Source organism: Leptodactylus fuscus, chromosome 2 (assembly GCF_031893055.1).
Source record: "Leptodactylus fuscus isolate aLepFus1 chromosome 2, aLepFus1.hap2, whole genome shotgun sequence".
NCBI lineage: Eukaryota > Metazoa > Chordata > Amphibia > Anura > Leptodactylidae > Leptodactylus > Leptodactylus fuscus.
Window position 1 is genome coordinate 66,400,714 of NC_134266.1, and position 144,179 is coordinate 66,544,892.

General features: G+C 42.3%; 3 protein-coding genes across 3 annotated transcripts; all 3 read left to right on the forward strand.

The window, feature by feature from the left end:
- Positions 1-2,600: 2,600 nt before the first annotated feature.
- Positions 2,601-88,086, forward strand: MLXIPL (MLX interacting protein like). Its single transcript, XM_075263929.1, has 17 exons — positions 2,601-2,842; positions 35,059-35,165; positions 39,327-39,409; positions 39,919-40,008; positions 41,904-41,948; positions 43,999-44,176; positions 46,932-47,012; positions 76,376-76,509; positions 76,767-77,253; positions 79,004-79,065; positions 80,882-81,107; positions 82,995-83,071; positions 83,150-83,269; positions 83,767-83,894; positions 85,387-85,510; positions 86,782-86,911; positions 87,311-88,086. Exons 1-17 carry the CDS (start codon positions 2,604-2,606, stop codon positions 87,430-87,432), a joined length of 2,433 nt encoding a protein of 810 aa, XP_075120030.1. The 5' UTR covers positions 2,601-2,603; the 3' UTR covers positions 87,433-88,086.
- Positions 88,087-100,842: 12,756 nt separating this feature from the next.
- Positions 100,843-110,610, forward strand: TBL2 (transducin beta like 2). Its single transcript, XM_075263940.1, has 7 exons — positions 100,843-100,988; positions 102,559-102,686; positions 104,201-104,385; positions 105,413-105,561; positions 106,244-106,370; positions 107,385-107,537; positions 110,080-110,610. The coding sequence occupies exons 1-7, from the start codon at positions 100,880-100,882 to the stop codon at positions 110,534-110,536; spliced, it is 1,308 nt and encodes a 435-aa protein (XP_075120041.1). The 5' UTR covers positions 100,843-100,879; the 3' UTR covers positions 110,537-110,610.
- A 9,533-nt stretch (positions 110,611-120,143) lies between these two features.
- On the forward strand, positions 120,144-132,252 carry BCL7B (BAF chromatin remodeling complex subunit BCL7B). The gene is made up of 6 exons (XM_075262651.1): positions 120,144-120,384; positions 121,888-121,963; positions 123,486-123,564; positions 125,165-125,317; positions 127,175-127,254; positions 131,420-132,252. Exons 1-6 carry the CDS (start codon positions 120,293-120,295, stop codon positions 131,507-131,509), a joined length of 570 nt encoding a protein of 189 aa, XP_075118752.1. The 5' UTR covers positions 120,144-120,292; the 3' UTR covers positions 131,510-132,252.
- The last annotated feature ends 11,927 nt before the right edge of the window (positions 132,253-144,179 follow it).

A 144,179-nucleotide genomic window follows, 5' to 3' on the forward strand; every position in this document is an offset into this window, starting at 1 on the left:
GTTAAAGGACACGACTGGTGACGGCTCTAAGTTTTATGTTTGTGTAATGACAGTCACCTCTGTTACAAAATTGTCTGACCACTATATAAGCAATGCCGCCCCTTCTAGCTCTTGTGTCACCCCCTCTACCACATAGATTGTAAGCTCTTGCGAGCAGGGCCCTCAGTCCCATTGTGTGAAATGACTTTTCTTGTAATGTATCTTTCTGTCTGTATTTGAACCCTACTAATTGTACAGTGCTGCGGAATATGTTGGCGCTATATAAATAAAATGTATTATTATTAATGTTATATATTCTGTGGGGCCACTAGTGGGGCTTTATACCCTGTGGGGACATAATACTATGTACACCATTAGGGAGCATTCTATTGTGTGGAAACCACTAAGGGATTTGAGCAAAAATTGATGGACAGATATAAATGGATTACCTTCCTAAGGAATAGGTGAAGAGGAGATATGACCTAAAAATTTTGATGAGGGGCCCCCAGATATAATTTTGCAACAAAAAATGCCAAATCCTCCTGTGGCTATAGTTACCTACTGAATTACTGAACCTATCCCTGCTCCAGCCCTGGACCTCCTCTGCTTGCGCATTTATTGCATCCTCATGTTTTTTCATTGCTGAATGAAAAAATCCTTGTTTTTATTTCTGTTTCACTACATGGAATGAAAGTGTGGTATTGCTGAGTCCCTTGGATGGGTTCATAACAACATGACTTCTGTATTAATTACTCTACCTTTAATAATAAGGGACATGCATCAAACATGACGATTGGAACCTCCCTTCTTGTGGTTATCTGAGGTGAACTACAATAAGTGTCCTACCAGAAACACACCTCTGAGAGAGATGGTCCCACTCTAGTGTCATATTACAGGACCTGTAGTCCTGTAGTACAGGACTGCTAGTCTGACACTAGTTAACATTACAATTTTGTGAGGTGGCTCATTCTCTGTACATATCCCACATATAGACCCCACACTTTTAGACCACAGGCTGAACAGATCTGAATTCAAGATTTTCGGAATGACATTGTAATAGTTATATTTTAAAATATTATCCCATCGCGATCCCAACTTGAATTTTGGTACAGAAGTGGCTAAGGGCATAGCAGGCCCATGTGCATTTTTTTGAAATTTTTAAATAAAACGTTTTTTTCGTAAATGCGTTTTAAAATTTTGCTTTTGCGATCACATGGGTAAAATATTAACAAAGATACTCTTGTGAGATATTTGGTGAAAGCCTGTATAGTTCTGAGTAGAATGGCGTTTATTTTGTTTCTCTATCTTTTTCCTAGCCTAAGTTATGAGGAGAAATGTAAAGGCAGGCAACACAGAAATTCGCACTTTTTCTGAACTTTGAAAATCAATTAAAAATCAAAAAAAATTTCTAGAATTTTTTTTTTCTTCACATTTTGCATTCTCTGACACACTATTACCAAATAACTAAATCTCAAAAGAATTAAAAATATAGAGGGAAAAATCATTGGTTCACTTGACAAGGAATGACCCATAAAGGGTCAATAAAGGGGGGGGGGGGGTATACTCTTTCAGGACCAGTATAGAGGCAGCATAGTGTGTTGGGGCCAGTATTGGGAGCAATCACTGAATGTGGGGCCAATAATTGGGGTAATTTACTGTATGGAAGCCAATAAGGAGGGCTGTATACTACGTGTGAGGAGTAATGGGGCAATATAGAGTGTGGTGTCCGTGAAAGGAGACATTATACTGTATGGGCCAGTAAAAGGGCAATATACTATTTGAAAGCCTGTAAAAGGGGCAGGATACCATGTAGGGGCCAGTAAAAGGGGCAGGATACCAAAAGGGGCCAGTAAAAGGGGAAGGATACCAAAAGGGGATCAGTTAAAGGTCAGGATACTGTATGGGGGCCGGAAATGGAGCAGTATACCATCTGGGAGCCAGTAAAAGGGAAGTATACAGTGTAGGGCAAGTGGAGGGGGTCGAGGGGGCATTATAATGTATGGGGGCCAGTAAATGAGGCAGTATTTTATCTAGGAGCAAGTTAAGGGGGCCTTGAGGTGATATCATAATGTGTGAGGGCCAGCAAAGCCTATGACTTCTGATTTCTGGAGGGGGAGCAGCAGACTTGTAGTGGTGTGTAATTTCCCATTGCCCCGAAAAAGTGGCCCAGTCAGAAGTTACTATGGGGTCCATCTTTATGCCCCAGTATTACAAGTATTTCATAGTTCAGTGACTTGAAGGCTGCATGTGCTGTATGAGCTCATTGCTTGTACAAGTGCTGACTAGCTCTGCTATTGGGGAACCCCCCCACTATTAACACCAGCCCTGAAGGGAATGTCAGCAGAGAGCAGTGTGCAGTTCCCGGGGTCCCTCCCTAGCTGCAGGCTCTGTTACCTGCACAGGGTTGGGAACACTCAGCACTGCCAAACCAGGCAACATTCACCTGTCTGGACGCCGATGACATATGGGCGTGGCTATGTAGATCTTGGGGCCCCGTACCTTGTGATTGGCGGGCTTTGTAATTGGAGCGTTGCACTGTGCTTCTTATTGGCGGCTGATAAGGGAGGGGCGTGGCTTCAGGTTCTCGCTGTCCCTCGCTGTCACTTCCTCGGGCTGCTGGCACTATGGCAGGTTGTAACTCTGGGCAGCTTGGGGGGCCCGCTCAGGATAGCGACTCCGACTCGGATAGTGAGGGGCTGCGGCCCCGGCTGCAGGTGATTCACAGCGGGCACTTCATGGTCTCCTCGCCGCACAATGATGATAGACATCGGAGTACAGAGCCTGACCGCTCGGGAGCTGTCCCTGCAGGCAGCATTGATCCCACGCTGACCAGGTTATTCGAGTGCATGAGCCTAGCCTACAGGTGAGCCGTGTGACTGGCATGGGCATAGTGAGTAATGTGGGCATGGCGCTCTGCAAAGTTTGACACGACTTCTGTGATAAGAAGGTGATTACTTGTTACTCCTTCAGAATGATGATGTTGTGGACTAGTGAGGGAAGGGGGAAAGCACTAGTAAAGAATTAGAAAACAGGGATTCTTGTTTTGTCCAACAACAGCGCCACATCTGTCCTAAGGATATGAGTGGTATTGCAGCTCAATCCCATTTACTGTAATGGAACTGAGTTGCAATGCCAGACTCCTCCCTAGGGGGTGCTGTTACAGGAAGAAAGCAGACATGTTTTTCTAATCCTTGCAACTCCAGGGCTGCTTTCTGTATTGTGCAGAGGATATATGGAGTCTGGTATTTAGGATGCTAATGAAGCAAAGGTCATCCTGTCACCGAGAGCTAATGGAGCAGGTTTATGTCGTGATCAGCTGATCTCTTTTATGTATGTGACTAGTGACAGAATAATATAGATTAATGGTGGCCTGGCCTCTATCCCTAATGGTTTAAGATGAACATTTGGACCCGCCTGCTTAGGACAGAAAAGTAATGTAAAAACTGAAACCTGGACGCTCAGTCATTCGTTGATACCTATATAACAGTATCATCACGGAGTGTCCATATATAACAGTATCATCAAGCAGTGTCCATATATAACAGTATCATCACGCAGTGTCCATATATAACAGTATCATCACGGAGTGTCCATATATAACAGTATCATCACGCAGTGTCCATATATAACAGTATCATCACAGAGTGTCCAGTATCATCACGCAGTGTCCATATATAACAGTATCATCACGGAGTGTCCATATATAACAGTATCATCAAGCAGTGTCCATATATAACAGTATCATCACAGAGTATCCATACATAACAGTATCATCATGGAGTGTCCATACATAACAGTATCATCACGGAGTGTCCATATATAACAGTATCATCACGGAGTGTCCATATATAACAGTATCATCACGGAGTGTCCATATATAACAGTATCATCACGCAGTGTCCATATATAACAGTATCATCATGGAGTGTCCATATACAGTATAACAGTATCATCACAAAGTGTCCATATATAACAGTATCATCACGCAGTGTCCATATATAACAGTATCCTCACGGAGTGTCCATATATAACAGTATCCTCACGGAGTGTCCATATATAACAGTATCATCACGCAGTGTCCATATATAACAGTATCATCACGCAGTGTCCATATATAACAGTATCATCACGGAGTATCCATATATAACAATATCATCATGCAGTGTCCATATATAACAGTATTATCACGGAGTGTCCATATATAACAGTATCATCACACAGTCTCCATATATAACAGTATCATCATGCAGTGTCCATATGTAACAGTATCATCACGGAGTGTCCATATGTAACAGTATCATCACGGAGTCTCCATATGTAACAGTATCATCACGGAGTCTCCATATATAACAGTATCATCACAGTGTCCATATATAACAGTATCATCACGCAGTGTCCATATATAACAGTATCATCACGCAGTGTCCATATATAACAGTATCATCACGGAGTGTCCATATATAACAGTATCATCACGCAGTGTCCATATATAACCGTATCATCACGGAGTGTCCATATATAACAGTATCATCGCAGTGTCCATACATAACACTATCATCACGGAGTGTCCATATATAACAGTATCATCACGCAGTGTCCATATATAACAGTATCATCGCAGTGTCCATACATAACACTATCATCACGCAGTGTCCATATATAACAGTATCATCACGCAGTGTCCATATATAACAGTATCATCACGCAGTGTCCATATATAACAGTATCATCACGGAGTGTCCATATATAACAGTATCATCACGGAGTGTCCATATATAACAGTATCATCACGGAGTGTCCATATATAACAGTATCATCGCAGTGTCCATACATAACACTATCATCACGGAGTGTCCATATATAACAGTATCATCGCAGTGTCCATACATAACACTATCATCACGGAGTGTCCATATATAACAGTATTGTCATGCAGTGTCCTAGAAATGTTGTCAGCCCATACAAAAAAATTATCCTAACTTTATCATTTTCATCACAATTCTCCAGACACCAGGTGAAATTTACAATAAAACTCCACATCCAAGAACTTTTCTGGCCGTGATATATCTGTAGTAGCAAGTAATTATTCCATCATAAAAATAATAGAAGCTGAAGAATATTTGGCAATATAAATGTCTTTGTGTGACAATGTCCCTTAGGCTAACGCCCAACATTGCCGAATCACCGCGGCTGCAGAAAAAAAATACTGCACCTTAGCGTTAGGGGGCGTTCACACTACTATCGGTGTCCGACAGCTAGTGACCGATGCTAATGTCCGTGCAAAATCTTGCGCGGACATTAGCATCGGACACTAGCTGTGTCCATGACATTTTGCATGATTTTTTCGCTACGTGTGGCTTTAGGCTTGATTTACATTTGCACATGGGTTTTCTAATCCGCATAAAAAAGCGGTTATCTGAGGAAACCCGCTGCCCCCATAGACTTCGTGTCTTTCATGCGGAGAGGGGAATGGAATCCACGAATGCAGATGTGAACCTGGCCTCAGCCTTAGGGTTGCTTTAGATACAATGATCAACTAGTATTATTTCCCTCCAGCATATTACAGAAACATTAAAGGGAAACTAATTTCAAAACTGATACAGTAAGGGCTCGTTCACACCGGGGGGCGGTGGGGCAGATTTTGACCATATTTTGACTAGGGGAGCCAAGTAAAAATATGGTCAAAACCCGCCTGCCACGATGTTGCGGTCGCAGCATCCCCCACCCTGGAGTCGGTTCAAATGAATGGGCCGACGCCGGAGGTTGCGGCTGCCAGGCGGAAGCCGCGGCTCAGCGAGCTGCGGCATCTGCCTGAAGAAAGGGCAGCTCGCTTCTTTTTTTCCGCCATCGGCAGTTGCCGATGGCGGAAAAAAGAGCAGTAGTGGTCTCCATAGACCACCATTGTAAAGGAGCGGATTATGACGTGGATTCCACTGTCAAAATCCGCCCCTTTGGCCCCGTGTGAACTAGCCCTAACTTCCTGTGGCGTATTTTGGCGCAGTTTTGTGACTCAATCAGTCATTCTGAAAATCTGCTGAGGGAAAACAACAAACCCAGCAAATTTGAGTCCCAAATAGTTTTTTTTGTATAGCTGTTCTTGTCGTATTGAAAAACCTTGTGAGGGTCCTTTTAAAATGGTGAGGAATTTGGTGTGGAATTTCAGCGCTGAAAAAAAAAAGCCTCCCATTGACTTCAATGGGTTCCTTTTTCTGCTAGCAAATGTGACCCAAATGTGTACATTTTCAGGTTTTAGTGTGCCCATAGAAGCCCCAATGTCTAGGGGCCACACGGTGGCTCAGTGGTTAGCACTGTAGCCTTGCAGCACTGGGTCCTGGTGTTCAAATCCCATCAAGGGCAAAAAACCATCTGCAAAGAGTTTGTATGTTCTCCTCGTGTTTGCATGGATTTCCATCCCATATTCCAAAAAAAAAAGACATACTGATAGGGAAAAATGTACATTGTGAGCTCTATGTGGGCTCACAATCTACATTTAAAAAAAAAAAAAGCCCCAATGTCTAAACCACAGTCATACCAGAAATTGACACAGTTTTGCAATGCTCTTCATCTGGTCATAAAATGCTTTGCAGAACTGCGGCAAGTCACAGCAAAGGTAAGGCTGAGCTCAGACTGAGTTTTTTGGTCCAGAATTTGATGCAGAGGCCACCTCAGAGACTGGACCAAAAAAACGGTAGCCGCGACTGGATGCCGGTGCACTGCACCTGCATCCAGTTGCAGCACTCTGCTCTGGATTAGGGCCAAAATGAATGAGCCTAGTCAAGAGGGAGTGTCTTCATGCAGACGTCCGCAGCTGAACCGGCCACAGAATTCGCACGAAGAAAGGGCATGTCGCTTCTTTTTTCCGAAATGACCGTCACCCATTGATTTCAATGGGAGACTTTTTTTGGTCAGGATTTTGATGCGGATTCCACGTCAAAATCCTGACCAAAAAAAACACGTCTGAACTCAGCCTAAGGCCCCACATACCGAATTGCAGCTAGAAAACAATATGGAAAAAAATGCAGCAAAAAAAATGTTTAAAAATGCAGCTTTTCCAGAACCAGAATTATTTCGAATCTAATTCCTTTGCTGCGATTCTGCAATGTGGGGCCAGGGTCCATTCACATGGAGTAAACGCGCGCTCATTTTGTCAAAATACATGTGTAAAGAATGTCATTGAAGTCAATTGGATTGTTATTTTTGCCGTGTGAATGGACCCTTTCACACGGAGTTTTATGGTGCTGTTTTTTCCACAATAATGTGTAAAGAATGTGATCTGAAAATAAGACTCCTATTGACTTTAATGGGATCTTTTTCTTTTTTTTTATACTTGTGTTAATTTACGCATGTAAAAAAACGCAACAGAAAACACGTCAGAAAATGCGACTAATAACACATCAAAAACTGCTTTGTGCCAAGAAACACATCAAAAAACACCTTGTCTATTTTTACACGTGTAAAAATCAGCGCCCAAATCAGCGCCACTTTACTCCATGTGAATGCATCCTTACGGCTGTGTTTTTCATTTTATCTCCCTCCTAAAGCCTAATGTTGGGTTCACAGTTACATTGTGTAACCGTTCAGGAATTATGTCCCCCGTTCCGCTTTAAAAATGCAAAGAAAAAAGTACTGCAAGCAGGACTTTTCTCTCCACATTTTTTGGGCAAGAATCCATTATATTACAAGGGGGTGTGGGTTTCTGCAGGTAAGTAGTAGTGGAGCCCCCCGGGTGAGTTAGTATGTGTAGCACTGGCAGGAGCCCTTGTTACGTGACGCAGACTTTTTTTGCCCTGTAAAACACTATATTTTTTTGCCATCTTTCCACAAGTTCTAAAAATTCTGCATTTCCTTATTGCACGTGCAGCATTTTTTAGCTTCGTTTTGCTACTTGTGGACTTAGCCTAAAAAAGAATTGGGCCTATTTTTTTGGGACGGGCATTTTGTGCAGGAAAATCTCATTATCTTTAAAACCAGAAGTCTGGGAGATCTCACAGATGTCCCAATAACTATAATTTAGTTATGAATCACTTAGTGTAATAGACTTTACTAGTGTAAGAAACAGGAAATGCAAATGTGATCTTAATCGCTATGAACTGACATAACCTGTTATCTACAGGTCTGGAGCAGCTGCTGCGGTGATTTACACCTCCAAATCCAATACACAAGGGGTCGTAAAATGGATTTTACACTAGTTATAGGTCATTCCAAATTATTGTCGGGTGTTTTGCACAAGTAACACCTAGATCTCATTGTATAACAGGTTTCCCAAATGAAGCCGGTCTATAAAGAATGATGGTTAACCATCGGGGCTGTGGAGTCAGAGTCGTAGAGTCTGAGTTGGGAATGAAAAAGTTACTAACTCTGGCTTCAAAATAAAATGAGTAGTGATTTGTAATTATTATATACTAATAGTAATATTGTACAATGAATTAGATGTTTAGCTTATTACATATTTACTTTAATAGAAATTCACTCTCTAGATTTCTAATGAATGGGGGAATCTTTACATGAATGTCACCCATGTGCCACTCATGTACCGGCCATGCTTCCCTTTCAATAAATGAATAGGAACCATGTAAGCAGGGCCGCAAAATCGGATAGTATCAGGGCCTGTTCTATATTTTGCAGGCCAGACTGTAGGCCCACACACATGATCTTGTAATTCACGGTCATGTGTACGGGCCTATAGAAATGAATGGGTCAGTGTGCTATCTTTGAAATACTCGGATAGCACCCTGATCACAACCATGGTCGTCTGCAAGAGGCCTCTGAGTTATTCAGTGGAAAAATGGAGGTGTTGAAGTAGGTGGTTTGGCCTATCAGTTCTACAGCCCTGTTAACCATAATGGTTCTGTCACACAAAGTAGTTTGTGGCACAGTAGTCACACTCCAAGATAGGGCCGATACTTTTATTTAAGTGAAATCTCTCATTGCTTGTGGGATTTACCCATAATACCAGCAAAACCAGAGCCAAGTATTGAGAAAAAGCTGCCAATCAATCACTGGCTGTACACGGTGTGACTCATCAAAGCAGGTTCATGGGAATTACCACTAACTGCCCGCCCACACCTGTTATTGGTTAGCATGCACATATTGGTACAGCCCTGAAATTTGCATTGGATTACCATAGGCAGGTCACACCCTGTACCTAACTGTTGTTTCTGTGGTACTAAAAGTTTCCACAATGGAGATTTGTTCCATTAGTCAAGCCAGAATAGATATAGTTCTTTTATACTAATGTATGGCTGTGTGCTGGCATTTATGCCACACGCGACTTTGTGCTTATATTTTTTTCCATTTGCCTAGAGTTGGTGAGTACAGCTCTGTAGTAGGGAACAGACAGGTTTTCCTAAGCTTTAGCTAAGGGAGGCCAATGTAAAGAGTTATGCAAAATTTTTTTAAAAAAACTTTCCCTCCTGTCCTATTCTCATACCTCCTGAGCTAAGAATGTTGCTGTCCCATTACCTTCATGGACTTTCCCAGTCTCCTCTCCTTTCCACTACCACTGGCAGGTGCCTGGTCTGATGTGAGTAATTCATTGCACTTGATAAAGGGCTTGGAAGAGCCCAAAACGCGTTGTGATGGCCTTTTGTATTATTGTCACAATTAATGAATTTTGGATTAAACCTCTGGATCCTGTCGTGTTATACCCCAGTGAGTGCAGATCTTCTGTCTTTAGACCTTCGGTGTTCCTCTGTCCACTTCATCCTTCCCAGTTCGCCAGTGTCTCCAGGCTGATCTGCTGCAACTTTCACCCGGAATATAGTCTACATGCAATTATAGATGTTGTGACCAATTCACAACCCCAAAAGGTGAGAGGCCATTTGGGCATTTACAGTTCATTTGCTTACCAAATATCGGTTAATGCCTCACTTACTGTGCTCGGTGTCTCTCCTTCTTCTTTCCCTCGCAACCACTGGCTGTGACATCCTGCTTTCGGCACGGTACCAATCCACCTTTCAGCTGACCAGCTCCTTCCTATGAGACAGAGTGGTTGCTTAGTGATACATAGGCATTTTACTTGGTTTGTCAGACAGTACTTGCGTACCAACCAGGATCCGATTACTCAGGTATTCAAGTCAAGGCAGAAAAGGCAGCGGTAAGCCGAAGAGTACACAGACCTTCATGGTAATCAGATTGAGTAAATGTAGGTGGAGAACCTCCGAATCAGATTTTGAGACAGGTTCACAAAACGTTTCCCTTTGTGCCATACAGAACTGCCGTGACTGTAAACAGCTGCTCGACGACCATGTTTCCATATCTGCAGATAGCTATTTGACAGATAAAGATTACGTGATCTCTCTTTACTTTTATATTATAAGGGATGATAAAACACTTTGATAGATTCTGTTTAGTCACATGGTAGAAAATCATTATTGAAGGGAGTCTGTCAGCAGTAAATTGGTTATAAGCTTAATCCTAGTTCCTTTTAGAGGTGATTCTACAGTTTACAAATACGCCGCTGGTATTCACCTTTGTAGACCCATTCTAATTTAAATCATAGTTTTATTCATATGAAAATGAGGGAAAGTACTATGGAGGGAGTCTAGAGCTGAGAGCAAAGCCCAGAGAAGCTACAGCAGACCCCAAAGCACCTTCACCTCATTTCCATGTAATTCAATGAATAAGATGAATAACTAGGATGTATCTGGAAAGTGTAGAACCACCTCTACTGGGTAGGCACATTAGGTTTACAACCAATTTACTGCTGACAGACTCCCTTTAAATAATTCTTGTAAGCGGGGCTGTGAAATTTGGGTCAAGTCAGAGTTGGAAAAACTTAATTATATTAGACAGTTTGGCTAAGTTCACGTGTCTGCCAAAGTATCCGTTATAGACTCCGTCACAGAAACCGTCAAAAATTGACAGACTCCATTTGAGTTGCAGGGTGTTGCCGAAAGTTAAGACAATGAAGGAGGTTTCCTAGGAACGTAAACTTAGGTAAAAGATTATGTTCCTTAAAGATTTTCTCTAACCATCTTAGCGGTGGATTCTGTTGTCTTGATCAGTTGCCAATGGATATGATCATGAATATAGGAATTTTCTATGATCTAGCAGTTGTCACAAACCCAGCCATGATTCCCTTATTGTCACGGGGTTATCTTCCCCTGTATGTAGTCGTCCCTGCCTGATAACCTGTCCACAATATGGAAATCATGGCTGGGTCTCTGAGAAGTCCAAGGTCATAGAAAGTCCCTGCATTTATGGTAGTATCCATTGGTAAACAATCAGGACAAAACACTGTCACCACTACGATGGTTACAGAAAATCTCTAAAATTCTGTAAAAATTTTATTTTTTTATATTTGCAAAAATGTTTAACTTTTGTCTACAAATTGTAATTTGGATATGTTTGTAGGAAAACTTGTATAAAGTCTCTGCAGCTTGTCCTGTAGGATGTGATTAGAAAAAATTAGGCTGGAAACCCTACAAGAAATGTGCTGTACAGCAGGATAATATCATGAAAAAGGAAGTAAACATTGCTTCTGCCAATATGATGATGTATCCAGTAGTTCTAGTTTGGACAAGTTTATGGGAAGTTTGAACAGGTCAGGAAGGATTGAGAATGATGTGATATTTTACATGAAGAACACCCATGTAATGCCCTCTGTATAGCTTTAACAATAGATATCATGATCCAAAATTAGACGTGTACCATAAATGTATAGCTTGACTGGAGAAGTATCGGACAACTGGAAACAGCATTCATTTTTGTGTAGCAGTGTTATGAGGTCTGACATCTGCAAATCCAACCATTCTGGTGATCAAAGGTGCAGAGGACTAAGAAGTACATATAAAGTCTGCACAATGTAGTAAAACGAAATAGACTTTTACATAAGTGTAACATTTAGGGTTGTGTTTGTTAATATTACGGGGGCTATCCCACAGAGACAGCATGGAAGGTCCTTTTCCCCATTGCACATTTAGCTTGACCATAGCCGGGCTGAATTTGGGTATGACAGGTGGTGGACTGTGCTCTCATTCACTTCAATGGGAGCGATGTCCTCACCAGTCACATCCACATTCACCCTGGCTGAGGTCAGACTGAATGTGCAGGGGATAAGAAGGTCTTCCCATTCTCTCCTTATGGGATAACCTTTTAAGATTGATGAGCTATCCTTAGTAGTTCCCCAGCAAACTCTTTGGCCTCTTTATTGTATGCCAGGCACAGCGCCTTGCGTCGTGCAATGGTTGTGTCTGTTATTGCAGATCAGTTCCATTTTCTTGAATAAAGTGAATCTTTTTTAATCTATCCAGCCATTACAGCAGTTTATGGAGGTAAATGGTGTCAGATTTATTTTACTATTGATCATTGTGGCGCAAATCACTGGATCTTGAATCTTGGTACTTCAGCCTAGTCCCATTTACTTGAATGGAGTTCAGTACAAGGCATATAGAGGAGATGGTTTGCAGTGAAGGATCACAGCTGAACGATGGGCCATCAATGTTCTGGGAAACCTATTTAAGGCTAAGGCCATGCTGGCCAGGTTCACTTCAGGATGCCTGAAGCAGACATCCCACAATGGACCCTCCTGTGGCTACAACCAGCTGAATCCTGTTTTTTTTGTCACAGCCTTTAGTGGCGATACCCGGGTGACTGGCCCAGCTTTCATTCTCTGCATTGTAAAGATTAAACCCCACAGAAAACACAGGTTGACAATGAATGTTATGGGGTTGTTTTTAGGCTTGGCCTAGGCTCCTTAGTTTCAGCGAGGGGAAATCTTAAAGCTTCAGACAACCAGGACATTGTGGACAATTGTGGGAACAGTTTGGGGAAGGACTTTTTTCTGTTCCAGCATGACTATGCCTCAGTACACACAGCAAAGTAAATAAAGGTATGGATGGCGGAGTCTGGTAAGGAAGACCCTGACTGGACCTCAGAGAGCCCTGACCTCTACCCCATTGAACAGCATTGGGATGAAGTATAACGAAGATTGTGAGCCAGGGTCTGACCTAGGTGTCTGATCTTCTTTTGGATTAATGGCCAAAAATTAACATGGATACACTCAAGAGGCGCTCGGACTCTGCTTTCGGGTTTCTGTCTTCTGCTGAGAGAAACTGGACAGGAGACGGACACCCTGTGGTCAGTTTTCAAATCCATTCACTTGAATGGGTTTGCAAAGTGACTGCCGTGAGCATCTTCTGCCTCTCCACAGCGAAACCGTTTTTTTTAACTGGATACAAAGTTGGACATGCAGGACTTTGTATCCGGTTAAAAAAAAATAAAAAATGGTTTTGCCGCATTTTGCAAGTGAATGGGTTTGAAAACTGACCGCCGGGTTTCCGTCCCCTGTCCAGTTTCTCTCGGCAGAAGACAGAAACTCAAAAGCGGAGACTGGGTGCAGGTGTGAACCCACCCTTAGGAAGTCCTTCCAGTAGAGTTGGATCTGTGTAGCTGCATATTTGAAACTTACTACATATTAATGTCTTTGGATTTAGAAAGGGGTTTCTTAAAAGCTTTTGGATGTGTAACTTCTATAGGGGTTGCAATACTTAATGTTTCTATATAGTGCTTTTTTCATCTCTAAGTCTTTATCTTTGTATTTTCATGTCTTGCATACTGGGGGTCATTGTGAGAGTATCTGTTTGATGTAACTCTTTTTTGTTTTTGCATCAGATGTCCAAAAACTATTTGATTTTGTAATCTGATTAAAAAAAAAAATGTTGTCATTTTCCGTAGCTATTTGGCTTCAGTCTGTCTGCAGTAATAGCACAGCAGGTGCCAAGTTACCAAGGAGGAGAAACAGGAGTTCAAGGGCATGAGCTGGGCTATTACATTGTGTACCAAATAATCCGTTACTATACCTGTATTATAAATACACTAAGGGCTTATAGCCTGTAAGTCAGTATATTACAGTAAATTCGTCAAAAGATCCTACATTGGAATAAATATTCTTTGTAAATAATGTATTGAACAAACACAGTAAGTTCTTGATATACTAAGACGACTGTGTGCATCTGCAGGTCAGTGGTACAATAGCATAGATGGTACAAAGATGATATTCATTTGCCGCCTGAGCCTACCACAGCCCCATTCATTCTTGCAGTGAGGCCAGGTCACAAAATTAACAGGACTAGGAACTCTCCTGAGCGTTCCAACAGGGCCCACCACCCCTACATGGATGAGTGATAACACACGGGTATGTGTATGTGGCTGTAGGAAATAATAGATCAGTGTGCTGAACATTAAAAATGCAGCTAGCACACTGGCAAAGTACACTTACACATATCTATGGGGTTTTATCACATAAAACTTTTAATGGACTGTTTTGTTGCACATAGCAGAAGTGCTTGGTACTTCCCCCCCCAAAAAAAATTACAAGAGCACTAGAGGGACTGGTGACAACACTCACATACGTCACCTGTTCCTTACCAGTCACGCAAACCTCACAGCTTCTGATGGTGCGAGCCCCAGAACGTGGGGACAGGGAGCGGACAATGGAGTACTGGGGACTGATGAATGTGCCTTTTTGTTCTTTTACACCCACGCTCGCTGCCCCACAGGTTACTTCAAATCCTGCACTACCCCTTTAATGCTTATGGGAGTGGTTAAGATGGTCGTACACTGTACTTGACTCATCTCCATCAATCCCATATAGATTGAATGTAGCACAGATGACCATTACTCCATTTAAATTGGGAAATTGTGGCCCTTAATATCGGGGACCCCTGTACTCGTAATTGGCAGAGACCATAGTGGTGGGACACCCAGTAACAATCCTGAGAGCTGGTAATGCTATACAATGCTTAGACAACTCTTTTAACTAACTTACATGTCCTGTACTAAGAAATTGTATTCTTGGATGAGGTGAGGATTTTCCTAGGACTGTATGACTGTCCTGCTGTATCCAGGACCCTTGACGGGCTTGTCATATCTGATCAAGAACTAGATGGCACCTAGTGAATCTGACCTCACAGTTTCAGAAACCCCATACGAAATGGTACCTGAGTACACCTATTATTCATTCATTACATTTGAATGGGACTGTTTATGTAACATGCACATGGATTTCGGCAAACCCTATTCAGTTGACAGCTGCAGATTTGCCACGTGAACTTTCCCTTAAAGTACAGTTTGCACTACAGTTTTTCCAGCAGAGTAAAAATAGTCCTCATTGATTATTTTTAGGCAAGGAACAGTCCAAAATTTGTATCAATGCAAACAAATAATAGTTAAGCATACATACTAATAAGAGGCACGCCGATAAATTGTATATATGCTATATTGGCTAGTTCTGTTTTAACTTTCATTGTCATAGTCGGGTTTTGTTTCAATGCATCAGTGCAGCTCCTGTGTAATTTGTATGGTTATTACAATCCACAACCGATGAGACAGGATACAGATGATCAACTAGGAAACGGTATACAGACAGACACTACTAAACAAGCTTTTTGCGTAGAGCTGGTGACGTAGACAGTTCAACTACGTCTGTTCATCTGGAAGCCAAAAATGATATCTAACAAAAGAAATGTATGGCATCACGGTGGGAGGTTCCAGAAAGTAGCTTGGGGTCAGGGGTCCATAAATATAATAAAGTACATGAACCCTTGTTCAGATTCTTTGACAACTCTGGTTAGGCCATCTTGCAACAGCTAGTCTCACAAAAGGTCTGATCTATATTTCCATTTTATTTTATTCTAGCTTCACACTTGCGCTTGTTTCCATTCTTCGGTTCTGCTTGGGGACCCGAAAAACGGAAACCTAACCCGCATACAAAGTGGTTACCTTAGAACCTCATAGACTATAATGGGGTCCACTGGGTTTCCACCCAAAAAAAGGCATTTTACAAGCGGAGTGGGAAATGGAATCCCCAAGCACTCACTAAGCGCAGATGTGAACCCAGTCTTACATTATTTGTATATGTCTTTCTTGTTTCATCTTTTTTTGTTAAGCACTGTAACTTTTTTTGAACATATTAAATAAAACATTTTATTAGATTGTCCTTGGCTCTAAATGTAGCCACAGAGTAAATATAGCTTAGGCTTGTTACTCTTTTGTTTGCAATTTGTGCGTGGTTTGAGTATATTGGTGTCTTGTCTACCATAAGTGGTGACTGGTGTCAGCTATTTTTGTGAATGTATGATTCTGTAGCCTAGTAGCCTAATAGGTAAATTGAAAGGGAGTGTAAAAGCGGAGTTGTTTGTATGATCACGATTAAGGTGTATGGATACCCAACAGAATTGCTATACAGCGAGTCAGCTATATTTTGTCAGACCCTATTCATGTAAGGCATTATTTATGCAGAAAAGACTATTACTATCATTCTTTGCCAGAAATAGCAAATTAAAAATACTATAAAGCAGTCCAAATAGGTTGGTGGTCGAAACTCGTCGGACCACACATACTTGCCCACCCATTTCATCATCAGGACTCCTTCAGGTTTCTCCCCAGACTGCCCTGTGGACACCTCACTTGCCTGAATTCAGATCCATACTTCGAGACCCAATTTTTAGAGGAAGTGCAGAGTTGTAGAAACAGATTTTGGAGGAACTGGCGCCCTTCCCTTCTGCACTATTGCCAGCTAGTCTAACCACATTTCATAGATATTAAACAGGACACGTATAGCTCACTGTGGGCCCAACTCAACCAATTACAATTGAGGAATTTATACCCGAATGGATTTCCTTTGCCTTTAGAAGACATATTAGCTCTCCTTTCGACCCTCAAGCTGAATTTTTTTACACAAACAACACCTGAGAAGATGCTTATCCACCTTCTGGGAAAGGACTGTCATTGGCACCCAGCTAACAGAATTCAAGACACTTCTGGACGCTGACTCTAGACCACAGAGATGAACCTCACATCTTCTCCATCAGTTCATTGACAGAGTAGTAGTTTCCAAACTGGCTTTTCTCACCTCCTAGGAGCTGGACCTTAACATTGTTTTATCCCCAGAGGATGTCCGTTTCATCTTCTGCCACTTTCACGGCTTCTCCCCTTGCATACACCTTCAAGAGAATCATTACAAGCTGCTGTCCAGGTGGTTTAGAACTCCGGACTGGCTTCATCGCAGGAACCTACACAAGACAATGTATGCTGGCAATGTCATAACGGCAAAGGCACTTATCTTCATCTTTGGTGGGACTGTCCTTTGGTTTCTTCTTTCTGGTCAAACGTAGAAAGTCAAATAAGACAGGTGTCCTCTCCGGATTTTGTGTTGACTCCAGTTATGATATTTCTGGCAAAACTATCTCCACACTATCACACCCTCTGAGAGATCACATAATCACTCACTTGGTCGAAGCAGCAAAATCGATCGTAACTCTTCACTGGTTGCAAACATCCCCTCCATCTGTGCAGGCATGGGAGGCCAAGGTGCACCAGATTTCCCATTCAAGGAACTTTTAAGATGGTCTAGGAGAACACACCAGAAATTTCTGGCCACGATGGAGATCCCTCTTTTCAACTTAATGAACGAGTTGCTACGGATGTTCTCTGCCACTATACGTCTTTCTTTTCTCTATTTACTTCCTTAATGTCCTACTCTTTCTTCCTGTAAGTTACTTCAAGTAACTTGTGTTTTGGCTAGTTGCATGGGAACTGTTAAAACATGTTTCCTTGTCCTACCACCCAACTATTGACTACAGTGAAAAAGCTGTTGATCCATGTTTGCTGCAGAAAGCAAATCCAGCGCGGGATATATCACACTCCTGTTCAGGGTTTATAGCGATTTTACGATTCTGACAAAAACCAGAATCCCAATTTTTTGAAATGGCAAATTAATCACATTCATTTGATTGGTAGCACATGCTTAGCTCCAGGTACTGAGACCGCATCTGTAAAGAGAACATATATACATATATATATATATATATATATATATATATATATATATATATATATGTGCATGCCGGAAACATTCATGACAGTATAGGGCATAGAGCATTACAGTAAAGGGAACATTAACATGAAATACTGTCCAATAAATGTTCTCAGAAATATTACAGCTATGTGTGAGCACCTTATTTACATAAATCTGTCACAGTAAAATACTCATAGTATGCCTTTATTCACGTAATATATGACACATTAAAAAATAAAGTCACAGCTGTAACTACTATAGCAGTGTCAGCCGAGCCATATAATATAATATTAAACTCTTTGTCCCCTCTGTGTCCCCTAAGGGTCCCATTCAGCGACAGCAGGGGGCTGGGTAATTCATGAAAAATATGGATTATAAACCTCCAGTAGCTGAGAACACAACACACTTGCATTTAAGCATCTGTTCTGTGCGATGTGAATGTAGCCTTATAGTAATCCACCTCATCCATAAACCTGTCTCTTGCACAATGCGTAAACGGAAGATTAAAAGTTAGATCATTGATTTTTGTGGCAGATCTCGGGTTGGTTACAGGTAATTCACAGGTAAGGGGGCGTTCACACTACCGTCGGTGTCCGACAGGTAGTGTCCGCTCCTAGTGTCCGCTCAAAATCTGTCACGGACATTAGGAGCGGATACTAGCTGTGTCCGTGACACCTGTCATTCATGCATGCAGGGTTCTTCTGTCCGCTTGAGAAGTCGGACATCTTCACTTGCGGACAGGGAAGGACGGGCACGGAGTGCAAAACAACGCACCCGATGCCCATTGAAATGAATGACAGGTGTCACGGACACAGCTAGTGTCCGCTCCTAATGTTCGTGACAGATTTTGAGCGGACACTACCTGTCGGACACTGACGGTAGTGTGTACGCCCCCTAAGATGGCACAGACATAGCCAGGTATGGCAGGAAACTGTAAACTTTGCCTATATTATTGGCCAGACTGTTGATTCCTAATAGGTAGACAGAGACTTCTCTCAAACACATACAGTTCTAAGCTTTACTAGTAACAGTGGTGACATGGTGCTACTGTCCTTACTCCGTTGTGATATGGCAGTTTTTACACCATCCCTGATAGAGGGTTTATGTGGCCTTTGTTTGAACAACCTCTCCTCAGACCTGCTTTGCCTTGTAGCCCGGGGTCTTACTAGCAGAGTTGTATAGTCATTATGTGGCTACAATCCATGTGAAATCCTAGCAGCACCCGGTTCCCTGGCATTAGTACCACTCTCATGGCTTCTCTACACAGACTATGTTAGCATACACCACCTCATTGTTGGCCCATAATACTTTCAGTCACTAAGCCCACATGAGGAACATGGTATAAAAACACCCTATCTATCTCTGGAGCTGGGTTGGTATCCTGGATTGCCTTTAAATTTTATTGATATAGCTGATATAATTCATGCTCATTCAGTATGCATCATGGCCAGTTACTGTGTTATTCACCACAATACTTTTCTAGATCCATACTGAATGAGCATGAATTATATCAGCTATATCAATAAAATTTAAAGGCAATCCAGGATACCAACCCAGCTCCAGAGATAGATAGGGTGTTTTTCCTTGTTTATTCCTCCATTTCCAAGATAGCGCTGAAGAGACCCCAGAGTATAATAGCAGTTTTGGTTTGGCCAAGGTTCACCCAACATATGGTCGCCCAAATCTTGATTTAGCTAATAATCTCATATATATAAATATACAATGTAAGCTGATGGCTGGTCAGGTAATGGAGGGGGTGTACATCTCACCCAGACTACTCAGGTGGGTGAGATGAGAAAACTCCAGGAATGTTTGTTCTCAGCAGACAACTTTCGTCTGCTGAGCATTTTTGTAAATGCTCAGTATTGAGCTGGATTTTTCGGAATGACAGGTAGGATTGGTAGTGGGACCTGTCATTCCACCCCCCTCCAGTCCACACTTTGGGGATGTTTCAGCAGCGAATCAGCTGCAGGGAGTCTCCTCGTCAAGGAGGCTTAAGAAGCCAGCTCCAGCAGCAACACTTTGGCAGAGCTTGGTTGGAGAGCTGACAGAGAGGTCATATTTTTGGAGCTGTGTCCTGAATGATTCTACGGGTTTTTTGGATTTCTGTTATTCTAGGTGAGGTAACCTATTCTATGTTTAGTTAGAGCCTAGCCGGGCAGGGATTTAGTTTTGTATTGTTTTCCTTTTGTTGCTGCACTGCCTTTTTTTTAGTGAAAATAAACTCTACCTTTGTTTTGGACTAAAAAAAACTGGACTTTTGTGTCTATGCCACCCCACCTAGCAACCCCAGACCCTGACAACATATACATAGTGCTGTGCGCAGAGCAATTCACACACACACATACATTAAAATCACAGTAAAGAAGCTCATGACTTGAAAAAACAGCTCACATTTGTCAAAAAGAAAGCTATTCATAGAGTATGATCAGTCTGGAGAGGTTTCTCCACCACCTTACACAACCACTGTGTTGGGCGCTGCCATATCCAGTAAGTAACAAGCAAGAGGTCCGGAGAGATGGGAGAATGTGCAGCTGTGCTCTCTGACCCTTGTCCCACTATAGTCACAAATTCGCAGAAGTAAGGGTGTAATCTAATACAAAGATAATATTATTAGATGCCTTAGGCTCTTACAGAATCATCACTGTCTACTATCTAATTCTTTTAATGAAAAAACCTAAATAAAACATACCAAAACTTTCATTTCTTTCCATGTAAATGTGCATTCAGTCTTGCTACTGTCCAGGGATGTTGCAGAACGGTCATCCATTGTCTCTGCTGCATGCTGCCCATACACTTTGGATATTCATAGAGATCTGCATTCTATCTCATAGGCTTTGGAAGTGAAGTGCATTTTCAGCATATTAAAATAGATCTCCATTCGCCCACGTAATATATTAGGGTATCTAGGGACGTCTAGGATACAAAGCACCAACCTCTAAATAAATGTATGTACACTGTACAGATGGTGGGTAGTCAGTATAGAAATATGAGCGGACAGCTGTCAAATCTACCAACCAACAAGTGCTATAATATCCTCTATTATCTATTATCATATAAGTTCCTTTAAGTAAATATGGTCATAGATATTGTTTTCCTCAGAAGATGCTTTTGTTTTCAGTTGATCTGAGAAGGAATCTACTGTTTTTGAGCATCTCAGTGACCGTATTGGCTTTTTTGGCTTATCTGTTTACCCCAGAAAGGATCTTTTTTGGCTGTTCACCCTCCTTCCTCCATAGAAATAACATGCAGCTTAATCCACGCCAAATGTCTTTGTTGTCAGGGTGCTGAATAACTTTCAGTCACCAGTTAGTTCATGTATATCACTAAATGCTATAGTTCTCTGCTTTACAAGTTCTCAAAGGGCTTTCAAATTCCTCATGTAAATAGTGATGCTCGACCACCACTCACATTTTTTTTTAGCAATATCTAGGGTTGAGCGATCGGGTTCAGAAAAGATTGGATTCCGATCGGCGATCGAGTAAATTTCAAGATCGCGATCGGAATTCCGAACACGATCTTTTCCGGCAGGATTGAGGTGGGAGGTTATGTTCCCACAATGCTTGGCTACTGGCCAATCATTGTGGGAACAGCTAACATGATGCCTGAAACTCAGGCATCATGTTAGCAATGGGCATTAATCTCATTGGTTGTCGGCAGCATCATCACACCCCTCTATTAAAGGGCAGTGATGATGCTGATGTCACCATTTTGCTGCAAATACTAGCTAGGGAGAGGAGCTCAGTTGCAGCTAGGGTCATTGTAGGTGTTTAGCTGTGCTAGTGAGGGTGTTATAGTGCTCAGACTGTATATACCTTTCACAAAAGGCATCCGCTCATTTCTGACAACCAGTGGCTGTCCATATCCAATTGGCAGCTCTGTCCTCAGATTTATATATACCCTTGCCAAAAAGGCATCCGTTCATTTCTGACAACCAGTGGCTGTCTACATCCAATTGGCAGCTCTGTCCTCAGACTATATATACCTTTCACAAAAAGGCATCCGTTCATTTCTGAAAACCTGTGGCTGTCTACATCCAATAGGCAGCTCTGTTGTCAAACTATATTCACCTTTTAAAAAAAACGTATATCTACTTTTTTTTCTAAAACCCCCCCAGAGAGGCTGTTCCCATCAAAAAGGGGAACTCTCCACTCAACTAAATAAAAACTGCTTTATCACTTGAAAGTTACAATTTTATTAAAAAAAACATGCCTCCCAAAACTAAAAAAGTAAAAGGATCCAACAGAGGTGCTCTGGCCAGTGCTCAACCACCTGCCGTGAAAGGAAAAATACAGGCGTCAGCATTGCGTGTGTGTGGCGAATCCGGTATTCTGAATGCTGATAAGCCAGTTCACAGAGAACTTATTACTTCATATATTGAAGCATCTTCTTCTGGAAGGAATTCCTCCTCATATTCCACTGAACGAAGCTTTGGGTCATCTGCTGTGCAAAATGTTCAATGGGGATCCAGTTCACCCCCTTCTAAATTAACCTGTCCAACAAATTTGGAAGAAGCTGAGGGATCTGCTGCTGTTAGGGAATAGCTAGACAATTCCCCAGAAGCTGCTGGAGAACCCTGGAGGAAGAGGCACAAGGGACAGTGAGCCCTAAACTGAAGCCCCCCACTGTCCCTTCCTATTGCCAGGCCCTATCCTATGTAGTAGGCGGCAACTCGAAGACGATCCCTTCCTATATATGTGATACACAAAACGCAGACAAGACGAACAACAACAAAGGGAGGTCAGCTAGCCAGGGTTCGGTAACAGTCGAGCGATGCAGTGCCAAATCGAAGTCCAAATGAATAGTCAGTAGGGAAAGCCAGAGGTCAAGGATAAGAATACAAGTAAATTAACAGCAAGAGAAGCCAGCAAGCACGAGGCAATAACAGGCACCAGTGTGAATGTGAGCCAAGACTAAATAGGGGAGGATGAACCCGCCCTGGACCTGACAGGAAGGCAGGCTGTCAATCACAGGGCAAGACCCAATTTAACTACTTCATGGACAGAGGCAGACAAGGGCAGAAGACGGGTGTGGTGCAAATTCAATTAAAGAACTAGAGCCATGTTCACACAGTGCAACTACAAACTCTAAGCAAATTATCAAACTGCACACGCCTCCTGCGCCGCAGCATGTTCGTTTGCCAGTGCCACCAAAACGTCATCCAATTAATGCAAAAATCCCAGTTATAACACGAACACCAGTAAACGCTACTCCCACCGGCATTGCGCGACCCAAAGCACCTAAAAGTGTTAATCCACCAAAGATGAAAATGACCCAACGAGGGTGATATGCTAGACTTCCAAGCAGTCACTTAACCAAGGAAAGGACACTAGGCACCTCAATACAAATGCTATGCCCAGGCATCTGAAATCTGTATACCCATCACTTTTTAAAATGTATAATAAACAAGAAAGTAAAGACAGAGATGTGCCTGTGAACGATGATCCACCACGAGCTTTGGCGAGTTCTTCCACTTACTTTTCCAATGCCAGCGCCACGTACACACCAACTTCATGTGTGCCAGGCAGCAGTGCTGGACAACAGTCAAGCAATTGGCTTAAAACAATTACAGGAACCACTGGCCAAAGAGCGACATCTGAATTCCGTATGCCAATTGCTCCAACATGTTCCTCTCTTTCTGGCTCTAATATTCAGCCCACCCTCCAGCAAGTGATGGAACGGAAAAAAAAACCTATCCAGCCACACATTAGTGTGCTAAGCTGCTTACCTGCAGCATTTCAAAACTACTGGCTTTGGAAATGGTCCCTTTCCGCTTTGTGGAATCAAAGGCTTTTCGCTCCCTGATGGCCCATGCTGTGCCCCAATATGTTGTACCCAGCCACCATTACTTTTCACGAAAGGCGGTCCCTGACTTGCAGGAGCATGTCAAGCAACAGATCAAGCATGCCCTAAAACAATCTGTTAGTGGATGTGTGCATTTGACAACGGACACGTGGACTAGCCAGCATGGGCAGGGCCATTACCTATCTCTGACCACACATTGGGTCAACATGTTTGACCCTTGTCAAAATGTTGTCGGCAGTTTGTCATCTGTTCTTCCAACATGAAGGAGGGTCATTTAGAAGTCATTGGGGGTTCCAACTTCCCCTTCAAAAAATCCTGAAACTTCATGTCCTGAGAGTTCCGGGGACGGAGTGAGTTCTACACCAGAACCTCCACCAAAGCATGGGGCTGAAAATGTACCTCATTTGTATCGGCGTGCTAGCGGGCAAAGACAGCAAGCAGTACTCAAATTAAATAGTTTGGGGGAACTGAATCACACTGCCAAAAACATCAAAGATGCGATAATTGCTTAAACTGAGTTATGGTTTGGTCTGCTAGACCTCAAAATAGGCAACGTGGTCTGTGACAATGGTAGAAATTTGGTGGCGGCCCTGAATTTGTTCCCATTGACGCATATACCTTGCCTTGCTCATGTATTCAATTTGGTGGTGCAAGCGTTCTTGAAACACTATCCCAATCTTGCACCCCTGATTGACAAAGTATGAACATTGTGTGCCCATATACGACGGTCCAAAGTAGCTTCAGCTCTCATGGCTTAGTTTCAGTGCAAACACCGCTTGCCTATTCACAGGCTCATATGTGATGTCCCCACCAGGTGGAATTCCACATTGCATATGTTGCAGAGGTTTGTCGAACAGAAGCTAACAGTAATAGATCTTTTGATGATGAGAGGGGCTCGACGTACAAATGTTGCCCCGGTGAACCTCCATCTTATGGCTGTGGAGTGAGCACACCTGCATGATGTCTGTTTGGTTCTTCAGTGTCTGGAATACTGTACAAAAGTGGTCAGCGCAAACAACACCAGCGTCAGCATGACTGTGCCACTTTTGTGCACATTGAAGCACAGCCTTATAACTTTGAGGGATCAGGTATGTGCAACAGAGGAGGAATGGGATATTTTCTTTGAAGAAAGCCAGGACTTGGAAGATAAACGTGTGAAAAACATGCTTGCAGATCCTGAATACTGGGTGGCAACCCTACTTGATCCTCGCTTCAGGGATAAAGTGTCGGGCTTCATTTCCATCACACCACAGGCTTATAGGGATATTGATATGTATAATCAAACACTGTTGGACACATTTCCTGGATGGACACATTTGGACACATTTCCTACAGAAAGCAGTGAGTCAAGATCATCTCCAACTCCTGCACAACTTTCACAACGCCATGGTGGTCCCAGAGACAGAAGCACAGCCTGTTGCAAGGGAAGTGTGGGCATAATGGCTAATGCTTGGCTGTCTTTGTTGAGGCCTACTACAGCAACATTAAATGTAGGGTATCAGACTGGAGACAGCATTTTTTGTTGCAGGTGCAAGACTATATGAAAACGCACATAGACATCTTACCACAAGAGTCTTTCCTGCTGGACTACTGGGTGTCGAAGATGGAAATGTGGCCTGAACTTGCCCAGTATGCCCTGGGGTTACATTCCTGTCCAGCAGATAGTGTCTTCTCAGAACGACTGTTCAGCACTGCAGGTGGTGTTGTGACGGAGCTTCGGACAAGACTCTCTGCTGACAATGTCGATTGCCTGAGTTTCATAAAGATGAACGAAGCCTGGATTGAGAAGAGCTATAACACACCATTGGCATTATAAAGAAATTGATGTTGTTAAAAAATGTCTCATCGATTTTCTGTAGCTCCTCCTACACATACCTTTTTTTTTTTTTAGGTTTCAATTTTTCAGAGGCTCATGTGCTTCACTCGTATGACTGAGGCTCATGTGCTTCAATTTTTGGACTCCACGCAATGCTTACTTTTAAAGAGGTCGTTCATGTGACTGAGGCTCGTGTGATTCAATTTTTGAACTCCATGCTACTGAATAAAACTTTTTTTATAACATTTTAAGGCCTATGCTTCCTTGGGGAGAGGTCACTCATATGACTGAGGCTCATGTGCTTCAATTTTTGGACTCCACGCTGTGTAGTAATGAAAATATATTTTACCGGCTATGCTTACTTTTAAAGAGGTCGTTCATGTGACTGAGGCTCATATGCTTCAATTTTTGAACTCCACGCTGTGTAGTGATTAAAAAACAATGTTTTATGGCCATTTAAGTGTTCCCTTGCTCTTTCTATGCATTCTAAGAACTTGTATGTGTTTTTGGGTAACTTTTTTTAGCTTTTAAAAAACGATCTTAGAAAAAAAAAAATCCCATAGACTTGCATTAGGATCAGAATTGGGATCGAGATCGGGTTCGAACGGAAAATGATCGGAAATCGGATTTCAAAATCGATCCTGAAACGTCAAGATCGGCTCATCCCCAGCAATTTCTTAAAGTCTGATCTACTTTAGTGCAGATGTAAAATTCAGCATTTTTACGATAAGCATTTATACATTGGCAAAAATGCTGTTTTATTGATCTGAGTCTGCAGTCTAAGGGCTGCTCAATCTGACTTTTCATACAATACAGGTGAATATAACAAACTTTGCAATAATAATATTTAAGAATAATACTTCTATCCTCATTTATCAGATTACTTTCCTTCCCCCTCCAGTCTGTTATCACTAGTAGAACCTGCACCCAGAGAATGAGAAGAGACGTCGGCCTCACACACAGGTCTAGTTACCTCTAACATAGAAGGAGCGGCAGACTGGATAATGGAAGGTAGTCATATAAATGGAGCATTTTTCTATTAAATAACATAGTTTCTTATATCCACTTGTAGTGTGAACTGAAACTGCTACCATATTACACTCAGGGGTTTCCTCAGACCCCAAAGTACAATTAGTACAGGCCCATGGGAGGGTGTATAATTAGTACAGGCCCATGGGAGGGTGTATAATTAGTGGAGGCCCAAGGGAGAGTGTATAATTAGTGGAGGCTCTGACGTGGGGTCTTCGTCCTCTTCAGGCCTCATGAGGTCATACATCAGGGCACTGTGACATTTCCATCTTTGACTGGGACTCAGCAGTCCCTGATGTCAGTCAGGAAGTCTGAAGATGCAAATACCCATGCCTGAGCCCAGGGAAGGTGAGTAACACTGTTTTTATGTTTGCTTTCTTCCCATTGGTCTCCACTTCTTATACTCTGGGTACTGAAGAGACCCCAGAGTATAACAATAGTGTATCTGATGCAGACTTGTTTGGTCTGAATGAAGCCACTGGTCAAACCTCACAAGATGAATTTAGTGGAATTTGTCCAACTCATCCTCGCCTTCTGTAGACTCCTCCCCACAAGAGTAATTGACTGTATTGCCAGATACTGCTACAGTTGCTTGTAAGGTCGGCTTATAATAGGAACAAATAGACAATTATTATAATCTTGGGACATGGCTAAAAGGAGTGTGGTTTTTAAAAGGGGGCATTGCCTAAAATCACTTATGCCCAATTCATTGCGATTTTGATTTAGTTTGTAATCGCTCAGTGCTATCCACTTGTACTATTCCTATGTCCTGGCATCCATCTGAAAGGGAACCATGACAAGTTTCATTAAAGAATAACTTAACAATATTTGGTCATTTTACACTCTTTGCGTTTTTCATTATGGATTTTTATACCTTTGTATTGTAGATTTATTAAGTAAAAAATGTAAGGAAACAAATAGCTTATTATACCTGGATTAGATCTTTGTATCTCATAAAATAGCCATGTGAGCATTCCTCTTACATAAGAACAAGTCAGCAATAGAGGTCATGCTCTCAGTGTGATATGTGAACCATGCAGCTGCACGTATAGATCTTCCGTACATCTGGGTCTACTTCCTTCAATAGATATTGTCAGATTTTGTCATCAGTCATATCTGACCAGGGAATAGCAGCCAACCAGACATCCGTCAGTGATGACGTTGCTAAGATTTGCCATAAATGTTTTCCACTTGTATGCGGTAATTAACCGGAGCATATGGTGGCAGCACTCTTCATTAGCTTGTCAGAAAACAGGAAATTTTCCATTGATAAGAGCAGAGAATGATGGCTCAGCAGCTAATGCTTAGAAACCTGCACAACTCTGATTGTTAGAAGACTTCAGTCTTATCCGCTTAGATCATGTGCAGAAGTTGTGCATTTCCCATTCATATTTCTGGTCGCTCTGAGACAACCTGATCGTAGTGGAGGTTACACTACTGGAAGCCTCAGGGATCAGCCATGTCTGGAGAAACTGAAGTGTAAGACACTCAACTGAAGCTCCCCAGATGTCTCCTGACGCTGAGAACTAGACTGGATGAAGCTGTTGGCCTTAGCTGGCGATCAGGTCAATAGCCTTTGTCAGATCAATAGGATATTTTAATAAAAAATAAAACTAGTGGTGGTACAGCATTATAGTAATACATTATTCTTGCTGTAAAAAAACTTTCCTGACAGATCTGAAGGCCTTTTTGTATCTGAACAACATAACTATGAGGCTAAAGTCTGGTGGTTGCCATGTCTCATATTCCTTTATATGAGTTCTCTATACTGTTTGCTAGACTAATTCACTTGCAGACTGCACACTCCATTCACTTCAGTATGAGTGTCCTATAAGGGTCCATTCACACGGAGGAAAATGGTGAGGAATTTCATATGGTTTTTCAGCGCTGAAAAAAAAGCCTCCCATTAACTTCAATGGGTTCCTTTTTCTAGAGAATGGTTCCTTTTCCGCGTGAATGAACCCTAAGGGTGCATTCACACGGAGGAAAGTGGAGCGCAATCTGTATACGTGTCAGATTGCGCTCCACTTTCCTCCATGTGAACGCACCCTAAGTGTTAGGTGATTTGTATATGGCAGCCCTTTACTTCCTCCCTGCTTGAATATATTAAGAAACAAGGAATGAAAATCTGTGTACCAGGGTCGCAAGCCATCCATGAATTCCTAGATAGCCTAGAAAAATCTTGGAGTTTTTTCTAGAGTCAATATAAAAAAAAATGAATATGTTTATGATTTTCCCTGTGTAACAATAGTAGACAGCTGCTGGAGTTTCTTGGTTTGAGCCAATAGTTAGCAGAGTCTAAGGCGTAAAGGTTTTCATTAATTTACCCCTCTACAGGGATCTGGTCTTTGGTCCTACAATCCCCTTGTTGGATCCTTGGCGTAGCTGCAGATAGCTAGAAGAGAGAGATTACGCATAAGAGTAAAATGAGCTGATGGTGAGTAGAGAGTTAATCGAGTAGAGAGGTCAAAGTCAGGCAATGGTCAGAGGGTCAGGAATCCAGACAACAATCTAAATATCACAGACAGACAGCACCAGAAATGAGCCAAAATGGGACTGATTTATTAAGACTGGTTAGCGTTACACAAGTCTTAATAATCGGCTACACTAGGGCGAGATAAAAAATTACACATGGGATTCTCATGGGATTCATGTACCTGAAACTCAAATCTGCACCAGGTAGAGGCTGGCTTAGGGTGGGTTCACACCTACACTGGGTCTCCACTTTAGCCAGTCCGGCAGATTTCCATCTTCTGCCCCAAGAAACTGGACAAGAGACAGAAACCCGGCAGTCAGTTTTCAGATCCATTCACTTGAAAGTCCTGTGTCCGGTTAAAAAAAACAGTTTCGCCGCAGAGAGGCAGAAGACACTCACGGGCAGTCACTTTGCAAACCCATTGAAGTTAATGGGTTTGAAAACTGACTACTAGGCTTCCATCTCCTGTCCAGTTTCTCTGTGCAGAAGACGGAAACCCACAGGAATGACTAAAGCGGAGACCGGGCGCAGGTGTGAATCCACCCTTACATTTATTTACCCCAGTTTCTTGGGGTAAATAATGGTAAATATTTTTGCTCTCTTCATCCAAGCAGATTTTTTCCTCTGGTTGATATTTCTACTATTTTTATTCTTCTGTCGGCATAGCTAAGCGAGGGCTTATTCTTTGCTTGACAAGTTGTACTTTCATTTGGCACCATTTGGGGCACATATAATGTTCTGATTAGCTTTTATTAAAAAATTTTTGGCGGTCCATGTGAAAAAGCCCACAATTCTATCATAATTTGTAGCATTTTGTTTTTATGGTGTTATGGGTCATTACGATTACGGTGATACCATATAGGTTTAACCGCTTTTACAAATAAAACGTCACTTGAAAATGAACGATTTTCCTGGTGTCACCCTATACTGACACCTTTAACTTTTTTCCTGTTTTGTTGATGGAGATATGTCAGGGCTTTTTATTTGTGGGGCAAGTTGTACTTTTTATTGGTACTAATGTTTGGTACAGTCCTATGAAAAAGTTTGGGCACCCCTATTAATCTTAATCATTTTTAGTTCTAAATATTTTGGTGTTTGCAGCAGCCATTTCAGTTTGATATATCTAATAACTGATGGACACAGTAATATTTCAGGATTAAAATGAGGTTTATTGTACTAACAGAAAATGCATAATATGCATTAAACCAAAATTTGACCACTGCAAAAGTATGGGCACCTCAACAGAATAGTGACATTAATATTTAGTAGATCCTCCTTTTGCCTCTAGTCGCTTCCTGTAGCTTTTAATCAGTTCCTGGATCCTGGATGAAGGTATTTTGGACCATTCCTTTTTACAAAACAATTCAAGTTCAGTTAAGTTTGATGGTCGCCGAGCATGGACAGCCCGCTTCAAACCATCCCACAGATGTTCAATGATATTCAGGTCTGGGGACTGGGATGGCCATTCCAGAACATTGTAATTGTTCCTCTGCATGAATGCCTGAGTCGGTTTGGAGCGGTGTTTTGGATCATTGTCTTGCTGAAATATCCATCCCCGGCGTAACTTCAACCTCGTCACTGATTCTTGAACATTATTCTCAAGAATCTGCTGTTACTGAGTGGAATCCATGCGACCCTCAACTTTAACAAGATTCCCGGTGCTGGCATTGGCCACACAGCCCCAAAGCATGATGGAACCTCCACCAAATTTTACAGTAGGTAGCAAGTGTTTTTCTTGGAATGCTGTTTTTTTTGGACGCCATGCATAACGCCTTTTTGTATGACCAAACAACTCAATCTTTGTTTCATCAGTCCACAGGACCTTCTTCCAAAATGAAGCTGGCTTGTCCAAATATGCTTTTGCATACCTCAGGCGACTCTGTTTGTGGTGTGCTTGCAGAAACGGCTTCTTTCTCATCACTCTCCCATACAGCTTCTCCTTGTGCAAAGTGCGCTGTATTGTTGACCGATGCACAGTGACACCATCTGCAGCAAGATGATGCTGCAGCTCTTTGGAGGTGGTCTGTGGATTGTCCTTGACTGTTCTCACCATTCTTCTTCTCTGCCTTTCTGATATTTTTCTTGGCCTGTCACTTCTGGGCTTAACAAGAACTGTCCCTGTAGTCTTCCATTTCCTTACTATGTTCCTCACAGTGGAAACTGACAGGTTAAATCTCTGAGACAACTTTTTGTATCCTTCCCCTGAACAACTATGTTGAACAATCTTTGTTTTCAGATCTTTTGAGAGTTGTTTTGAGTAGCCCATGATCAGGGCCGGCGTTAGCACACGGCATAGTCGGACAAGTGCCGGGGCCCACAGAGCCTCTGGGGCCCCCCGGCACTTGCCCGCCCCAGCACTTGCCTGCATAGCTCCCAAGAGTCCCGACAGCAGTATGATACCGGGACTGTCCCGCTATGCCACTGATACGTGTCTTCATGAATAAACTTTGAGATCATCATCCGGCTGTTATCCCCGGGTAAAAGTTTATACTACACTCCTGCAAGGACCTGCTGATGACATCAGACATCACATGACAGGGAGGGGGCGTGTCTATGGTTGTAACACGATCCTTCACATGAAGAAGAGATATCAGTGGAGGAAAAAAGGAGAAATGTCAAGTGCCTGGTGTACTGTGTGAGAGGTGCAGAGATGTGGGGTGCATAGTGTATTGTGTGAGAGGGGCTGCAAATTGAGGGATGACATGAAACTAGGGACAAATGAAGGGGGCACATTAAACTAGAGACTGATGAAGGGGGGGACATAAAACTGGGGCAGACATACAGGGGACATGAAACTGGGGGCAGATGGAGGAGGGTTATTAAACTGGTGGCAAATGGAGGGGGTGGGGACATTAACTAGGGGAAATTAAGGGGGACATTAAACTGGTGAAAGCTGGAGAAGGACATTAACAAATAAGGGTCAGTGGATGGATACATTAAGCTGGGGCAATTGGAAAGGGACAATTTTAATCTCCTTCTCTAGTTGCCCAGAGCTTAATATCCCACTCCAGCTACCATTAATTTGTCCCCCTCCAACTACCCCATTGTTTAATGTCCCCCTCCAGCTGCCCCAGTTTAATGTCCCCCCTTCGTATTTTCCCCCAGTTTAAATTGGGGCATGAGAAGAGGGACTTATTATTGTGGGGAAATTGGAGGGGAACATTATAATATGGGGGCATATAATGTTAGGGTGACTGTAGGAGCATTATACTGTGTGGGAGCACGTGGAAAAATGGATGAGAATAGGAGGAGTCACAGAAGTGGGCAGAGCTAAATTTGACGCGGCACGCATAGCGCACCACACATTTTGTCCCTCTTTCTGTTCCTTGAAAGTTGGGAGGTATGTTGCCTGTCCCAGCACAGAACGCAGGTGTGGACTCATTCATCGCTCTGGAGCGTCTTTGCCGGCTGCGTAGGTGACGCCGCGCTCCTGCGTGACGTCACTTGCTTCGTCCGGCCGCAGCGGCGCGCAGTGTCCCGACTCCCGCCGCCTACAAGCAAGTGTTTTTTGCTCCACAAGGGGGCCCACTGAGTCTCTGTCGCCCAAGGGCCCATAAAAACCTGGAGCCGGCCCTGCCCATGATGCCACTCTTCAGAGGAGATTCAAATGGGAGAACAACTTGCAATTGGCCACCTTATAATTAGATATATCAAACTGAAATGTTGCAAACACCAAAATATTTAGAACAAAAAATTATTAAGATTAATAGGGGTGCCCAAACTTTTTCATAGGACTTTATGTATGATTAAGGCTAGGTCATGTGCGACTCCGCCACAGAAACTACCAAAATTTTCGGAGAGAAAAAAGGACTTTTCTTTCCGTTGATTTTAATTCTATAATGGTAGACACCCGGTGTCCATTATCGTCATCTCGGGTCTGCAGGAAAACAATGTTTTAGCTGTCCAGAGAACTGTACGCAGAAGTGAACCTAGTCTTCATTGTATTATGGCAGATGGGACAATGTAACTTAGAGGGATACTTGCGCAGGGTCTGTGGACAGAGAGCAGTCCCATACCAAAGGTAACAGAAGGTTTTCTGTAGTGCAGATGTTTTCATAAGGTCGCTTACAATAAAACAGAACAAAGTTGGATTTCCAAATTTTAGGTGACGGTTCATCTTTACAGCAGATCCTAGGATGGTGCTCCCTCTCACCAGACACATTATAACTCAATACCAATAGACTTGCAATATGAATTTGTAAAATATTGAGCTATAACTTGTTCCCCTACAATTGTTCAAAAATTACCTGTATATACTTGAGTATAAGCCGACCCGAATACAAGCCGAGGCCACTAATTTTACCACAAAAAAACTGCGAAAACTTATTGACTCGAGTATAAGCCGAGGGGGGGGGGGGGGATGCAGCAGCTACTGGAAAATTTCAAAAATTAAAATGGTCGGAGTTTTTGGGTGCAGTAGTTGCTGAGTGCTGGGGAAGGGGAGGGGGTGTTTTGGTTGTCTGTCTGCCCCTTTCCTGATTTTGAGGACTGGGTTTTTTCCCCCCACTTGGAATTTAACCCCTTCCCGACGGAACAGGAGCACTGCAGATCCCCTATATTCAGTAGACTGGGCACTTTCAGACACAAGATACCTAATGTGTATGTGTTTCACAGTAATTTTCTACTTTTATATGTATTCTAGGGAAAGGAGGGATTTAGAACTTTTATTTATTGAATTTTTTTAATTATTTTTCACTAAAGCTTCTTTTTTTTCGCTATTTCATGGGAGATTCTATACATTACTATTGCGCCTAGGTCATAGACCCCCCCCTCCCCCCCCCCAAAAAAAAAAAAAAGTTTTGTTTTTTGCTTGACTCGAGTTTAAGCCGTGGGAGGCTTTTTTCGGCACAAAAACTGTGCTGAAAAACTAGGCTTATACTGGAGTATATACGGTACGTATTTTCAGTGAATGGGCTTCTGAATAACAATACAGGAGACTGATGTATTTCTATAGTCAACCTCTTGCACATTGTCACCACATTTGGGCAGTAAAGTTGTGGACAAAGTGACACTAGGTTCACACCTGTGTTCGGGTGTTGCATCCCCAAGTGGACCCGAAGAACAGAAACCCACTATGCTTAAAAAGCAGTTACCAATAGAAACCTGCAGACCCCATAGACTATAATGGGGTCCGCCTAGTTTCCGCGGGAAAAATGTGGTGAGAAAAGTCCTGCAATTTTTTCATGGATTTGGGGACGGACACCCTGAAAGTAGAGCAGGCACAAGTGTAAACCTAGTCTTTAGTGCCCGCAGATACCAATCGCAGCACAGCTTTCATTTCTCATTGTGAATACTACACTGTGGTTGGTTGCTGTGGACAAAGATAGTTTTACTTTTAGGATAAGGCCCCATATTGTGGAAATGGATGTTTTTCCAGAAAAAAAAATGCTGTTTTACATTACCTGCAAAGTGATTGAGATTCTGGCTGGAGTCGCAGTTGGAAAAAATGACTGACTCCAACTCTGTGTTCAAAGTAAAATTATTATTTTTTTAATGATGCTGTACATTTATTATATTGTATAATTAAAGAGATCCTTTCACCACTTTCACCAACTCAAACTCTTCTCACCTGATATAGTTGCTACTCCACTGATTCTGTCACAGTTGGAATTTTTCCTTTAGCCCTCGTTCACATCTGCATTGGTATCCCGTCCGGGGGAGTCCGCATACGGACCCCCTCCCCCCCGATTGGAATACCAACCGCAATTGCAGGAGCTGTGCAGTAAAAGCACATGGACCCCATAGACTATAATGGGGTCCGCGTGCTTGCCGCGTGTTGCCCGCACGAATCATCGGACAGGAAGGTAGGTTGTGAACTACTTTACTGTTCGCATGTTCTGCACGGAGATCTGGCGGCAAACACACGGACCCTATTAGTTTATGGGAGTCAGTGTGCTTTTACTGCACAGCGCCTGCAATTGCAATTGGTATTCCGTTGGGGGGGGGTGTTCCCATGCAGACTCCCCCTGACGGAATACCAACGCAGATTTGAACGACGAGGCCTTAGCCTCCCACCATTCCTGAGTTTAGACTCTATAGTTTGAATTGCTGTCTCGTCTGAACAGGTTAATGTAGTTGTGTCAATGTTTTAACCTTCATTAGATTGTAAATTAAGCACAAATCTCATATAGCATGTTATGTCATTACTTTCAGTAGTAAACTGGTATCTCCCAAGTGGAAGAATTTCAAGGGCTTAAGACTGTTATGGCGAGATAAGATCCGACTGAATAATGCCATCTGGAGAGCTTGGTACTTACAATGTAAGTAAAACATGTGAGGTTTGTGAAGACTGATGTCACTTATGATAGCCAGAACAATCTCAGAGACCTGTCAGTACAGGTCAGTACTTCTCTGTATATGTCATGCCTGTTTCTGCGGATGTTCCTGAGTGAGCGAGATAGTTATGGAGCACATTGTCCTGCACGGCACCTATTCTCCTTCCATCTGCTCTGAGAGAAGTAAAACATTCCAGATACAGTATGCAGAGGGGGAACAAAAATGCTGAATTTTAGTCATATAATGACCATATATAGTGTTAAAGGGGTTATCCAGCTTCCTAAAATTATCTGCAAATACATCCACAGCAATGCTAAATACTTACTGTTCCCCTTTTGCAGCCTTTTCTTGGCTTTAATTTACTTGACTCCTTGTATCACTGTTATTTACATGTAGTGAATCTGTGAACAAACTACATTTCCCACGATGCGTCTCCCCACATTCCCCTCTAATGAAATTACAGGTAATAAATCACTTACACATCTGAGGTCACATGATGCTGTGATGTTTCATCCCCAAGCGCACTCCCCCCTGTGAGCCACAAACAGAGAGAGTGAGTGCAGGCAGATGCGTCATTGGATGTATTTACAGATACGGTAATTTTTGGAAGCTGGATAACTCCTTTAATTCTCACGTGCCTACACATAACTGCTTATTCTGAAAGATCAAATGAAATGACAGGTGCACTTTAAGGTGACAATGCACATTAGATTGCACACAACTTTGTATTGGGACCAAACAACTACAGTGGGTATGGAAAGGATTCAGATCCCTTTAAAGGGGCTCTATCAGCAAAATCATGCTGATAGAGCCCCACATATGCGTGAATAGCCTTTAAAAAGGCTATTCAGGCACCAGTAAAGTTATATTAAACTCCCCCCCCCCCCCGTTTTAAAATAATAACCTAAAAAAGAATGTGCTCTACTTACCGAACGTGCACGCTGGGCGGGCATTCAGGGTGTGTCTTCATCTTCTTCCCCGCCTCTTCTTCCTCGATGTCTTCCGATCCCGTCTTCCTCCAGCGCTCGCGAACGGACAGTGATAGCCTGGGCGCATGCGCAGTAGCTGTAGTAGAAGCCGCATGCTACTGTGCATGCGCCCAGGCCGTTTTTTTATATCAGTGTCCGCGAGCAAGCGCCGGAGGAGGACGGGACCCGAGGACATCGGAGGAAGAAGAGGCGGGGAAGAAGATGAAGACACACCCTGAAAGCCCGCCCAACGATCCGTAAGTAGAGCACATTATTTTTTAGGTTATTATTTTAAAACGGGGGGGGTAGTTTAATATAACATTTACGGTGCCTGAATAGTCTTTTTAAAGGCTATGCACGCATATGTGGAGCTCTATCAGCATGATTTTGCTGATAGAGCCCCTTTAAATGTTTCACTCTTTATTTCATTGCAGCCATTTGCTAAAATCAAAAAAGTTCATTTTATTTCTCATTAATGTACACTCAGCACCTCATCTTAACAGACAAATTAAAAAATGTAGATATTTTTAGCAAATTTATTAAAAAAGAAAAACTGAAATATCAAATGGTCATAAGTATTCAGACCCTTTACTGTGACACTCATATTTAACTCACATGCTATCCATTTCCTTCTGATCCTCCTTGAGATGGTTCTACTCCTTCATTGGAGTACAGCTGTGTTTAATTAAACTGATTGGATTTCAGTAGAAAAGGAACACACCTGTCTATATAACACTTCACAATGCATGTCAGAGCAAATGAGAATCCTGAGGTCAAAGGAACTGCCCAAGGAGCTCAGAGACAGAATTGTAGCAAGGCACAGATATGGCCAAGACTACAAAAGAATTTCTGCAGAACTCAAGGTTCCTAAGAGCACAGTGACCTCCATAATTCTTAAATGGAAGATGTTTGAGACGACCAAGAACTGGTCGTCCAGCCAAACTGAGCAATCGTGGTAGAAGAGCCTTAGTGAGAGAGGTAAAGAAGAACCCAAAGATCAGTGTTGCTGAGCTCCAGAGATGCAGTAGGGAGATGGGAGAAAGTTGCACAAAGACAACTATCACTGCAGCCCTCCACCAGTTGGGGCTTTATGGTAGGGTGGCCCGAAGGAAGCCTCTCCTCTGTGCAAGACATATGAATGCCCACATAGAGTTTGCCACAAAACCCATGAAAGACTACTAGACTATGAGAAATAAGATTCTCTGGTCTGATGAGACAAAGATTGAACTTTTTGGCGTTAATTATACCCGGTATATGTGGAAAAAAACGGGCACTGCTCATCACCTGCCCAATACAATCCCAAAAGTGAAACATGGTGGTGGCAGCATCATGCTATGGGGGTGTTTTTCAGCTACAGGGACAGGACAACTGGTTTCAACTAAAGGAAAGATGAATGCTTCCAAGTACAGAAATATCCTGGAAAAAAAACCTCTTCCAGAGTGCTCTGGACCTCAGACTGGGCCAAAGGTTCAGCTTCCAACAAGATAATGACCCTAAGCACATAGATAAAATAACAAAGGAGAAGCTTCGGAACAACTCTGTGACCATTCTTAACTGGCCCAGCCAGAGCTCTGACCTAAAGCCGAGTGAGCATCTCTGGAGAGATCTGAAAATGGCTGTCCATCAACATTCACCATCCAACCTAACGGAACTGGAAAGGATCTGCAAGGAAAGTGGCAGAGGATCCCCAAATCCAGATGTGAAAAACTAGATTACTGTTGGGATGTTTTTTGCACTTTTATTAGACAGGGCGCCATTAGTAATTTCCCCTTAGAGTCTCCCCCTTTTCTACTTTGAATATGGTTTTGGTGACACTCTTATTTTTGCGTGTTCACCTTATATCAGGGGCAGACTCTCTATTGGGTACTGATGATTTATCTAAATTTACTTGTTTAGTTCCTTCTCATAAAGAGGGGTGTTTTACATCAGTAACCCAACCTCTCTGTTAGTGGATATCTCACATGCAGTTGATTTTTTTCTCCTGATTCCACCATTGTGAGGAACTTCTAACAAACGTTATATCTATGAGGTTTCCTCAAGTGTGTTTTTATCCCACAGCATGGGTCCTGTCTGATATATAGTCCATTGACTATTTTTATTGGTTTTTCACACAAGCACCACTTTTCTCACATAGTTCTGGGGCGGTTTTAATAGTTATTTATAATAAATGTTAAGTTTTATTTTTCACACATAGGGATTCATCTATAGGGACCTTTTTTCTGTTCTAGTTTTGTTCCATACCGAACAATACCCAGAAGTTTAGTGCCATTTGGTCCCGGTGGGATCTTGTTTGGGTTGTTCATTGCCTATAAATACTCTCCTGACCCTTTTGCATGCTCTTTGCTTTCCCTTTGCTTTCCCTTTCCCCCTGATATCCGTCTTGTCTTATGTTCTGTGTAACTTTCATATGTTTTGATTTGTCTTTGCTTAGTTGATCCCATTTATACTTTTGTTCTCTTCCCTTGTTCTACAGTGTACTTGTATGGACTCATGACCGCAATGTTTTGAATGGACATAGTTATCGCTATTTTTTGTTAAACCCTTTTTTTAAATCTTTTTTTAACTGTAATTTTTATTAAGATTTTTAAACATTTTTGCAAATATAAATAATAAAAATGTTTGGAAAACTTTTAAAGGTTTTCCAAACCATGTTTGTGGTGATGGCCTTTTATCTTGATAGGCTTTCAATGGATACGACCATGAACACAGAAAGTTTCTATGATCCAGGTCGTGTCAAACACCCAGTCATGATTCCCTTATTGTGGCCGGGTTACCTTCTTATACATGTAGTGTCCCTGCCCACAATAAGGAGGGCAGCATAACAGAGGCACTGTCTCCCTGTTTACATCTTGGGAGACAGATTTGCATATTCTTCCCACAATAAGGAAATCATGGTTGGGTTACTAAGAAGTGCCAGACCATAGAAAGTTCTGGCATTCACGATCATATCCATTGACAAGCTATCAAGGCAACAGACTGTCACCATTGAGATGGTTTGAGAAATAATACTCTGCAAAATGTTTAATTCTTTATATTTGCAAAAATGTTTAGCTTTAATTGTCTATGGGAAAACTTTTTAAATACAATTTGTTAAGAAGTTGGATTTCTAGAACTGTGTACAAGAGTCCCATAAACTAAATAGGAATATTAATATAAATATGTTTTGGTATCTTACAGATGTTGAAAAAAGGAAAACCCCAGTATGTGGGTTTGTGACCCCACTGGATGGATCAGAAGGAGATGACCACCGTAAGCCTGAGGTAAGACTTTCCAGCAGAACAACCCACAAAGTAGGACACGTGTGGTCTGTTGATTAATAGCTAATATAGAGGTTATTGTAAAAAAAAAATACGCTGTCTCTCACATTGGCCAGGAAAAAGCAATATTTCTCTGGAGGCCGGGAAGATGAAAAATAATTTAAAAAAAAAAAACACATACTCACCTGCCCTGATGCTCCTAGGCCGCTTTCCAGTCCCATGTTGCCTTGGGGCTTTTCTGGCAGAAGACCACAGAGGCCAATCAGTAGCCTAAGGAAAGGATCCTGGACATCACAGGTAACGTATGTGAGCGATGTCCTGTGTCCTTTCATTAGGCTGCTGGGAAAACCCGGGGGCACCGCGAGCACCAGGGCAGGTGAGTATCTCTTTTTGGTGGTGGGGGGGGGGTGTTCAACCTCCTCAGCCTCTACAGAAAGATTATTTTTTTTTTCCTAAACAACCCCTTTAATGATTTTTCATTGTAAGCAGAATTGTTTTTTTGTGGTCTACAGGCTGTGGTGCTGGAGGGTAACTACTGGAAACGAAGAATAGAAGTAGTAATGAAGGAGTATAACAAGTGGAGAATTTACTACAAGAAACGCGTAAGAGACATTGAATGTTTGACTTTCTATCATTTAGATGATCAGCACTGCACACTGTTGCACTGGGGTTCTGGATACAAAACCAACCAGGGCAACAGCTGAATAAAGTTTGTGCTTTTCCCCGGTGTGTGCGTTGAGTTTGTCTACAGTCAGTTTTTTTTTTTTGTTTTTTTTATGTAGATTGTGAGCCCCATATAGGGATCACAATGTACATTTTTTTTCCTATCAGTATGTCTTTGTAGAAAGGGAGGAAATCCACGCAAATACAGGGAGAACATACAAACTCCTTACAGATGTTGTTCATGGCGAGATTCAAACCCAGGACTCCAGCGCTACAAAGCTGCAGTGCTAACCACTGAGTCACCATGTTGCCCCTGTCTACAGACAGTTGTGATGCAAGCAGAGGGTGAAAATATCATTCACTTTTAAAGGGGCGTCATTGGGTCGCAAGTCCACAGGAGAGCCAGAGCCCTTGTAGCTGTCTGTAGGTAAATTGGATTTTCATATCCATAAAATGCCCCCATCAGTCCCCAGTGGGGCTCACACACATATGAACAGCACAAAAGCTCCATACAGATGCTGCCTGTGGTCAGATTAGAATAAAGGACTAAAGCACTGCAAGGCCACAGTGCTAACCAGTGAACCATTGTGCTGTCCTATAAATAGTTTAAGAGGATATTGTCACTCCTTAGGTAGAGACCACCATATAGGTGTGTGGAGACTTATCAAGCCATTTGTGCTCCACTGTGAGGAATCATGGGAAGAATATGCAAATCTGTCTCCCATGATGTTAATATAGGGAGACATTGCATCAGTCATGCAGCCCACTATGGGGCGCTCCCTTTAACATCATGCCCGACCTTCCCAGAGGCCTTTACTGCAGTGATGTGGGATTTTACCAAGTCTGTCTCTCAGCTGAGGACAGCTGTTTCGATCTGATTGGATCTCTTCAGCCCGGCACAGAGAAGACTAACTTGGCAGAGGTGAGAGGCTTCAGACCAGGTTAAGAGGATATTGTCACTCCTTAGGGAAAGACCACCATATAGGTGTGTGGAGACTTAACAAGCCATTTGCGCTCCACTGTGAGGGATCATGGGAAGAATATGCAAATCTGTCTCCCATGATGTTACCTCTCACCTCTGCCAGGTTAGTCTTCTCTGCGCTGGGCTGAAGAGATCCAATCAGATCGAAACAGCTGTCCTCAGCTGAGAGACTAACGTGGTAAAATCCCAATTCATTGCAGCATAGGCCTCTGGGAAGGTCGGGCATGATGTTAAAGGGAGTGCCCCCAAGTGGGCTGCATGACTGAGGGACTGTCTCCCTATATTAACATCATGGGAGACAGATTTGCATATTCTTCCCATGGTACTATAAATAGTCCTATTTATTTGAAAGCATAACTCTTCCTATGCATGTTGTATGACCACTAGGTGGCACTCCAAAGAACTAAAAGTGATCAAAGTTTAAATGACTTTCGGAGTGTCACAAATAACCTAATAATTGTAACCTTATTAGGTTCACTATCTACTATATTTGTTACAGCTATAGGTGTCACAATACAGAATATGGGCTGTGATACAGATACTTAGTGTACAGTAGTATCATGATTCTCAATACCAAAGTTATATTTTATCAAAGTAAATTTACAAAAAAAGTTAAAATGTGCTAAACAAGCACCTAAATACTAAGGAGCACTGCCCCATTACTTCTATAGGAAAGCACAACTGTTGATCTCAGGTTCTGATAAGGGCTGCACTAAAGGAAGTGCAATTTTTGGTTTTCATGAACTTCAATTATGTATTATATTAATTAAAAATGTAAAATGACATAGAAGATAGAAAGTGTGAGCTGTAATGTCTGTACTCCACTCATTTACTAATATTTCACTTTCACAGCTCCGGAAGCTTCACCGGGATGGAAAGTTATATGAAGAACAAAAGGTTGGTATTGTGAACAAATGGAAGGATGATGGGGACAGATATTTAAAGGAACACTTCACAATTTTCTTTAGTATATAGTGTAACATATGATCTTATTACAGAATATTGTGGAATCTCCTGTAGATGCATTACATGTTTCTATAGTGGATGTGCCATTTCTGGGTTGTCCACCATCTTGATTTCTTTCCTTCTCATCTGATTCCTATAATGCAGCCTACATGTCTTATAATGCCACGGGTTTGCAGAGACAGAAGGGGCAGGGTTTCAGCAAATTTTATAGTTGCTGGAAATCTCTGCACCACTATTTATGTACCTAGGTTGTAGTGTCATTTGGTGGTCAACTAGCTGGAGAGACTGGTGCCTGCTCTTACCTAATGTTGTAGCCACAGATGGCAATGACTATATGCCTCCCATTTAAAATATAAACACATGTAGGACTAATGTATATGTCCTTAAGGAGTTTTCTTAGTCCCTTAACTCGGTCTACAGTCTCTCAGCATAGGGAAATTAGCCAGATTAATTTCCCTATGCTGTGCTGATGAGGTCCAACCAGATCGAAACAGTTCTGTCCACAGCTGGGAGTCTGTTCCTTTTGGGATAGATATACTAGTCTGGCAATAATCGCACATCATGGTATTAGGCTTACTGAAAAAGTCGTGCATGATGTTTAAGGGGGCTGTCCTAGAGGCAGTGAACAGAGATATTGTTTTCCTAATTACATCCTGGAAAAGAGATTTGCATATTCTCTGTCTTTCACTGTCAATTATGTAAAAACAAACAATACTACATCCTTGTCTCTGCTTGTCAATAATGTAGATATATTAAGTGTTATATATAATATAAATGACGCAGGCACAAATATTACTGCCTCCATATTTTCCTCTGTAAATGATGCCGATACGTAAAGTAATACATCCCTATATATCACTCTAAAGAATGAATACTGTTACCTCCGTATTTCTCATTGTACAGAATGCATACACAGATAATACTGCCTCCCTATATATTACTGTAAAGTATGTAGACAAAGGTAGTACTGCCTCCTTGTGTCTGTCTGTAAATGATTTCGAGAAAGTACTGCCTCACCATCTTTCCTATCTATTTTGTAGACGCAAAATGTTTCTTCCGCTTCTCTCTGTGAATTGCACAATCTGGGAATTATTTCCCTGTTTCCCTTCTTGTAATTGATGTGTAGACAGATAGTGCTGCCTCCCTGTCTCTCGTTCATGACTGCAGGAAGCACTGTATCGTCCTAACCAAGATTTAGGCACATAGAATAATATCTCCTTGTTTTCCCTGGTAAATAATGCACACACGGATGGTGCTGATCAGTCATATATAATATCATATGTATATGCAATCATATATAATATCATATGTATATGAACATGTAATTGTTAGAGATGAGCGAGTAGTACTCGATCGAGTAGGTATTCGATTGAATACTACAGTATTCGAAATACTCGTACTCGATCGAGTACCACTCGCTATTCGAATGTAAAAGTTCGATGCAGAACCATGCTATACAGTCGGCCAATCAATGCTGGTTCTTCTCCTACCTTTAGAAGTCTTCTCCGTGCAGCTTCCCCGCGGCGTCTTCCGGCTCTGAATTCACTCTGCCAGGCATCAGGCCTGGGCAGAGCCAACTGCGCATGTCCGCTTGTAGTGTGGGCCTGCGCAGTCGGCTCTGCCCAGGCCCGATGCCTGGCAGAGTGAATTCAGAGCCGGAAGATGCCGCAGGGACGCTGCACAGAGAAGACTGCTCGGAGGATCCAGCCTGACCCTCACTCGTGGACTTGGTAAGTATAATTGGATCGAATGTTGCCTACCCCTGAAACGAGCATTCTTCCCCCATAGATTATAATAGGGTTCGATATTCGATTCGAGTAGTGGAATATTGAGGGGCTACTCGAAACAAATATCGAACCTCAAACATTTTACTGTTCGCTCATCTCTAGTAATTGTTACTATTAAAAAAAAATAAAAAAAATCAGCATCATCTTACAAGGCTGTAGAAATGTAAGTGTAACAATATACCATTTTCTGTCAGCATGGCGCTCCCACCTGGAGAGGGGGTGAAATGTTTGCAGGGTGTCAACGTAATGAAGAAGGACGTGGCAAAGAGGACGATATGCTGTATGATCTCGATTACTTCTTAACTGACATCTCCGACACTCTGTTCACCACCACTCAGAACCTTCCTCCTTCTTATCAATACCCAGATTTTGGTATGTGCTGCTTTGGATGTGTTTTTCTTATGGTTAATTTTTTTCTATAATCATGCAATTTAAAGGGAGACTTTCAGGACCATTATGCTGCCCTCTTTAATTTTCTGTATTTATATGCTAAACTGGATTATGGGGATAATGTCACTCCTTAAGGAGAGACCGCCTATTAGGTGTGTGGAGACTTATACAGCCATAGTCGCTCCACTGTAAGGGATCATGGGAGGAATATGCAAATCTTTCTCCCAAGATGTAAATAGGGAGACAGTGCCTCTGTTATACTGCCCTCTATAGGAAGCACCCTGAACAATTACTGCATAATGTGGGATTTTTACCAAGTCAGTTTCTCAGTTACGGATGGCCGTTTCGGTCTGGTTGGACCTCGTCAGCGCAGCATAGAGAGAACTGACTTGGTAGACTGTGCAGTAAATGGCCAGCACTGCAGCATGGACTCCAGTGATATACAGGTACCCCCATCCTCCAGCTCAGCAGCCACATAAGAGGTTCTCTGTATGAACAGTAATAGGGAAAAACCTGTCAATCAGCAGCTGAAGAGTAGGGGAAAAATTCATGAAGGCAAGCCATGTCCATATATCAGATTAGGGCTAATGTACTTCATTGATGCAGGGGTTCCTATTTGATGGCTTCCACCCACCACTAGGAAGAATTTAGGAGCTTATTGCAAACTGTGTTATTTTACAGTTCCATGGATAATAGTATACAGCTTCCTCTAAGATGTGGCTACAGGCAGCCAGCAAGTTAAACTTGTCCTTTACAACTTAATCCAGTCACCTCTGGATTTACATTCTTAACTACTACAGTGGCTTGCAAAAGTATTCATACCCCTTGAATTTTTTCCCATTTTGTCACCTTACAACCACAAACTTAAATGTATTTTATTGAGATTTTAAGTGATAAGCCAACACAAAGTAGCAAATAATTGTGAAGTGGAAGGAAATGATACATGGTTTTCCAAAATTTAATCAAATAAAAATCTGAAAAGTGTGATGTGCAAAAGTATTCAGCCCCCTGTACTCTGATACCCCTAAATAATAATACAGATAACAAAGTCCAGCTGTGTGTAACTCAGTCTCAGTGTATACCTGTTCTGTGATAGACTCAGTAGTTTGTTAGAGAACACTAGTAAACAAACTCCATCATGAAGACCAAGGAACTCACCAGACAGGTCAGAGATAGATAACATTGTGGAGAAGTTTAAAGCAGGGTTAAGTTATAAAAACATATTCCAAGCTTTGAGCATCCCAAGGAGCATTGTTCAATCCAGCATCCAGAAACGGAAAAAGTATTCTACAACTGCAAACCTACCAAGACATGGCCGTCCACCTAAGCTAACACTAACACAAGGAGAGCACTGGTCAGAGAAGCAGCCAAGCGGCCCATGGTCACTCTGGAGGAGCTGTAGGTAGGAGAATATGTCCGCAGGACAACTATAAATTGTGCACTCCAAAAATCTGGCCTTTATGGAAGAGTGGCAAGAAGAAAACCATTGTCAAAGGAAAGACTTAAGATGTGCTGTTTGCAGTTTGCCTCAAGCCATACAAGGGACACAGCAAACATGTGGAAGAAGGTTCTCTGGTCAGATGAGCCCAAAGTTGACCTTTTAGGTCTAAATGAAAAGTGCTATGTGTGGTAGAAAAGTAACACTGCTCATCACCCTGAACGCACCATCCACACTGTAACACATGGTGGGGATGGCATCATGCTGCGGGGAGGCTTTTTTCAGCAGGGACGGGAAAGCTGATCGGAGTTGATGGAAGATGGATGGAGCTAAATACAGGGCAATCCTGAAAGAAAACCTGTTGGCGAATGCAAAAGACTTGAGTCTGGGAAGGAGATTCACCTTGTAGCAAGACAATGACCCTAAACCTACAGCCAGAGCTACAGTGGAATGGTTTAGAGCAAAGAATATTCATGTGTTAGAATGGCCCAGTCAAAGTCCAGACCTAAATCCCATGGAGAATCTGTGGCAAGTCATGAGAATTGCTGTTCGCAGACGCTCTCCACCCAAACTGGCTGAGCTTGAGCTATTTTGCAAAGAAGATTGGGCAAAAATCTCAGTCTTTAGATGTGTAAAGCTGGTAGAGACATCCCCCAAAAGACTTACACCAGGAATTACAGTGAAACGTGGCTCTACAAAGTATTGCTATAGGGGGGCTTTAGACTTTTGCATGTCACACTTTTCAGATTGTTATTTGATTAAAATTTTGACAACCATGTATTATTTTCCTTCCACTTCACAATTATCTGCTACTTTGTGTTGGTCTATCACTGAAAATCTCAATAAAGTACATTTAAGTTTGTGGTTGTAAGGTAACAAAATGTGAAAAAGTTTAAGAGGTATGAATACCATTCCAAGGCACTGTACAGATATGATATACACTTTTGTGAAGGGTTTTTTTGGGATTAAGATACTGAATCCTGTCATTAGGTCATAAGTATTATTTTAGTGTGGGTCCGCACCGTCACCGATCAGCTATTACCTGAAGCTGCCAGAACAGCACAATGTACATGGCCGTAAGCAGTGGCTGTACTGGGGTCCTGCACTACTGCTGCCATTCATATGTACATCAGCTGATCTTTAGCGGTGCCACATGTCGGACCCCACTTACTGATATTGATGACCTATACTAAAGATAGGTAATAAGTACCTCAATCCCGGAAAACCCTTCAAATCATTTTGTGGCTTTATTTTTCCATGTAGTGATTTTTCGTTATTTAGTTGTGAATTCTCTTACAGATTATGTTGGGAATGCAGATATGATCCAACCAGAGCTGGCTACATTACAGCCTAGTCTGGACGACTTCATGGACATATCAGGTATGTTGAGACTTTTTTTTCTAGTCTTTTTCTTTCAGATAAAGGTAAACATTAGAAATCCATCAATTTGAAACATATTTTATTTTATTTGACAAAAAATTTACCCCAAAATTTTGTTTTCCAAATCAATGAAGTTATTTTTCATGCGTTGTAGAATACAAAGCTGATATAAGGCGTTGTTTAGATGTGGCAGAATTTTTGGGTTTTGCCCCACCACAAATACAAACGATACATGTGGAGGTGAATCTGCAAAAAAATTCAGACTTTAGTTTTAAAGGGAACATGTCAGTTATTTTTTCTACCTTAAACTTGCCCCATCGTGTTCAGTATCAAGTACTTACCGTACCTTTCCATTGTTGCCTCTTTGTAATCTCTGCTGCAACAATGTGAAGTTATAAATGTTTGAAAGCATAAAAAGTCATATGTAAGTTACCCTAAGTAATGGGTACCCTAAGTCATGGTGGGTTAATAATGTCTTCAGCCTAGTCAAACTGCACTAGTCAGGCCCCATTGACATCCACCTTCTATCGCCTCACTGACTGACGTCACGATGGAGAGGTCATTCTTACCCAAGATGCGTTATAAGGTTCCATTCACAAGGAGTTTGCCAAAATCCTCGCCAAAAAACTTTGTGTGAATGGCCCCAAAGACAGCGTGACTAGGCTGAAGCTGCTCCCTGCCCACCAGGACTACCTAGGGTAATTTACATATGGCTTTTTATGATTTCAGTTATATGAATATATGCAAATATAATATATTCACTTTGCTGCAACCAAAATATGACAGAATGGCCTACGGATAGCTCATTCATTAGTATCGTCTGGAAAACCTCTTTAACTACACAAACATTCTACATTTTACATTTCTGTAAAATTGATATTTTGGAAGGTGGGCCTGGTTAACCTTCCTGTATAATGGGAGAGACAGAAACTGAACCAAAAAACAAATTCCATCTATATGTTGTTGCAAAAAATCGATAGGTTGAAAATTGGCCCAGCCATAGGGGTTGATAGTAGAGATGAGCGAACAGTGTTCTATCGAACACATGTTCGATCGGATATCAGGGTGTTCGCCATGTTCGAATCGAATCGAACACCACGTGGTAAAGTGCGCCAAAATTCGATTCCCCTCCCACCTTCCCTGGCGCCTTTTTTGCACCAATAACAGCGCAGGGGAGGTGGGACAGGAACTACGACACTGGGGGCATTGAAAAAAATTGGAAAAAGTCATTGGCTGCCGAAATCAGGTGACCTCCATTTTAGACGAATAGTGGATTTCAAATCCGGGTCATATGAGAATGTGAACTTTGTGACTATGAGACAGGGATAGCTGTACAGGCAGGGATAGCTAGGGATAACCTTTATTTAGGGGGGAATGTTATTAAAAATAACTTTTTGGGGCTCTATCGGGTGTTTAATTGTGATTTTTGTGAGATAAACTTTTTCCCATAGGGATGCATTGGCCAGCGCTGATTGGCCGAATTCCGTACTCTGGCCAATCAGTGCTGGCCAATGCATTCTATTAGCTTGATGAAGCAGAGTGTGCACAAGGGTTCAAGCGCACCCTCGGCTCTGATGTAGCAGAGCCGAGGCTGCACAAGGGTTCAAGCGCACCCTCGGCTCTGATGTAGGAGAGCCGAGGGTGCACTTGAACCCTTGTGCACCCTCAGCTCTGCTACATCAGAGCCGAGGGTGCGCTTGAACCCTTGTGCACACTCTGCTTCATCAAGCTAATAGAATGCATTGGCCAGCGCTGATTGGCCAATGTATTCTATTAGCCTGATGAAGTAGAGCTGAATGTGTGTGCTAAGCACACACATTCAGCTCTACTTCATCGGGCTAATAGAATGCATTGGCCAGCGCTGATTGGCCAGAGTACGGAACTCGACCAATCAGCGCTGGCTCTGCTGGAGGAGGCGGAGTCTAAGATCGCTCCACACCAGTCTCCATTCAGGTCCGACCTTAGACTCCGCCTCCTCCGGCAGAGCCAGCGCTGATTGGCCGAAGGCTGGCCAATGCATTCCTATGCGAATGCAGAGACTTAGCAGTGCTGAGTCAGTTTTGCTCAACTACACATCTGATGCACACTCGGCACTGCTACATCAGATGTAGCAATCTGATGTAGCAGAGCCGAGGGTGCACTAGAACCCCTGTGCAAACTCAGTTCACGCTAATAGAATGCATTGGCCAGCGCTGATTGGCCAATGCATTCTATTAGCCCGATGAAGTAGAGCTGAATGTGTGTGCTAAGCACACACATTCAGCACTGCTTCATCAAGCCAATACAATGCATTAGCCAGTGCTGATTGGCCAGAGTACGGAATTCGGCCAATCAGCGCTGGCTCTGCTGGAGGAGGCGGAGTCTAAGGTCGCTCCACACCAGTCTCCATTCAGGTCCGACCTTAGACTCCGCCTCCTCCGGCAGAGCCAGCGCTGATTGGCCGAAGGCTGGCCAATGCATTCCTATGCGAATGCATACTTAGCAGTGCTGAGTCAGTTTTGCTCAACTACACATCTGATGCACACTCGGCACTGCTACATCAGATGTAGCAATCTGATGTAGCAGAGCCGAGGGTGCACTAGAACCCCTGTGCAAACTCAGTTCACGCTAATAGAATGCATTGGCCAGCGCTGATTGGCCAATGCATTCTATTAGCCCGATGAAGTAGAGCTGAATGTGTGTGCTAAGCACACACATTCAGCACTGCTTCATCAAGCCAATACAATGCATTAGCCAGTGCTGATTGGCCAGAGTACGGAATTCGGCCAATCAGCGCTGGCTCTGCTGGAGGAGGCGGAGTCTAAGGTCGGACCTGAATGGAGACTGGTGTGGAGCGATCTTAGACTCCGCCTCCTCCAGCAGAGCCAGCGCTGATTGGTCGAGTTCCGTACTCTGGCCAATCAGCGCTGGCCAATGCATTCTATTAGCCCGATGAAGTAGAGCTGAATGTGTGTGCTTAGCACACACATTCAGCTCTACTTCATCAGGCTAATAGAATACATTGGCCAATCAGCGCTGGCCAATGCATTCTATTAGCTTGATGAAGCAGAGTGTGCACAAGGGTTCAAGCGCACCCTCGGCTCTGATGTAGCAGAGCTGAGGGTGCACAAGGGTTCAAGTGCACCCTCGGCTCTCCTACATCAGAGCCGAGGGTGCGCTTGAACCCTTGTGCACACTCTGCTTCATCAAGCTAATAGAATGCATTGGCCAGCACTGATTGGCCAGAGTACGGAATTCGGCCAATCAGCGCTGGCCAATGCATTCTATTAGCCCGATGAAGTAGAGCTGAATGTGTGTGCTAAGCACACACATTCAGCACTGCTTCATCACGCCAATACAATGCATTAGCCAGTGCTGATTGGCCAGAGTACGGAATTCGGCCAATCAGCGCTGGCTCTGCTGGAGGAGGCGGAGTCTAAGATCGCTCCACACCAGTCTCCATTCAGGTCCGACCTTAGACTCCGCCTCCTCCAGCAGAGCCAGCGCTGATTGGTCGAGTTCCGTACTCTGGCCAATCAGCGCTGGCCAATACATTCTATTAGCCCGATGAAGTAGAGCTGAATGTGTGTGCTTAGCACACACATTCAGCTCTACTTCATCGGGCTAATAGAATGCATTGGCCAGCGCTGATTGGCCGAATTCCGTACTCTGGCCAATCAGCACTGGCTAATGCATTGTATTGGCTTGATGAAGCAGTGCTGAATGTGTGTGCTTAGCACACACATTCAGCTCTACTTCATCGGGCTAATAGAATGCATTGGCCAATCAGCGCTGGCCAATGCATTCTATTAGCGTGAACTGAGTTTGCACAGGGGTTCTAGTGCACCCTCGGCTCTGCTACATCAGATTGCTACATCTGATGTAGCAGTGCCGAGTGTGCATCAGATGTGTAGTTGAGCAAAACTGACTCAGCACTGCTAAGTCTGCATTCGCATAGGAATGCATTGGCCAGCCTTCGGCCAATCAGCGCTGGCTCTGCCGGAGGAGGCGGAGTCTAAGGTCGGACCTGAATGGAGACTGGTGTGGAGCGACCTTAGACTCCGCCTCCTCCAGCAGAGCCAGCGCTGATTGGCCGAATTCCGTACTCTGGCCAATCAGCACTGGCTAATGCATTGTATTGGCTTGATGAAGCAGTGCTGAATGTGTGTGCTTAGCACACACATTCAGCTCTACTTCATCGGGCTAATAGAATGCATTGGCCAGCGCTGATTGGCCGAATTCCGTACTCTGGCCAATCAGCACTGGCTAATGCATTGTATTGGCTTGATGAAGCAGTGCTGAATGTGTGTGCTTAGCACACACATTCAGCTCTACTTCATCGGGCTAATAGAATGCATTGGCCAATCAGCGCTGGCCAATGCATTCTATTAGCGTGAACTGAGTTTGCACAGGGGTTCTAGTGCACCCTCGGCTCTGCTACATCAGATTGCTACATCTGATGTAGCAGTGCCGAGTGTGCATCAGATGTGTAGTTGAGCAAAACTGACTCAGCACTGCTAAGTCTGCATTCGCATAGGAATGCATTGGCCAGCCTTCGGCCAATCAGCGCTGGCTCTGCCGGAGGAGGCGGAGTCTAAGGTCGGACCTGAATGGAGACTGGTGTGGAGCTATCTTAGACTCCGCCTCCTCCAGCAGAGCCAGCGCTGATTGGTCGAGTTCCGTACTCTGGCCAATCAGCACTGGCCAATGCATTTCTATGGGGAAAAGTTAGCTTGCGAAAATCGCAAACTGACAGGGATTTCCATGAAATAAAGTGACTTTTATGCCCCCAGACATGCTTCCCCTGCTGTCCCAGTGTCATTCCAGGGTGTTGGTATCATTTCCTGGGGTGTCATAGTGGACTTGGTGACCCTCCAGACACGAATTTGGGTTTCCCCCTTAACGAGTTTATGTTCCCCATAGACTATAATGGGGTTCGAAACCCATTCGAACACTCGAACAGTGAGCGGCTGTTCGAATCGAATTTCGAACCTCGAACATTTTAGTGTTCGCTCATCTCTAGTTGATAGCCATCTGTTTTTGCCCGGAGCCCCACAGGATGTAAACACCGCAATTTACAAACTTTCTGTCTGAAGCGCTGCGGGAAGAACCATGATGCATCGTCGCCGCGTTTTTTCCCGCAGAGCTTTTTTGCTGCAGGACGCCCTATGAGGCCTTAGTCTTTATCTGCTTTCTTCCCACACTTTGGCCTGCTGCAGGACGTTACCACAGTAGACCTAGTATGTGTGGCCTTAAGCTACATTCACATGATAGAGTTGCAAAACAGCTGTGAAAAGCAGGCAGCCGTTTCATGGACCTCCATACACTTCAGTACATGAAAGGCTCCATGAAAATAGGACATGACCTGTATTTTGACAGTCAATGACCATTTAAATAACAGTCATGTGAATAGTTCCCTAATCTTGCAGAGAACATAATACCGCCATGTGACGTCCATTTAAAAAAAAAAAACGGACATCACACCGCCATTATTCACTTTCATGTGAATATACCCTTAGCCTCCCTCTTGGTAATTCTCCCCCACGGGTTATACTCCAGTCATATTGTGTTTCCACTTATCTTTTCAGTAGTCTATATTAAGACCACAATAGAAGCTATGGGCAGCATTTCTATTTCTGGTATCGATTCAAAGTGCACATTTTGAAGAAATTACATGAAACCCAAAAAAGAGGATATGAGGAACACGAGGTTGTGTGAGTGGAAGTACTTGAGGAGAGGAAGAAATAACTCTTCCAGACACCCCCCGCCTCTCATATTTTGGAACTTTTCCATTGTAAAAGAGTGGCTGATGCAACTAGAACAGATTTTTACAACGCCTGTTTGTCCCTACATATTACCTGTGATAGTAAAATGTATTTAGTAATTGTATTGTGTTTTATATGATCTTTAGTAACATCTTTCATCAGAAGTTTTAAAAGGAGTCATCTTTAAAAAGGTTATTCTACTTCTACCTTTACTTCTTGTCTTGTCCCCGACTTTTTATGCAAATGATCCTCACGGAGCACCCCGGGCGTTCCCCAAGGCCCCCGAGCACGCCTCATGTCATGCCTTTAACATCGCCCCTCCACTGCTTGTGCTCCGTCTCTCCTCCTCCTTCCTGGATATTGGGATGAGCACTGGCCTCTGACGCTGCACTGTTCTAGTTGAAATCTCGGACATGCACAGAACCGCTCTGGTCAGAGTGTACTGCGCATGTCCAGCATGTCCATTTTGTTGTCGTCAACTACAGTGTACTGCGCTTGCAAAAGAACTGAGCACACCAAAATGTTCGCTCTGACATGCGCTGTCCACTCTAACTTGATCGATACTGCGCATGCCCGAGATTTCAACTATTAATAGCGCGTTGTCAGAGGCCAGTGCTCACTTTCAATGATAGACTCCCTGTAAGTGCAGGGTATTATAGGGCTTCGTAAGGTTAGGTTCTGGTATGAGGCTCTTACCCCACATTCATACAGCCAAGTTTCAGCCATGAGGAGTGGGAGCTGTATACCTGAAAAACAGAGCTCATATGCTAAAAAAAATTATGAAGAACTTAATCATCTTAAGGCCGAGGCACCACGGGTTGGAAATGCCGCGATTTGCCTACGGCGGAAACGCCATGGGAAAAATTGCAATGTTTTACAGTAATTGCAAAGTGGATGGGATTCATGCGAATCCCATGCTCATTTTGCGGTAAAAACCGCAGCGTGGACATGCTGTGAATCCCAAAACCAGCGCCATTTTGGTAATCGCAGCATGTCAATTATATCTACGGAAACGCCGGCGGCTTTCCCGTAGATATAATTGTAACAGAAAGTCCGCGGAGGAAAACTCTGAGAACTTTTTGTTTAAAGCACTGCGGGAAGAACCACAATGCATTCCCGGTCGTCCTGTGGGGCCTTAGACTAAGAATTTTGAACCAATTTATATTAACCAAAACAAAAGTTAAACATTTTTTTTAAAAAAACCTAAAAGTTTCAAGTCATACCTTTCCTTTGTTTACATATACAAAAAAGAAAAGAAACATATTATACAAATCCCCAAGATGTTAAAATATAAAACTATTTATCTCATATGGTGAACACCAAAGCAGGAAAAAGAATCAAAACTGCTGGGTTTTTTTTTTGCTATTTTCCTTCTCCACAAAAAATATAAGAAAAAGTGCTCAAAACATTAGACATTCCCCAAAATTTTCGAAATAAAAACTGCAACATGCCATGCAAAAGATGACACCTCGCACAGCTCTGTGTACAAAACTATTAAAAAGTTGTGGGTATCAGAACTTCGTGACAGAAAAAAAATATGTATTTTTTTTAAAACATTTTATAATTTTTTTTTTAAGCTATTAAGACATAACAAAAAATATACAAATTTTATATCACCATGACCGTACTGACCTGCACAATGCATGTAACCTGTCATTTTTACCACATAGTGAGTTTAGTAGAAACAAAATCCATAAAAAAATGGTGCAACTGCTGTTTTTTACATTTTCACCCTGATCTGATTTTTTTTTTTTTACAATTTCCTTGTAGCTCATACAGAAGAATCAGTGATGCCAAAAGTCATGTCCTCATATATTTATGTCAGCTAAATAATAAAAAAGTTATGAGCTATGGATGGTAGGGAGTAAAACATGAAAGCATAAAAATAATAATAATGGACCGATGATAAATGATGCCCACTTCCCTATGTGGCGCGTCAGACTTTGGAAGTGTGCCGCAAGTATAGTGCTATGTGCCTGCTCTTTACAAATGATGGCCCTATGACTCCCATTTCAGGTAATCCGGACTTTCCGGTGGCGTTGCGCTCTTCTTTTTTATGTCACCATGTAGGTTCTACCCCCTTACGCTTTAGACGAGTCACTTCATCTTCCTCTCTTCTCTCCCGCCCTGAGATCCTGACCGAAACCTCTTGTCCCGATACGTTGCCCTATCATTGGCAGTACTCCCAACTCTCCCACTTTTACTCCTCTTTGAAGTACTCGCGGGACCTCCATAGACCCCTACTGCCTTTTGAACGTCTCTGTATTGCCGCCTCCCCTCCCTCTCACACAGTCTCTCTTCTGTATGGTCTTCTCTTGGAGGGAACTGGGGATTCGCCTCCGTCGTTTACTGTTGGCTGGGAAAGGGAATTGGGAGTCTCATTCCCTCCGGAGATTTGGTCATCGGCCTTCCGTGCATACCATACTTTCTCTATATCATGTAGGGCGCAGGAGACCAATTACAAAATACTTTCCAGGTGGTATAGAGTCCCAGCCCACCTACACGATATTTACCCCTCCACCCCTGATACATGCTGGAGGTGTCTCTCTGATCGGGGCACGATGGCCCACATCTGGTGGGGTTGTCCTCTCCTGCGCCCCTTCTGGACTGGGGTTAGACAGGTAATCTTACGAGTGACAGGGATAGATTTAGAAGATGATCCTGCCCCGCTGCTTCTTTCCCTGTTTTCCTGGAAGTTTCGCAAATCCACCCGTAGACTTCTCGGATTTCTGTTAGTGGCAGCTCGCTCAGTTATTCCCAGGCTATGGAAGTCTACGACCCTCCCTCACTTATTTGCTGGTTGAATGAGGTTCTTGCCTTGCGCACTATGGAGACCCTGGTAGCTGAACTCCGACAGGATGATGTCAGGCATCGACAGACGTGGCTCCTTTGGAACCACTTCTATTATTCCACCGATTTCCGTTCCCTCTTTCCTTCTGTGTCCCCTGTGTGACGTCACTCTATGCGTCTTGTTTGTCCGATTTCTCCTTCACTTTATATGACGATTCATACCCGTATGTTTCGGGGTTTTGTATATGTTATGATTGTAGGATCTGCTGTGCCAGAGCGTTTTTTGATTTCTTGCCCATTTGCCCTTTCCTGCCACCCTTTTTCTGCCCCCCCCCTTTCCCTCCCTCATGTTCTGCTGTTAATTGACATTTCTGTATGCTACTGTGTCTCCCCCCCACACACACACACCTTTCCCTTTCTCCCCCCCGCCCCCGGTTTTGTATAAAAATTGTAAAATCTTCAATAAAACTTTTAATGAAAAATAAAATAAAAAAATATATATAATAATAATAATCCTGGTCCTCAAAGGGTTAAATTGAGTTTGTCAGAAATAACATATCATTTAATTCGGGGTTTTATTTTATTTTTGTTTTTATACCATCACAATGGGCAGATGTTATCCATTTTCTGTAGCTCACAGATCAGCTTTGCTGTGTGGACTCAGGCAGTGTTTGAGGTCTGTTCGGTCAGTAGAAACAGATCATCGGCTGTTCTGTACATTGTGTAGCTGCCTTTTATAACTTTCTTGGTGACTATGTAATGTATAGAGCTGTGCGCCTTCTGGTATTTTGTGCCTTGGTTTAATAAATCATAGGAATATTTCTTGTGATGTCATTTGTGGTTTCTAAATACACTTGTTGGAGCTACATGAGCCTATTTAGGGCTGGCTTAACCTAGGTTCATGCCTTCACTCAGTTTTTTGTTCTTCGGGTTGCTTGGGGACCTGAAAACCAGAATCCCAATCTGCATAAGGGTGCATTCACACAGAGGAAAATGGCGCTGAATTTGGTGTGGAATCCACGTCAGATTCAGCGCTGAAAAAAGCCTCCCATTTACTTCAATGGATTCATTTTTTGCTAGGAACCCATTGAAGTCAATGGGAGTTTTTTTTTCAGCACTGAATCTGACGCGGATTCCACACCAAATTCAGCGCCATTTTTCTCCATGTGAATGCATCCTATAAGGGTCTATTCACCTGCTCTGTTTAAATAAGGACTCATCTAAATGAAACAACCTGTCAGTAAAAAGAAGGTACAAATTCCTTAAAACTCCATGTAGCTGTTCTCTTCATTTACTGCGACGCTTATCTATAGTTTGGAGCCCATTAACCAAGTGGAGGCTTTTAAAGGGGTTGTTCAGTTTCAGCAAATGATTGTTATTGTTTTACAGTTTTCTAGATTTCTTGCTGGTATGTTTTTTTTTTCTTTCAGTGGATACAAAATCAGGATTCCTGCTTCAGTTATACATATAGGGAAACCGCCAGTGTTTTTGTAGGTATGATTGACATGCTGTGATTTCAAAAAACCCAACAGTTTTGGAAATTGCGGCATTTCCGCTCTCAAGTGTGTATGGGATTCAATAGAATCGCTTTGCAGGGACTGTAAAACGCTGCGATTTTTGCGGGTTACGCTATGTGGAGCCCCAGCCTTACCCTTCGTTCACATCTGCGTTTGGTAATCCGTTGGGGGAGTCCGCATTGGGACCTTCCGAACGGAATAACAAACGCATTTGCAAGCGCTGTGCAGTGAAAGCGCATGGACAACATAGACTATAATGGAGTCCGTGTGCTTGCTGCACGCTGCCCGCACGAATCATGCGGACAGGAAAGTAGATTGTGAACGTATGTGCGGAGATCTGGCGGCAATGCGGACTCCCCTGGACAGAATACCAACGCAGATGTGAACCAACCCTAAAGAACTAAGGTCAGCAGTGAGATGAAAGGCTGAAAAAATAGACTAAGCTTCTCCTCTGAGCCATGATATGTTCCTTAGGCGCGAGGTATATACTGACAGCATCTGATAAGTCTGCTCCATGCTAAAAGTACAGTGTCTATAAATGAGGAACCACCTGCAGTAAAAGAGACAGATTGAGATTGGAGAAAGTATGTGTGACACTGAAGCAGACGAAGGAGGAATCTAGACAGACCACAGAGGGACAGAGAAAAGAAAGGAATACGGATTGTCTCACTGTACATGGCTGAACTACAAAATTGGTCTACAGATCTCGCAGCGGGGGTCACAGGTAACAAAACTCAGTAACTATTGCGGTCACTGAAGATGACCATAACTAACTCTGTACTGGAGATGCTGCATTTGAGTTTTGCCTCTTCTGTGCAGTAAATGAATGATCTCCTGAGCTTAGAAGTTGGGGAATATTTGTGTAGCTGTGTTCTGTGCATTGTGGCAGACAAAGAGTGTGTTTTTGTCCTCTGTCAGGTCTGTATATGTTGATACAATGTGCTTTTCTATAGAACGGGCCGCGGCAAAAAAAATGTCTACTTCACTGCATGTGCTCTTTTAAGATTCTGGCCAGTGGACAGTATATACCACTGCACGGCTATACTGAGACTTATGCTGGAGTAATCCTTTACTACTGTATATCTCCAACAAGACCAGAGACTTAATGGGGGATTTATCATGAGAGATTTTTTTAAATTCTACTGGATTTGTTTTAGAATAATTTGTGCCACATTTAGCATATGTCTCACAATGTGAAAGGGATTCTATCATTAGAATCCCGTTTTAAACTAAACCCACATCGAATAGCCTTAACCCTTAGGTTCTATCATTGTGTCTATCATAATGATATGTGTATAATAGTGGTGTATGATAGACCACGTGATACTACTTAAGGGTTAAGAAAGGCTATTCTTTCCCTACCTTTAGATGTCTTTTCCACACCACCGTTCCTTAGATATCCTGGTTTTTGTCCATATGCTAATGAGTTTTCCTGCAGCACTGGGGGCTGTCCCCAGGGCTCAAACAGCACTGAGGTCATCCTCAGTGCTGCGAGAAAACTATCCAGTGCCGCCTTCTTTGCCGACTCTTCTTTCCTGTTCGGCAACAGAAAAATGGCCGACTGCGCCCACTGCGCTTTTTGAAGAAGATGTGACAGGACAAGAAAGAAGAGGCGGATGCAGCGAAGAAGAAGGCAGCACTGGATAGTTTTCTCATCGCACTGAGGATGCCCCAGTGCTGCGAGAAAACTATTTAGCATATCGGCAAAAACCGGGATATCTAAGGAATGGTGGCGCGGAGAAGCATCTAAAGGTAGGTGAAGAATAGCCTTTAAGGCTATCCCGACATGGGTTTAGCTTCAAACAGAATTCTAATGATAGAATCCCTTTAAATGATTATAAATTTGCAGAAAAGCTGAGATGTGAAGGTATAAACATATAAGTGTATATATTGCACTTTGTATTATTAATTCTTCTCTAATATATAATTTTGCAGCTCCTTATTAGAATAAGAAGATGGAGGTTGAAACCAGTTCTATATTTTACACTACAGGGTTTCAATATCTGCAGCAAGTTTTAGACTTTTAGATGTGACTGTTTTTCTTTAGAGCAGTGGTTCTTAACCGGGGTTCGATCGAACCCTAGGCCCTATGCACAGCTCATTTTGTGTACCAGTAAAAAAACATATATCTATGTCTTGAATTTCGAAAAATATCATATTTGATTTATCACTAAAGAAGGGTTCGGTGAATGTGCATATGAAACTGGTGGGTTCGGTACCTCAAACAAGGTTAAGAACCACTGATTTAGACTAACAATATAGGAAACTACAATCTCTTAATGGGGTTGTCCAGGATTTTTTTTTTTTCATTTATCGCCCATAACATCAGTACAAGTACAACTAGTCTCCATCTACCAGGTCAGGGAGAACTGCAAACTACAGATACAGCATTCTTAGGGGAAAAATATTAAAAACTTCAGAATATAAGTCATATTATGACCATAAATAGTGTTACTTCTGACAAACACACACATGACAGCTTATCCTGAAAAGTCAAATGAAATGACAGGTACACTTTAAGGGAAATCGAACTAAATGCTTGATGAACAATAAACCAAAATCATAATTCCAGCATCTGTCCTACTACATTCTATATCTGGTGACTTTTATGTACTGTGTAGCTCAAGGATCCTGCTCTGTAATCCTACCTGGTCTGCCAGTACTTTGTGCCTGAGTTGCTGAGGTTCCAAAACACTTGCACTTGTCAGTAATACCCCTCGCAGTTGATCAAGTATCGGGTAAGAGGGAAGAAATTTCACGAAATGGGTTGTTACAATGATGGCATACAAGACTGTACTAATATTTTTCAGTCTATGCATTACTTGACCAAACTGCTATAAATTATACTTGAAATTGGCAAAAATACTGTTTAAAATCAAGAGAGGGGTTCTGTAGCTACGCTGAGAAATATTTAGTGTGATGGTCCCTTTAAGAGACTTAAACTTTGTTAACCCTCAGTGCATACAAACTAGGGTTTCTCAACCTTGTGTACCGTGACAGAATTTTCCATCACTTAATGTACACGCCAAAGAGAGTGGGCATTGCTAGAATAGGCGGAGCGCGACAGTGTAGTGAAAAACTATGCATGGAAACGCAATACTAAAAGATAGGCAGCGCGAATATGTTCTTTGCACACTCAAATATACAAAAAATTCAAGAAACCATAAAGAATTAAAAACTTTCAACATTGACAAGCAAGTACAAGGGTTATGCAAGTAAGCCGAAAATCCTGATAGAGTGCACACCCGTAATACAGTGTAAATACTGCTTAATGGAGGCTGCCCACACGAAAAAACCAAGCCAGAGATAAACAGGGCATTATATGGAAAAACTTCATAAACAATACAAAAAGTGTGTTGTGCACTTAAAATGACAAACAGATCTCAAAGGGTTATTAACATCTCAGCAAATCGCTGCTTAGATGGAAATAACTGCTCATACAGAAACAGGCAAATATTGCTACTCTACATTGATTCCGTATCTCCCATTCCTTCAGATGACTGCCTACAATGGTCACAATTTGGGTACCAGTAACATATTAGCTGTGACGCCAATGGTACCCAACATTCAACCACCGAGGCCAGTGATTGGACACAGCAGTTATTTGAGCCGCTTCTTTTTCTGCTGGCACCAAATATAACAGAAGACTTGACATCAGAAGAGAGAATTCCCTGGTTTGTCTGCAAATCCCCTAGAAATCAATAAGGCTGAGGCCCCCCATAGCAGCCAAAAAACACTGCAGTAAAATCCGCAGCGAAAACACATTGCGGTTTTTCCCACAACACTTTTCATATAAAGTCTGCAGAGTTTTCTTCTGTGGACTTTCTGCTTTACTAATATATATTGTCAGGGTCTGGGGTTGCTAGGTGGGGTGGCATAGACACACAAGTCCAGTTTCTTTTAGTCCAAAATAAAGGTAGCATTTATTTTCACTCAAAAAGGTAGTGCAGAAACAAAAGGAAACCATACAAAAATAAATCCCTGCCCGGCTAGGCTCTAACTAAACATAGAATAGGTTACCTCACCCAGAATAACAGAAATCCAAAAGCCAGTAGAATCATTCAGGACACAGCTCCAAAAATATGACCTCTCTTTCATCTCTCCAGCCAAGCTCTGTCAAAGTGTTGCTGCTGGAGCTGGCTTCTTAAGCTCCCTTGATGAGCAGACTCTCTGCAGCTGAGTCGCTGCCGGAACATCCCCAAAGTGTGGACTGGAGGGGGGTGGAATGACAGATCCCACTACCAACCTACCTGCCATTCCTAAAAATCCAGCCCAATACTGAGCATTTACCAAAATGCTCAGAAGACGAAAGTTGTCTGCTGAGAACAAACATTCCTGGAGTTTTCTCATCTCACCCACCTGAGTAGTCTGGGTGAGATGTACACCCCCTCCATTACCTGACCAGCCATCGGCTTACAATATATATATATATATATATATATATATATATATATATATATATATATACACATACACAGTGCCTTGCGAAAGTAATCTGCCCCCTTGCTCTTTTCAATCTTGTGCCACATTTCAGGCTTCAAACATAAAGATATCAAATTTAAATTTTTTGAGGAAGAATCAACAACAAGTGGAACACAATTGTGAAGTGGAACGAAATTTATTGGATATTTTAAACTTTTTTAACAAATAAAAAAACTGAAAAGTAGGGTATGTAAAATTATTCGGCTCCTTTACTTTCAGTGCAACAAACTCACTCCGTTCAGTTCAGTGAGAATCTCTGAACGATCCAATGTTGTCCTAAATGACTGATGATGATAAATAGAATCCACCTGTGTGTAACCAAGTCTCTGTATAACTGCACCTGCTCTGTGAGAGTCTCAGGGTTCTGATTAAAGGGATCCTATCTTTCAAACCCATTTTTTCCTAACACGTTGGAATAGCCTTAAGAAAGGCTATTTTTCCCCTACCTTTCGTTGTCTTCTCCGTGCCACCGTTCGCTTGAAACTCTGTTTTTTTTCTCAGTATGTAAATGAGTTCTCTTACAGCACTGGGGGCGGGCCCCAGCACTCAAACAGCACTGGGACGGCCCCAATGATGCCAGAGAACTCTCCAGTGCCGCCTCCATCTTCTTCTGGAACGAGGTCTTCACCGCGTCTTCTTCCGGCATTGTCTTCTAACTTCTAGGCCTCGGCCCTAGGGCAAGCCGATTGTGCATGCTCGAGGCCACAAGAAAAATGCCCGCTTGCACAGTATTGTAAGTGTCCATTTTCTCCTGGCTGGCGGTCAGTTTTGGAAATCGCAGTGTTTCCACTGCAGGTATTTTTCTGAAATTTCCCCATTGTGGGACTATTAAAGGATTATCTTTCTGCAATGAATGGATGCGATTCGCTTTTCCGCTGCATTGTTTACACCACATGGGACTCCAGCCTCAAAGGCAATTTTCAGCAGAGACACAGGGATATATGCAGTTAGTGGAGATGCTGCTTATGGGACCCTCCTGATTCTGGTCACTCTCCACTAAAGTAAATGAAAGTCCTCATCAATATCTCTCATTTGTTAGTCCCCCATGACACATTTAACACATGTCAATAAAGTTTTGTTCACCTGCAAAGTGTTCCTGTAATTTCCGGTGACTTTTCAAGATAAGCTGCAGCATAAGATTGTTTATGTGAAAACCAGGAGTTCCTTTTCCCCAACTCTCTCATTCAGATATACTGTAGTATGGAGGACACAATACTACTGAACACTATAGTTGAGAATAAGGTTATAAGTGAGATAAGAAAGCTTACTGTTATCTGCAGTACCAGGTTTGTGCTTGTGTCTGCTGTTCTTTTACTTGGTCCTGACTCTTTCCTCCATAGACGTCTATGGCCAACTGTAATCTGATATCATGCTGAGCTGACAGTCTGTATTGGGAGACCAAGATGGATTTAACAAAGAATTCAGAGCGAGTGAACAGTTTAGTGGGAGGAATGGGAAGTGGAAAACCATGTGAGAAGTTGAGAAAGAGGCATTTTTCTCTGATAAGTTATGTTACAAAGTTTCTTACATTCGCATACGTAAAGTTTATTGAAAAGTTAGTAATGTTTGTACAGTCAATTACATTCATTATTCGCTGAACCTACAATAAGTCTATAGTCTCTAGAAATGCTCACATCTAGAAAACTTTTTGATTTCTGAATACACCCTATGGGAGGAAATTTGATTTCCCTCTTTCTGAAATAGCTCCACCATGCCCTGTGGCTAACCTACATCCTTTCTGAGGAGGTTTACTGATTTCCAGAGAGCCCAGGCTGACCTGCCAGTTACCCGGTGACCTTTCCAAGTCACACGCCACTTGCTTATTTTGCATGTATTACTCAATCGTTCATTCTTATTGGGTATATGTATATTTTACAAGCTTCTACTTTTTGAAATGACTCATTTTTAGAATGTAATTTCTATGAAACTGTGTTTCATGTCTATTTACTGGCAGCCAAGTAATCCATGATGGTGATCTGTTATGTTCCTAATTTGTTGATTATCACAATGGTGGCCAGTGGTTAGCACTATTGCCTTGGAGCAACCAAGAGCAACAAATTTCATCTTCTAGCCATCTGTGGTCGCTGCACATCGGGGCTTGTCAAGTGACTTGAGGTTTTTTCTCCATTCATATTTAAAGCTAAATTCAGAATTCTGCTGCTTTCCTATTACCCGAGAGCAGTGCATTGTGGGAGCTCTAGTTACAGTTTCCACATTTAATTCTAAGTAGTTGAGGCTTGATAGCAGATCTGTTGTATTGTATTGTCTATTGCCAACGGTAACTGAGATTTATTAGTAGTAGTTGTTAATGAATAATGAAAATTCCCAAATAAAAAAAGTTGGGCTTGTAGCAATTTTTTGCCTAGTGACACATATAGCCTTAGGAGATAGATATTTGTGGTATAATATTATTATGGAGTTAGCCTTTCATCACTGTGAGGCCGACAGGAACTCCCTTGTGAGCCGGGGTTGAGCTGTAAGGATATTGGACCGCATCAAATCCCCTGATGAGTACCCACAATAATGGCTCAAAATGTGTTAAGGTTATTGACAGGGATAGTGTGGGGTACTGGCCTTGTTATGGTGGGAGTCTTGGATTATGGGGTTTAGTGGGGTCTATTTTATAGTTTCACCCCTCCTGATCCATCCTGTGATTCCATATGGCATTGCTACTCTACATGAGACTGTTCTACTGACTGGTAAGACAGTTTCAGTTTATTTTAATATTGACGTTGGATCCACAATTTTTTTTCTAAATTTTAAATATTTATACATTAAAAGTTATATTTTATGATATTTTTCAAGATAGGGGAATTATTGCTATTTGTCTATCCTATCCTACTAATATTATAAATGTGAAAGTTTGTGTGTTTGGATGTTTGTTCCTCAATTACGCAAAAACGGCTGAACGGATTTGAATGAAATTTGGCACATAGATAGTTTTCTACCCTTTATTAAAATACAGGCTACTTTTTATCCTGGTAAATGACATGGCTTCACGACTGTTGTGAATTTATGTTCACATACTATATTACACTGCTCCTGCAGCAGCATTTTCTCAGGTCCCAGGGCTGTTATCTCTCTGTGTAAACACATACTAACCTTCTGTGGATGGTGTACACACATTTGCATATTCTCTGATCTGCTCCAGGCACTGCAGACAAACTGACATGGGAAAACATTGTTAATCCAAATTGGCAGTTTGTCAATTTTAAACATGCCTGGAAACAGAAAATCTAATTTGTCACAAACAACGAGAGCTATGAAGGTAGCCAGAAGTCACACAGTTCTCCTCAAGCAGAGCTGAGGGGGATCATCGATGCCAACAACACACTCATTATATGGCGTCCCAGCGAGCTGCTGAGATGCCGCAATAATCACGGGCACACTGTGAGGAGCGAGTTCAGCGGCAGGCCAACTTGAGAGCTGCTGAAACGCCAGAGTAGGCAGATCATCAACGTCAACAATACGCTCATTATATGGCATCCCAGCGAGCTGCTGAGATGCCGCAACAATCACAGGCACAATGTGAGGAGCGAGTTCAGCGGCAGGCCAATTTGAGAGCTGCTGAAACGCCAGAGCAGGCGGATCATCAACGCCAACAACACACTCATTATATGGCTTCCCAGCAAGTTGCTGAGATGCCGCAACAATCACGGGCACAGCGCGAGGAAAGAATTCAGTCGCAGGCCAGCTTGAGAGTTGCCAAAACGCCGGAGCATGCGGATCATCAACGTCAACAACATGCTCATTATATGGCTTCCCAGCGAGCTGCTGAGATGCCGGAACAATCACGGGCACAGCGCGAGGAAAGAATTCAGTCGCAGGCCAGCTTGACAGCTGTCAAAACGCCGGAGCAGGTGGATCATCAACGCCAACAACACGCCCATTATATGGCGTCCCAGCGAGCCGGAACAATCACAGGCACGGTGCGAGGAACAAGTTCAGCAGCAGGACAACTTAAGAGCTGCCAAAACGCCAGAGCATGCAAACCATCGACGGCAGCAATGTGCTGAATATAGGTGGATCATCCACTCCAACAACCTGCAGACAAAGTCGCGAGGCATGATGAGAAGCCCAAGTACAGCAGGTGCATCACAATGGAAATTCTTAGGCCTGGTTCACATCTGCGTTCTGTATTCCGTTTGGGGAGTCCGCTTGGGGACCCCCCAAATGAAATACCGAACACATCAAAAAGCAGTTAGCGGAGAAGCCACATGGACCCCATATAATATTTATTTAGCTGTTTTTATTTTTACATTTGTTTAGCAACTGCAAAGCAAACTATGTTCACCTCTCTTTTTTTGGCGTACCACATGTGTAGATCACTTGCACAAGATAGAACGTTACGTCACCTATACTAACCTCCAACGCCTTCATCATACTTATCCATCTTCCCGTCTGGACCTTCTGGGCAAAGAATGTCACTTCTTTTGGGCAGCCAGCAACTCCTTTTCTTGATGTCTGTCAGCCACCCAAGCCTGCACAATAGAATCGGCATGCACAGGAGCCAGCACTCCGGCTCTATTGCCCAGAAGAAGAGACGTCCTGTTGGAAGACAGGTAAGTATGATGGGTTGGAGGGGGTTCAGTTAGTTAAAAAGGACTAATAGGATAGCTAGGGAAATAGGAAGGGGATGTGAGTGAGAAAGGGAGTGGGTGGGAGTGAGAGAGGGAGGTGGTGTGAGTCAGTTCAGAGTGCAACCCAAGGCATCACAGAACAGGAAGATGCCCATGTAAACAATTGCAGAAGACGTCAGGAGCTCAAAGAGAAACCCAGAAATCACTCAAAACATAGCTAAAGGTATTTGGCTGCACTTATTAACCCATTAATAGTACTAACAGACCTTTTTTGAGAAATGTTTTTTTTCTTCCCAGAAATCCCCTTTAATACTGTACAATTAAATTGATTCATAGTTTGCTGCATATTTACTTTAATAGGAATTCAGTCACTGGCTTTTTAATGAATTTGAGGATTTTTGTGGCTTCTGAGTAATCATGACTCAAGGAGTCCAAAGTCAGAGCAATCAGAGTCGAATTGTAGAAAATAGAGTCAGTGGCTCAACCTACCAACTCAAAAGCCCTGTATATAAGCAAACAAATACAAAGATGTAGCAGTATCCCATGACGCTAAGCTGTGTCCAAATGTTGAATTTTATGATTTTTTTAAAAAAATTGTGTTCTTTCTAGATTTACTTTAAAAGAGGTATATCCATCCTGGCCAAAGATGGCTGAGATAGGTATATGTGGCTTCTTCTCCCAACCAGCACATCAGAATGCTTTCTGAGTCACTGTTATGTTAACAATAACATTATTAGTTTGTTGCTTTCATCCGTCATAGGATGACAACAGTGAATATAAATAGTAGTAGAGTAACAGACACAGAAGGAGCTCCCTCTATCTGTGCCTGTCCCCAATGACTATAATGTAAAAAAAAACATGATGGATGATGTCTGCTGTCATGTTTGTTTACTTTTGGAGCAGAATAAAAAGTCCTGCATGTAGTACTGTTTCTTTAGTCAGAAAACTGAAAAACATGTTGGAAGAAATCTTCTGTAATGTGTTTTTACATGTTGGACACCCAACAGAGGGGGCTCTGTCTGCATCTGTCTTTTATTACCCATTGCTCTCATCCTGTGATTGATGATAGCAATGGACATTAAATAACAGTAGTGTGAACCAACCTTTATGAGGACATAGTAGTTGCCAGGGGGAGTTGCCTGCTGGAGTAATTTAATCACTATTTTATACCCCCTAGGGGGCTCAAATCTGTGATCTTTATATCATGTGTGCCATACTGCTATATTGCAGTCTATGGCATTCTCAATGCAACTATTGAAGCTCTCTACAGGTAGGCTTTAATAGTTACATTATTATGGCAGACCTGGAAATCTTCAGAAGACTCCAGGCTAGCATGGTAATGGGATGGCCACAGGGGAGTGGACTTGTTGTAGGAGATCAAATAGAAACTCCAGCAAATAACGGACCCTATTTACTTACCGTTCCTGGCTCCTGCTCATGGCTGTCGGCGCTTCCGCTTCTACAGAAGTGGCTGTGAGCTGGAGCCAGGATCAGTAAGTGAGCTCGCGAACCCACAAACTCTATCATTGTACCCGTGGTGGGGTTCTTTTCAAACCCCCAAGTATAATGATCAGATGCCCAGGGGAGGTGAGGTTAACATAAAAAAACAAGTTTACTTACCTTTCCTGGGCTCCAGAAGGCGACACAAGCCCCAGCTTAAGTGACGTCTGGTCCATCATTGAATATGGCCGACAACAGCGGTGAGTGTGCTGGAGCGCAGGAGAGGTTAGTAACAGTGTTTTTTATGTTTGTATCCTCCCCTGGGTCTCCAATCTTTATACTCTGGGGTCTGCATAATAGTGCATGCAGGAATGCGGGGGGAGGTCAGTCGGGGTCTTTGGGGGGGCATGTCAAAAGTTCACCACGGGGCCCCGCCATTCCTAGTTACACCAGCTACGTTAGTTGCTACCGTTGTGGGGTACTTTAGTGTTTAGAAGCTATAATCTAAACAATTCCAAGTTTTCATCAGGTCTCAGTGATCGCTGCTGCTAATAGCCTAGAGCCTTTTTATTACAGGGATGAGACCGTCATTCCCTTTATTTATCTGAGATAAACTGTGATAAATGTCTTATATGCCGCTGTTCATTGTGGCTTACACAGAGGTTTCAAATACTGTAAAATGGACAACTTAGTGGTCATATAAAGGCTTTTATCAAAAAGATTCCTAATGGACCATGGCTAATCTGACCTTGTTCTACTGCAACCATATTATAATATCATTTAGTATGACTTTCATTTGCTTACTTCACTGTTATCTGTTCTTCTCTTCCTGGAGTTGTTGCTTGGCTCCCAGTCATTGACTCCTTACAAATTGGCTTGATTTATTTAGCCCTCATCCTGGTGGCAGAAACAGGAGGACATAGACAACGTAGAACAGATACCCAACAAGTATAATTCATAAGCTAGCCATACACTTAGGAAACCTGTCAACTAAATACTTGTGTGGGCCGACAGCCATCTCACCTGTCTCCTCCATAAACATGCAAGCTCGACATGTGTACTGAACTAGGAGAGGGGAGAAGGTTGCTGTTAGACTTTCTCTGGGCGCGGTTTTTTACACGTGTTAAAAATATCATTGAAGTCAATGGGGCTGCTATTTTTACACGTGTATTCTGTACACGTGTATTATGCTAAAATGCGTACATGTAAACTCCGTGGGCACGGGCCCTTAGACAACTCCTTTAACTATCCATATAAGCAACTTAAGTAAAGAAAAATCTAGCATGTTTGTTATTATATAGCAGATTTACAGGTTGTTGGATGTTCTGCATATTTTATGGGTCTAAATCGGTTTCTGCATTGCCGTCCACTAGAAATGCTGTCATGAACTATTGGGAGCCTACCACCACCAAAATCACCTCTTAACCACTTATATGCTGTTGCAGGGCCTGTTGGTAACATAGTAAACATACAGTACCAGTCTAAGGTTTGCACAAACCTTTTGATTCCATGGTTTGTTTGTATGTTTTTTTTAAAATAATTTTCTATGTTTTAGACTCACATTGAAGACATGAAAACTATTACAGTACATATATGAATTAGGTAACAAACAAAAAAAGTATTAAACCAGAATATGTTTTATATTATAGTTTCTTTGAAGGTTGAGGTCAGGTGATTGGAAGGGCCGTGTCATCTGACAAAGCATTCCCGCACTTTCCTTTTTGTTCAGTTGACTCTTGCATAGCTTGGAATTGTTTGGGTCATTGTCCCATTGAAAAACAAATAATGGTCCTACTAAGAGAAGGCCAGATGTGGTGTCATGTTGCTGCACAATGCTGTGGTAGCCATGCTGGTTGAGTGCACCTTATATTTTGAATAAATCACGGTGTCAGCAGCAAAGTGCCTGTAATATGCTTGGACTTCGGTACCATCCTCCGGCCGCATGTTACAGCGCAGGAGGTGTGTCTGGCTATGATTCTTGTTGTATGGCTCTTATTGCACTATGTCTGAACACTGCCCTATTCCCTCGCCTCTGTAATTAATTTTCCACCACACCCATATTTGTTTCTCTCTGTTCCTCAAATAGTTAATCTCAGCCTGGTGTGATTGACATCATTGCTTCCAATCAAGTCTGGGGCAGATTCTTTCTTCCTATTAGAGATGAGCGAACACTAAAATGTTCGAGGTTCGAAATTCGATTCGAACAGCCGCTCACTGTTCGAGTGTTCGAATGGGTTTCGAACCCCATTATAGTCTATGGGGAACATAAACTCGTTAAGGGGGAAACCCAAATTCGTGTCTGGAGGGTCACCAAGTCCACTATGACACCCCAGGAAATGATACCAACACCCTGGAATGACACTGGGACAGCAGGGGAAGCATGTCTGGGGGCATAAAAGTCACTTTATTTCATGGAAATCCCTGTCAGTTTGCGATTTTCGCAAGCTAACTTTTCCCCATAGAAATGCATTGGCCAGTGCTGATTGGCCAGAGTACGGAACTCGACCAATCAGCGCTGGCTCTGCTGGAGGAGGCGGAGTCTAAGATCGCTCCACACCAGTCTCCATTCAGGTCCGACCTTAGACTCCGCCTCCTCCGGCAGAGCCAGCGCTGATTGGCCGAAGGCTGGCCAATGCATTCCTATGCGAATGCAGACTTAGCAGTGCTGAGTCAGTTTTGCTCAACTACACATCTGATGCACACTCGGCACTGCTACATCAGATGTAGCAATCTGATGTAGCAGAGCCGAGGGTGCACTAGAACCCCTGTGCAAACTCAGTTCACGCTAATAGAATGCATTGGCCAGCGCTGATTGGCCAATGCATTCTATTAGCCCGATGAAGTAGAGCTGAATGTGTGTGCTAAGCACACACATTCAGCACTGCTTCATCACGCCAATACAATGCATTAGCCAGTGCTGATTGGCCAGAGTACGGAATTCGGCCAATCAGCGCTGGCCAATGCATTCTATTAGCCCGATGAAGTAGAGCTGAATGTGTGTGCTAAGCACACACATTCAGCACTGCTTCATCAAGCCAATACAATGCATTAGCCAGTGCTGATTGGCCAGAGTACGGAATTCGGCCAATCAGCGCTGGCTCTGCTGGAGGAGGCGGAGTCTAAGGTCGGACCTGAATGGAGACTGGTGTGGAGCGATCTTAGACTCCGCCTCCTCCAGCAGAGCCAGCGCTGATTGGCCGAATTCCGTACTCTGGCCAATCAGCGCTGGCCAATGCATTCTATTAGCCCGATGAAGTAGAGCTGAATGTGTGTGCTAAGCACACACATTCAGCACTGCTTCATCACGCCAATACAATGCATTAGCCAGTGCTGATTGGCCAGAGTACGGAATTCGGCCAATCAGCGCTGGCTCTGCTGGAGGAGGCGGAGTCTAAGATCGCTCCACACCAGTCTCCATTCAGGTCCGACCTTAGACTCCGCCTCCTCCGGCAGAGCCAGCGCTGATTGGCCGAAGGCTGGCCAATGCATTCCTATGCGAATGCAGACTTAGCAGTGCTGAGTCAGTTTTGCTCAACTACACATCTGATGCACACTCGGCACTGCTACATCAGATGTAGCAATCTGATGTAGCAGAGCCGAGGGTGCACTAGAACCCCTGTGCAAACTCAGTTCACGCTAATAGAATGCATTGGCCAGCGCTGATTGGCCAATGCATTCTATTAGCCCGATGAAGTAGAGCTGAATGTGTGTGCTAAGCACACTCATTCAGCACTGCTTCATCACGCCAATACAATGCATTAGCCAGTGCTGATTGGCCAGAGTACGGAATTCGGCCAATCAGCGCTGGCTCTGCTGGAGGAGGCGGAGTCTAAGGTCGGACCTGAATGGAGACTGGTGTGGAGCGATCTTAGACTCCGCCTCCTCCAGCAGAGCCAGCGCTGATTGGCCGAATTCCGTACTCTGGCCAATCAGCACTGGCTAATGCATTGTATTGGCGTGATGAAGCAGTGCTGAATGTGTGTGCTTAGCACACACATTCAGCTCTACTTCATCGGGCTAATAGAATGCATTGGCCAGCGCTGATTGGCCGAATTCCGTACTCTGGCCAATCAGTGCTGGCCAATGCATTCTATTAGCTTGATGAAGCAGAGTGTGCACAAGGGTTCAAGCGCACCCTCGGCTCTGATGTAGCAGAGCCGAGGCTGCACAAGGGTTCAAGCGCACCCTCGGCTCTGATGTAGGAGAGCCGAGGGTGCACTTGAACCCTTGTGCACCCTCAGCTCTGCTACATCAGAGCCGAGGGTGCGCTTGAACCCTTGTGCACACTCTGCTTCATCAAGCTAATAGAATGCATTGGCCAGCGCTGATTGGCCAATGTATTCTATTAGCCTGATGAAGTAGAGCTGAATGTGTGTGCTAAGCACACACATTCAGCTCTACTTCATCGGGCTAATAGAATGCATTGGCCAGCGCTGATTGGCCAGAGTACGGAACTCGACCAATCAGCGCTGGCTCTGCTGGAGGAGGCGGAGTCTAAGATCGCTCCACACCAGTCTCCATTCAGGTCCGACCTTAGACTCCGCCTCCTCCAGCAGAGCCAGCGCTGATTGGCCGAATTCCGTACTCTGGCCAATCAGCACTGGCTAATGCATTGTATTGGCGTGATGAAGCAGTGCTGAATGTGTGTGCTTAGCACACACATTCAGCTCTACTTCATCGGGCTAATAGAATGCATTGGCCAATCAGCGCTGGCCAATGCATTCTATTAGCGTGAACTGAGTTTGCACAGGGGTTCTAGTGCACCCTCGGCTCTGCTACATCAGATTGCTACATCTGATGTAGCAGTGCCGAGTGTGCATCAGATGTGTAGTTGAGCAAAACTGACTCAGCACTGCTAAGTCTCTGCATTCGCATAGGAATGCATTGGCCAGCCTTCGGCCAATCAGCGCTGGCTCTGCCGGAGGAGGCGGAGTCTAAGGTCGGACCTGAATGGAGACTGGTGTGGAGCGATCTTAGACTCCGCCTCCTCCAGCAGAGCCAGCGCTGATTGGTCGAGTTCCGTACTCTGGCCAATCAGCGCTGGCCAATGCATTCTATTAGCCCGATGAAGTAGAGCTGAATGTGTGTGCTTAGCACACACATTCAGCTCTACTTCATCAGGCTAATAGAATACATTGGCCAATCAGCGCTGGCCAATGCATTCTATTAGCTTGATGAAGCAGAGTGTGCACAAGGGTTCAAGCGCACCCTCGGCTCTGATGTAGCAGAGCTGAGGGTGCACAAGGGTTCAAGTGCACCCTCGGCTCTCCTACATCAGAGCCGAGGGTGCGCTTGAACCCTTGTGCAGCCTCGGCTCTGCTACATCAGAGCCGAGGGTGCGCTTGAACCCTTGTGCACACTCTGCTTCATCAAGCTAATAGAATGCATTGGCCAGCACTGATTGGCCAGAGTACGGAATTCGGCCAATCAGCGCTGGCCAATGCATCCCTATGGGAAAAAGTTTATCTCACAAAAATCACAATTACACACCCGATAGAGCCCCAAAAAGTTATTTTTAATAACATTCCCCCCTAAATAAAGGTTATCCCTAGCTATCCCTGCCTGTACAGCTATCCCTGTCTCATAGTCACAAAGTTCACATTCTCATATGACCCGGATTTGAAATCCACTATTCGTCTAAAATGGAGGTCACCTGATTTCGGCAGCCAATGACTTTTTCCAATTTTTTTCAATGCCCCCAGTGTCGTAGTTCCTGTCCCACCTCCCCTGCGCTGTTATTGGTGCAAAAAAGGCGCCAGGGAAGGTGGGAGGGGAATCGAATTTTGGCGCACTTTACCACGTGGTGTTCGATTCGATTCGAACATGGCGAACACCCTGATATCCGATCGAACATGTGTTCGATAGAACACTGTTCGCTCATCTCTACTTCCTATATATTGTTTTCCCACCCTTACCTTTGTGCTTGCTATTTGCCTTTCTGTGTGTGCTGGCTCTATACTATTACAATTTGTATTTGCATTTCTGACCTTTGGCTTTTCTTGTGACTAGTCTCTTGGATTCGGATTCTGTACTGCTCTGCTCGACTGTTTCCAACCCTTGAGCTAGCTGACCTCCCATTTGTTGTTGTTTGTCTTGTCTTTATTCTATGTTATCACCAATATCAAAAAAAGGACTGCTGCCCAGTTGTCTTCTGCCATCTAGGACAGTGAGGCAAGACATAGATGGGTTCAGCTTGGGGCTCACTGTCTTGTCGTTCCCTTCCTCCCATAGTTCACCAGCAGCTGCTGGGAAATTGCTCTTCTAGCAATTCCTTTACGGCACCCTCACACTATCACATCTCCTCCTCCATGCTTCCCAGTGGGTGACAAACATTTAGAAAGCATCTGCTCATATTTTTGTCTCACAAAGACTTGATGGTTGGAACAAAAATTCTCAAATTGAGACTCATCAGAGAAAAGCCTGTTCCCCACTGCACAACTAATTTGTAACAGGGATCTAGAAAATAGACTACTGTGTTCTCATAAAGCCAGTTAAATCACCCTGTAGATGAATAGTCAGGAGGAACCACATATATGAAGCTGCTGCTGTGGGCAAGGAGCTGAAATTGCTCCCGTTCAAGTAAAACGTTCAGAGCTGCAGTACCCAGAGCCACCACTAGGGTACTGAATAGGAGTGGAATTGTTTCTGGCTGTTCACTTCAACTGATTCCGATTCTTGGATTTTGCCAGAGCTGCTGAACTGTGCAGGGTCCAGGTGTCAGACCCCCACAAATCACATACGATGATAACCTATTGTACAGATAGGTTATAAGTATGGCACATGCATTAGGAGCAAGAAAACCCCTGTAAGTGTTTCAGTTCATAATGTGTTAGTAAATTAGTAGTTGAATAGGACTAAAAGTGTATAGAACTGTGTATCAATCCAATATATTAACTATTGACAAGGCATACCTGCTAATTGAAAACCATTCCAGGTGACTACTTCATGAAGCTGACTGAGAGACTGCTAAGAGTGTGCAAAGTCAAAGGGGGGCAGGAGTACTTTGAAAAGTTACTTAATTCTTTATATGGACCTTCATAGTTTTCAAATCTTGAATATGAATCTACAATGTAGAAAAAAAATAAAAACCATGGAAAAAAAGTTGTGTTCAAACCTTTGACCAATATTATACTTTTAGCCTTATCCTTAAGTGACTTTCATAAGAACAATGAGGAACCTTTCATTACACTGGGTTTATTTTTGTTATTTAATTTTATTCTATGGTATCCATTTATACACCCCAATATATTCTGCAGCAGTATACAGAGATTGTCATCACTAACATTGGTCACTTTTGCGCTCACAATCTAAATGGAATGAAAAAGTTTATTATATGCCACTAAACGTTTTACTTTCCATGATGTCTAGACAATCTGTGTGGCCCTTTAACTCAGTTTGACATTTGCAGATGTGCTCTTGCATGTGATACGGTCAGGTTCCTCTGCGCCATGAGTGTTCCTTCCCTTATGGTTAGACCGTAAACACTGGCACACTGAGCAGTAAGTTTCCTATTTCACAACACTTACAAATGTTACATCAGACACTATTTACCAACAATGTCGAAAAAAGTGAACTTTAGAGACTCTATTAATATTCATGATAACAGTATTACTACATACACTACTACTCCCTTCCTTGAAGGGGATGTCTGAAATCTGGTCAGATCAGCACAGGGTGCAGCCTAAATCCTTCTGAATGAGAAACTAGGCTTAGTAATTGATAACCTATTGTATAATGTTCTCTAAGGTTCTTTTCATTGGCAACAAGTCTTTAGTTTATTTTAATATTTTTTTAAGAATGAGAACTCTAGACTGGTAATCTGTCAAGAAAAATAGGTCGAGTCTGAGATGATCCTTTTTGTCAGAAGATAAGGTTAGTTATTGAATTAGTGGACTAGGACAAAGTACCAGAGATGTAGAAAAGTCCAAGCGGACCTGAAGAATGGAAACCCAAGTGCAGATGTGAACCTCAAGTCAACTGTACCAAGCCTTCTGATCAGGGCCGCTTTAACCATAGGTGCAACAGGCACTATGGTTGCACGGGCCCCCTCAGCTACCCCAGAGAGGGACAGTCCTATAATTCGGATGATGTCCCGCAACAGGCAATGATTTCACCGCTATCTGTGGTGGTTGAATACTATAGTGGAGCACAGAGCTATTATCTCCGTGCTCCATTATTCAGCCTTCGCTGATAATGTCTGCAGCAGGAAAGCGCAATGATTGCCGAGCTACAGCCATTATAGTTGGAGCCGGTTCAGTGAGTATTCTTTTTTTTTTTTTTTTTTTTTTTATAAATGTAACATTGGTGGTTGAGGTGAACAAGGGAAATTAAGTTATGGGGGGTATTGGGGGGCCCACTTTCAAAAAGTTTGCACAAGGCTCCCTAATACATAAAAACAGCCCTGCTTCTGATATCAATAAGATGTCACTTCAAATATCCTTTAGGCTGAGTTGACACTGAGTTTTTTGGTCAGGAATTTGGTCAGGAATCCGCCTCAAAATCAGCCTCCAAAAAAAGCCTCCTAATAGAGTTCTATTTGGAGGCTTTTTTTGGAGGCTGATTTTGAGGCGGATTCCTGACCAAAAAACTCAATGTGAACTCAGCCTTATAGTAATTTATTTTATTATTGAAACTTCCTTTATTAACAATTAGTCATCATCCAGCATACAATATACTACGAAACAGCGCAGACTGAGACACAGTACACGATAAATAAATACAATCATCTTACATAGTATGACAGCGCAATACAGTATACAGTACGAGATCCTGTTATGGTAATACCCTCTTTTTTATGTTTATGTTTCAAGATTTCTTTGCTGGTCCACGATCTCTTCCCACCCAACAACCTCCTCTTGGTTATCAAGAACCTCATGGCTATCCAACATACAATGAGGGAACCACTCAACCACATTCTGCTATTGCTTGCCCAAGAATCCCACAGGTTGGAGGATATCTGTTTTTTTTGTGTGTGTAGCTATGAGGTTTGTTTTTTTTACTTTTTGTATTGTCTGATTCATCTAGTTTATTATTTTTTTTTCTATTAACCTTTCCAGTTCCTTTTCACACTAATTGTGATATTCGTCTCGAGTGCTTCCTCCTACTTACTTCTCTTTCCTATTTTGACAGTCTTTTGTACTTTACATGATTAGATATAACGTTAAGCTATATATCATATAATGAACTACTATATGTTATCAGCCCCACAGCTCTTATATCACCCGCCCGGATTCCTGCTTTCCAACCTCAGCACTCTCGTCTGAATATGGTGCTGCCGCAGTGCCTTGCACACCTTCAAACACTGAAACCAAACCACTGTGCCACTACCCAGAATCTACTGACAGATACAGAAATGAAGCCTTCCCTTCTACCCCAGCTTTTCCCATTCATGGCATTTCTCCAAATCTACGAGTGCAGGATGAAGACCTGTTGTTCCCACCAGTATCCTGTCCCAAACATCCATATAACGTTGTGGCCACTGATGCCACCATCCTAAACCATGCTCCCCATTCCTCTATCCACGCAGATGTCTACCCTCTCTACACAGAACCTTCACCACATATCGAAGCTCCACATGTCTTTTCCATGCCTAAAACTAATGTTCGTGTTGCACCTAACAAAGCAAGAAGACCTTCTGCTGAGACATCAGTAAGATCTGTCTCCAGTGTCAGTCCGCAGCACATTTCAGGTAAGGACCTGCAGAGTTTACTAAATTAAGAGCATGTTCATATCACATTTTGGACATCAGTTTAGATGAAAATAGAAGCTAAATATAAGGGCATCTAAAAAAAAAAAAAATCAGTTGCTGCCCATTTTCTATTATCAGACACGAGACTTTGGTAGATATTAAAAAATAACAGTAGATCCATTTTTATTTTTTATCTACAGATGCAGGTTTTCATATGTTTTTAGCAGATCCCTTAAACAGATGTGCTAAACCGATATCCAAATGTGATCTCATCATACCCCAAAACTGTCGCCATCCATGGCTGTTACCAGAGGGTATAATACCAATGTGACTCATTTTGTTTCTCCATATTTTCTGCCCAACGTTATCACATTCTATTATATTATTAATTATTATTATTATTATTATATCATGTATATATCATTGTATACATGTTGGGAAGTGATTAAAGGGTTATCCAGCCCTTTAAAATTGATGGCTTGTCCTTAGAATAGGCCATCAATAATACATTGAAGGAGATTCAACTCTCAGCATGCCCACAACTCTCAGATTGCCACATCTGTTTTATGGTTTACATTGCTCTGTACAATATCTATGCCTGGTATTACAACACAATCCCATTCACTGAGGGATAGGTCATCAGATTTATAGAACCGGAAAACCCCTTTAAAGAGGACTTGTCCCCTCATATCTCTGTCTCTCTACTTCTCCCCCCTCCACAGATTGCATTGTAAACCTATCTTCTTGACTATGGTCTGAAATCACAAAGACACAGGCACTTTTCACTTAGTGAAGTATATTGCAAAGTTTTCCCTTCCCCTTTACTATAGATTTATGAAAAATTAAATAAAAGTTTACGTGTGCTTTTAGGCTACATGCACAGATATATGAGCATGTGCTGGGGCCATGGTAAAATGGCACATACAGCTATACCCGAATGGCTGATATCCGTGTGCCGCCTGTGCCTCCATGAATTTATTAATCTCCTTTAGTGAGCCCTGACTGCTAAACAAACAGATATTGGACCTTTCTTGATATTTGCCCTGGTCTCATGGCCCCATATACGAACCCATGATAATATATGAGCGTGTGTATGGGGCAACTAGAATATAGTGGGTTAATGAAAAACATGACTAACACACGTTGTACATGGAGTGTAAAGGGTTAGAAATGAAGCCATGCAGGGGCCTTGCACCACTGGAGTTCTGGGTTCGAATCCTACCAGTAACAACATCTGCAAGGAGTTTGTATGTTCTCCCCTTGTTTGCGTGGATTTCCTCTCATAGTACAAAGACATACTGATAGGGAAAAAAATCTACAATCTACATTTATAAAAGAAAAAAAGAAATGAAGCCATGCATATATTTGATACCATGAGGGACAATACTTTATCCCTTAAGCAGTAGTTATTATACAATATACTGAATGACTCTTTAGGTGTTAGACTAACTATGTTGTATCTGCCATTTTATCAGTCTAGTAAGCCAGTCCAGCCAAAACCTACAAATGTAAAAGTGTTGTGGATGTGTAATATAGTTATTTTCAGTGTCAACCTGTCTTTTTTTTTTCCTTTTTTCTGTTTTCTTTATAGAAAACAATGACTAGTTCCAGTAAAACTGGTATATAGTTATTTTATTTTGTCACATATCATACAAATTGAAACTGCCAAATATATCCTAAATACGTGTATCTGTCTGAAACAGTAGACTCTTTCCAGTTCCTATTTCTCAGAATATTTTGTTATTTTCAGTATCTACCCCAGACTCTTCTTCAAACCTGCCACCCTGCGGGCCCAGTGGACTCAATACAACGGTATTTAATGTCTAGTTGAATGTTGTTAAACCTCCTTGTTACAGTCCAGTGCTGCTTTTAACAGTGTTTCAGGTTTTAAATAGATACTTTGCTCTTTTAGTACCTATTTTAAGGTATTTCATTTGTCCATTAATGTACCTGTGTGGTTTCAAAATTGTGCTGGTTACCATTGGAAAGAGACAGACGTCCCGCTCCACCTTACTGTCAGACATGTGACCACTGTTCTGTGGTCATCAAAATTCTGAAAGGTTCTTTTGTTATAAACAGAAAACACCCAATAAAGGTATTGCAGAGTAGGATACCTGTGCTAGCTCTTCGTGATGGGCAGAGTTCTCCGAAAGTGCTCTGCCAGCTTATAGAGAGAACTGTTCCATGTTTAGTTGCACAGTCCTCTGTATCTTCTCGCTGTTCATATCCTTGCAAGGAGCAAAAGAAGATTGAACAATATCTCACTTTCTCCTCCATAGACCACCAGGGTACCAAGGATAAAGACATTTAACTCTTCACTGCCCCAGACAATATATATATATATATATATATATATATATATATATATATATATATATATATATATTAGGAATGTTACCACTAAGGGTGCATTCACACTGAGTAAACGCTAGCTTATTTTGTAAAGTAAAATTACACTTGTAAATTTTGCTATCCCATTGACTTCAATGATATTTTTTTACAAGTGTAAAAATACGCCTGTAAAAAATACGCCTGTAAAAATACGCCTGTAAAAATACGCCTGTAAAATGTCATTGAAGTCAATGGGATAGCAAAATTTACAAGTGTAATTTTACTTTACAAAATAAGCTAGCGTTTACTCAGTGTGAATGCACCCTAACTCTTTACTACCCTAGACCACCTGGGATGTTAGCATGAACTTCTACACCATAGGCCACCAGGGAAGCTGTAATTCACTACCCTTCTGTTTGTCCATCAGGGAAGGTGGCACTAATCTTGTAGACCGCCAGGGAATGTATTAACCCTTTTGGTGGTTAATATTACTAGGAATTCTATTATTTACCCTTTCAGTTCCCTAGATCACCAGACATATCACCATCACCCCTAAAGACCAAGAGGGTAACATTTTCTTTTATTTTTGGATTGCCTTGATTTATTTAGTTCATGTATGCAATGATTATGTAGAAAAGCAACAAGGAATTTATCTAGTGACTCTAGACACGGCAAAACGATTTATATGCAATATAAAACTACCTACCTGGATACAATGTAGCAGTAACTAAAAAAGCTTAGAGGGAATGATAATGACTGATAGAGGTCCCACCTCTGTGGAAAATGGGGTTGTGTAAGTTTTTATCTTGGCCTGAAATACATGTGAACAAAGGTAGGCAGAATATGGAGAGAAATTTAAGGTGATCTTATACCTTGATAAATCATATATATATAATGTCTGACAGTTGAGGGTTATACATACATGAAAATGTTAGTAGTGAAACGTTAGCTCCATAACTATAGAAGGTAATTTTGTGAAGTAAATAATAGTAATAATTCTTTCTACTATAGGTTGGATGACTTTAGACAAAAGAATGGTTAGTACAGTAGATTGTAGACTGTAAAAGTTACCTGTACTGGTACCAAAAGGAGATAATTGCTTGGACCATATACAGCAAAAGAAGAACTAATAACAAGGAGTTTGGATAACTTTGTGGCTTTGAGAATTTTTTTATTATTATTATTTTTTATTAAAATATAATGTATTCAATACAGGGATTATTTACTTCTAAAACGAAGCACTGTGATAATATAGGAATAACATTAAAAGACTTACAGTATTTGTATTCCAACCCAGACAGGTGGCAGGTCCGATGAAATACCTTTTCCTGGCATTGCTGTGCCCGTTGTTCCACCCGTACCTTCATCTTCCTCCAGAGCCGTCAGTTTTGCGTCACCTACAGCAATATTCCTCAGTCCAGTTTTGTGTTCCTCAAGCAACAAAACAGTTTCTGGAGCCACAAACATGACGTGTCCGCCCCTCTTGCCTAAAACTGAAAGATTGTCACCAACAACCACTTGTGGTGGGTACATTACGGTTTCTTCATTTATCTTGGTGAGAACATATTTCTGATACAGGGTGCCAAATCATCTACAAAGATTTCCATTATAGGTTGTTTAGGAGCCTACACTATACTGTTCTATTATTGTGTTCAATGTTCTGTATAACAGCAAGGTGTAACCTTCTAAACTCCCTCCAATGTTGGCTGAATGTTCATTTACATTGGTTGTCATGCCCCAAAACGATTTTTCATACTCATGACCTGTCCATAAGATAGGTCATCAGTATGTGATCCATGAGGGTCCCAGATCCTGCTCAGATTAGTTGATCTGATAGGTCATCAGTATGAAATTCAATTTGGGGCCAGGCAACCCCTTTAAACCCCTACACAAAGCATTTAGAGTTGTAGTTTCCAAAAACCAATACTCAGAACATATTTACTGCATAACATTACACTGCATTTCATAGAGTGTCAATGGTTTATGAAATTAATCTGATATTGGCCTCATTCACACAGTAGAATATTGGTCAGTATTTTTTATCACTACTTGTAAAGCAAAGCAAGGAGTGGGTCCAAAACACAGAAGACTTATAGACCTTTCAGATAAACTTTTCTCCTTCTTTGTTTTGCTTCTGGTTTGGCTTAAAAACTACTAAGGCAAAATACCAACCAAAACATTTCATATAAAAGCATCCATACATATATACCATCAGTTTTATAGGACATAACAGATTGAAGTGTCCACTGTCATTTCTCCAGTCTTTGCATAAATAAGTAGTACAAGTGAATGTAAGTAACTTTTTATATACAGTCCAGTCACATTATTGTCAAAATCCAGAATAACCCCCTTTGGCAGAGCGGACCGCTGTGAGACATGCAGGAAGAGAGGGGATGTTGTGATGATGTTCACTGTGATTTTGAGCAATGCCAACTCCAGTGCCGTGGCCAGCTGCGCTAAGTTATGCGGCTGAGCATCCATGGCGCGAACAACCCGATCAAGGTGGTCCCACAGATTCTCGATTGGGTTCAAGTCCGGGGAATTTGCTGGCCAAGGGAGAACGGTAAACTCATCCTGGTACTACCTGAACCACACATGTACACTGCGAGCTTTATGACACGTCGCATTGTCCTGCTGGTAGATGCCATCATCCTGAGGAAAAACAATTCGCATGTAGGGTGAACATGGCCCGCAAGGATAGATGCGTACTTGTGTTGATCCATCGTACCTGCCACAATGATGAGTGCACCCAGATGGCTGATGATACGTGCCTTCTGCGATTGGTTATTTAACGTTGACGTCAAAAGTAGGCGGTGGTCACATTAATATGACTGGACTGTGTATCATGTTATAGAAAAATGCTTCTTTCTCCCCTTATCAAACTATATACCTCCTCCCCCTCTTGCCTGCTAAACTTTTACTCTAAAATCTGTGCTATATCCTTGCTATATTGGTCTCACGTTAGACTGCTGTTCACCTCAATAAAATTGATCATGTGTATGGAAAGGAGAGGCTTAGGCATAAGCAGAGAAAGAAGCCTAGACTGGCACTGGAACTAAATCAGAACTTTTTGTCACAGCCCCAGTACTTTTCTCACACCATTACAGATATGTACTTATCTTTATATTACCTGCATGATTCTGGATCTAGAGAAGAGAAAGTTAGGGAGCAGATTCTGCTATACTTACCGTGAGCCATGTATGGCAGCTAGTCTTCAGCCACCAGCTCAAACAGAACTACAAAGTACAGTTGCAGCCTGCAGAGGGGAAAACAGTTGCAATATACAGGATACAAGTCATATAGTAGGAGAAATCGTGTTACGTGTCATGCATACACACATGGCAGCCTATCCTGAAAAGTCAATGACAGGTACGCTTTTTCACCCTTTCCTTTACTGCTTGGCATTTTAGGTGATGACCGTAAAGATTCATTGACATCACCATGTACACAGACTACTAACTCTTGGAACAGACATGACAACAAGAAGGTCGGTATATGTTTACTTAAGCATATTTTCATTATTTAACTTTAGTTCATGAAAATCTATAATCCCTTTGTGTTATAGGTGGAGAGCCGACGTATAACGCATATATCAGCTGAGCAGAAGCGTCGTTGTAACATTAAATTGGGCTTTGATACACTGCAGAATATGGTGACAAATCTACATGGACAGCACAACAGCAAGGTATCAGATATGTCTCAGTGCATATTGTGCAGGTGTATGATAAGTACACAGGTATCATTCTATTGTATGGCAGTTCCTGTAGCGCTTGGTATTTCTTTGTAAGAGCCTGCACACGGTGAGGGAATTTTTCAACCCTCTATGCCAGAAGGATAATAATTTGGCTTAAGGCCCTGGTTTGCACCAGACATGCACACAACCCCCATTCTGCGCCTTGTTCACCACAACGTGCAAATGTGAGCAGATAAAGCCATGGTGGGAACACCTTGGATCGAAATATTCATTATAACTCAAGCTAGTTGACTGTAGATAGCAGACAAAGTTTGATCTTGATCATGCAGAGATACAGTATGCATTTTTTTTGCATATTATGCCATAGTCTAGTTTCGAGCACAGTAGTGAATCTGCAACAATATACTTCAGTGTAATAAATTCTAATGTAAAATATTGACCAAGTATACAGTTTGTGAACAAGGCCAGTGACAGTACTATCTTCTTAGTTCAGCAAGGCTACCATCTTACAGAAGACAGCTGAATATATCTGTAAGCTGCAGCAGGAGAGGGCCCAGCTGCAGGAAGAATCGCAGCACCTGCGCCGCCAGGTACAGGAACTCAGTGACACCATCAAGTAAGCACGAGAGAACCACTGAATATTTAACAGAAATAATAATGAGCCTCTTTATTTGCATATTTGTTTTTTTATATTATACAGTATAAAAATTGTCTTTTCTTTGTTTTGCGATTTCTAATGTAAAATTGATCTGTTAGGGAATAGCATTAAAAAAAAAGTCCTTATATACCTAATGTTAGATGAAGCAATGGTTCACAACAGGATGGAGTCAGGCCCGAGTGGTATATGGTGGGTGCTGCATAAGTGCAAATTGCTGCTGAACTCACACCTTCTTGAGGTGGGATAGATACCTAATATTCCAAGTGCACACAGATAAGGCTTGTATAAGGTGCCAGTCATATGATAATGTAAGGTTCACTAAGCTGGCTTACAGTCTATTAGTGACAGCTATACTCTTAGGTCAGACACGCTGTCCAGTACCTGTGTAAATACACCCCATGAGCACCAGCACCCCACTTTCTATCAAGCAGTCTGATCTTTTAGGGCAAATGCCTTTCATGTCTACAAGCTGTTAACCATATCTTCCCGTGATTCATACTGTAAAAGGGACAGTATTTATGGACGGTTTGAAGACTGTGTGTAAAATTTCCTGCAATATGGAATGAAAGGATTGGTAAGTTTGAGAGGGCAGGAGTAAACACACTTTTCAGATATTTAGTTTTCATTTCAGATAGGGAATCTATTAACCAAATTGTAATTTAGGTATACTATATATGTATATAATTGCAGGCCAGTCCTATCAATTATATTGCATTATAAACTATATGGTATGAAAAATAACTAGCCTGTATACAGTAGATTATAAAGTTTGCATATAAGTTAAAAAGCTTGCAGTATACAACTTACAAAGCTTGAAGATATACAAGTTATAAAGCTTGCAGATGTACAAGTTATTAAGCTTGCAGATATATATCTGCAAGCTTGATATCTTATATATCTGCAAGCTTGATATCTTATATAAGTTACTAAGCTTGCAGATATACAAGTTACTAAGCTTGCAGATATATCAGTTATAAACCTTACATATATAAGTTACCAAGCTTGCAGATATATAAGTTATAAAGCTTGCAGATATACAAGTTATGAAGCTTGCAGATATATAAGTTATAAAGCTTGCAGATATATAAATTACAAAGCTTGCAGATATATAAGCTACAAAGCTTGCAGATATATAAGCTACAAAGCTTGCAGATATATAAGTTACAAAGCTTGCAGATATATAAATTACAAAGCTTGCAGATATATAAGTTACAAAGCTTGCAGATATATAAATTACAAAGCTTGCAGATATATAAGTTATAAAGCTTGCAGATATATCAGCACAATTTTGACAAATTAGTTTTATCATTTACAAGTTGACACTCAGGGCCTGAGTCCAGCTTTGTGGGACACAAAATTACTTACATGGTTAAGTTCATTAGGTAATAATCCATAGAACTGACTACGCTGATACAGAAAAACAAGAGAGCATGTTGTTCTTTTTTTACAGCATGTGCCAGCAGCAACTTCCAGCCTCCGGTGTGCCTTTAACACACCAGCGCTTCCAGCATATGCGTCAGATGTTCCAAAACTATGTCCAGAGCAGAACCCTACAGAACTGGAAGTTCTGGCTAGTATCCTTATATGTTGGCTTATTGGTGTAACTTACTGTGTTATTATATCCATAAAGCAGCTGTATACTTGTGCTAAACGTAAGCTAAGACAGTACACATATACAGTACAGACATTTGATATGGTCAAAGCAGCCATGGTGAGTCTATAAAGCAATATATGAAGTCAAATATGGTTATAAGTCAAATATATGGCATTGTTTGTCCTACATTTCTTCACTCATAATGTATTAAAGTTACGAACAGCATAGCACAAAATATAATGTAATCAAATTGAAAGAGAACAATCACCAAGTAGTACAAATACTTAAAAAAATATTTTAGCCCTTCTACGTGTGCAGAACACCCAACCATAAACACACATATTACCAATAGAAGAAAAGGGCAATGCACAAAGAATATAAGATAAAATATAATAATACGTTTATATAGCACTAACATATTCCACAGCACTTTACAAATTGTAGGGTTCAAGTACAGATAAAGAGATACATTACAATCTATGAATCTATAATATCCATGAATATATAGATACAGTATGTTTATCAAATAGTAGACAAATTCAATATACCACATAAAAACACAGGATGAGACATGTAATACATAAAACTGGGGTGTCAGACACAAAGGAGACAAAGCTACAGTGTTAGTCTAGGTTCATATCTGCGCACAGCTCTCCATCGTTCGGGGGAGCCAAACAACGGAGAGCCGGACTGCTAAAATGGAGGTTACCTGTGCACACTGGCGGTCCCCATAGACTATAATCTAGTGTTCTTCAGGTCTTTTTATTCCAAAACCGATGAAGAGAGAAGTCCTTCACAGTTTCTGTGGCAAATAACTGTACAGCAGACATCATGACCATGGCACAGCACCCTCAGGAAATGTCATGCATTGTACTACAGTATTGATACTGTATATCTCCACTATTTCATACCTACGGTACCTGCTGCATTCGGACTATAAGACGCACCCCCATTTTCCTCCCATATTTGGAGGAAAAAAAGTGCGTCTTATAGTCCGAAAAATACGGTATGTTGTTTTTGGAGTCCATTTTGGACCTTTAAAGTAATAATCCAGGGTCTGTGACCATCATCTTTCTATGCTCTCTGTCATATGCTTGGCTACTAACAAGAAACATTGAAGCATACGTTGGTAGCACCTTCTGTGTATAGAGCCTAAGCACACTGTGCACCTACAGAATGCATATTGGATGTTTTTAGATTTACATGTCCTGAATGAAAAGAATTTCTGTTTTTTTCCTTAACTGGCTGTAGTTCAGTATCCTTGTCCGCCCCCTGTTTGAATCTTTCAACCGTATGGTTTCCACAGCAAGTTTGACAGATTTAAGAGAGACGTCACTGGAGTGGCTGGACCAACACTGCTCTCTGCCTGCACTGAGACCTAGTGAGTGTGGGAACTGCTCTGTTATTTGTAGTCCTGTATACTGTATTATATACTTACTGTAAGGTTTACTTGTGCACCTCAATGCCGTGAGCCAGTAAAGTAGGAGCAGAAAAAAACATACTGGCTATTAAAAAGCGTATTATGGATATGGACGCATCATACAGCTTATATCCTACTATTAGCTGTCAGTGATATGGGTTTAATCCTAATGGCATGTTTAGCTCATATTGTCACATACCCAATGCTACTAACACAGTAGTTTCTGGAGTTGCCACTAGCTCAGGAGCCACATCCATAAAGCTATGAAGAGAAATAGATGGAATTTAAAAACTAATGTATTCCATTAAAATATTGATACATTTATCAAATAACCTGCATTTCTTGTTTCCTCCAATCTAGCGGTTCTCAGTTCACTATGTCAGCTCAGCACGTCAACGTCCATTCTTACTGACCCATCCATGATGCCAGAACAGGCATTGCAAGCAGTAACACAAGGAGAAAATGGAGATAGCTTCTTCTAAATCAGCATGGCATCTTCATCAGAGACTGCGGAATGTATAAGTGGGATTGTAAATGGTTTACTAATAACAAACACTTTTGGAACTGTCCGGCATGCCTTAAAGAAGATTGGATTAGTTTTATACAGTAATAAAGTGTCTCCATACCTCGGAAACTCCTGCCTCTACCGTGGAGTGAAGTTGGAGGATATTCACACCTCCTGGATACTATGGCCTTCTAGTGGTATTTGTTTCACTGCCCCTGTGCCCAGTCTCGTGAATAGGCTCAGTAACACAAATGTTACATCTGTATAATGGAAGTCATTTGTTTGTATGTACATACATATAGCCCATTGGTTTATAAGTGCCTATACACCTTCAATACGGTAGCTGTTGGCTGATAGTAGTCTCTCCCAACTCTCCATACGCATGTATGTATTGTCAATGTGGAGACGGTAGTAAGTGACTGCCAGCCAGACATCTCTGGCAGCAGCTTATATACCCCGAGAATAAAAAGATGTGCTGATCAAATTCAACATGCTCAATCCTTCTATCATCTGACATCATCTGTCAGAAGGTCTCCATACACATATAATTAGGTTTAAGGGTTGTGTTAAAATCCCTCATGTGTGTAAATGTGTTAGCCTGGCCATATATATTAGATAGCTGTTGGCCAAATGTTGCCCAATTCCATCATACACATGCACGCTTAACTTCTCATATGTTTTAAAGGGGTAAAGGGGAGAAAAGCTGCTGGCAGAAGTGCCTTTCAGAGCCTATCTCTCCATAAAATCCAACTACCCCTTGATATTACCTCTGGTTTACACATGACACTGGGTTCACACCAGCGCTTGTATTATGTTCGGGAATTCTGTTCCCCTCTCCGCATGAACCGTGCAGAGAGAAAAGCACTGCAAGTGGCTCTTTTCTCTTAGCATTTTTTGCCCTTTTAGGACAGAAACCACCCGGACCCCATTATAGTCTATGGGGTCCGGGGGTTTCTTAAGGTATCTGCTTTTTTATGTGGATTAGGTTTCCGTTGAAGGGGTCCCCAAGTGGACTCCTCAAACCAAAAACCTGAATGCAGATGTGAACCTAGCCTGAGATGGTCGTCAAGTCCTAATGAATGCATCTATTGTGTATGTGGCCAGCTTTAGTCCGTGGACCCCAGGCCTTATCTGTGATGTGATAGGTATCAAAGTGACTATTTTAAGATAAACCTGTTATCATGGATAGACACTGCACACAGTGAACAACAGAACTTATGGTATATAAAATTGTACATACGGTAAAATGACGTCAGCTTTGCTAACAGTTGTATGATAGTATTTCCCATGTTTTCTTAAAACAAAAATAGGGTAGCCCTTAAGCGTAGCTGACATAAATGAAAAATAAAGTGGAAAAGTCGATACTAGTTTTAAGTGATACTAATATTTGGCACTAATATGCGGCCGAATAGGGGAGCGGGGCAACAATGGGCTCTTCTATTCTTTTACACCTCTGATGAATAGTTAGTGTAAATTCTACTAGGAAACACGTTAGGTGTTCTCAGCTAATCTCCCAGTGTACAAAAAGGGTCTCTCTCATGTTTGTGAGTGATTATCGACATTGGGACTTACGCTAGGTTCACACCTGCGTTCTGGTCTCCGTTCTGTGCTTTCCGTCTTCTGCATGCAAGAAGACGGAAAGCACAGACCGGGTGCGGCCGTGAGAGGCGGTGAGCGTTTTATGCTCTCTGCCGCGAAACCGTTTTTTTTTTTAATCCGGACACAGAGTACTGCATGTCCGACTCTGTGTTTGGATTAAAAAACACGGTTTCGCGGAGGAGAGCATAAAACGCTCACCGGCGCTCACGGCCGGACAGCTTTCTCACCCATTCAAATGAATGGGTGAGAAATACTCCTGCAGGTTTCCGTCTCCTGCTCTGTTTTATGCAGGAAATGGAAACCTGCATAACGGAGTGCCGGGCGCAGATGTGAACGAGCCCTTAGCTGGTTTTGTGAATCGGGTCAGGATTTAGACAGTTCATAGTCCAGACCATTCTGGTGTTTCTGGCTAGCGTTCCAATTTTTAAGTGGTCTCTCTTATGTTTAAGAGTGACTACAACAGTTACAGTTTACTGGAGCTTAGCCGTACTATATTAGTGCTAGGATTCAGACTATCAGTAGTCTAGGCGAAATTTACCCTATAACTATGTGGATCTATCTAGTTTAATAGAGATCATTCAGTGAATATGCATCTAGCCTAGATCTCTTGGGATATTCCCTATTCCCTCTAACAATACCCTTCTATTGATTGTCCAGGCTTGACATTAGCTTGACACTTTGCGTTTACATCTTTTAGGCTTTGTAGCTTTATTACATTCATTAGGGAATATTGCTTACGTCCCTGACATTGTGGGAATAGCCTTTATTGATAACCAAACAACAATATTTTTGGTATAGACCTAGCAAAATCGAGCAGTTTCCACATAGACACTTACCTCTGGCGGTTTTTACCCGGCACTTTTTCTTTGAGGGACTTTTTTTTCATATTTTTAAGTGATACTAATAAAGTTAATGATTTTATACTTGCCTTGTAGTGGGTGGACATAGGACTTTTCCACTTTATTTCCCATGTTTTGATCTACCCATTTACACTGGTATTGAAGGGTCCTGAAATAAACATATATGAATCAGGGATGAATCAGTGGGTAGACGCCAGTAAGTGACAAAAACAAATATTTCACGCTATCATAAAAGAGAGCATATGCAGGACTTCTGAGGAATCCCTTTGAGAAAATATTTGGATTGTTTTTTTTGTTTTTTTTGTTTTTTTTATTGGGCTGACCTAACAGCAGTCTTCTTAAAAATTTGATACCGGACTCCAGTGTGAAATCTGATTACTAAACCTTTACTGTGACTGTGTGTGAATGTGACTGTTTAAATTTGCGCATGTTGTACTTAAAGGGAAATCCCCATCCATTGGATATCTTATAAAAGATTGACAGATGAAAGTCTTACCTCTATTGCAAGAACTGGTTACGCATGTGAGAGTCTCTCCACTCACTTGTATCGGAGTTGTTAACATGACTGAGGCTTCCGTACAAGTGAATCGAGAGACTTAGGCCTGGTTTGCATCTGCGTTCGGAGAGTCCCCATGGGGATCCCCCCCAACTGACTACTGATCGCATTGGCAAGCATACAGAAAAGTACTTCATGATCTACTTTACTCTCTGCATGACTCACGCGGAGACGCATGGAAATAACACAGACCCCATTATAGTCTATGGTATCCGCGTGCTTTCACTGCTCATCGGTTGTCAATGCGTTCGGTAGTTCGTTCAGCGAGGGGGGGACTCCCCAAATGGATTACCAAACGCAGATGTGAACCAGGCCATACATATGGATAGCTCTCTGTTATTTACTTGTAGTGGCAAACAGGGCCTTGTTCTAGAGTTAGTCAGGTCTCATATCTGTCAGGAGTTTAGAGCATACCCTATGTATATAGCTATAAATGCCAGATGGGTATACCCCTATTATGTTTATTCGTCGTATAATAGACACTTCAACAATCCTAAAGATCCTAATGTCATTGTCAGCTCTGTGAGCCATTGTTCAGTGTTTATGCTCCATACAGTATACACCCAGTGTTATCATTGTGCAGATTTTTCATGTTTTCTGTATGAAAGTGAACATGTGATAGTGAAATTATATGTTCTTAAAACACTTACAAACACTTTAATATGCGTTTTTGTTGTTTCTTCGACTGTGTGTCATGTAAGCTAATAATCAGAATATGAAACAATTTTCTTAGTAAAACTATACCCATAACACAAAATGATGCGATTGGTTGCGTTGGCCACATGTAGAGATGAGCGAACCTTTCAAGATTTGTTTAATTTTTTATGTCAATTTAGACTGATGTTTTCATCGTTTTTTGTGAAATTTTTTAATGGTCAGTGAAATGATAAAAAAAAAAAAAAAAAAAAAGGCAGTTTGGCTCTTTTTATTTACCGTATTTTTCGGACTATAAGATGCACCCAGGTTTTAGAGGAGAAAAATAGGGAAAAAAAATTTTCAGGCAAAAAATGGTAAAATATTTAATGTATGGGAGTTGTAGTTTTGGAACAGCTGCAAGACCACATTGACAGGTGACCATGCAGCTGTACTGGGATGTTTTGGGCGTTTTTTTTGTGGGGCCAGGTGTACTTTTTAGTTATACCATTTTGGGAAATGTTTATTGCTTAGATCACCTTTTATTTAATTCAGAGGCAAAACAGAGAGAAAAACCCGGCGGTTTAGCACTTTTGATTTTGACGTTCACTGTACATAAAAATATTAGTAGACCGGGCATTTTCAGACACAGGAATACCTAATGTATATGTTTCACAGAAATGTTATACTTTTATATGTATTCTAGGGAAAGGAGGTGAACTTTTATTTATTTTATTTTTTATTATATTTTTTTTTAAGTGTTTTTTTTTTTTTTACTATTTTATTATCCCCCGCCTAGGGGGCTTGAACCTGCAATCATTTGATTGCAAGTCCCATAGACGGCAATACAAGTGTATTGCCGTCTATGGGAGATTCTATACATTACTATCGCGGAGTGTCATAGACCAGCCGCGATAGTAATATATATCTATGACAGGCCTCGGAGCCTTCATTAGGCTCCCGGCTGTCATCGGAACAGGTCGGCTCCTGCGGCCTCGCCGTGCAGGAGCCGGCCTGCATCACTAAAGGTATGGGGCCGGTGGGGACCGGCCCCGGGGCTAACTAACTGCCGGGACCTGCGGAGGAGGAGCGGATTTACAGCATGGCCGCGCTACTGCCACTGCTGGTTTTCTTCAGGCAATCTTCGTGGCAATCTGCAGGCCCCGGCAGCTAAGACAGTCCCCGGCATCTGCTGTAATAGACCAGCAGATGCCGGGGAGTGTCTTAGCTGCCGGGGCCTGCAGATTGTCACGCTCCTGCCGCTGAAAAAAACCAGCGGTGGCAGTAGCGCGGCCATGCTGTAAATCCGCTCCTCCCCCATACAGTCGTATAGTCCGAAAAATACGGTACTTTATCACTATGGCGTTTGCCGTAATGTAGATATTTTTAGATTCGGTGACTAGGCTTTTTTTTTTTTAACAAGAGTTTATCATTGTTTCTGTTTATTTACTTTTATTTCAAATCTAGGGAAAGGGGGCAATTTGAAATTTTCGATTTTTTTTTTTTATGTGTTTTTTTTTTTTTTTAAATATTTTCATGAATGTTAATAGCCCCCCTGGGGCTTGATAGCATTTCCCAAGACTACAATACAACTGCATTGCAACCTATGGGACTTTCGCTATTTAGCTAAAGACCATACACCAGCCTCAGTAAATATTCTGACGGACCTGGAAGCCTTCATTAGGCTCCAGGCTGCCATAGGAACTGGACAACTCCTGCAATCTCACCATTCGGGAGCCATCGTCCAAAAATAAAGGTACAGGTCTGGTAAGGACTGGCCACAGGGGACTTTTTTTTTGTTAGGTTGCTTCAATCGAGGGCATTAGCTCCAGGTTTCCATTGTACAATAAAGTAGTAGCAATTATGGCCGTCATGCTGCAGCAGTGTGGCCGCCATTATTAAAGGCCCGATGGGGTTAAGTATAGCTGTTTGTTATTTTCATTCACCTCTCTTGGGCCTCCACTATGCGGATGGAGAATCTGTAACAGATGTTTGTTTGTTTTTTGAGGACAGAAAAGTATGATAGAAGTATGGTAAGTGTGAAAGATCTCATCTTACCAAGCCACTTGGCACACCTGCAATCACCTTTCTTACCTTCCACTCATGCCCCAAGAGTGTCTGTGTTTATAGGATAATATGAAATGAGCTTTATAAATTTTATATATTTATTAAAAGGACTTCCCGGGAAAAAACACTTTAAAAAAAGAAAAAAGGTATTTGAGTGCTATTAATGGGTTATTAACTGCACCAAAATAACCTTCTGACAGTCTCTACATTTGTTTATTTGCTTCCCCCTAGCTTCCTGCTGTCCTAACCTACAACTCCCATGATCCCCCTCTCTCACACACCTCCCTGTTTCCTTAGCTAGCTCGTGGACTAGTAGCCCTATCTATCTACCTACCTGCCTACCTCACTCAGCCCCAGTCCCCCACACAATCATACTTAGCTGTCTTCTGTGTCCTGAAGATCAGCGTCTTCAGTCCCGGCAGTATCTTCTTCTGCCGTCAACTATAAAATAAAGCTTTATTGCACATGAGCCGGCAGAAGCAGAGGAAGTGCCAGAAGAATGAAGATGGGTAAGTATGTTAGGGACGGGGCCGGGGAGTTTTGGTGAAGCTTTGTTTCCGGAAATGCAGAAACGGAACAACTCTGAATCATCAGAAAATGTGCCTGGGGCGGTCACGTGAGGTATAGGTAAATTTAGATTTTTTGTAATCAAAGTCAAGGGGGTTGAGTTTAGGGACTGATTTTCTTTTTATCCCAGACAATCTCTTTAACCTGAGTTGGTCGGTTCTAGCCACTAACATATACAGAAATACATATCAGTGAATGTCAAGAAAATACAGGTAAAAGTACAATACAATACAGAAAATAAAATGGGAATAAAAGAGTAAAAAAGATATAATACCAAACGAAGTTCTGGTCTGGATCGCTGGGGCCTCACTCCTAGGTCTCAGTTTCTTCAGTCAGTCCAAAAAAAGAATGTGTCCTTTACATGCTGTTACAGAGTCAGAACTCTCCTTGCTGCCTCTTTGCTGAGTGATAAAGAATCAAGTCTTCCTGTTAGCATATGGCCAGTGCCCGACCACACCTCCCTCCCAGGTATCCCCGCTCCTCCTTCCCCCACTGTAGAATCCTGGGAAAGAGCGGTGTCTTCCTAGATGCTGGGAAAGATGTGTGTCTGAGGGTGAACTTAGGGTCACTAGCACTCTCTCACTCACTCCCTGGACATCTGATGTCCAGAGGCAAATTCAAATATGCTTCATTAGCATTACCGAAGAAAAAACATTTGGTGTTGCCAAAGCAAAGGATGATTGGGGGGTGGTGGTAGGGGGTGGGTATGGGGTGCGTGGGTTGGGGGTTCAGGTGTCCTTGGGGTCTCATCGTTCTTGTTTGGGACGTGTGGGTATGGGGGGGAGGGGTAATAGGTTTAATAGTCTATGGGGTCTCATCTTCCTCTTGTTTGGTGACAGCTAGACACATATTGGGCAGCGATCTCCACAGTGGACTCCTCTTCTCCCAGTTGGATGTAGAGTTTCCTCTTCTTGTCTGTAGATGTGAAGTCTGGGATGTGGGCAGAGAGTCTTTGGTAGTAGGCAGCCCTCACTGCTGAGTATTTGGTGCAATATAGCAGGAAGTGGGCCTCGTTTTCTAGGGCCCTTTGATTGCAGTGTTGGTACAGTCTGTTCTCCCATGGTTTGTATGTCTGCTTGTGTCGCCCCTTTGAAATCTCTAGGTTATGGGCGCTCAGTCTGTAAGGGCTCAGGGCTTGTCTGCGTTTGGGGTAGCGTATTTTCTCCAAGTAGGTGGCCATGATGTAGTCCCTTTGCAGGGATTGGTCATCGTCTGTAGGTGTTTTTGGTTTGGTGGTTGGCTGTTGTTTGGTTTGGGGGTGTCTGGTTGTTTCAAGTTATGTGGCTTAGCCAGGCTTGGTGGTGTTAGGAGTCGGGGTTGCTGCCTTGAATGTGCGCCTGGAACCCTAGTGCCCTCTTCTGTATGGTGAGCCATAGGGGGAGCCTGCCTAGCTCTGCCCTGCAAGCTATGTTGGAGGTGTTGTGGTGGACATGGAGCAGGTATTTGCGGAACTCCAGGTGGAAGGCCTCTGTTGGGCTAGCGTCCCATTTTGGCTGGTCTGGGTAGGTAGCTGGGCCCCAGACTTCACTGCTATAGAGAAGGATCGGGGCGATGGCTGCATCAAATATCTTCAGCCAGACCCTCACCGGTGGTTTGAGGTGGTACAGTTGTCTTCTGATGGCGTAGAAGGTTCTGCAGGCTTTTACTTTCAGGGTTTCTATTGCTGCTTTGAAGCTTCCTGATTGGTTGAGCTCCAGCCCCAGGTAGGTGTAGCTGTTGGTTTTCTTCAGTGTGGAGCCGTTTAGTGCGAGTTTTGGGGTGGGAGCCTTGGTATGGCCCTTCTTCTGAAATACTATGGTTTGGGTTTTCTTGTAGTTGATGGGGAGGGCCCATGTTGTGCTGAATTTTTCCAGCACTGCTAAGCTGTCTTGGAGGTCTTTCTCAGTGGGGGATAGGTGTAGCAGGCAATAAACTGGCTGGTCAGAAATGGCTATCTCCCATGGTATACACATGAAACCACTAAAGCAGTGGCGTAACTAGGAATGGCGGGGCCCCGTGGCGAACTTTTGACATCCCCCCCCCACCGAAGACCTCGACTGACCCCCTCCTGCGCACTCTATTATGTCCCTTAGTAAGCCCTGCACACAGTATTATGTCCCTTAGTGGCCCCTGCACACAGTATTATGTCCCTTAGTGACCCCTGCACACAGTATTATGTCCCTTAGTGACCCCTGCACACAGTATTATCCCCAATCGTGGCCCCTGCAGACAGTATTATCCCCCATAGTGTCCCCTGCACACAGTATTATCCCCAATAGTGTCCCCTGCACACAGTATTATCCCCCATAGTGTCCCATGCACACAGTATTATCCCCCATAGTGTCCCCTGTACACAGTATTATCTCCCATAGTGTCCCCTGCACAGAGTATTATCCCCAATAGTGGCCCCCGCACACAGTATTATGCCCCATAGTGTCCCCTGCACACAGTATTATCTCCCATAGTGTCCCCTGCACACAGTATTATCCCCCATAGTGTCACCTGCACACAGTATTATCCCCCATAGTCGCCCCTGCACACAGTATTATCCCCCATAGTGGCCCCTGCACACAGTATTATCCCCCATAGTGGCCCCTGCAAACAGTATTATCCCCAATAGTGGCCCCTGCACACAGTATTATGTCCCACTGTGGACACCCATAAACAATTATTATACTCTGGGGTCTTTTCAGACCCCAGAGTATAATAATCGGAGACCCTGGGGAATAAAAACATTTAAAAAAACAGTTGCTTACCTGTCCCCCGGCTCCTATGCTGTCGGCCGCCGCTCTCGTCCTTCTTTAATGACGTCGGATGTCACATGACCCGGGAAGCAGGCCGGGTTCATGTGATGTCAGAGACATCAGACAAGTATGAAGGAGGCCTGGCAGGATCGTGGAGAGGTAAGTAACAGTATTTTTTACGTTCCCTTACCTCTCCCAGTCCACCGATCATTATACTTGGGGGTCTGCGAATTGACCCCATGTGTAAACACAGCTTGAATATAACATTCCTAAAGGTATGTGTAGGACTGATATTAATAAGTAAAAATACCTTTTAATGAAAGATACAGAACTGAGCATCTGTTCATACATAAAATCTGCAGCAAAAAAAAAGCTGTGTTTCCGCAATGTAGGGCCTTAGCCTTAAACCTGAAAATGTTTGTATATGCACCTCCAAGATCTTGCTCTTGTTTTGAAGGAAAGATTTCTAACTTCGCAGCTCCGGAGTTAAACTGTAAATTTACAGTGTCTCTGAACGAGCTGTATTCAGGGTGAACAGTAATGAAATTAGCTCAAGTCCAGAGTCCCGTTTGTCCAAAACTGTAGGGGGGGGGGGGGGGGGTTCAGGGACAACTTCCCCTGCCGTATTATTATGTCATAATGCTAAAGACGTAACAGAAGTATATCCAGCTCACCATTTATGGCTATATCCATAGTAGATATGTCCAGCATCAAAATCTATTTTGAGAACAGGGCCCTGTTTGCAGCCACAAATATTTGAGAGATGGCTGCGCATGCGCAAATATCTTCATTCACATACCCTTTCACTTGTGGACCATACTAGCAAAAGGAGTGAATTCATCCATTTTTATTTGGTTTGGGGGGGGGGGGGGGGTTGTAGAAAGAAGATTATAGCCACGTAATATTTATATTTTGATAAAAATTTTATCTTAATAAAAAAGTAAATAATGAAAATTGTACCAAAAAAGGGGTAACATGACGCTGTTGTGCGAATACAGCCCTAGAATCTGGGGACCAATAAATGTGAATGGACCATGATGTGGCCATTTTGTGTAATGGTATAGGAAGCAGCAGCTGGACTGTCAGCCATGGCCTGTGGTACACACACCATGAATGCACTTCCAGGGGTCTCATCTTCCTCTTGTTTGGTGACAGCTAGACACATATTGGGCAGCGATCTCCACAGTGGACTCCTCTTCTCCCAGTTGGATGTAGAGTTTCCTCTTCTTGTCTGTAGATGTGAAGTCTGGGATGTGGGCAGAGAGTCTTTGGTAGTAGGCAGCCCTCACTGCTGAGTATTTGGTGCAATATAGCAGGAAGTGGGCCTCGTTTTCTAGGGCCCTTTGATTGCAGTGTTGGCACAGTCTGTTCTCCCATGGTTTGTATGTCTGCTTGTGTCGCCCCTTTGAAATCTCTAGGTTATGGGCGCTCAGTCTGTAAGGGCTCAGGGCTTGTCTGCGTTTGGGGTAGCGTATTTTCTCCAAGTAGGTGGCCATGATGTAGTCCCTTTGCAGGGATTAGTCATCGTCTGTAGGTGTTTTTGGTTTGGTGGTTGGCTGTTGTTTGGTTTGGGGGTGTCTGGTTGTTTCAAGTTATGTGGCTTAGCCAGGCTTGGTGGTGTTAGGAGTCGGGGTTGCTGCCTTGAATGTGCGCCTGGAACCCTAGTGCCCTCTTCTGTATGGTGAGCCATAGGGGGAGCCTGCCTAGCTCTGCCCTGCAAGCTATGTTGGAGGTGTTGTGGTGGACATGGAGCAGGTATTTGCGGAACTCCAGGTGGAAGGCCTCTGTTGGGCTAGCGTCCCATTTTGGCTGGTCTGGGTAGGTAGCTGGGCCCCAGACTTCACTGCTATAGAGAAGGATCGGGGCGATGGCTGCATCAAATATCTTCAGCCAGACCCTCACCGGTGGTTTGAGGTGGTACAGTTGTCTTCTGATGGCGTAGAAGGTTCTGCAGGCTTTTACTTTCAGGGTTTCTATTGCTGCTTTGAAGCTTCCTGATTGGTTGAGCTCCAGCCCCAGGTAGGTGTAGCTGTTGGTTTTCTTCAGTGTGGAGCCGTTTAGTGCGAGTTTTGGGGTGGGAGCCTTGGTATGGCCCTTCTTCTGAAATACTATGGTTTGGGTTTTCTTGTAGTTGATGGGGAGGGCCCATGTTGTGCTGAATTTTTCCAGCACTGCTAAGCTGTCTTGGAGGTCTTTCTCAGTGGGGGATAGGTGTAGCAGGCAATAAACTGGCTGGTCAGAAATGGCTATCTCCCATGGTATACACATGAAACCACTAAAGCAGTGGCGTAACTAGGAATGGCGGGGCCCCGTGGCGAACTTTTGACATCCCCCCCCCCACCGAAGACCTCGACTGACCCCCTCCTGCGCACTCTATTATGTCCCTTAGTAAGCCCTGCACACAGTATTATGTCCCTTAGTGGCCCCTGCACACAGTATTATGTCCCTTAGTGACCCCTGCACACAGTATTATGTCCCTTAGTGACCCCTGCACACAGTATTATCCCCAATCGTGGCCCCTGCAGACAGTATTATCCCCCATAGTGTCCCCTGCACACAGTATTATCCCCAATAGTGTCCCCTGCACACAGTATTATCCCCCATAGTGTCCCATGCACACAGTATTATCCCCCATAGTGTCCCCTGTACACAGTATTATCTCCCATAGTGTCCCCTGCACAGAGTATTATCCCCAATAGTGGCCCCCGCACACAGTATTATGCCCCATAGTGTCCCCTGCACACAGTATTATCTCCCATAGTGTCCCCTGCACACAGTATTATCCCCCATAGTGTCACCTGCACACAGTATTATCCCCCATAGTCGCCCCTGCACACAGTATTATCCCCCATAGTGGCCCCTACACACAGTATTATCCCCCATAGTGGCCCCTGCACACAGTATTATCCCCCATAGTGGCCCCTGCAAACAGTATTATCCCCAATAGTGGCCCCTGCACACAGTATTATGTCCCACTGTGGACACCCATAAACAATTATTATACTCTGGGGTCTTTTCAGACCCCAGAGTATAATAATCGGAGACCCTGGGGAATAAAAACATTTAAAAAAACAGTTGCTTACCTGTCCCCCGGCTCCTATGCTGTCGGCCGCCGCTCTCGTCCTTCTTTAATGACGTCGGATGTCACATGACCCGGGAAGCAGGCCGGGTTCATGTGATGTCAGAGACATCAGACAAGTATGAAGGAGGCCTGGCAGGATCGTGGAGAGGTAAGTAACAGTATTTTTTACGTTCCCTTACCTCTCCCAGTCCACCGATCATTATACTTGGGGGTCTGCGAATTGACCCCATGTGTAAACACAGCTTGAATATAACATTCCTAAAGGTATGTGTAGGACTGATATTAATAAGTAAAAATACCTTTTAATGAAAGATACAGAACTGAGCATCTGTTCATACATAAAATCTGCAGCAAAAAAAAAGCTGTGTTTCCGCAATGTAGGGCCTTAGCCTTAAACCTGAAAATGTTTGTATATGCACCTCCAAGATCTTGCTCTTGTTTTGAAGGAAAGATTTCTAACTTCGCAGCTCCGGAGTTAAACTGTAAATTTACAGTGTCTCTGAACGAGCTGTATTCAGGGTGAACAGTAATGAAATTAGCTCAAGTCCAGAGTCCCGTTTGTCCAAAACTGTAGGGGGGGGGGGGGGGGGGGGGGTTCAGGGACAACTTCCCCTGCCGTATTATTATGTCATAATGCTAAAGACGTAACAGAAGTATATCCAGCTCACCATTTATGGCTATATCCATAGTAGATATGTCCAGCATCAAAATCTATTTTGAGAACAGGGCCCTGTTTGCAGCCACAAATATTTGAGAGATGGCTGCGCATGCGCAAATATCTTCATTCACATACCCTTTCACTTGTGGACCATACTAGCAAAAGGAGTGAATTCATCCATTTTTATTTGGTTTGGGGGGGGGGGGGGTTGTAGAAAGAAGATTATAGCCACGTAATATTTATATTTTGATAAAAATTTTATCTTAATAAAAAAGTAAATAATGAAAATTGTACCAAAAAAGGGGTAACATGACGCTGTTGTGCGAATACAGCCCTAGAATCTGGGGACCAATAAATGTGAATGGACCATGATGTGGCCATTTTGTGTAATGGTATAGGAAGCAGCAGCTGGACTGTCAGCCATGGCCTGTGGTACACACACCATGAATGCACTTCCAGGAGAAGTCTCTCAGAGATCCTGTACACGCACAGTACATGTACATAGATGTCACTCCCGCCTTCTCTGTGAGTGTGTGGCGGCGCGCCTGGTGGTTTGTGGATTACTGTTACTATGTATCGTGTACAATAAAGTTATGGCGAGAAGAAGAAAAAAAAAACCTGAGTGCGCGCGGCCGTGATGTGACGTGGCTGAGGCTGAGTGAGTGAGTGAACCGCGGACATGGAGGTGGTGCTGCTGGTCGCGGTGACTGTGCTGCTAGGGGGTATAGTCGTGCTGCTGTCTCTATGGGGCAGGAAGGCAAAGCAGGGCAGCGAGTCTGAGACAAGCGGTGAGTGCATGGCGGGACATTACAGGCACTGCACAGCTTCTCATATCAGTGCGGGCTTCATGTACCGCGCTGTGTGTACTCTGCTCTATCAGGGAGCCTGCACTGTACTGCGATCTGTGCGGTCATTACACAGTGCTAATGGGATATTCGGTACCTCAGCTCTCCCCTACCAAGACTTCCCTCTCCAGCTCTGGGAGATGTTCTGGAGTGTCCTGGAAGACTTCATGGAGTGCAACAGCGATCTGTAACCTTTGGCTCTACCACTTGCAGAGCTATAACTCCCAGCAGTCACAGGTTACACATTATTATATTGTTTATATAGCGCCATTACTTCCATGGTGCTTTACATTTGGGGTTTACATACAGTACACAAAACATACAGGTAGATATAATACTAACACTGACCGACTGGCACAGTGGGGTAGAGGGCCCTGCCCCCAAGGGCTTACAGATAACTGGGGTGTAGCAATAAGAGGCTCCTGCTTATCACCATTATGACTGAATGGGGTCACTAAGCTATAGCCCAAATGCCTCTTCAGTGCTTCACAGAAAACAAGATCCCCCTTCTTTGTGGTCAAGAATGCTGCTTGGCCCTCCCTTACAAATATTAGCTGGCAGTATTTCTCTCTAGGGCAAACAACTATTACCCCCATACACAGAGTCCGAAGTCCTTAACCACAAGCATCACCTATCCACCCTGGTTAAAGAGGACCTTTCATGGTTTGGGCCACAGACAGTTCTATATACCGCTGGAAAGCCGATAGTGCTCTGAATTCAGCGCACTGTCGGCTTTCCCGATCTGTGCCGGTACCGTAGCTCTTCACAGTCAGAAGGGTGTTTCTGACACTCTGTCAGGACCGTCCTTCTCCACAGCAGCACCAATAGCGCTGTACAGTGTGAGCGGGGAGGAACGCCTCCTCCCTCTGCTCACAGTACTTGTCCATAGACGAGTATTATCAGGAGAGGAGGGGGCGTTCCTCCCCGGTCCCAGAGCACAGCGCTATTGGTGCTGCTTGTACAGAAGGACGGTCCTGAGAGAGTGTCAGAAACGCCCTTCTAACTGTGAAGAGCTACGGTACCGGGACTGCTAGCTCTTCACCCAGGGCACAGATCGGGAAAGCCGACAGTGTGCTGAATTCAGCGCACTGCCTGCTTTCCAGCAGTATATAGAACTGCCTGTGCCCCAAACCATGAATGGTCCTCTTTAATAAAAGTTACTAATATAGTCATAAAGGCTTTGTGATAAGGCTGCATTCACACAGCTTCTAACTGGTCTTACAGTAATGTATAAATGGCTTATAAACAATCTTGGTGGTGGTAGAGATTCAGTATGTTATGTTATGCTGGGGGTTTCACTGTGTGACATCTGGTAACTTGTACGGACTTATCATTGTTGACTGTGGAAATGACCAGAATTGATGCCAAAGTTCAGCATGGTCCATTACTTCACTGAGGTCATAAAAAAAATTCTGCCAAGTACACATGTAACAATAACTACTCATTTTTCAAAATATTTCTTTATGAATAAATTCTGGTGAATGTTTATCATTTTCTCACATTTTTTCTACAGGTGAGAAAGCAAATGGTCATGCAGTTCCAGAGAAGCAAACTACCAAAAAACAGAAACCACAGAAGCCACGCAAGGAAAAAACTCAGCCTCATACCTTCTCCCATCCGCTCCTGGCATCTGCTCTTAAGGTATCCTTATAAATAATTAAAATTAGTTCTCTCCTGTTTCTTGTATGTAGGTGATGGGCTCATTTTACACGAGCATGTTGGGACATATGAAGGGATGATGTGTTACACATTTATCTACTCATATTTTACTTCCAAATAAAACATTCACTTATTAACGTACAAGAATTTACAGCAAAATAAACAAAACTGAACATCAGTCCAGATAGCCGACGGGATTATTTCGGTTTAGTTATTACAATATTCATGAGGTTTCTCCTGCAGTTCCATTCAAACCAAAACTACTATTATACTCTGAGGTCTGAAAGGAGATTCGCCCAACACATTCTCATACTTTATAAGGCGCATGACCTAAGCAATTGCTTTTAATCGTAGTCCAGGTAAAATGCTCAGCTAAGGCTGACGCCCAAAGTTGCAGATTTTGCTGCAGTTTTTTGAGCCAAAGCCAAGAATGGCTTCAAAAGAAATGCCCCATCTTTAGGATAAGTCCGTGATAACAGAGTCATACACTTGACAACTCCCACTGATCAGCTGCAGAGCTGTCTGCTTCAGGTTCTGTGCATCATGCAGACTCTGACTTTGGCAGCTGATTGTTGGGGATGCCAGGATGCCAAACTCACCAGTCCGTTATATGTTACCTATCCTTATGATAGGTCATCAATCTTAGTCATGGATATCCCACTTAAATAGCTTATGTAGCTAATAGTTATTCCACCTGAGACCCCATACACATACATGCTTGGCTCAGTCTAACGTGCAAATGTTCTCAGTGGCAACTTCTTATCACCTCTTAGAGCAAAAGGACTTGGCATATTAGTTTCTTTCAACCTCTGGGAGATTTAAGATAGATAGATAGATAGATAGATAGATAGATGGTCCTGCTGAAACTGGTGGGTGCAGCTGATGTTTTTTTTCTACTGTGTATGGCTAACTTTATAACGGTGTCTAAGTAAACTTGTCACCATAACTCAAAACATGCCCCTTAATTTAACCAAATAGGCAGGAAATTAAGTTTATGCTTGTTATGAGATGGCATACATTACCACTGTTTTCACTTGTCCTCGGGCACAGGTGATTTTATATAGCCCTAGACAGCGGACAGTGCTCTGAATTCAATGCACTGTTGGCTTTCCCGTTATGTGCCTTGGGGTTGGAGATTTTGGTGCCGTTACCAATCTCTGGCCACCTATTAAAGCATGCAAAAGACTGGGCTTGACATAAGTGAAGGTCCTCTTTAAAATTCATGCCCACTTTTCTGTAACTTTGTAAATTTGGAGAGCAAAAATGCAAGTTCCAAAGGTTTTTTTTTTGTTTTGTTTTGTTTTTAAAATATATCATGCCATCTGTGATATTTTGGCAGCAAAATGTATGCCAACGACTGGCATAAACCACTGTAAAGATGTGGGCACTGTGTACTAGCTGTGCCTAATGCCTCAGTACCCAGGTTTCTGCAATTTACAGGTTGTGCATTCCTGGTTATTATGCTATTAATTGAATTCTTGAACCTCTCCCCCCAGGCTCACAGTGGAGGCATAACCTGCTTGGATTTTAGCAGTAATGGGAAATATTTAGCTTCATGTTCAGATGACAGGACTGTCAGAATATGGAGCACTAAGGACTTCCTTGAAAAGGAGCACCGCTGTATGAGAGCCAATGTGGAGCTAGATCATGCAACCCATGTCCGCTTCAGTCCTGACTGCAGGTAAAACGTAACAGTGTGGCTCAGTTTGTTTCATCTGCATGAAAACAATACTAAAAGAGATAAAAGGAAGAAACATCCACCAAATGTTTAATTCACTTCTATGGGTCTACCAGAGATTGCCATTTCATTCTCTTGGAGTGCTCATGGTAACTTGGGGGTCCTTATTCTCCTTTAATACCAGGACCCACACAGATGAGACACTGATCCACTATCTGCGATAAGGAATAAGTGTCTAGAATGAGACAAACCATTTAAGATCATAACCAGAATTTTCCTGGTATTCTAAATGAAGTCTAAGCATTGCATAATGGAAGAATATGCGACTTTCTAATGCACTTTGTTTCAAAATGTGTAGAAATTATGAACTTTCTTGTTTACATGCATGGATGAAATTCCCCCCTCCCCACTTAATACTTTCCAAAGCCAATAACTACAGATATTAACAATAAAGGATTCAATATTGAAGATCTTTTCATTATACAATAAACCCTAACTTGGTTACTAGTAATCTCAACTGGGCAAGTCCTTCTGTGAATAAAACCATTATGACTGGTGAAATCTATGAACAACTATTGATTTTCATACATGCTATGTAGTATAAGGGTGTGGGCTACTCTAAATGTCAGCAGTATTTACTTCTGGCCAACAGTTTATCTTAACACCTACCCCGTACCTGTGTATCTTTGGCTATGCATGCATTTGTTTTCTTTGGGGAGCAGGGAGTAAGCCACCGCAGAAACCTCCGGCAGTGACTAATCTGCTGTGAAAACAAAAGAACATGCCAAAATTCATGCCGCAAACATCTAGCATTGAGTGTGATTCAGAACATCCCATACAACTAAAATCTATGGGGTCAGCAAACTTTTCTCTAAAATATATTGTTGCATGTATTAACCTAACCAGGCCGGCAATGCAGGTGTGAACAGAGTCTAGTTTACACACAGATTATTATACTGTATTACATCAAGGCATTTTAATATGGTATAGCACAGATGCAATAATAACTGTCTTTCTCTACCTTTTTAAGATCCTTTATTGTATTCTTAGCAAATGGAGATACAATCCGACTGTTTAAAATGACCAAGAAAGACGATGCATTCATCTTCTCTGCTACAGGTGAAGACTTCCCAAAGCGGCATAAATCCACCATCATTAATATTGGAATAGCAGAAACAGGTGAGTTATAGAGAATGGGTCAACCTTAGCAATAGTAACCAAGATGAGATTGTTATATTGTGGAACATTTTTACTTCTACCCATATTAAGAAAAATATATCAATGTGACTACCCAAAAATGAACCTGGGAAGAAAGACTTAAAAATCCCTTGTTTTTCTAGAACAGGGGTAGGTAACCCTTTTTGTTCGGCTTGCCCATTTAAATTAAAAGATCAAAGATGAGGTTCTTGGAGTGCCGAGCAATAATTGTAAAGCTGACGACCCCTATACTAAAGTCATATACCACAAACCATAACATAGAAGTGCTGCCACCAGATGCTTTAGGGCGCGTGCGTTTACTGCTATTTCCTGGAACTGGAAGTTTACTTCGATGTAAAACTGTGTTCAAATGGTGCGTTTTTATTGTGCAAAAACACACCGTTATACAGAATAATGTCCCATAGTGGCCCCTTCACACGGTATTATGTCCCATAGCCATAGTGGCTCCTGCATTCGGTATTATGTCCCATAGCGGGCCACTCTTGGCACACGTGCCAGAGGTTGCCGACCCCTGGTCTAGAGTCTTCCTATACAACCTTAAAAAATGGAAGCAGAGCGATTTATTAGAATTTTTTTTTTATGTGACCAGTAATTGATGTTTTTGAGAACATAACATGACCCTCTTTCTCCTTTTCTTGTACAGGAAAGTTTATTATGACTGCATCAAGTGATACCATCATTTTGATTTGGAATCGGAAGGGTGATGTCCTGGCAACTATCAACACTAACCAGGTTGCAAACGCCTATGCTAGTGTGTCACCTTGTGGGAGGTAACAGTTCCTTCATTTATTAGAATCCACAAATGTCTAATATGATTTTGTTTTCAGACAGTTTCGTTTTTTTTCTTTTTTTTTTTTTTTAAATCTAGATTGTGAGCCCCATATAGGGATCTTAATGTACATTTATTTTTTTATTTTTTTTCATTCAAGTATGTCTTTGTAGTATGGGAGGAAATCCACACAAACACGGGGAGAACATACAAACTCCTTGCAGATGGTGTTCCTGGGGGGATTCAAACCCAGGACTCAGCACTGCAAGGCTGCAGCGCTCAACCACTGAGCCACCATGTTGCCTCCCCATTGTTACTTTACAAGCGCAATGAATGCTTCCATCAATACTTATGGGGGTGCTCATTACTGTTACAGGCGCCCCAGGATGCAGATGAGAACCTGTATTTAGTACAGGCTCCGGAGCAGAGTGATGAGTACTGATGGTAACTAGTGTAGGTATTGAATAAAGCTTATTAGTCACTCCTTAAGCATCATTCACTGTAAGAGCACTGAAGGGACCATTATACAACATATGGGGGAACTGAGGGGACCATTATACTACATGTGGGGGCACTGAGGGGACCATTATACTACATGTGGGGGCACTGAGGGGACCATTATACTACATGTGGGGGCACTAGGGGACCATTATAAAACTGTTGTCTCTAAATGAAGCCTTATTTTGTTGACATTTCTAAGTGGTCGCTACTTTGGGGGGTACTCAGTTGGGACATTTCCTCACTAGGAGGTACTTTGCTTGAAAGGGTTGGGAAACACTTTATGTAGGTGATAAACTCCCTTTAAAGAGCACTTGCACGCCACCCTATTTTCATTCTAAATCTACTTTAAGCTTTCATATTCACAAACTTTATTTGATCCAGAAGAGGGTAAATAACCACTTATGAAAGGCTTGGGACATTTATCTAGTTTCCTTTTTTATCCTGAAGATAACAGAAAATAGTGTTTTGCTGGACTAGGAACCGTTGAGGTCTATACCTGTTTTGTTTTTTATAGGTTTGTAGCAAGCTGTGGTTTCACACCAGATGTGAAGGTTTGGGAGGTCTGCTTTAATAAAACAGGAGAGTTCCGGGAGGTCTGCAGGGCTTTTGAGTTGAAAGGCCATTCGGCTGGTGTTTGTGGATTTGCTTTCTCCAATGATTCCAGCAGGTACGTATTTCTTGTATGGATGTGAATGGAAGAAGTAGAGGAAAATATGAAAGTGAATCTGTGTATTGGCTTTAAATTTGGAGAAAGTCATTTTGCAATATATCTGCATGAAAAAAAATTGCTCTTGAGCTCTTTGTAGGCTCGGTTCACATCTGTGCTCAGGTTTCTGTTTGAGGAGTCTGCTTGGGGACCCTCCGAATGGAAACCTATCGGCATAAAAAAGCGGTTACCTAAGGAAACCCGCAGACCCCATAGAAAAGGGGTGCTCACACTTTTTCAGCGTGCGAGCTACTTATAAAATGACCAAGTCAAAATGATCTACTACCCACTGACTCCCCCCCCCCCTTCCCCAATTGACCTTGGGCACAGATTGTGAAAGCAGACAGGCTTCAGGCCTATATGGTAATGCCCAGACATCACGTGGTCTAGGATCTTACCATATAGGCCCGAAGTCTGCTATTATTAACATCGGATCCCTTAGAGGTAAGTAACATTGTTTATTATGTTTCCTCACCTCCCCTGGGACTCCAATTATTATACTCGCGGGTCTGAAAAGACTCCCGAGTATAATAATAGCGGCAGTGGGATCGCAGCCTGGCCCGGGCCTATTCACTGCCGGTCTCCGCGGCCTATAGCACAAGGGGAAGTGGGGGCGGCAGTGAGCAGGTCTGGGGAGGTTGGTAAATAGGCCACTACTTGCTGGGGATACTCCAGCAGGTAGCGGCCTATTATAAAACGAAAAAAAAGTTATTATACTTACCGATCTCGCTGCTGCTCCCGCTGCCGCCGCGATCCTCTTCTCTCGGCAGTCAGACGTCTACATATCAGTGTAGCGGCAGCTCTTCTGCGCTGATTCAAAGAAAAAAAAAAAGTAAAAAAATAAAAATCGCCCGGGCTGCCGCCCCCCTCCCTCATTAGAGGTGCGGCACTGCCTGGCGGACATGGAGAGCGGAGAGCAGTCTAATAATGAGGGTGTCTGTGATCGACCCGTACTTCCTTTGCGATCGACCGGTAGATTACGATTGACGTATTGGGCACCCCTGCCACATACTATAATGGGGTCCAAGTGGTTTCTGCTCAGTTTCCGTGCAAAAAATGCGGAGAGAAAAGTGCTGCATGCGGTGCCTTTCTCTCCACATATTTCATGCGAAGAGGGGAACAGAATGGCCCGAACACAGATATGAACCAGACCTTAATCCAACTTTTGCTCTCTCATGTTCTGTACACTGTAGGTTGTCTTAGTTTGAGATACAATGATACACGCTTAGATCAGGGTAATTGCATGGTCATATCTATGTCTCCAGATCAACAGGTTTACAGTCCTACTGCCATAGAACCTCTTAGGTTCTCTTCCTATCTTAATATGTGTATGTGCCAGGACAATTCACTGCATACACAAAAGGCCTCATGTACCCTTGTACTGCCCAGCATATGCAGAGTGTCTTATTTTGACACGCACTATGCTAGTATGTTTCAGCATGAATTTTTTTGTATAGAAAAAAGTATTGTGTTGTCCTTTGCTATACATAGAGATACAGTAACAATCAGGCTGTGGGGTATGTGTATAATTTCTTTTTTTTTTTTACAATGGTAGTCAGTGGGCCATGTTTACTACTGTATGCTTGAACAGTGGAATACACTGCTGCTTTTATTTGGAAATGTATGCCAGAAAATACTCCCAAAGTACACTGCAGACTGAAGGAAAAATAAATTGTGCTTTAGATGCCGCCATGAGTACTGGTCATGGCACCACTACTCATGGTGGCCTCAATACTATGATCACTTACCTACATTATACAGGAATATTCCACTGAAAAGGACACTGTCTAAAGGACCCCCCTGTACTTTACAGTGCTGCAGGTCCAGACCCCCAGTGCTTGTGACCACACGTATGTGGTTTATGTGATCAGCCAATAACTTCTCTGTGATCCTCTACCATTCATGCACATGTAACTGCAGAGGCCATGGCCTGGCTGAGAAGTCACATGACCTTTTATCCAATAGGTGCAGAGATTCTGAATTACAGGCAATGCCATATCTAGGTATAAAGGGAAAGGAATTTGTAACAAGATATACTGTATGGATAATATGCTGAGCTTCATGTAACCCCTTAACACAAAGCTGAATTTTAGACATTTTACCAGGACTGTGGAGTCGGAAATAAGTGGCTGACACTGAAGAAGGCTTCAAAGTAAAATGATTATTAATTATTGCATACTATAATTAAAAATATTTAATGTATGATTAATATTATTGGATACATAGAGTGATGCAAATCTAGATTCATAGGAATCCAACCACTAGTTTTTTAAATAAATTGGAGGATCTTTACTGCTTCTGACTGACCATGGCTGTCAGCCATTTATGAACTTGTTGGAGAGGGAGTTGAAGTCAGGCTGTGGAAAAAGAGGAGTCCGAGGTTCGGCCAACCAACTCCTTATCCATGCATTGTATGCTCCTTGATAGAGTCCGCCAGCAAGAGGTCAGATGTTATATATAATATATTTTTCCTTTATTATTTATTTTATTTATTTGTTCATAGGATGGCAACAGTATCTAAAGATGGGACATGGAAGCTTTGGAATACAGATGTTGAGTATAAAAAGCAACAAGATCCGTACCTGCTGTTTACAGGAAAATGGTCTGGCAAAGAGCCTTGTCGTATTGCATTGTCTCCTGATGGTCGTGTAGTTGCTATAGCCAGTATCTGTGATATCACAGTATATAATGCTCAAACAGGGGAAATCGAGGAAGAATTCAAGTCTGTACACGGGAACGTCATCTCAGACCTTGCATTTGATATCAACAACAGATTTTTGGTCTCTACTGGAGATCGTGTAGTCCGTGTCTTTCATAATTCTGCTGGATACAGAGCGGCTATTGCTGATATGAAGGACATGCTTAAGAAAGCCACAACCAAGGGCACAAAGGACAGACTACAGAAACAGATAATGGATGCCCAGAAAGCACTAGATGCTGTGTACAAACACAAGGACTAAAACTGTTTTTATAACTGTTTTGATACAAAAACAACTACAGTTTCAAAGATTAAAATATTTCTGTGGAAATCTTATATTTGCCTTATTTGTTTTTTTTCTTATACCTGTGGTTCCTGAAAGTTACAGTTGTCTAGGTTACAACATTTTCACCTTACTAATAAACCATCAATTACTCTCAACTGTAACTGCTAATCTCTGTGGGACTGAAGGCCTGCTACAGTGCTCAGCTGTTTTTGGCAGAATTGAAGGGGATGTGTGTGACCGTTGTCACACCATTTTTGTGGTCATTGGCTGTGGAAGAGATCAGACATGTTTCACCTGTGAATATGTGATATAAATCATGATTATGGGAGATTGAAATGGTTTCATAGCTGGAGATTAATAATAATACATTTTATTTATATAGCGCCAACATATTCTGCAGCACAGCACATTAAAATGGAGCCTGGACATATAAAGTTACAGTCCGAGATAGCATCATATCCTGTATGGTGATGTGGGAGTGTGAACAGAAGAGGGTTCGTTTTAGGGATTCTAACTACGGAAGGGTTTACATTAGGAATTGTGATAGGCCTGTCTGAAAAGATGTGTCTTTAGTTTGTGGTTGAAGCTGTAGAAATTGGGAGTTAATCTGATTGTCCAGGATAGAGCATTCCAGAGAAGTGGTGCAACTCAGGAAAAGTCTTGTATATGCGCGTGGGAAGTTCTGATAATAGTGGATGTAAGTCTTAGGTCATTGAGTGAACGGAGAGCACGGGTTGGGCAGTAGACAGAGATGAGGGAGGAAATGTAGGGAGGTGCAGCATTATGGAGAGCCTTGTGGACGAGGTTGAAAAGTTTATATTGTATTCTGTAATGAATAGGCAGCCAATACAGTGACTGGCACAGACCGCAGGCATCGTTATAGCGTCTAGACTGACAGATGAGCCTGGCCGCTGCATTCAGAATAGATTGTAGACTGGAGAGTTTAGTAAGGGGAAGACCGATTAGTAAGGAGTCAAGGCGAGAGTGAATCAGAGCAACACTAAGTGTCTTTAATGTATCTCTGATAAGAAAAGGGCATATTCTGGAGATGTTTTTGAGCTGGAGATGACATGAGCGTGCGAATGATTGGATATGGGGGGGTGAAAGAAAGCTCTGATTCAAACACAACCCCGAGGCAGCGGGCATGCTGTCTAGGTGTTATAGTAAGGCCTGAGACTGCAATGGATATATCGGGGACAGATCTATTAGATGGTGGAAACAGTAGTTGTTCAGTCTCAGAGATTTAGTTTCAGATAGAGCGAAGACATGAGATTTGAGACAGTAGAAAAACAATCACTGGTGTTCTGTATTAGTGCAGGGGTGACATCACGGGAAGATGTGTAGAATTGGGTGTCATCAGCATAAAGATGGTACTGGAAGCCAAATCTGCTGATGGTTTGTCCAATGGGGGCTGTGCATAGAGAGAAGAGCAGGGGGCCTAGGACCGAGTCCTGAGGAACCCCAACAGCAGGGGAAGAAACAGAGCCCACAAATGATACACTGAAAGATAAGAGGAGAACTAGGAGAGCGCGGTGTCCTTGATGCCGACTGAGCGGAACATAGTGAGGAGGAGTTGATGGTCAACAGTATCAAATGCTGCAGAGAGGTCCAGAAGAATAAGAAGAGAGAAGTCGCCATTGGATTTATCCATCAAGAGATTATTGGAGGCTTTTGTGAGGGCCGTTTCCATAGAGTACAGAGTGCGGAAACCAGATTTCAAGGGGTCAACAAGAGAGATAGCGTATTAAACGAGAATAGACCAGCCATTCCAAGATTTTAGAGATGAAGGGTAGGTTACAGACAGGTCAATAGTTAGCAGGACAGGTCCAGGGAGGGTTTTTTCAATAGCGGGGTTATGACAGCACGTTTGAAAACAGATGGAAACATTCCAGAAGAGAGAGAGGTTAAATATTTTAGTAAGGTAAGTCGTGACAGCAGGCGACAGAGATTGGGGAAGGGGTTACTACTGCAGGTCGTAGGGCGAGATGAAGAAAGTAGCTGGGAGACTTCATCTTCTGTAACAGTTTCAAAAGATGAGAATGGACAGTCGGAAGTGCGGTTGGTGAGGGGATCAGTACTATGGTAGGTGTGGGAATCAATGCCACCTGGGGATTGGGCAGGTATTTTCTGACGGTCTTACCAATTTTGTCAGCTTTATAGGATCTTCCCATCATACACAATGGCCCTAATAGTTATTGGATAGGAATTAATTGTGCAAGGCTGAAGAAAATCAATGGATACAGCTAAAACCTGTCACTGCTGATCCATTCCTGTAGTAGATGTAATTTTTGTAATTATTGATGTGATGCCCAGTGATGGTTTATCACATGCGAGTATCCAGTCTCAACCAGATGTGTATAAGCCTCAAGTATTAGTATGTTCATCTTGCACCATCTTTCAAGGTTGCGGGACTTAATTCTGGTGTGAAAGTCGCCTATTTAAATTTTATTTTTGCTGGGCTTGCTCTTTTCTGAGCAATAGCCAATATATTTTTTGTCTGTGTTACTGCTTTATTGCCTTTACACCAAAATAGCTGTATTAAAAGGGTTGTCCACAAATTGGACAAATCACAAAGGAGGCAGTGGATGATGTAAAATTAAAAAAAAAAAAAAAATAGGCACTCGCCTGTCCCTAGCTCTTATAGTGTTGACCAAAAGTATTGGCACCCCTGCAATTCTGTCAGATAATACTAATTTTCTTCCAGAAAATGATTGCAAGCACAAACTCTTTGGTATTAATATCTTCATTTAATTTGTCTTCAATGGAAAACCACAAAAATTATCGTCAAAAAGCCAAATTGGATATAATTCCACACCAAACATAAACAAGGGGGTGGACAAAACTATGAACTTTAAGAGACATCCTGCAGCCCATTTCGTGGTACTTGCGCACAAGAGTTTGGACCAGCTCTAAGTAATTTTCTGCCTTGTGCTTACCAAGGAAACCTCGCACCACTTGAAGAAAACTGTGCCAGGCCACTTTCTCCTTCTTTGTGAGTAGATGAGGAAATTCTACACACTCCATCACCTTCTTTATCTGAGGCCCAACAAAAACACCAGCTTTGATCTTGGCCTCAGACAGCTTCAGAAAGATATTTTGAAAGTATGTGAAAGCTAGGGACTAAAGATGATCGAGTAGTGAAATATTCGATATTCGTTTCGAGTATCCCCTCAATATTCGACCGAATATCGAATCCCATTATAGTCTATGGGGAAAAAATGCTCGTTTCAGGAGAAACCCAAATTCAACTAAGGAGAGTCACCAAGTCCACAATGACACCCCAGGAAATGATGCCAACTCCTCTGGAATGCAACTGGGACAGCAGGGGAAGCATGTCTGGGGGCATCTAACATGCCCAAGTCCCAGTATTACCCTATTATCACAGCCTATCAACTAGACACTTTCCAAACTCAATAGAACCTCTATGAAAGTTGAAAAATACTTGGAAACCTTCTTTCCTCCACAATAGTATGGACAGAAACACAAATTTAAAGCTAAAGAAACCTTAGCATGCACCCCTTTAAATCACGTTGCCCATGACAACCACAGATGGCATAGGCAATGGGAAATCCAACAACCCCCACCCTTAACTGTCATTGTTTATGTGTGTGTGATGTGGTGAGACCTCCAAAAATTACTTTTCCGGCATTTCACGTGAGCCCTTCCAAATTAAGTTAGAGGCCCGTAAGCTGAGCTACCAGCAGAGATTGAGGCCCTTGAGGTGACTTGAGCCTTGCACCAGCGGAGTGTTAGGCCCTTTTAGCGAGTTGCGCCTTGCACCAGCAGAGTTTTTGGCCCTTTGGATGGATTGAGCCTCTAACCAGCATAGTTTTTGGCCCTTTGGGTGAGTTGAGCCTTTAACCAGCAGAGTTTTTGGCAGTTGAGGTGAGTTGAGCCTTTAACCAGCAGTGTTTTTGTCCCTTTGAGCCATAAGTCCAACTCCGACAAAGACAGGCAGGGGAAAGGGAATCCAATTTATTAAGAACCCTAATTAGAAAATCGGGTTGGGAGGAATTAGGGGAATAAAGGTTGCAAAGCGTGATTGGCTGGCCCTCAAGCCTCCCATGCAAGGTTACAGACCGTCCTAAAGGTCAAGGATACAAGTAGTAGCCTCAAGGATACAGGAAGAGGAGATAAGAGGGGCAACACGGTGGCTCAGTGGTTAGCACTGCAGCCTTGCAGTGCTGGAGTTCTGGGTTCGAATCCTGCCAAGGGCAGCATCTGCAAGGAGTTTTATGTTCTTCCCGTGTTTGTGTGGATTTACTCCCATACTCCAAAGACATACTGATAGGAAAAAAAAGGACATTGTTATTGTTATGGCTGACAATCTACATAAAAAAGGAGATAAGTATGACAGACCCACCCCACCTCTTAGAGTGGGTGGCGTAATAAACAGTGGGAAAAAAATGGAGGGAAAAGTTGAAATTGCAGGAGCTATCAAAATGGGTCTCCAGGAGGAAGGTGATATTAGCATTAAGGGCACGCAATTCCGTCAGGGCTAACCTATGTTTCACATTGGAGTTGATACAATCCTAGCCATGGGTAAAGACAAGGGAGCAAGAGCGAATTAGGAGGAGCTTACCAAAAGGAGATCCAGGAAGCACAGGCGCCAGAAGTGTGGTATTGTGTGAAGAGGTGCGTATCTAATCTTACGGCATGTGGTACTGTGTGCAGACCCACGTATCTAATCCTCCCCCCGTGTGGTACTGTGTGCTGAGATGTGTATCTAATTCTCTGGCTTGTGGTACTGTGTGCAGAGGCATGTATCTAATCCTACAAAGTGTGGTACTGTGTGCAGACACATGTATCTAATCCTCTCCTGTGTGGAACTGTGTGTAGACGCACGTATCTAATCCTACGGCATGTGATACTGTGTGCAGACGCGCATATCTAATCCTCTGGCGTGTGGTACTGTGTGCAGACGCGCATATCTAACCCTCGGTCGTATGGTACTGTGTGCAGATGCATGTATCTAATCCTCCCCTGTGTGGTATTGTGTGAAGAGGCGCGTATCTAATCTTACGGCATGTGGAATTGTATGCAGACACGCATATCTAATCCTCTGGCGTGTGGTATAGAGATGAGCGAGTACTGTTCGGATCAGCCGATCCGAACAGCACGCTCGCATAGAAATGAATGGACGTAGCCGGCACGCGGGGGGTTAAGCGGACGGCCGCCGTCAAAGCGGAAGTACCAGGTGCATCCATTCATTTCTATGGAACGTGCTGTTCGGATCGGCTGATCCGAACAGTACTCGCTCATCTCTAGTGTGGTACTGTGTGCAGACGCGCATATCTAACCCTCGGTCGTGTAGTACTGTGTGCAGATGCATGTATCTAATCCTCCCCTGTGTGGTATTGTGTGAAGAGGCGCGTATCTAATCTTATGGCATGTGGAATTGTGTGTAGACGCACGTATCTAATCCTACAGCATGTGGTACTGTTTGCAGACGCGCGTATCTAATCCTCCCCCATGTGGTACTGTGTGCTGACATGCATATCTAATTCTCTGGTTTGTGGTAATGTGTGCAGAGGCATGTATCTAATCCTCCAAAGTGTGGTACTGTGTGCAGACACACGTATCTAATACTCCTCTGTGTGGTATTGTGTGAAGAGGCGAGTATCTAATCCTACGGCGTGTGGAACTGTGTTTAGACTCGCGTATATAATCCTACGGCATGTGGTACTGTGTGCAGACGCGCGTATCTAATCCTCTGGCGTGTGGTAATGTGTGCAGATGCGTGTGGTACTGTGTGCTGAGATGTGTATCTAATTCTCTGGCTTGTGTTACTGTGTGCAGAGGCATGTATCTAATCCTCCAAAGTGTGGTACTGTGTACAGACACACGTATCTAATTCTCACCTGTGTGGTATTGTGTGAAGAGGCGCGTATCTAATCCTATGGCGTGTGGAACTGTGTGTAGACATGCGTATCTAATCCTACAGCATGTGGTACCGTGTGCAGACGCGCGTATCTAATCCTACGGCATGTGGTACTGTGTTCAGACACGTGTATCCAATCCCCGGAGTGTGGTACTGTGTGCAGACGCGTGTATCTAATCCTTCGGCACGTGGAACCGTGTGCAGACGAACGTATCTAATCCTTCAGTGTGTGGAACTGTGTGCAGAAGCGCGTATTTAATCCTCAGGTGTGTGGGACTGTGTGCAGACGCGTGTTTCTATTTCCTATGGCGTGTGATACTGTGTGCTGATCTGTGTATCTAATCCTCTGATGCATGTATCTCAGTTTGGATATCAGAGTTGTATTGTGCATGTGGAGTGACTGTGTGTATTGCAGTTGGAATATGAGTGAAAGACTTGCAGGTTTGTAAAGGCTAAGGGGGGGGGAGGCATTGTGTTTGGAAAGCTGTATCTCAGCAACGGTACGTCTGAGGGAGTTGGAGTCTTGTCTGAAACCTTCCCGGATACCTGAAGTATCTCTGTACCAAATTTGGTGAAGATCGGTCCAGTCGTTTGGTTTGCATTAGAGAACAGACAGACAGACAGACAAGAATTCATTTTTATAATATAGAGAGACAGGGCACTATGCATTTCAGAGCTAGATGCTCCTTTATCAAGTGGAATAATTACGTGTGATGTTGTGAGATTGTTGCAACAACAAATATGTCTTGAAACTTTACCACAAATATGGATGGCAGCGGATTTGTCCTATATCAATGGATTAGACGTCAAATGATGCACAAAAGTGGGAATTGGTGGACAGCCCACGCTCTTTGCATACTGTAGATTAATTTAAGGTCTATTTATTGGACTTGCTATGTGGTGGAGTTGCATCTCAGAACGGGATAAATCCGTAAATTAATCTATACAAAGAGCGCAGGTTGTCCATCAATTACCCTGGGTATACCCACCTAGGCTTTGTGCATCATTTGACGTCCAATCTGTTGACACATGTGAAATCCGCTGCCAACCATACTTGGGGTAAAGTTGCTTTGATGGGCTAGTCAGGGAAGATATGTCCTTAAAAACAGTCCATACATACTACCATCACTGAGACAAAACCTTGGGACATTTTCCTGTCACCCTCTTTTTGGGCATGCTCAGCATATATAGTGCCCATATCACAAATAAAGTGACTGATAGGGTATGTTCACACAGCGGAATTGGAAGAGGAATTTAAGGTGGACTTTTGCTTCATATTCCTCTTCCATCCCTCCTGCAGAGCTTCCCACAGATATATGGAGTTAGTCAGTGGAGTGTCTTGTGCCATGGACTCAGTGGCTGAATCAGTTTCTAAGATTGAGGGTCAGATTGGCTCACTGCCTTACATTGAAAACAAGGCATAATCAAGGTGGAATCTGACTCAAAATCAGTGCAAAATTCAACCACGTTAATGAGCCCTTACCCTGACTGCACAATAGAGTTGCCTGCTCTTCTGGAAAGTTGCTTCTTTCTTCAAGTGCAGAGTTAACCCGAACTTCTGCAATTGGTAAAAATTACTGCAGCGTGATATTTTATCACAAAAGACAACAAAAAAACAATTAATATTGACATTGGAAGCACTCATTGTCTGCTAAATGTCCAGGAAGGGAACAGTGCTAAATATTTCAGCATTACTTACTGCTCGTAGCTCCCTAGAATGCGTGCCCCTTCCTTTCTCCCGAGCTCACATGGTGATATGTGCCAGCTGCAGAGCTGAGAAACGGGAGCCTGGGAAACAATGAGCGATCAATCACACTACTCACTCCCTGAGGCCCCACTAAACTATGTGGGGGGGAAAGGGGCCATTATACTGTCTGTAAGGGCAAATCGGTGTCATTGTACTGTCTGTGGGATCAAAAGGGGGCTGCTATTCTGTGTATGAAGCAAAAGAGGGTCATTATACTGTGTGAGGGCTGAAGGTTGCCATTATTTTGTGACCATCTCATTATGCAGGATAAGGGGATAAAGGAGAATTTAAACAATGTGTTTGGTATTACCGTGTTTCCCCGAAAATACGACAGTGTCTTATATTCATTTTTGCTCCCAAAGATGAATTATTTTTAGGGGGTGTCCTATTTTTTTTTAATGAAGAAGAATTCACGTTTATTGCTGAACAAAAAAATTGAACATTTATTATATACGCTCACCACAGCACAGACATTGCACAGGATAATAGCGGCGGGACAACAGCAGACTGTGTTCTCAATCTGGCAGTAGGGGACAACAGGGATAGCAGCAGGCAACAGGAGTCTTTATGCATTGCCTGTATATTTATAAGTCATGGCTGCTGAAGGGAACATTGGTGGCAGTCTTCATGCAGGTAGGTAGGGGACGACAGCAGTGTTTATTAAAAGAATCCCAGCTGCATGTGTGCGTTCTGTTTGGCCATGCTTTCAAACGAAAACTTTACTATGTCTTACTTTCAGGGGATGCCTTATATTAGACAATTCAACAAAACCTCTGCTATGTCTTACTTTCAGGGGATGACTTATTTTTGGGGAAACAGGGTAAGGAGGCCATTATACTGCATGAAGGGGCATAAAGGGGTTATTATACTGTATGGATGGACACTATAGGAGCTGCGATTGGACAATTATGCCCCAGACTTTGCCATCCGCTAACTCACTGCCATGTAGAATAGGAGAACTGTAGAAAAAATTTCTACATGTAGCAAATAAAAGTACAGCAGCTTTAAGGCCACGACATGTCAATTATAGCTGCAGGTCACACCCACTGTTTTCAGTCTTTGCAATGTAAACGCTTCCACTAAGGAAGCAACTCCTTCAGGGTTTTGTGTAGCAAAACCACCCGATTCTCATCAGACTCTGCTGCACAGACTCCAAAGCATTTTACAATCCCTGCAATCTAGTAAATTCCTTCCACACATTGCATAAAAATACCCACTGTGGAAATGCTGCGAATTCCAAAACTGTCACGTTTTTGGAAATCTCAAATACAACTACAGAAAAGCCGGCAGTTTCCCTATAAGTATAATTTAAATATAAAAACACTGCCGATTTTCTTTGAAAAGCTCTGCGGGGAAAACTGTGATGCGCTTCTGCTGCAGTTTTTCCTGCTGCAATTTTTGACTATGGTTTATTAGGGTATGTTCACATGGTGGAAAATGAAGAGGAATTCCTCTTCATTTTCTGCCACTGGCATTTTGGCCGCGACGGGATATCGATGCAGTGCACCAGCATTCTGTTGCGGCATCCGGCTCCTAATTAGGCCCGGATGACTGGGGAGGGAGACTCAAGCAGCGAAATCCATGGCAAGATCGAGCAGGACGCTTCTTATTTCCGCGTCCTGCTGCGGTCTGACTCCCATTGACAACAATGTGAGGCAGATTCCGGAAAAAAATGTGCTCCGAATTCGGGGTGAAATCCCCAGCAAATTCCTCCGCGTGAACACAGCCTTATGTGTGGCCTTGGACAAAACGATAGATACCCTTCAGAATCCTTTATAGTTAATGGGGTCTGTGTGCAGTTTTAGAAGCCCCCCTCTTTTTTTTTACTGTAGAGGCTTTTAGAGTCACACTGTAGCCCCATGGGTTATGCCACACGAACCTGGAGCCGGCCCTGCATCCCACATTGTATCAGTCACTTCTATTCCTTTGGCTCACACACATTTTCCCGCTTGCTCTTGTCAGAGAAGTTTATGACTAAGATGCAGTTCCCGCCCATTTATCATCAGACTCTCCACAAAATAACCACACAGCTTGCGTGACGTCACTGGCGGAATGCAATAAGGCCACGCCCCTCCAGGCGTCACGCCGCGGTGTCGATAGGAAAATGTCAGGCCGTTCAGTGAGAGCCGAGACCCGAAGCCGGGCCAAAGATGACATCAAAAAAGTGATGGCGGCCATCGAGAAGGTCCGCAGATGGTGAGCGCTAGTTCAGAGTCAGTAAAGTGAGCGCCACTACTGTACTAGGTGGGTGAGGTGCTCGCTCGTTTACAGGGACCCCGGAGCCGGCAAATAACTTGCCAAGGGGGATCAGCTGATTGGTGGAGCTTTGGAGTGACGTGACCGTAAGCCAATCGGATGTCGCCTCCCTGTAGCTGAGCTGTCACCATCCCTCCTGTTACTAGCGGCGGGGCGTGTCCAGGTGGCAGCAACATGGTTGGAGGACGTGAGCAGGTCGGGAGATTCCGTGATTGGATAAACAGATCACTGGGCGAAGGGTTATCCTGTCAAAGTAATCCGGTGCGTGTGGTTGCCATGGAAATGGGCCAGAGATGCAGATGAGGGGACAGTATGGCCTCGATATCATTTGCATGTTGATGACGTAATGGGTTTTTTTTATGTAGGGGGTTTGGTGGCGCTGACAGTGCAGGAGGATGATGGCGGTGTTATTGGTGCTGTATATGGCACTGGCATCGCTCAGATGCTGGGCAGATTACAGGGTGCTCTTGGTTGGGGGTGTGAAGCTGCAGAGACACACACATATATAAATAATATATAACATACTCATGCAGGTTGCTTCACCCAGTAATCCACATTTTAATGCCCTGGTTACCATGATTGCAAGCAGTGGTGTAGCTAAGGCTTGTGGGCCCCGCTGCAGTCTTTTATCCGGGGCCCCTACCTCATCCCTACAGCAGATTCCTGATAGTGATGGTTACGGGAGCTGAGGAGATTAATCCACTTTAGTGTGGCTAGGGGGAATCTGTGGGTCTCCTTGGTTTATGGGCCAGATAGAAGCTGCAGTCTCAATACTGATGCCAGTGCTTATGGACCTGTTGCGACCCCTCAAGTTATGCCCCTGATCGCAAGTGCCCAGGAGGCCTCTGCATTGACCTCTGCACTCGGCTCCTCTCAACTTGTCTGAGTGATAGTTGTTACCACATTGGTACTAGTGCCATCACCAAAGAGGGGCAGGGGTGGCATGGAAAATATCATTACCTGGGCACTTGCGAGCGAGATGCAGTGTGGATTTCTCACTCAAGCAACCTGCAAGATTGTTGTCCAAGGCGTGTTTCCATTGTTCTCCCCATTCTCTATACGGTGCTGTCCAACTCCCTTTAAACCTATATTGACCACAACTCTTTATGATAAAACAACATTTCATAAAATACAGGTTTCCATCAGAGGTCTGGAGTATTCAGATTTCGGAGTCCAGTGACTGCTCTACTCACACATACTGTGTTAACACTACTTAAAATATACCATACAAACTTTATTGCCATAAATCTACTTGGAAGAACTGATGTCCCATAGGGTATATACATTTGGGCTTTAACAAATCTAACCAAATGACATCTGATCATGGAAATGGTTCTAGTGCTGGGAATGTACCATTGATTCTTTGCTTGGTCTACTATAGATCTATTATTTTCTGAAGATTATCTGATGTATTCATGTGTGATATGCCCTTGTTTGTTTCAGGGAGAAGAAATGGGTGACAGTTGGTGACACATCCCTGCGGATATTTAAATGGGTCCCTGTTATTGATGGAAGAGATGTACGTATACAGTATTTAGTGGATAAATAACAGTAAATGTAAGTTATTAACAAATGATCTGCTAACTAAAGAATTCTTTAGGATAGGCAATCAATAGTGTCAACCTGATAAGCCAAGGCAGCTGAAGAGGTGGGGTTGGGGGTGACACATTTTTACATAGTAGCATTTGTAGATGTGAACAAACTGTAATAGTCAGGCTTCCCCGCCTCCCCTTCAGCCCAACCAACAGTTGCAGTTAAGTGAGAATATATAAGATAATCCTTTAATAGTCCCACAATGGAGAAATATACAGTGGGACAAATTTATGAAGCCTCTCTTAGATGTCCATAGCAACCAATCACAGCAAAAATTTAATTCTTGAAAATGCTATGACTGGTTGCTATGGGCAACTGAAATGTTTTTCTTTTTTTTTTAAAAAAAAAAAAAAAAAAAAAGACAGTTTTCATAAATCTGCCCCAGTAAGCCTAGAATTACATCTGTAGAGTTCACTCCATTTTTCCATTTCACATTAAAATTTAATGGACTCTAAAGATGGATCCATTAAATGATGGACATTGGAGTCTGACAAATCTCATTGACTATAATGGGGTCTGGCGGGTTTCCATTTTGGTGTCCATTATTCCCCTGAGTAAAAATGAGGCACTTGCAGGACTTTTTTTTTATGTTCATGATCTTTTGCAGAATCTGCTGGTGGCTTCTGGTGGAACCTCAGATGCAGAAGTGAATGTAGCCTTTTCATGTGTATAGTTGGTAAAACCATTTTTTGTATTTAATATTTTGTCTTTATATTTTTCTTTAAAGTGATACATTTTGAAGTAAAGATTAATTTTTCATGCTTTACATGCAATTGCATTTAACAGCAGAATCTCCTGCATGACAAATCTACAGCGAAAGTGGGGAAATCTAAGATGTCATATTTTCTACCACTAGTGAACCGGCTAAATATTATCTATTGATCTATAGAAAGTTCATAGGATCACCATGCAACTATATCTGTGTGTTAAACCACAGATCTCTACCCAACAAGATTCACGAAGGATAATACAAGGCAGCAACTACAACTAGGTTCACATCTGCGTTCGGGTTTCCGTTCAGGGAAACTACTTGGGGACCCCCCAAACAGAAAACTAATCCGCATAAAAAAGCAGTTATCGTAGCAAACCCGCGGGACCCATAGACTGTAATGGTTTCCTTCTGGTTTTTGCCTGAAAAGGGCAAAAAATGTGAAGAGAAAAGCGCTGCTTGCAGTGCTTTCTCTCTACATTTTTCATGCAGAGGGGAACAGAATCCCGTACAGAGAGCCAATGTATGTGTGAATCGAGCCTCTGTGGCATTTGTTCCATGTGCAAAATTTCAGCGTCTTGCTCAGAAGCCTTTGTCAAGCAAAGTCATGTTGCCCGTGGAATCAGTACCACTAAATGTTTGTTGTGGGTTTTTTTTTCTTTTTTTTCTTTTTTTCTTCCTCTCTCCTCACATACATACATACATACAATCGGATTCTTCTGTTTTGTTTTTTTATCAGAAAGAGAAAGTGAAAGGAAATGCTACTTTGGAAAATTCTTCATCCACAGCCAACTCTTCGCTTTTGCTGGAATTTCAGGGTAAGATATAAGTACCAACAAAACATTAAAAGAAAACCTATAAATTATGACACCAAAATTGAAAAGGCTTTTGTAAGTTTCAAAAATATCTCCTGAGGAGAGTGGCCATCTAAGAGCCCAGCTAAAAAGGTGCCTGAAAATATGTAATTCTTGTGCAAACAAAGAAACATTGAAGTATATAATACAGTAAGGGTGGGTTCACATCTGCCCGCTTTAAGCAATGTTGCTGGGTTTCTTCTGCCCCGAGAAACTGGACAGGGGACGGAAACCCGGTAGTCAGTTTTCAAACCCATTTAAGTGAATTGGTGTGAAAAGTGAGCGCCCATGAGTGTTTTGTACCTGTCCGCGGCGAAACCAATTTTTTCAGCCAGACTCAGTCGGACATGCAGGACTTTGTGTCTGGTTAAAAAAAAGGTATTGCTGTGGACAGGTACAAAACACTCACAGGCTCTCACTTTTCAAACCCATTCACTTGAATGGGTTTGAAAACTGACTGCCGGGTTTCCGTCTCCTGTCCAGTTTCTCAAGGCAGAAGGTGGAAACCCAGCAGGATTACTTAAAGCAGTCATGGGTGCAGATATGAACCCGCCCTAATTCTGTTTCCTAGCACTGTCACTGCAGAGGATAATAAAGTAATCTGTCCCCACAACCCAGCATCAACTCAGTCCTGTAGATATATAAGTTAGGGTCACCTGAATCAAATGGTGTTCCCTCCTTGTGAATCGCTGCCTCCATCGCAGAGATACAGGTTTCTGTTAATATTAAGGTTTCTGTTAATATACAAATCCATTTTTGGACCAGTTAGGACTTTGCCGTTTACCTCTTTGGAGCAACTGCAACACCCTTGCATATTGCCAAAAGCAACGATAACTTGGCAACAGAGGCACCAATTCACTGGGGGGAAAGCTCAATTTGAGGCAGATGACACTACCCTATCGATGTGCAAAGCTGGGTTGCTATTCTAATCATTACACAGTGCCCATCCAGATCATTAGAAGGTTTTAATTTAAAGGCTTATCAATTGATGATGTGTTTTTTAGGAAAGTTCATAAATATTAAAATCTGCAGGATCCCTTTGGATCAGCTACTTAAACATGAAGCAGCAGTGTGCTGTGAGTTCCTCTATTTAGGCCATGTGATGTCATGTTCATTGGTCACATGGTCAGTTTGCAGCTCAGTCCCATCAATTGGATGGCACTGTAAAATATATGCCGTTGTGCTTGGTCTTCTGTGAAGATGATGCATTTCTATTCTGAATGATGCAGTCTCTTCAAACAGCTTACTGGCAGGGGGCCCCTAAGGAAAAGCTCTTGCAGGATAGATGGGTTTTTATCTAATTAAATAATTTTCTTAAAATGTTGAAATATGTGCAGGGTCTTGTGAGCAGTCTGTTCTATTACTTCCGGTGCTTTCATACATTAGGACCTATCAGTTTTTCTGCTACTAATAATCACATCATGGCTGAAGCACATTTTACATTTGACTGCTCCAGCAATATTGTTTTTGATGTTTTGGTCTTATGACAGAGCACAGATGTGAATAGAGCGTTTTTGGTTGTACCTATGACATTCTATTCATAGAGTTGTTTATTTTCTTACAGATGAAACCAGTAACCAAAGCTCCTTGTCAGATGTATACCAACCAAAGGTGGAAAGCAGCACCTCCAGTCCAAGTCCCACACATAGCGAATCCCCTAGTCCAGTACACACAGCTGACTCCCAACCTCCAACACTGGGACAAGAGAGTCTGGATGGTAAGGGTGCATGACTTAGACCCTTGGATAGGAAACGAGGAGAAGCGCCCGTATTGTCTTTGCTTTCCTTTCACCAAGAAGAAGAGCACTATGCCTATTTTGTCTGATTTGCATGTTACATACAGATCATTTGTACAAATGTAAAAATAACTGTATTAACTAAAAATCTCCCCTAGATGTATTACATGTTGGCATTTAGAATTTTTCATGATTAAGCTAAATATTATTTGTAGCACATAGACAAACCTCTATTTTTGGTCTGTATTATTGTATGGTCATTATTTCCATTTTGTTAACCTTTTTGGCACACAGAAGGTACATAAAAAGCTATCAGAGCAGTAATCGTATAAATCCAATTTAGTTTGTTTGTTTGTTGCCAAATGGAAACTGTATAATAAATGAGCATGTCTTTGTTGTGCTATGTTTTTCACAGTTAGGGAGCGTTCACACTACCGTCTGTGTCCAACAGGTAGTGTCCGCTCCTAATGTCCGCTTAAAATCTGGCACGGACATTAGGAGCGGAGACTAGCTGTGTCCATGACACCTGTCATTTATTTAAATGGCGATCGGGTGAGTTCTTTTGCACTCCGTGCCCTTCCTTCACTGTCCGCATGTAAAGATGTCTGACTTTTCAAGCGGACAGAAAAACCCTACATGTCGGGTTTGAACGCCCCCTTAGTCTAGGGATACATAGTGTGAACATGCTGTAAGCTGCCACAACACAAAAAACACCAGAAATTGTGTGGATTTTGGGCTTCCTGGAGCTTTTAGCCTTTGCAAGCCAAAGGCCATAGGTGAAACCCGCAGCAATATTTGATATGTTGCTGGTTAAAATCCACAAAACAGGTCACTTTGCCATATAGGTTTTAGTGACAGCATGCAGATGGGATGGGGAGCCGTCTGCGATTCCTGCCTATGTGACCCTGGTTTATACAGTCTTCTCTAAATACAGAGAGCCTGATGTAATTGTATTTTTTTTTTCATGTATACTATTGGTATAGATTGACTTTCTGTAGAAACTACTCCTGAATCCTTTTTTAATTTTAATACAAAAACACATCAAAAACTGCAAACAGTTTTTTTTTAGTTAGTGGTCCGTTTCTCCATACTAGAGCCCAACTCTACATGGATAAAGTCTTGAGATCTAAGGCTGGCCATATACTTTAGATTTTGATGGCTGTCGTATGGCCTTCTGATTGATGATGTTGTTCCTCAATAACATTAACAACTAAACTGCCTGATCAGGAGGAAAGAAAGATGCTGATGAGCAGACTAAACACTGGTATTTTTAGCCGATCTATTTTTGGTAGGTTAAAGTCTGCCATCGACCAGCCAGATAGTGCGCTGAATTCAGCGCACTGTTGGCTTTCTAGCGGTATGAAAAACCGCCTATTCCCCAGATAGTGACAAGTCCTCTTTAATACTGTAGTTTCAGCGCCCGATATGTCAACTATGCTCTCTGTGAGGTGGGATGCCCCAGACTGTCTAATTAGCATATATATAGGTGGAGGTTAGAGAACAAATGGCAATTGCGCCAGACTTGGTAGAGTGGCGCCTATTAAATGATGCAAAGAGTTGGAGGTGTTGAAGAACACCGGATGAATGTACTGGCTCATTTGTGGCTTTACCTCTTCAGCTGAACAAACTCTAAGATTGTAATGAGTAGAAATATGTATTAAGATTTTAGTTAGTCTAGGATCTCTTTGTATTCTACAAAACCAGAGTTTAAAGGCGTCAATACTCTTCATGCCATGTATCTTTGTTGTACAGCTTACACATAGGAAGACCTCACTTGTAATTTCCATTCACTGTAATTGTTGGTTGCTGTTTGAGAGACAACCTTTGTATATTTTTCAGAGCCTTCTGTGCCTGCTTCTGAGGTAGCGGATGAACCCCCTACTCTGACCAAGGAAGAGCCTGCTTTATCTGGTGCTCAGGTACTAGTAGATGCCTCATTGTATAGAGATTCGTTCCATTTGGGTCATTTAAATTACATTGACTCTATAACCTTCAGACACACCGCGAACATTCTTTCAAATAAAAGTCTTACTGAATTCCAATATATAAATCTATGACTCCCATAGCCAACTGCCTTCACAACGTGTGAACTTGCAAATTGGGTGATAAGTCGTTCCATCTAACATTTATGACACTGTATCAAGAAATAGTAAAAGTGTTCTTTAGTGTGGGTTCGTGAGCTGTGATCACCAAGTTGTTTGGTTGGGGATCTCTGTATATCCCAGGATATGACAACTAAAGATTGGCATCGATACCATAAACTTCAGTTAGGCCGGGGCCCCACGGGACGGAAATGCCGCAATTTGCCCGCAGAGGAAACTCCGCAGGAAAAATCGCGGCGTTTTACAGTACTTCATGTGAATCCCATCCCCATTTTGTGGAAAATCACAGCATGTCAATTATATCTACGGAAATGGCGGTGGCTTCCCCGCAGATATAATTGTAACAGAAAGTCCGCGGAGGAAAACTACGAACTACGATGCGTTCATGTTGCAGTTGTTCCCACAGTGCTTTATCGCTGCGTTTGTGGCCTGTGGGGCCTTAGCCTAAAAGTTATTTTACTGCAATCTATATAAGTCTCAGTGAGTCATTTAAAATGGATTGAGTGATGCTGAGATCCCCAATACATAGACAAGGAAGTATGCCAACGTTCAAAATATCACCATGACAAATAAAGGTTTGAGAACTCTGTGTATCTTCAGCAGGATTATCTGGACCAATAACTTTAGTTGGATACATCATTTTCTCTGTTGACTGTGTCTCATTGATCAATCTGAAGTTAATGTATACAAAAATAATTTATTCAGTATCTTATCTTCTATGCGTAATTGACGTGCACTAACCCTTTTACTAGGGTCATTCCATATCAAGTGATCCAAATAGGAATATTTTTTTTTACCTGACGTCTTTAGATTTTTTTTATTTTTATTTTTTATGAAGTACAACTTAAGTTAATTACAAATAAAAAGTTTTGAATTTTTTTCTTCATCAGTTAATTTTTTATAGACTTCTAAAGTTTTGAAAGTGTGAATTTTGGCCTGGTATGGCTTTACATTTTTTAACATATCTTGAGCTAGAATTAAGATAAATAGGTGGGAGAGGCATCATTTTTCTCAGAGCGATACAGGCTTTCATTTGATATGTCTCAAGACGATGTTTCTTTATATTTTGTTTTGGAGAAATCAAATTCAAAATTTTGATGCGCAATTGTGAAAAAAACGTATGTTTTAAAATTGTGAAAAAATGCATTTGTGTTACTTGTGTTCTTGGTTTATATTTGTACAGGTTTTCAACTTGGGACCAAATTGGGATCAATTTTTTTTTATTTATTTTTTTAAGCCTTGAATCATCTGATTTTATGTTTGTGTGGCTTCTTCCTTTTTTCTTTTCAAATTACAACTTGCTGAATTTAACATTTATATGCAACAATAAAAAAACATAAAAAAACAAATACTGTAAGTGCCAGAACAAATACATCTTATCATCAGAACACAGCTTGTTCAGCATTTTCAACCTGAATGCATTGAACAAACCGAAAGAAAAAAGCTGCTCATATCCTCAAGTGCAATTTTCTAAATAGTCTCATCCTAATTATATGTTAACAAGGTTAAAAGAACCAATATTTATAACACCTATTTCTACATGTAACAATTGTTTTTTTATTATATCACTAAACATGTAATTTATTAAGAAAAATAGTCCAGTAGATAAATCCTCATTCTATAAAATATGAACTAATCAAACAATTAATAGGAGGTTTATAAACTACCGGCCTTTTATCATCAATTTGTCCTTTCTAGTGAGTGAAATGTAATCTTGTCCATAAGCGCTTACTAGCAATGGCCATTTCCTTTTGTGTCAAAGAGTATGTACAGCCTGTCATGGTGTTAGGCTCCACCTGAGTTAATATCTGATTTTTGTTGACTTGTAAAATGTCTGGTTTTCTTGGATACACAAAGGATGGTGCTGGACCAGAAGGATGCAAAAAAGGCAATTTTATGTCTTCATTTTCACAATCTTTGGAGAGTACAGTAGCCAGCCACCAGCGCCGATCATATTCACAGGTCACATAACCAGTTATGTCATCCATTGCCAATCGTGCTGCCTTCTACCACTTCATGGACTTCACTGTCATTGCTGAATGAAAAAATCCTTGTTTTTATTTCTGTTTCACTACATGGAATGAAAGTGTGGTATGGCTGAGTCCCTTGGATGGGTTCTGCTTCCTGTAACCAATGTTTTAACAAACTCCTCCTCTTCATAGTCCTGGTTTGTACAATACATGAACACACCGCTGAGAGAGTTGGTCCCACTCTAGTGTCATATTACAGGACCTGTATACTGCTAGTCTGACACTAGTTAACATTTACATTTTGTGAGGTGAATCATTCTCTGTACATATCTCACATACAGACCCCACACTTTTAGACCACAGGCTGAACAGATCTGAATTCAAGATTTTCGGAATGACACTGTAATAGTTATATTTTAAAATATTATCCCATCGCGATCCCAACTTGAATTTTGGTACAGATGTGGCTAAGGGCATAGCAGGCCCATGTGCATTTTTTTGAAATTTTTAAATAAAATGTTTTTTTTTTTGGAAATGCGTTTTAAAATTTTGCGTTTGCGTTCACATGGGTAAAATATTAACAAAGATACTCTTGTGACATATTTGGTGAAAGCCTGTATAGTTCTGAGTAGAATGGCGTTTATTTTGTTTCTCTATCTTTTTTCTAGCCTAAGTTATGAGGAGAAATGTAAAGGCAGGCAACACAGAAATTCGCACTTTTTCTGAACTTTGAAAATCAATTAAAAATTCAAAAAAATTTCTAGAATTTTTTTTTCTTCACATTTTGCATTCTCTGACACACTATTACCAAATAACAAAATCTCAAAAGAATTAAAAATATAGAGGGAAAAATCATTGGTTCACTTGACACGGAATGACCCACTACAGAAGAAAATATAGAAAATCCTTTGGAGTCTATCAGAATGAGAACACGCTAGGACAGCTGCAATTCCTAATCTTAATCCGAAAAAAACAAAGAACAGTCTGCATGCTATATCTTAAGAAGCCCACGTGACTAAACACACGATTCCTATAAGATTACACATAATAGACTTCACCATAAAGCAATTCATTTTTAATAAAATTGTAATATATTTTCTACTAATAAAAGGTTAAAATAGTTGGACCAGAATAATAGACTGGATGGGCATAAAATAATATTATACATATTGTGGAAAAGTTGCAAATATGCCCCACAGGTGTAATATCATTATATATTGTAACAGCTAGCAAAACAAACGTATAAGCCAAATATTTAAAAAAAATTATGTAAACTTCCTCAGGAGTTGAGGTGAGGCTCCCATTTTATGCACTTCTCTATTTTTGTGATGTAATATTTGGTTTATATGCTCATCTTTAAAACATAGGGGTAACTATAGACTTTATGGTATGATACCTGGTATCCATCTATATTTTCCTGTGTATTCTTCAATTCCTTTCTGTGAAGTGATATTGATATTACACCTTTTGGGCACAATTGTAAGTTGTTTTTTTTTTTACAATATATGCATCTATAAGGTCCAGTCTATTATTCTGGTCTGTGTTTACCTTTTTTTTAACCTTAGATTAAATAAAAATTTTCTGTGGTTAACATTGGATTCTATTATGTGTTATTTTATAGGAATTGTGAATTACTAATCTTAGTGGTAGTCTTCAGGGCAGAAAGTTCATGCATGTATCAATACAGTGGTATGTAAAAGCTAATGGTGTTGCTTTTTTAATATAGATTGTGAGCCCCGCATAGGGATCACAATGTACATTTTTCTTCCCTATCAGTATGTCTTTGTAGAATGGGAGTAAATCCACGCAAACACAGGGATAACATACAAACTCCTTGCAGATGTTGTTCCTGGCAGGATTTGAACCCAGGATTCCAGCACTGGAAGGCTATAGTGCTAACCACTGCGCCACCGTGTTGCTCTACTATGGTGTTGCTTTCAAAGTACTTGCTTATAGTTGATATGATACTGCAGGATGAATTCTAAATGTGAAATCTGTTCTTCATTCTCCAGGCAGAAGACCCCGATGAGTCTGGAGCGCCCCCTTTGAAGAGAGTGTGCCCTGATGTGCCTTCCCGTCCCTCCACTGCACTGAAAAGCTAGTGCCAAATGAAAATACTTAGAAACCTTTTTCTATGACAGCATTTGAAAGCCTTAGATGACAATGTTTGCACTGGAGGCTGGAAGTTGTGCAATTGCCTTTCAAAGGGAGGGAATGATAACCTGCCTCATAGAGGCCCAGTCCAGAATGCAAAGTGAAAGAATAATATTCTTCTTCATTAATCACATTTGTCAGAGGTACCACGTGGTACTAATGCTTCGGTTATATCTATAAGATGCCACAGCTTACTGTGCCACGTTTCTGCTTTTGTCAGTCAGCCATTACTAAATGTGCAATGTCATGGCTTGTCCACTCTTATATGACATCTGCATAGCACATGCTTGCATTACTGTGTCAGTGAAGGGTGATTCTAATGCCTTTAGACCTTTTTTAGATTTGATATATAAAAATATGATAAAGCACACGTATAGTACACCATTCCCTGCCATATACTAAAGGCCTTTACAAAACTTATCCAGGGAATGATCCTGGCGCTCCTGATGAGTGCACACTCATTTGACATGCCTCTATTTTTATGAAATAAAAAACAGAGGTTTTTCCGTATCATGCACTTATAAATTATTCAATTTTTAGTCCAGAATTAAAATATTTCACAGCTCCATTCCTTATAGAAAACCTATAGAGAACTTCTATATTATGCTACGTTTATATTCCATGTTCTTTTCTAGTATTGAGGACAATGGATGTTAGATGTGTTTCATTACAGCAAAGATATTTTTAATAAATGAACCAATCTGTTTCGTGCCTCTGTGATTTAATTGCAATCAAAGCAACCAAATAGTTTTGACGGTCCCACCTCTGGACGGCCATTATTCCTTTTGTTCCAGATCTGTGACGCTATAAATGGCAGAATCCCTGGTGATATAGGGAAGAGAGTTATTGCCTATTTTCAAACTGGTCTAGGATAGAGAGGGGCTAATGTATTGATCCCTGGTTGACTTCAGCAGGGAAGAGGTTAACGTTAGTATACCTAGTAGTCTAGGACAGTTACATAGTAGATGAGGCTGGATGCAGACATCAGTCCATCAAGTCCAACCTATAACCCTACAATCCCTACAGTGTTGATCCAGGGAGAGGCAAAAAAAAACAAACCATGAGTCTCATGCCAATTGCCCCAATTCAGGGAAAAAATTCCTTCCCGACTCCAAATCTGGCAGTCAGTATAAAAACCCTGGATCAACGTGTCTTTAAAATCTAGAGTCCAGAACTTGTTATATTTTTCTCTTCAAGAAAGACATCCAGGCCCTCTTTGAACTTATTTAATGAATCCGCCATCACCACTTCTTGGGGCAGAGAGTTCCAGAGCCTCGCTGTTCTTTTTTTTTTTTTTTTTTTGTTTATTTTTAAATTTTTTAACATTGAAAGAGTACAACAAGAACGATAAGACAGTACCAGTTTAAAAATGGTCATACACATCATTTACACATAGAAAGTATAAGAAAGAAACCAGATATAATAATAAAAAGAAAACAAAAACAAGGTTAACAGACAAAAACAAGATGAGACAAGAAAACGGGAGGGGAAGAAACAACAAAGGGATACCATGAGATACCAGGGGGTCAGCATAATCACAAGGGCTGGGTGGCCCAAAACGTGTCCCACAAATTCCCAAACAGTACGAAATCGCTCCTCCTAATTATTAAGCACAGCCTCGCTGTTCTTACTGTGAAGAATCCCCTTCTATATTTCTGGTGAAACTTTCTCTCCTCCAGACGTAGTGGATATCCCCCTGTCACTGGCCTAGGAGTAAGAAGATCCTTAGAAAGTTCTTTGTATTGTCCCTTCATGTATTTGTACATTGTTATTAGATCTCCCCGTAGACGTCTTTTCTCTAAACTGAATAACCCCAAGTTTGTTAATCTATCGTTGTACTGCAGTCCACCCATTCCGCTAATCATTTTGGATGACCTTCTTTGCATTTTTTCAAGTTCACTTATGTCTTTCTTGTATATCGGGGAACAAAATTGCGCACAATCTTTAAGTGTGTCCATACCTGTGATTTGTATAGAGGCATAACTATGTCCTTGTCATGAGAATCTAGACCTCTTTTAATGCATCCCATAATTTTATTTGCCTTGGCAACAGCTGCCTGGCAACATTCAAATCTTGTTTGAATGTGCAATGGGCCTGAAACATTTTGAAGCAAAAATTGTGTCTTGAAATCCAGTTGGTGCTCCCTTCTTTTTGGGCCCTACCGTGCCTCCGTACATAGGATTAAGGCCACAAAATGCACATTTTTGAACACGGGAAAAATGAGGTCATCCATTTTGGGGTGTTTTTCTTCATTTTCATGTGTTATGTGCAAAAAAATGGCTTTAAAATTACACTTTTGTGTAAAAAATATGAAAAATTTTTGTTTGACACAAATTTTTTCAAAACCTATGGGGTCAAAATACTTACACTACCCCTCAATGAATACCTTAAGGGGTCTAGTTTATAAAATGCTGTCATTTATAGAGATTTTCAATTGCTTTGGTAACTCAAAACTTGTTAGAATGTGCAATTGGGCCTAAAATATCTGTAAGCAGAATTTGTGTTTTGAAAACCAATTAGCACTCCCTACCTCTTGGGCTGGACTGTATGTGCATACATAGGACTAAAGCCACAAAGTCTAGATTTTTTTAACACAGAAGTGGGGTGATATATTTTGGGGTGTGTTTCTTTTTTTATGTGTTGTGTGCAAAAAAACTGCATTTAAAATACTGTATATTTGAAGAAAATGATTTTTTTTTTTTCGTAATTTGCAAAACCATATTTGTTTGATCAAAATGCTCACTATACCCCTCAAAGAATACCTGAAGGGGTCTAGTTTTCCAAACTGGGTCATTTAATGGGAGGTTCTATCATTATGCCACCTCTATCTGTCTGCAAACATAGCTCGGTACAGGAAAAAAAGAAATTCACAAACTCAAAATTTGCATATAAACTTGTAAGTTGTCTAAATGACTCAAATATGCTAAAATTATATCAAATATGCTTGAAACACAAAAGGAACATTTGGAAATATAGAACCACTAACTTTTTTTGCCCTGTATTATTGTCTATATGTGAGATATCGTAGCTGAAAATGGAAACAAATTTTTAAATTGAAAAATTTTCAGCATTTCCAATTTTTTTAAATACATTTACGCAAGTTATGTCAGTCTAATTTTACCTTCTCAATAAAGTACAGCATGTCACGAAAAAAGATCAGAATCGATTGGATGCGCAATACTGTTACAGAATTATTCACTGATAAAGTTACACATGAAAAATTTCCAAAATTCGGCTTGGTCATTAAAGTCCAAAACAGGCCAGTCACTAAAGGGTTAATATTGCATCTGAGGGGTACAGCATCCAGAACAGCTTTTTTAGGACAGTGCAGTTACGGGTGCTGGTAACATTTCCAGGAGCCCTGCTGTTTATTTACCATGCAGGGTGTAGAAGTGAGTTTGGGTAGTGCAGTGATGCACATTGTATGGTGAATGAGCAGCATGGCATTATTACCTGTAGTTGTGCTGTCTCGGTACAGTAAGGGCCCTGGCGGTGGACCCCTAGAAACAATTCCACTGGTGGGCCCTAGACCACAAGGTTACCTTTACTACACTCCATGCTGCTACGCATATGAAGAAGTGAATGGAGTGCAAGTCATGAAAGCGCAATGACGCTCCATTCCAAGGCAAGAAAGCCTTAGGGGGGGCTATAATTCCCCCATCCTCCTGATCACTGGGGGACCTGACAATCAGACCCCCAGCGATCAGATACTTATACCCTGTCCTGTGGACAGATGATAAGTGTCCATCATAACAGGCAAACCCCTTTAAAGAGGACCTTTCATAGTTTGGGGCACAGGCAATTCTATATATTGCTGAAAAGCCAACAGTGTGCTGAATTCAGCGCACTGTTGGCTTTCCATATCTGTGCCCCGGGTAAAGAGCTTTCGGTCCTGGTACCGTAGCTCTTTACAGTCAGAAGGGCGTTCCTGACAGTGAGGTACGTCCTTCTTCAAAGCAGCGCCTATCGCACTGTACAGTGTGAGCAGGGAGGAACGCCTCCTCCCTCTGCTCACAGTGCTCGTCCATAGACGAGTATTATCATGAGGGGACGGGGGAGTTCCTCCCCGCTCACACTGTACAGCGCGATAGGCGCTGCTTTGAAGAAGGACGTACCTGACTGACTGTCAGGAACGTCCTTCTGACTGTAAAGAGCTACGGTACCAGCACTGCTAGCTCTTCACCCGGGGCACAGATCGGGAAAGCCGACAGTGCGCTGAATTCATATAGAACTGCCTGTGCCCCAAACCAATAATACAAAGATACTAGTTCTAGCCCTTATATTCTAGACACATTAAGTGCTTAAAGTCATGATGTATTACATACATTCTTGGTATGAGGGGGCAGGGGTGTTTTTTATACTATGTTGGTCCAAATTCATTTTGCTTGTGAACTTTTATTATTGTCTGTGGGAATGTAAGATCCAACAACCTGAAATCTTGGCTATACTCTTCTCTTAAAGGGGTTGTCCCATAACAAGGATCCTATCTATATTGCTAGTTTATGTGGCTTTAAGACTTTTCCTAAATACATTGCTTTATCAAAACTGCTTTGTTTGGCCGCTATCTTAATTTAGTCACTTCATTGTTGACACTGCGTTTCTATGGCCACTGGGCTTATCTGCTCATTTCCCAAGTGACATAGCTGCCTGCTGTCAGGGGGGGAGGGAGGGGCTGACAAGCAACGGAGCTCCTCAGATAGAGGAGGGGGAGGTGAGAGCTCCGGGATTACTGTGCTGTCTATCTTCAGCTTTGCCACTTATCAGCTGGTTTAATTGAATTTGGCTGATAAGGGCTGAGATAAGGAGTCCGTTACCTCTGTATGTAATGCAAGCTGACTCAAATCCAGCTCTGCTACATCAGTTTCCATATCAGCTTCATACTGTGGTAATGCATAGCAGTTAGCAGAGCAAGTGAAACCCTGCCCACCAATGTGCCGAGAAATCCAGGAAGTGAAGAGAGCACAAAGCCTTCAGGCTGCAGAACAAGAGTTATGGGAATATCCCTTTAAAATATGCTGTTGGGTAGGTACAAGTCTTGACAACCAATCACTGTGCACTTTAAGCCTTGTATCACAGAATGGACTGTGGCAGTGGCATAACTACCACCATAGCAGCGGTAGCAGCTGCCACAGGGCCCGGGACATTAGGGGCCCGGTGACAGCTGCTACTGCTGCTATCATTATGCTCGGAGGTCTTTTCGGACCCCCGAGTATAATGATCGGGGCCCCCTGTTGGTGGAATACTTTCCACCAACAGGGGGCCCCGAAGCTGCAGCAACGGCTGAGACAGGAGCTGTAGGTCTGGCTCCTGTCAGCGCTTCAGGATGCTCCCCCTCTCCCCCCCCTCCCTTTCTCTGCTGTCCTCTGCCCACCAATGAGAGGAGGAGGCGGGGCTTATCCCTGCCGTCCTGCACTGGAGGAAGAAGCTGCTCCAGGAAAATGAAACTGAAGATACACAGGTACGTACTGGGGTTACTATACTTATTACTATCAGGCATTTGGGGGGATTACTTGTGTTTTAGTGACTCCATGTGCCTCATAGTAATAGCAGTTAACCCCATCATCTCCCTCACATTAACCCCTGTTTGCCTCACCATAAGAGTTACTGATATGTGAGACATATGGGGGTAATAATAATGAAGATACTTTATTATTACCTCCATGTCTCTCACATATCAGTAATTCTTATGGTGAGGCAAACAGGGGTTAATGTGAGGGAGATGATGGGGTTAACTGCTATTACTATGAGGCACATGGAGTTACTAAATTGTAATGCACAGGACCAGATTTTTTTTTATCCACAATTTGTCCTGGTATAGCGGTCAGCGGTGACAGTATTTAGTCCTGTAGGGGCCACTAAGGGACATAATACTGTGTGCAGGGGCCACTATGGGGGATAATACTGTGTACAGGAGCCACTATGGGGGATAATACTGTGTGTAGGGGCCACTATGGGGGATAATACTGTGTGCAGGGGCCACTATGGGGGATAATACTGTGTGCAGGGGCCACTATGGGGTATAATACTGTGTGCAGGGGCCACTATGGGGTATAATACTGTGTGCAGGGGCCACTAAGGGACATAATAGAGCGCGCAGGAATGCGTAGGAGGGACTCGGTCGAGATCTTCGGTGTCGGGGGGCCCCATGTCAAAAGTTCGCCACGGGGCCCCGCCATTCCTAGTTACGCCACTGGACTGTGGTAACAGCAGAGGATGAAGGACTTTTCACAGTAGTAGTTTATTACTTAGTTTATTTAGTTTATTATTTAGTTTATTATTGGTGGTTCACTGTCTGATCCAAACATCATCGGCTGGGATGGTGGATCAGTAAGATAGGATGCAAACAAGCAAAATGCAAAGATCCTGCCAGGCATATATTATCAGTGCAGCTTCTGTCTCCAGAAGGGCAGAACCATCTGAAGTGACATCACAGCCACATAACAATGAGTGTATAGATTCTGCACCCAGTAGATGGCTCTCCTACTTGGGGACAAGTAGTAAGAGAGGGTAAATTTGGCTGCTATTAGGTAAAGAGGATGATGCTGTTTTCGATAGGGGTGTCTGGTAGCTACAGAAGGTGAGGATGGGCTACATAGACTACGGACCAAGATATCTAAACAGCAAACTTTAAAGTGTTTGGGAGAAGTTGTCATGATAGTCTGCGCTGGATGGAAAAGAAAATTAATAATTCAAATGAGAGGTGACTGCAGTGAAACAACACGGGCCCCATAGACTATAATGGGAGAGGAAAGTAGATTGTGAACTACTTTTCTGTCCGCATGTTCCGTTTGCATACGGTAGTATGTTCAGGGGGTTCCCATGCGGACTCCCCCGAACAGATTACCGACGTAGATGTGAACGAGGCCTAAGGGGAGTTTCTCCCTGAAACGTGTAAGATATTGGTCTCATCCTGCATTTCATGGAGCAATAACTTCATGATTTTTTATATGATTTTCATGTTTTGTTCATTTGGAATAAAAGTTAAGTTTTATTGAAGCTGGAACTGTTCAAGTGCGGGATTTTTTACCATTCTTCTGCATTCACCAACATGGTATAACTAAAAAGTACACCATAACTTATACTTGGCAACTCTCCTGGAATGTCTGGAAAGCTGCAGAAAATAGAGGTGACCTCCGAGACTCCCCAAAGTCTAAGCAAATCTCCTTGACCCCTAGGCTAGCAGCCATTTTATAAGTGGACATATGTCACAAGAAAGGAGGAGTGGCCCTGTCCATAGGAAATGTGGCCTCACCTGAAAATTTTCAAGGTGCACTGCGTGTGCTGTTCTACTAGGCGGTAATTCCCAAATGTTGGCTAACATGCCGTAACTCTCACTGACTTCAAGAGAGAAGGTTGCATGCAAGCAAGTAGGGAGACATCGGCTATGCAAAGTTGTTGAATGAGGGTCACCAGCACCCTGATCTCCTAACAGTGGAATACAGCATCATGTCTTCATTGTGTAATGTCCCGGTACTGCTCGTGCCCATTCCCTTTAATAGTCCTTGCAGACCAAGATGGTATGGACATTTGCATATAAGGTAAAGAGGTATTTCCCCATTCCTTCTATATATTTAACAGTATAATCCAATAGTGGTAAAAAAATCCAGCTCCACCAGGCGACACGATGAAAATTTCTTAAAAAATAACTTTTATTGTTACATTCCAATAAAAAGTGTTACAAAGAAACATCCAGTGGACGGTCAGAGATATCGCATGAAAAAAGGCTACGTGTTTCCGGACATGACGTGTCCCTTCTTCCTGGCCTACTGGTACAACCTAAAACCCACATTTATATAGAAAACACCTGACCCAAACTGCTCCACCTATTTTCCAAATTAACCTTAAATAGAAAAAAACAAATACAATGTGTACACATAACACTACATATAAATACACATAAAACTAAATATACATACAATAAATACAATACAAAATAATATATAAACAATATCAATCTATGCATCATAGGAAAGCCTCATTACCGCAAGTCAAAAGGTTATGTCCTCCTTATGCAGACCATAAACATATGTCATTTCAATCAATTAAATTCCTTTCTGGAGAATAAACTAACTTCAAACCTGTCTCGATTGTCGATTCTCACATGAGATCTCCGAAGTTGTTCCATAAGCCGCACAACACAAGATAAAAATACTATGAATACTGGTCACCTGATACAAAGATCACATGATCTAGTCACATGACCGGACCGGATACTCCATTCATTCATAATATTCAAAAGGGGATACTGATCGCCTAATGTTAAACCACGTGACGAAGTCACATGATCGGACCAAACACCACACACATTCATGACACCCAAAGAGGACACCAACCTCCCAATGTCAAATCACGTGGCCAAATCACTGTTACAGTGTTACAAACAGAATAATGAAGGTCTGTATCAAGAGAGGCAGACCGAGTCAAAGTATGTTGTAAATCAATAGATATAAGATAGATCTGAACGTATGTTTATAATAAATCTATCTATCTGTATAAAATCTAGAAAATTTGGTAATTTGACTAGGGAAGAATGTAGGATGTTAAAAAAATTTGCAAGATCGTAAGGAAATCATTATAAAAAAAGCAGATAAGGGGGGGAAGATTGTAGTTCTCGATCAACAAGATTATAAAGAAGGCTGTTTGAACATACTTAAAGATACCGATATCTATAGAAAGTTGGACCGAGATCCAACGGATGATTTTTTGAAACTTCTCAGTTCATTAGTTCAGGAAGGAGTTAAATTGGGTGTTTTTTCGGCCAATGAATCTAAACATCTGATTCCAGATTTCCCTGTAGTAGCTATCCTACATGGACTTCCAAAAATACATAAGTCCCAGTGTCCACTTACCTTTCGCCCCATCGTCGCGGGTATTGGCTCTATCAACGAACAGATTTGTAAATGGCTGGATAGTTTATTACAGCCGTTAGTAGTTAGGGTTCCCGGCTTCTTGCGTGATTCAAAGACAGTGTTGAATAGTTTCGAAGGTTTTGAATGGGATGATAGTTTTTCTTGGCTCTCTTGTGATATCCAGGCTCTATATTCAAATATACCTCATCAAATTGCCATTCAAGCCTTGACGTATCATCTTACGAAATACAGTAAATATTCGGATGTACTATGTCAATACATTTTGGATGTGACTTTTTTTCTATTAAATCACAATTTTTTTCAGTTTGACAGATCTTTTTATTTGCAGATTAAGGGTGCCCCATGGGGGCGCCCTTTTCCCCATCCATTGCCAACTTAACGTTGGCATGGTGGGAAGAGGTTTGTATCTTTTCATCTGAAAATCCATTTAGTGACATGATGTCCTGGTACGGACGTTACATTGACGATGTGCTCATTGTCTGTAGCGGTTCTGTAGCGTCCGTACCAGGATTTTTGGATTACTTGAATGCAAACGTGATGGGGTTAAAATTTACATATGAGTATCAAATTAAATCTATTTCTTTTTTGGATATTCTTTTGGAGGGTGATAGTGCCAATAGATGTGTAAATACCAGCTTATATAGAAAATCTACCATGGGGAATTCAATTTTGTTGGCCGAGAGCCAACATCCCAAACACACGTTAAAATCAATCCCAGTAGGGGAACTGGTACGCACTCGTAGAGCGTGTTCCAATGAGGAGAGTTATGAAAGAGAATCTGCGATTACCCTTGAGAGATTAAGGAAACGTGGATACCCTAAATGGTCTTTGGATAGGGCAGCAAAAGTTGTACGCAATAGACCAAGACACACACTGTTAAAAGATAACAGAACCTTGAATAAAACACAACAACATAAGGGTATGGTTTTCTCTACTAGATATAGTCGACAGTTTCCACTAATTAAAAATATTTTCTTGAGACATTTACCCCTTCTATTTCAGGATCCCATTACTAAAGACATTTTGTGCAATGGGGTAGGGTTGTTGCCAAACGTGGACTAGGAGATCGTTTATCTCCTAGTATGTACGTAGAGAACAGCAACTCATTGAATAATAATTGGTTGGAACTTTTTGGGTTTTACAAATGTGGACAGTCGAGGTGCAGTGTATGTTGTAGAGCAAAAAAGACAAAAACTTTTTTTGACACCGGGGGAAACAATATGTTTAAAATAAAAAGTTTCCTTAATTGTAACAGTCATCATGTAGTTTATGTGATTGAATGCTCGGTATGTAGACTACTGTATGTAGGCTGTACGATACGGAGTGTAAAAACTCGTATATCTGAACATGTAGCAGACAGTCTAAAAAATAATGAAAATATTTCAAACGTGTCCAAACATTTTTTAATGGTACATAAAGGAGATACAAGTTCATTACAGTATTATGCTATTGAACAGGTACAAAGACCGTTGAGAGGGGGTAATTGGAGGAAAAAGCTTTTACTCAGGGAGGCATACTGGATCATGAAATTAGATTCACGTTATCCTCAAGGTTCAAACATACGTTCAGATCTATCTTATATCTATTGATTTACAACATACTTTGACTCGGTCTGCCTCTCTTGATACAGACCTTCATTATTCTGTTTGTAACACTGTAACAGTGATTTGGCCACGTGATTTGACATTGGGAGGTTGGTGTCCTCTTTGGGTGTCATGAATGTGTGTGGTGTTTGGTCCGATCATGTGACTTCGTCACGTGGTTTAACATTAGGCGATCAGTATCCCCTTTTGAATATTATGAATGAATGGAGTATCCGGTCCGGTCATGTGACTAGATCATATGATCTTTGTATCAGGTGACCAGTATTCATAGTATTTTTATCTTGTGTTGTGCGGCTTATGGAACAACTTCGGAGATCTCATGTGAGAATTGACAATCGAGACAGGTTTGAAGTTAGTTTATTCTCCAGAAAGGAATTTAATTGATTGAAATGACATATGTTTATGGTCTGCATAAGGAGGACATAACCTTTTGACTTGCGGTAATGAGGCTTTCCTATGATGCATAGATTGATATTGTTTATATATTATTTTGTATTGTATTTATTGTATGTATATTTAGTTTTATGTGTATTTATATGTAGTGTTATGTGTACACATTGTATTTGTTTTTTTCTATTTAAGGTTAATTTGGAAAATAGGTGGAGCAGTTTGGGTCAGGTGTTTTCTATATAAATGTGGGTTTTAGGTTGTACCAGTAGGCCAGGAAGAAGGGACACGTCATGTCCGGAAACGCGTAGCCTTTTTTCATGCAATATCTCTGACCACCCACTGGATGTTACTTTCTAACACTTTTTATTGGAATGTAACAATAAAAGTTATTTTTTAAGAAATTTTCATCGTGTCGCCTGGTGGAGCTGGATTTTTTAACCACTATTGGATTCTACTTTATTACTGGTTAAAGTCCTGCCAGTTTCCGAGTCTCCCAGGAGCACATCATCTTTAAACTTTTCACATCTTATGGGTGAGCTGAATCCTTTACAAGTTTTGTGTACATATTTAACAGTATATTCCTATTTCATCAGAGCCAGCACACAGGGGGGTCTATTAATGCACCATCTTGTGGATGTTTTGTGAACTGCACCTGCCTATACTTTCCATTGTAATTTTTGTCAAGGAGTGTCCAGTGTGATCAGGTGACCTTCAGAACCAATCAAGCTCCCTGGATTGGCCTGGAGGAGGAGTTGAGTTACAGCCTCTCTAGAGAGTGGGGGTTGGAAACCCTGTGTTCTTTGTCCTGTGTGTGAAGAGATCTACACATGTGGAGTTGAAAATGGCAGCCAAGCATCAGGGCACTTCAACCAGAGATGTCTTTTCCTCTGTGCTCAAGATTCTCCTTAGAGAGTGTTTTCCTCTGAAGCTCCAAGTCTGCAAGTACTAAAGTTTACTGACCTGCTTATCCATACATCTGGGACCTCTGCACGTGTTTCTATGAAAGTAAGTCTTTGGGACAAATCTATATTTAAGGAGCCCATAGCTAGTCTGACAGAATTTGAGGGTCTCCCGCTGTCGACACCCCTATTTCCTCTCCTACATATGTGCACCCATTTTGTTGAGGACTAACCCTCTGGATACAGGCCATCTTTACAAGTATATACAAGTTTAACTACCCAAGCAATTTCCTGCTCCAAGCTCCATCACCTGCTAACTGAACACTGCCTACAAAGATCACTGTATTGTATGTGAAGAATTACTCCATATGTACATTTGTATTACCTTGTCCTGCTAGTAAAAGAGCAACGACTACCCCCGAGACCTGGTTGTCTGTTGGCATTGTCAGTTACCACGTGGGGGTGGGTAGTCGGGGACATCAAAAAGGAGGCTTTGTGCACATTTGGGGACCCAGGGCCTCTCTACAAACCGGCCCCATCTGACATATTACCTCCCTACCGCCCTCCTGAGTGTTACAATTGAAATTTCTATTGTCTGTTTGTTATGCATGGCCAAATGACTAATCCAAAAGTAAAGCACCATGGAATTAATGGTGCTATATAAATAAACAATAATAATAACAACAATAATAATAATCCGATCTACACCAAATCTGACACATAGATAAAATGGGCGCTTCCAAAGGCATCAGGATACCTTTCACCTCTCTGGGACCTACTGTTCACATCAGGTGACCTGCATTAGCCAATATAAGTTTGCATGTCCTTCATTCTTTGCCTCGCTGACGTACGCAC

Coding starts and splice junctions, on each gene's coding strand:
- MLXIPL (XM_075263929.1), top strand. CDS start 2,604: ATGGCAGGTTGTAACTCTGGGCAGCTTGGGGGGCCCGCTCAGGATAGC. Junction 76,510..76,766: donor CTTGCCCAAGAATCCCACAG/GTTGGAGGATAT, acceptor ATATGTTATCAG/CCCCACAGCTCTTATATCAC. Junction 77,254..79,003: donor CAGTCCGCAGCACATTTCAG/GTAAGGACCTGC, acceptor TGTTATTTTCAG/TATCTACCCCAGACTCTTCT.
- TBL2 (XM_075263940.1), top strand. CDS start 100,880: ATGGAGGTGGTGCTGCTGGTCGCGGTGACTGTGCTGCTAGGGGGTATA. Junction 100,989..102,558: donor CAGCGAGTCTGAGACAAGCG/GTGAGTGCATGG, acceptor TTTTTTCTACAG/GTGAGAAAGCAAATGGTCAT. Junction 102,687..104,200: donor TCCTGGCATCTGCTCTTAAG/GTATCCTTATAA, acceptor CTCTCCCCCCAG/GCTCACAGTGGAGGCATAAC.
- BCL7B (XM_075262651.1), top strand. CDS start 120,293: ATGTCAGGCCGTTCAGTGAGAGCCGAGACCCGAAGCCGGGCCAAAGAT. Junction 125,318..127,174: donor GGGACAAGAGAGTCTGGATG/GTAAGGGTGCAT, acceptor TATATTTTTCAG/AGCCTTCTGTGCCTGCTTCT. Junction 127,255..131,419: donor CTGCTTTATCTGGTGCTCAG/GTACTAGTAGAT, acceptor TTCATTCTCCAG/GCAGAAGACCCCGATGAGTC.